Source organism: Lissotriton helveticus, chromosome 3_1 (genome assembly GCF_964261635.1).
Source record: "Lissotriton helveticus chromosome 3_1, aLisHel1.1, whole genome shotgun sequence".
NCBI classification, from domain to species: Eukaryota; Metazoa; Chordata; class Amphibia; order Caudata; family Salamandridae; genus Lissotriton; species Lissotriton helveticus.
In genome coordinates, this window is record NC_136061.1 from 476415807 (window position 1) to 476559985 (window position 144179).

Sequence of the window (144179 nt, forward strand, 5' to 3'; positions counted from 1 at the left end):
CTGTCGATATTATGTCATAGATTCGTTCCTGAGTGATGAGGTTGTGCACTCCTGTTTAGTTGCACGGAGCATGTCTGTTCTTGTGGTTCTGTGTGTGTTTCTTTTGGGTTATGTGTTTGTCTGTTGTTTTTGTGCAGACATGTGTTCTGGCGTCCCTGTGTGTGTGTGTGCTGTTTGTGGCTACCCCCAGGGTGTGTGATCGTTTGTGTGTGCGTAGACTGGCAAGTACTGCCAGCCTTCAGTGTGTTTGACACTGGTGTGTGCTGCTGGTGTGAGGGGTCTCTGTGTGTACATTCCTACTGGTGTTTGGCAGTCATGGAGTGTGTCAATGGGCCCTGTGTGTTGGGCTGCTGGTGTACTCCTGTGAAGTAGTTGTATACATGTGTGGCTGTTCACAGTTTGACTTCAAGGCCTTATGCCTGTACATGGGTTGCCTTGCTGTCTCCCTGTGTTGTTGCACTGTGATGTCTGTGGTATGACTTCGCTGACTGTACCAGCCATGTGTGCTTTGATGGTCTGAGGGTGTTGGTCTGTGCTCCTTTTCTTGCATGTGTTGTACACATGATTGTTGTGTGTCTCCATGGCCATCCATTTGTGTGCAGCCCACTTTGTCTTTCCTATTTGTTGTGCTCCATTGCTGTTGGCATGTGGGGTGTGTATGTGTCTGTGTGTCAGTCTGTGGTATGTATGCGTGACTATGCAGGCTGACAGTCCATTTGGATGTTTGTTCCATGTATGTGTTCATTTGGTGTTTCTACTCATTTTTGTTTTCCTGAGTGTGGTGTTGTGGTGTGTGTATTTTCCTGGCCCTGTGCTACTGTGCTGTGCGTTGTGTGTTCTTCTCTCCCTGGTTGTTTGTTGTGTGGTGCAGGGCGTGGATTGACCTGGCTTGTTGGTGTGCATGGGGCTGCACAGGAGGGGTGTGCTAATGTGTGGTGGGAGGAGGTGTGGCCCTGTGGTCTTTCTGCACTGCCCATGACTGGCTCTGGCCCTGCCTTCTGCGTTGTGCGCATGTATTCCCTTGTGTTCAACGCTGTGGTGAAGTGACTGGGACATTGCTGCATGATTGCGGACATGTGTGTCCAGGATGTAGAGGGGTGACTTGGTGGCAGGTGGGTCAGGTATGAGTGCCCTTGTGGATGTGTGTCTGTCCCCAATAAGGGTTTGATGTGGATTTGGACCCTGTGTCAGCCCATGTGTTGTGTGTTGTGTTTGTGTTAATGTGTACCTACGGCGGCGTCCGCTGTTGTCCACAAGTTGCTGGTGATGTGTCAGGTACAGCACCGGAAAAATGTGTAGAGCTGGATCCATGGCGGTCGTGACCGGGTGATGTGGACCGGGACACTGGTTTCACGCTCCGCTGTCGAGCTTCCGCCGTCTCTTGTTGGGCGGTTTCTCTGCTGCGGTGCGACTGGTTGTTTGGAGCATCCTACTTTGTGGAGCGGGGCGGATGTCATTCCGCACGGGGGTGAGTGTCCATTGGCTCCCACTGCTGCGGTGGTGGGCGCACTTTGATGGCGGTGCGCGTCGCACTGCGGTGGATGGGAAATGGTGTATGTTTGGCCATACTAATATGGCGGACATAAGTACCGCTGCTCTCAGGTGTAAAAATGCATTTTTCCGCACTGCCAGCACCACCCGACATCCTAATGGACCCCTAGGTGCGGAGCTAGCCTCAGAAGTATGGGCCTTGGAGACAAAAGCTTTCCCTTTTTCAGGTCTCTCCTTATATTAAACTATGAAATTAGCAGTTCTTGCCTCTGTCCTTTTGAAGTCAATGAAGTTCCTGAGTTCACCCAAACTGCCCTTCCAGGGCTGATAGTGATAAAATGACAAAGTGTGAGAAATGGTATGGTTGGTTGACTGGGGTGAGAGCCCTGCTCAAGCAACAGCCAAAATCCCTGGCAGGGTGAACCACAAAAAGTAACTAAATTTACCTGTGCTTAACCCTGGGTAGCTGGGCACAAAAAGCTTGCAGGCTTAACTAGAGGCAATGTGTAATGTATTTATGAAAGCACACAAATATTAATAAAGTGAAAACACAACATAACACAAGACAAGAGAAGTCCCACACCAATTTAGAACAATAGATTACATTTTAATAAATTATTTACACGAAAATGACCAAAATCCAATCAGTAGAACTGGTGGAATGACAAGTTAACATTTTTTGTAAAAAAATAGCACCTAAAAGATCAAAATGCCAACCTCAGGTATTTGGTCGTCCGAGACCAGGTTAAAGTTGAAAAATATGGCCAACCCCGATAGAGCGCGTGTCAGATATAAGAAGTGAATTGGCCCGGTGAATGCTTGCCTTTGAAGAATTTTCTAGAGAGAGTAAGATAATAGAAACTAGTGACTACTGCATGTCAATGGGACCGAAAGCATAAATTATTTCATAAAGTGTAGGCCAGAGGAGTTATATATTGGAGAAAAGAGAAAGTAAGAAATGGTTGTAAATACCCCAGAGGAACTGACAACAGGTAAAAGTGGGAGGTAAAAATGCCAACCAATCATTATGGTATTGGTTTCTCAGAACTCAATTGATAGGTATGAAGGCCAACATCGGGGTAAAGACCTGAAAAGGTTAGATCACTTTTGGTTTTCATGCCTTTGTATTAGGTGTGGTGAACATTGCGAGTGAAATATAGAAAAGTACCTGGATTAGGAGTGAATCCATACTGTGAAGTCCCATGTAATGCAGCCACTTATAGTCACTTAGAGAATGTCTCTGGATGCAGGTACTCTCTCAAGCTGCCGGTAGAATTAAATCGTGCAAATAAAGTTCTCGGGAAGCGCATGGTTCGAAGAAATTTCATAGGGTCATGGTCAGCAGGAATGAATTTTGCGTAGAGCCATGCAAGAGTGCCGCCGAACACAGTTGTGTGCCTAGTCTGTAAACTCTACATGGAAAGCAGGAGGACGGTTCTCTATGGATGCTGGTAATCTAGAATGGCCCACAGAGTGGCCATTCAACATCAAAATTGTCCACTTTGATGTTTTATGCTTTAAGACTGGAACTACAATTTATAGAATGGAATTTATTAGCTAAAGCATGCTGTCAATTGTTTTTATCTGCTCAAATAACCAAACTAGTTAGGATAATTGTCTTGTATTTGTTGTCAGGCATTAAATATAGGTTCTTATCTTCTAGCTATAAAATGTAGGGTCCAAATAAAGAAGTTGTTTACATTAGAGTAGTTTGTGAAAACAGGGCAACAATCACCAGAATAAAGCAAAAAGAGATGATAAGGATTATAGTTAAGACAAAAACTACACAAGAAGATGTGTGCTAGGTAGAAGAGAAAGGTTCCATCACCCCATTTTTATCTATGTTGGGGAGCAAGGAACTATATATGAGCTTGGTCCCTGATCGTATGCAAAGAGAAATGTTACGACTAATAATTGGAGGGAATCCTGCATTGCAATTCAAGGGTCTTGTCAAACTGATTTAATTGTTCAATAAGTTATGTTTTTGTGGACTAAAATATCATTAATCTTTTTATGAGAATTATTTTTTGAATTGGTTGTTTGACTCCATTTAATGCAATGATTTTAGGTAATCAAATGGCATATAGATTTGGGACTGCAGCCGTTGTTTTACTTGTTATTTTATTTATGTTTTATTTGTCAGATTTAACAAAAACATTACAGCAGTATTGGGTAAAACCAAGATGAACAGGACAGCGTCAATGAGGCAGAAAAACAAGAATACAATAGCCAATATGGCCCTATGTATTCAATGTGGCCCCAAACCCGCAATCTACTAGAGTTGCACCTAAACTCATCAAATTCTTGAATTGCCCTCAATGGGCTCACTGAATGCAATCGCTCCTTTCCCATCACTCTCTTCAGTTTAAAAATGTTCACTGGCAGAGGAAGTCCCTGTAGCCTCTGGATCTAGAAAGGCATCACATAGATCACTCCAAATAGCAAGGTCTTCTACTACGTATGTCATATTGTCTACTCAGCCTCATATGAGACTCTTCAGCTACGGCACATTCCAATTCATCTTTTTGGCAACAATTAAAATCATGCACTCTCTGTCCCATCCAGGTAATTAAAATTTAGCACCTAGCCAGTACTAATGCCATATGCAAAAATCAATATGACATTTTCTTGCCCTTAGGTAGTCTAATATTGCCTAATAGACAGCACTAAAGTGTGTGGCTAAATGGTATTTGTGTGTTTCTTTCCTATCAACTGGGTCCATAATCCCTGCACCTCCCAACACTGCCAGGCAAAGTGCATGAAATAACCCCTTCTAACACCACAGCTGGGGCAAGTGTCTGCACGGGAGTGGGTATGCGGTATAAACCCTTGGGGTGAGGCAGGTCCTGTTCAGAAAATTAAAATGCACTAGCTTAAATCTGGCAGTACAGGAGACCGTCCAAGTGAAGCTGTTAACTCTAACCCAGTCTGCCTCAGCAAGTGTAGTGTCCAAGTAAATGTCCCAGGCAAGCCGCAAGCATGAGGGAGGGCTTACCAAATCAGAGCGCATGGCCTTATATAACATTGTGATCAGGTAGCGGCCTGCGCCATACGTCAGTAGGCCCCCAGAGTCTGTGAGGGTGGTAGAGCAGCCAGAAAGGACTGCCAGGCTTCCCTGGCTACATTCGCCAATCCAACATGTTGTAAGAATTGGCCTGGCCTAAGGGAGAAGGCAAGGCATGCCTTCACGAATGGGAGGAAATTCTCAGTTAAGTACAAGTCCCCAAGGAGTTCACATCCACTATCCCACCACATTTGAAAGGACATATTGTCCATCACTTGGTGTGCAGGTTTCAGGATCCAAAGTGAGAGTTCTCATTGGAAGGGGGTACATTTTAGTACAGCCATGACAAATTTATGCCAGAGTGTTGCTGTATGTCTGACTATTTCAGGGACGTCCTTTGCGAGTCCTGCAACCACCATTATGAGTTCAGGCAAGTGGTCTGTCTCTAATCTACCAGCCAGTAATCAATTTTTCCAATTGTCTGCGGGGTCTAGCCAATGAGCCACATGCGGCAGTTGGGTGGCAAAATAATATAAATCAAGTTGTGGGTTCTCCAGACCTCCCACTTCGTAATGTCTGGTCAGTGTCACCAGGGCCACCCTACTATGCCCTCCCACCCAAAGAAGAGATCTACATGGCCCGCTTGCATCCATGATCAGAAACCACAGTCTCACCATCGTCTCCTACAATAACGACACCCAGCTGATTCTCTTCCTCACCAACGAACCCACAGCCATCAAGAACAACTTTCACATCGGTCCCTGTTACCTTACCCCGTAGCCTGGTACCTTCAGTCTCCTGCCCAAGCATGGCACAACTCCAGGCCCGCTTCTTCACCCAGAACCAGAGGTATGCGATAGATGATGTTCCCTTTTCCATCCCGGCAGTCTCAGACATCATTGATCTCAGCAACGTCATCAACAAACTCCTGGAAGCACAAAATGCGGACCACAAGCATGTCGAATTCGACTTCCTCATCAATGGCCAGTTCCTGCGGATGTCGCTGGCCAAGCATATGGATAGTGAGGGCATTTCAACGGAAAATGTGGTGGAAATAGAGTATGTGGAGAAATGCAACGCACCACAGCCAGAGGAATGCATGTTTCATGATGATTGGATCAGCTCGGTGGAAGCCACAGAAGAATGGATCCTGACTGGCTCCTACGACAAAACTGCTCGCATATGGTCCCTCGAGGGGAAGCCCATCATGACCCTCGCTGGACATACAGAAGTTGTAAAAGACGTAGCTTGGGTGAAAAAAGACAGCCTCTCGTGCCTGTTGCTCACAGCCTCCATGGACCAAACTATTCTGCTCTGGGAGTGGAACGCGGAGAGAAACAAGGTAAAAGCACTCCACTGTTGCCGTGGCCACGGCGGGAGCATAGATGCCATTGCAGTGGACGGCTCAAGAACCAAATTTTGCAGTGGGTCTTGGGACAAAATGTTAAAGATCTGGTCCTCAGTTCCGACAGACGAAGAAGATCTTGTGGAAGAAAGCACAGACAGCCCTAGGAAGAAACAGAAGACAGAGCAATTGGGCTTAACAAGGACACCAGTTGTCACCCTGTCTGGTCACAGTGAGGCAGTTTCCTCTGTACTCTGGTCTGAAATCTGCAGTGCATCCTGGGATCATACAATCAAAGTGTGGGATGTCGAGACAGGGGGATCAAAATCCACATTGACAGGTAGCAAAGTTTTCAACTGTGTATCCTATTCACCCATATGTCAACGCCTAGCATCAGGAAGCACCGACAGGCATATCCGGCTCTGGGACCCACGCACCAAAGATGGTTCATTGGTGCTCCTCTCGCTGACCTCTCACACTGGCTGGGTGACCGTTGTGAAATGGTCTCCAGTGCATGAACATCAGCTTATATCGGGCTCTCTGGACAACATTGTCAAACTTTGGGACACAAGAAGTTGCAAGGCTCCTCTCTATGACTTGGCAGCCCATGAGTATAAGGTTTTGTGTGTGGACTGGACAGAGGCAGGGTTGCTGCTGAGTGGTGGGGCCGACAACAAGTTGTACTCCTACAGATATGCATCAACATCCTCTGATAGGAGAACATGAAGTGCTTTTCAGCACAAAGTCTCAAAATGGTTCCCTGAAAAAATGTAGCTCTTTGGACGACCCAGAGGACTGCCAACTCCCTTCAGCAGTGCTTTTCATAGGTCGACAGAGGAAGACTTTATACAACAAATCTGGCCCTTTCTCAAATGTAATACTTGTTACTAGTGAAATATATGATTTGAAACGCAAAATGTTCTTTATGTATGGAGAGGATGGGTTAATTTATTTTTTAAATAAAAAAACATCAGATAGAAGGCAATTGCCACCTAAATGAAGGACGTTTGCCTCAAGCTCAATGCAGACAGACCAAAGTCTTCATCCTGGGCCCCACCTATACCACATGGAATGACTCCGGGTGGACAGCAGCACTCTGAGCCCCCCACACCCATGGGCCATGTACAAATCCTCGCCATGGTCCTGGACTTCTCGCTCTCAGTTAACTGCCAGATCAAAGCTATCTCATCCTCCTGCTTCCAAACGCTCCACTTGCTCTGGAAAATCTTAAAATCGATCCCTGCTGAGTCCAGAAAAACGGTCACACACGCACTCCTCAGCAGCAGACTTAAGTACTTGACTACCGCAATGCACGCCACGCCGGCACCACGCACAAACTCCAAAGGAAGCTGCAATACATCCAAAATGCCTCTGCCAGACTCATTCTGTACATCACCGGCCACATGAGAGATCTTCACTGGCATCCGGTCAACAAAAGGATCACCTACAAACTCCTCAAAAACTCCTACAAAGACCTCCATAATGCCAGACCAGCATACCCCAACCACTGCCTCTTCTTCCACACTGCCACCAGACATCTCCGCTCCACCAGCAGGCCCTGGCCACCATCCCACAGGACCACTGCTGGAGCAACATCCTTCTCCTACCTTGCTGCAATCTCCATCTCTGCCTCAATTCAGGGTGGACCTCAAGACTTTTCTCTATGACTCAGCAGCAGATCTACCCTCCCTCAGTGCCTTTAGACCCTGATTGGTAAGTAGTCAAGCTTTACAAGAACACTGATTGATTGAGATATAATGATTGAGTCTAATTGCCGGAAAACCCTAGATGGTATAGGTGACAAGAAATTCTGCAGTACGTACAGACATCTGGGGAGCAGAACCATCTTGGCTATAGCCAAATGGCCTATGAATGAGATAGGTATTGTGTTCCAAAAGAGGACAGATGACTTAAGACCCTCAATTACATGGTTAACATTAAAGGGAAGCTGATTTTTCCGGATCAAGGACAAGATTTTTGACTTTCTCTGATTTCTCCTCAGTCTATGATCAAGGAGTAGGAACATATTTCCAACCCTATCAACCTTTTTACCAATATCCCAATGCTCCACTAACTTTTTTAGACAGAGGGGGGCGCAGGGGCAGAGAATTCAGAAGAGGATGGATGCCTCCAATGTTCCAAGCACCACAAGATCAGAACCTGTTCCGAACCAGACAGGCGGTAGGCATCATTAGGCCGGATGTTGTTGGAATATTACCACATGCTGCTACAACAGGTATGGGTGATCATATTGAACCATTGCCTAAATACAACCTGTCTAAACATGTATTGACACCATGGGAAATGACGGTTTTACAAAAGGGTCTTTCATTTTGTTCCTTTAGTGACACAAGATCCAGTCGATACTAAGACCGAGGTCTTACAATTTGTAAAAAAAGTCCAATTGGAAACCTTTTTCTTAGATCAAGATGAAACCTCTGAGCTGAATGTTAGTGGGCTAAAGAAGAAATCATATTTCTGTCCGGATAGTGCTAGCATGCCTGATGAGATTATATTCTTCGAAAATTAAATTCTGAAGGAAATTGATTCACTGAATAGGAAAAACATCTCTTATAAATCAAATTTTACGAATCAGGAACATATAGCCTTAAAAAATCTGGCAAATAATCCCTTGACGGTGATAAAACCGGCGGACAAGAGCGGTGGAATTGTCCTATGGGACAGCAATGAGTATGAGAACGAAGTGCTGAGACAATTGGGTAACCTTACGTATTACCGTAAAATTGCAGATAGCCCCGCGGCTATCCTTAAAGCTAAAATCCTGTACTTAACTACACAGGCCCTTGATTGTGGATAGTTAAGCAAAAACGAGTATGATTATCTTAATTTTACGATGCAAAGGGTACCTAGCCTGTATGTACTGCCAAAAGTACACAAGGACTCCGAGAAACCACCAGGGCGCCCTATTATCGCTGCATGTGGTTCTTTACTTGCACCTTTGGCCAAATATATTTACACCTTCTTAAAGCCTTTTGTGAGTGCCACACAAGCGTAAGTGAGAGACAGTGTGGATTTTATCCATAAGATTGAACACTCGATGTTCAAAGGAGACCACCAGCTGTTGGTCTCCTTCGACATCGAGAGTCTGTACACGAACATTTCTCAAGATGAGGCTTTGCTTCTGATGGATGTGGTCCTTGAACAAAGGGCAAGACCACATCAGGTTCCTACTGGGTTCCTTTTGGATCTAGCTAGAATTTGTTTAAAGAACAGTTTTTTTACGTTCAAAGGCGAGCTATTCCTGCAAATAAAAGGGGTGGCGATGGGGTGTTGTTTTGCCCCAGAGATTGCCAACCTTGTTATGGATCAATTTGAGAAGAGATATGTGTTCGATGAGGCGACCCCATTCCGGCACCAGGTGTCGAGGTGGGTGCACTTCATCGATGACATATTTCTTATATGGAATGGTAATGAAGTTGAACTTGAGCAGTTCCATCTATGGCTGAATGCTTGCACCCCGATTTGAGGTTTACCAAGACCTTTAGTAATACTAGGATTCCTTTTTTTGGATCTGGATCTGTGGATCTTTAACAATAATGGGAAGCTGGAGGTGAGCCTCTACACTAAGCCTACAGACAGGAATACGCTCCTGGAGTTCTCAAGTGGACATCCTAGGGGCCTCAAAGAAAATCTGCACTACGGGCAATTTTTACGGATTCGCCGTAATTGCTCGAATAAGAGCGATTACTTTGACAATGCTGAAACCCTGCTTAATAAACTGTGCATGAGAGGTTACCTGAGAAAATTGGTTAGGGCCGCACTGAAAAGGGCATGGTACACTCTGCGTGAAACCTTGTTGACACCCAAGGCTAAAAAGGATGTAGCGCAAATGACATGTGTCCAGACTTTTAATCCCAAATCTAATAAAGTCAGACAGATTATTACAAAAAACTGGAGATTGATTGAACATCTAAAAATTCCCAAGCCTTTGTTTGCCTTTAGAAAAGGGAGGAATCTCAGACAACATCTTGTTCGAGCTAGTAGGGATCCTACTGTAGCGAAAAAGGACACTAGGAGTTTGTTGGGTCTGCCGGCAGTGGTGGGACACTTTAGATGAACCAACTGCATTGCGTGTAATAGCATGACAGACACAAAACCCATCTTGATCAATAATAAGACACATATGATGCAATCCTTTTCGAATTGTAACACCAAGAATGTGGTGTACGTGGTGATGTGCTCTTGTGGGCTCGCCTACATTGGTCAAACTACGCAAGCTGTCAAAATGCGTATTGGCCAACATAAGTCACGCATTAGTTGTAGGACGTCAGGTGCACCGTTAGTTCTACATTATAGGGAATGTGGACACAGTGAAGATGAGTTAGTTTGGTCAGTGTTAGCTGTGATTAAAGCCAATAACAAGAAAGAATTAGAAACCAAATTGAACCGTATAGAAGCGCATCTAATAGAAAAATATCATACCACGACGAAAGGCTTGAATGACAGAGACGAGATATGGGCATTGATTTAAATGACCATGATGTTTCAGGTTCGAGTATTAGAGGGGGATTATTGTATGAACTGTTCGTTTTCTTAGAGACATCCCTATGCTGTCTATGCCTTTCGTGTGTACTACATATGCAGAGTGGTATTTCTTTCAATTGGCTTTTTCAATTGTTTTCAATTCTTGCTGTGATGTTTTATACTATGTTGCTGATATTGCTGTTATAAAGATTGCTTAAGGTTGAGTGGGGTTCTCTTGTTGTCCCCTCCATCCTTTGGTAGTGTGGTTCCATTTCAACATAAGCTTCTATTTCTATTTCTTTAGGTACACTCCTTTCAATTTTGTAGTGTGTAAGCTCGTAGGTGACCGTGCAGTGTTTGATAGGTTTACATTGCCTATAGTATGGATGTGTCCACTGAATATATGATCCGAGTATCTTTACATTCGCTATGCGCCGTTAGGCTGTGTTAATATGACCCCAGTGCTGTTTTAGATATGTGCATTCTGTGATAGGGTTACCACTTGATGGGGTAGCGCGTGAGAGCGCCTGTACTCCTGCTGGAACATAGCAGTGGGACACGTGTTTCCATATTTTGTGCAGTAGTATTTCTTTAGTATTTATTTATTTTTGGCTACCCCCGCTTCTATTGTGCAGAGGCCCCGCTCCGTTTTTTTCGAGCGTGGCAGGCTGGGATGGGTATTACTAGACGAGGCCTCTTTTGGTGGTCCCTTCTCTATGTTAGTGGCCGGCAGAACATGACGTAAGCGCGTGTACGCCATGTAAGCAGCGGTTGACGAGGCACGTGCACTCGCTGTTTGGAAACTTCTTGTTCCGAGTGGACTGTAACTTTGTGTTCGTGACGGGACCTCGTGGCTGCAGGTAATTCACCCGGGAGGTGCTTAACATCTGGTATTTGTTGCGAGCCCATGAGATTCAATGTGGTTCGTTGGAGAATGAGAAGAGAATCTCCTTATTCGCCCGCTTTCTCTTTTCATTTGGTCCATTAGGTATTGAGTACCTGTGTATCCTCGCAACTTTAAACTTGGTGGATCTTTGACGTTACCTTACATTTAAGAGTGGAATACAGCATTGCAAGGTAGGAGGTTGTTTTTTTCACCTGTAGCTGGTACTTTGAAATACTGATAGTATCCCAGCGTAGCCTTTGCATAGTACTGAATAGTGTATGCTGTTGTTTTTTTCATGTATTAGGGCTCATTGGCCATTGTCGGCAAGGCGGCAGTGGGATAGGTCCCTGCCAGCCGTGTGTTTTTCCAAGAGAGCTAACACTCCATTCAGGTAGTAGAAGTTTTAGTCTTCTACTTGTGTGTTATTGCCTTGCTGCCTTGGGGTTGGTTTTTCCGTGTGTGGCGATGACTTTTTCTTTCACTTACATCCGGAGAGCATGCCTGACTTGGTGAGATGTTTTTGTTGTTCTTCTTTGGTTTCTTTTAGTTGAGAGTTTGGGGCACTTTCGTGTTGTTTTTTCTAGTGCATCACAGAGCACAGCGTGTAACCCTTTCTGGCACTGCACAGTCACTGAAGGGTGAGTTGAGTTTGGATAATTGGTCAAATTTGATGAGATGGAGAATATATTATTTATTATTGTTATTGTAGAAATATTAAATCCCCTGTCCTGATGAAGCCAAAAGGAATCTCTGGCTGAAACGTGACTGCGCCAGCGTCGACATTTACACAGGAGTCCCACCACTTAGAGTTGTGTGAATGAAGTAAAGCGCCACTTTAATAGTTTTTGAGGTGTTATTCCTCAGGCGCAATAGGGACTACCTTATTGTGTATTACTCTGAATTAAGAGTGTACACTCTGTTTGTTTTGTTCTCAGTAGGGGAACTAATTATTGATCTACTGGTTTTTGATATCTGTATATGTTTGATATATGTTGTATATGTTGTATATATTGTATATATGTAGTGTATCATATATATGAGTGTGATTTAAATGTTTGTGTAATGAAGTGTATATTTTGTATATTTGAACATTTTATATGTATTAGTTTGTTGTGACTATACTGTGTTTTTTCAAATGGTCGCAGGACTATTGCCTCATAGCCCTCTCACCCTGGGCACCAGAAAATTGCTGGATCTCCAGCTGTTGCAATTCAAACGTAACTTCGTTGTGTGTTCATACATTTAAATACATTTTTCATCATGTTCAAGTATTTTCATGTTGAGTTCACATGTTAACTATCTCCTTCTACATCGTTTGTTTGTTGTTCCCAAATAAATCACATCCAATGCATTTCGGTGCTTATAGCACCTTCATCAGGGAAACCTGTTAATTAATAAAACAAAACTTGCTTTAGCCTGCCCTATTTTATATCATTCATGTTATACACGTACATAACAATTTAATATGGTGACAGTGTTATTAGCGCGAATGCAATGGCTTAGCGTGGTACCTGCTCACGTGGTGAAACAGAAGCTATACATAGTGTTCACCTCTCAAACGTTGTAAGCTGCTAGGTTATTCCGCCTACGCGAACTCCGCGTTGCTTCTCCTAGTGACGCCGGGGTCAAATGTGTGCATTTTACTACCGGCGGATTAACGCATGCGCACTTCTGCTCGAGCTGCTTTTTTTCAACTAACTTTGTTGACACAATCAGTGCGCGGCTCTGACAATCTAGAAAATTCTATCTAATGCTGGCTGCCTGCCCTTACCATGTCATGCACCTATTCCTAATCGGTTATGAATTACATAAAGCGCTGTATCTAACATAATTACAACATAGAGCGTTTAACAATAACGGATACCAGTTCATAAATAGCACAAAAATTCTGTCCGATCATTTAGCCCTTTGGGCTTCAGACTGTTCAAATGGTAAATCCAATGATTCTCTCTTTTGAGTAAGTTTTTCTTGTTTACTGAACCCTCAGTTTTGGGCACTATTTCCAAAATGCAAGCCCGCAGTTGGCTGATATGGTGGTGTTTCTCTTTGAAATGGACGGCCACCGTTGATTTCGCAGATTCTGTTCTGATATTGCTTTTATGTTCTGTAAGGCGTGTTTTAGTTTTTGTTCAGTGTGGCCTACATACACTGAACCACAGGGGCATTTTAGCATGTATATTATGTTCATAATATCGCATGTCCCACTGACTCTTAACAGTATTTTAAACCCTTTCATGGGATGGGTTATATCATTCCCCTTCATAATGTTGTGGCAGCTGCTACAATTCATACATGGGATGGTTCCACGGTAGGTGCTCTGTGGGGGTCGCTCAATGGGGTATTTCAACATTTCCCCTAGATTCTTTCCTCTAGTGAACGCGAACAGTGGTTCTTCTGAAAAAATGCCTTTGAAATCAACTTCCAATTTCAGTATTTGCCAATGTCTTTTAACGATATTCTTAAATTGGGTACTCACATTAGAATATTTACTCACACATGTTATTCTTTTGGTAGACGGTTTCATTTTGTTCCTTAGTAATTCATCTCTGGTAGGTTTTTGCGCTCTTATCAATGCTGGTTGAATTGTTTGTTCAGGATATCCTCTATCCTGAAACCTCTTAGCCATAATTGTTAGTTGCGCTTGACATTCTTGTCTTCAACAATTATGGCTAAGAGGTTTCAGGATAGAATGATAAGAGCACAAAAACCTACCAGAGATGACATGTGTGAGTAAATATTCTAATGTGAGTACCCAATTTAAGAATATCGTTAAAAGACATTGGCAAATACTGAAATTGGAAGTTGATTTCAAAGGCATTTTTTCAGAAGAACCACTGTTCGCGTTCACTAGAGGAAAGAATCTAGGGGAAATGTTGAAATACCCCATTGAGCGACCCCCACAGAGCACCTACCGTGGAACCATCCCATGTATGAATTGTAGCAGCTGCCACAACATTATGAAGGGGAATGAGATAACCCATCCCATGAAAGGGTTTAAAATACCGTTAAGAGTCAGTGGGACATGCGATACTATGAACATAATATACATGCTAAAATGCCCCTGTGGTTCAGTGTATGTAGGCCACACTGAACGAAAACTAAAAACACGCCTTACAGAACATAAAAGCAATATCAGAACAGAATCTGCGAAATCAACGGTGGCCGTCCATTTCAAAGAGAAACACCACCATATCAGACAACTGCGGGCTTGCATTTTGGAAATAGTGCCCAAAACTGAGGGTTCAGTAAACAAGAAAAACTTACTCAAAAGAGAGAATCATTGGATTTACCATTTGAACAGTCTGAAGCCCAAAGGGCTAAATGATCGGACAGAATGTTTGTGCTATTTATGAACTGGTATCCGTTATTGTTAAACGCTCTATGTTGTAATTATGTTAGATACAGCGCTTTATGTAATTCATAACCGATTAGGAATAGGTGCATAACATGGTAAGGGCAGGCAGCCAGCATTACATTGAATTTTCTAGATTGTCTGAGCCGCGCACTGATTGTGTCAACAAAGTTAGTTGAAAAAAAGCGGCTCGAGCAGGAGTGCGCATGCGTTAACCCGCCGGTAGTAAAATGCACACATTTGACCCCGGCGTCACTAGGAGAAGCAACGCGGAGTTCGCGTAGGCGGAATAACCTAGCAGCTTACAACGTTTGAGAGGTGAGCGCCCAGAGTGTGTATGAGCGGTAAATGCAAGACGCATTCCACAAGCCTAGCGTAGCTGGATGACAACGAAGTATATGCAAGCGATTGAGCGGCCCCATAACCACGCTGTAACATTCAGGATAGCCACCAGTAAGCGCGCTTCATAGCCATAGTGAACCACTAATAATTATACAGATGTCCACTAGACAATTTGAACTTCGCTAAACACTATGTATAGCTTCTGTTTCACCACGTGAGCAGGTACCATGCTAAGCCATTGCATTCGCGCTATAACACTGTCACCATATTAAATTGTTATGTACGTGTATAACATGAATGATATAAAATAGGGCAGGCTAAAGCAAGTTTTGTTTCATTAATTAACAGGTTTCCCTGATGAAGGTGCTATAAGCACCGAAATGCATTGGATGTGATTTATTTGGGAACAACAAACAAATGATGTAGAAGGAGATAATTAACATGTGAACTCAACATGAAAATACTTGAACATGATGAAAAATAAATTTAAATGTATGAACACACAACGAAGTTATGTTTGAATTGCAACAGCTGGAGATCCAGCAATTTTCTGGTGCCCAGGGTGAGAGGGCTATGAGGCAATAGTCCTGCGACCATTTGATTATTCGATTACACTCTGGGAGGAGAGTGATACCCTAGGAGGCACGGATAACGGTGTTAAACCTCAGGCTGTGCACATCCTAAAACTTTGATATACTGTGTTTTTTCCCATCACTTGAAACGTAGACAAGCTGTAATAGTAGAAATTAATTTGCCATAAATAAGAATTGGGACTAGCAGGGCAACTAATTGTACTATGGCTGAAAATAAATGTTTTGATTGATCCCTTTATACCGTTTATTTTTGATTCTACATTGTTACTGTTTATTGCTCAGGTAGATGAGGGTAATCTGGGCATGACCCCTATTATATGTATACCTGATTATTCTGGGTGTGCATGACTTTTATTCCCAAGTAGCAAAACTGTTCCATCTCTCATATCAGGTCCACGGCTGGTAACTGCTCAATTGGTGTCCCTGCCAGAGAAGCGTGGGGGAACACCAATGATTTGGCCATGTTAAGTCCTATATGTTCCTGAATACCTCTAGCATGTAAAGCAGCTTAGAGACTGCTTCACGCGGAGAGGTCAAATAAAACAAGGCATTGTATGCATATAGGGATATTACGCGGCATATGTTGCCCGATCAGATCCCCCTCTCCCATAATTCCCTATGCACCCAAAATGCCAGTGGCTAAATCTTCAATGAGAACTAGAGCAGGGAAAGTGGGCAACCTTGACGCGTTCCCTGACCTAATAACCATGAGTCTGAGCAAAAACGTCCCACCCGCACTCTGGCTCGGGGCTCAGTGTAGAGTAAGAGCACTCACCCACAGAACTGAGAGCTAAAAACCATAACAGGCAAGACTTCGAGTAACTATCCCCAGTCCATAGGGTCAAACCCCTTCTCCATGTCGATGGAGACCTGCGCCATTTCCTCTTCCTTCTGTTGGCCCTCGAGTAGTAAATAGGACAGTAGCCTCAAATTCTCACCCTGGTCTTATAACCAAGAATGAAGCCACATTGATCCTAATGCACAAGATGGGGCATATATGCAGTTAAACAAAACAAATACTTTTACACTTATCGATGATGAATATGTAAGATGACTCTCCAAAGAAAGGTGAACAAAAGAGTTTCTATCCCTTTTCTTGGTGAACAGTGTTGGAGTCACATTTTTACTGTGATCTACATTTTCACACCTAAAAACGAATGATGTTGTCATGAAAAGTAGATGTGAACCTGCCCTGTTCGTGTACTGCATTGAATTTATTCATGCATTCTTCTAGTTTAATTTTTCCAACCAACAGAATGATTTTATACTTGATGTACCTGATATGCAATGACCTTCTTCTCGGCTATTCTTCTTTTGAAAGAATAAATGTATGTTCAAAGCAATACATGTATCATTTTGCATAAAATATGATTGCATTATATCCATATGCTATTGAAGTGCCATTTTGATGTAAGAAAGGTTTCTTCCATCTAAAGTGATTGTTCTTTTGTGTCAGCTGCATCAATCGTAATTTGAAAGTCTGATTTGCCTCTTCAACTGTTTTCCGGATCACAATCCATTTACAGGCTTTAATGCCTTCCCCTTGACAGATGTCATTTAAAGAACACATTAGTCTTCCTTCTGTATCCAGTATAAGTGTTTCTAATCTCAAAAGGAAATGTCTAGCATTCTTATATATGGTTACATACTTCTTACTATTAATTGTAGAAATACGTCAGAGATTTGCAATATGGCCTCCACTGAAGATTCTGTTGGTGTAAACTGTGGATAATCCATAGATTAATTTAAGTGGCACTTGTGGTTGCCACTTAGAATGAAAATCTAAAATGCATCCTTTACTCAATGCACTTTACAATACACATTTCAGACCTACTTTAAAACTCACCATTCGGTCATACTCTTGTATGTACTTGATCATTTAGGTGTTCTTCACCTTACACTTATCTACTTTCATTTGGTCAGCATCCCTCATCTGTTCCTTTCAAAATTATACTTCTATATTTTCACAAACTATTTAGTATGTTTCTCTTTTTAGCTGTGATGATTGTCTGTTTTTTGGGACTTCAAAGGATAATTTAATCATTTCTAGGACAAGAAAGGATAAGATAGGTGCAGAAAACCACCGCAGCTTCATTATTTGTTGGTGGTCCGATAATTTTATCTTGCCTAACTTGTGTTTGGGAACAGGTGAACATGTTGTGTCTGAGAAATTGTAATTTAAACACCTCTTTAATGGTAAAGTCACATTTTAAGTTACAATATTGAAAATGCTGCTTTTAAGAAAGTTGGGAAAGCAGGAAAGGCTAGGGTCCTATCACTATCTGGCCTGGACCACACCAATATTGTGCAACTAAATAATGACGGGACAGGTTATTCCAAATTACACATAAATGCACCTAGAAGACCATTCTAAGTTCATGTGATTTATTTCACATCATTTGCGACTTATTTTTACACATACTTCATGAGTTGGAGACGCAGAGGAAGAAGCTGGCACTCAAAAACCTTTGAGTTTGGAATACCCTTGAAAAACTGCAGAAACCTTGAATACCGTTGATACAAATTACCACGCACACACAGGCATGATGACACGGACATGGGATACTATCCGGGAAATGAGTAGAAGCCTCTGTCCTAAAAACGATCAGACGCACAACTGACGCCCCAGCACACAAGTGTAAGGGCATTTTTAACAACAGTCATTAACCCACAGTCCAAGTCCTGAGGAAAACCCTAGAATGACTTGGGTTTGAAACGTGTCGCCAACTGGGCAAAGTTGAATCAACTCCTTTGGGGGTACTGTATGGGAATCTGTTTAAAGAAATGTTGTTCCTAGTCGATGTACTAACCGCTTAAAAAACTGTATAGTCCTTCGCCCATAACACAGGCAGGATTTTTGGAATAGTTAAGGATCCACCTGTGATATTTATACATCACATAGTGACTGGTTATTTGCTGGACATATATAGGACATTAATAATTGTATTGGGGCTCATGTTTTTTCTTATACGTCACATTTATGTGTATTGGTTTTAATGTTGAATGTGTTATGTCAATAAGTATGGTATACTGAATAAGGTGCTGTCTATTTCATGACATTAATGAGTGTTTTTAATCTATATGTGTACAAATAAGTCACAAATGATGTGAAATAAATCACATGAACTTACAATAGTTTTCTAAGCGCATTTATGAGTAATTTGGAATAATCTGTTCGGTCATTATTTTGTTGTACAAGCTTTTAGAAAGTTGCCATTTTCCTGCCCTGGCTTTTGGCTCCTGCACCATGTTCCTGGGTCACATGACTAGGTGTAGTGGGCAGTCGGATTTGTTTATTTCTCCCAGACAGCCACATAATAGAGGGATTAGGTGTGCCTAGATGGGCCATCACTGGCAGGATGGGAGGGCAGAGCTGGGCATAGCCCCACTTGCAAATCAATAGGCTGTTCCATGCCTTCACTGCCTGTCACCACTGCATTGTTCATGCAGTCATCTTGGAGCTAGGGCAGAGGAGGGGAAAACTTCAAGAACTTCAAAGGGAATTCTCTAAAAACGTCGCCTACTTCAAAGAAAACATCAGGTATAAAAATAGGACCCTCAGACGCACTCTTCAGTTCACTTTCTGGATCTGTAAAAAGGCTCTCAGAGTATTGCCTGTTGCTGTGTACCTCAGAAGACTCCTTTGCCACCTGGTGCCTGTTGTGTACCCCTTGAGGCCTGCCCAGTTGCATAAGCCCTATTCCACTGCTTGAACACAGGTCTAGCAGAGTGATTTCAAGGACTAGTTGTCTGGTCTCCTGTTTAGAGCCTCAGGAACAGAAAAGGCTTCAACCATGTAAAACACACACATGAACCCCGCATGAGTGAGTCCCAACCCCCCAAATAGTGATCCCTTAGGCCTGGAACCATGGTGATGGTGTTAAAGGTGCCCAAATAGCCAAATTACAAAACTTGGGACTTATAAAGTTTTTGGCTTCAGAGGTCCTTTGCCAAAGGGGTATCCAGCCTCATGGAACTCTCGTTGGCTATAGATTTCAGCCTTGTCACGCTGGAGAAGGTCAAACATGGAAAACATCACTGCAACCTTTTCCAGTAGCTCCCTAACAATGAGGCCTCTTTCTCAGGCACCATCTCCAGCCTTGTACCAGTGAACTTCTATCTTCTCAGAGACTTTTTCCTAAAATTTCTTCAGTCTGAAGGAAAGCGCCCAATGAAGTACAACCCATTTTTTTATTTTATCGGACTCGTGCTCCACTGCAGTTGGCCATATCTTTTGACTGTGACCCAGTCTTGAGCGACTAGATGTCCGTATGTTGAACCTGGCCCTTTTTGTATGGGCATCCCTAAATGTTTTGCCTTCAGTCCTCTTACATTTACTGAATAGGTTTTTGTTGACCTTGGCACCCTGTGCACTTTACCCCTGCTGACCAGTGCTAAAGTGCTTGTGCTTCACTACTCTAAACATGGTCAAACTGGCTTACACGCAATTGGCATATTTCATTTAGTTAAAAGTCCCTAGTAAAGTGTTACTACATGTATCCACTGCCTGTAACTTAAAAGCTACTAGTGGGCCTGATTATGAAGGAACAGTGGTCCTTCATCAAAACATACAGCAATAATAATATAATAGGGATACAATGATGCTTATATATGTTGTCCAATAGACTGTATTACATAATTTATTTGCATAAATATCACACATATAGATGTGAGAAATGACACAAATGACAAAAACTGTTACGTATGACTTAAAAGGCTCAGGCATATGCCTTCACAATCCAAGATGGTAACATTCATAACAAACACAAATGAAAAAACAGTCAATATGACTTAAAATGCTCTGGCATATACCTTCACAAACCAAGATGGCAAGACTCGGACTCTCAGTGCATTCATCCAACACTACAGGACTGATAAAAGAGTGCACATTGCAACAGAGTGTTCAAAAGTATACTTAACTCTTGATTTCCTGGGTTTACTATATGCAACACATGTTATTGCCATTAGTAATTAATTAGTCTACACCGTAGGTTTAGAGATATGTGTAAAAATACACATATAGACCACTTCACGCCTAATAAATCGCCAGGGCTTATAAATAGCGGTTTACTGTGAATTGTTTAAAAGATTTAAAATAATCTTGTTTCATAGTTGTTTTGCAGGGGGAGACAACGTGGTGGCTGATTGGGGATGTGCAATAAACACAATGATGACTGAACCAAAATTAGATCCTTAATAGAAGCAAAAGCTGAATGCATCTTGAAGTGTAAATTGTATCAAAATAGTAAGTACTGGTAAAGCTCATTGATATATATTTTTGGTCCCTTTAATAGTTGGTGAAATTATTCATCAGAATATAATCAAATTCTCAGCAACTTCACCATTTAAGGTTGGCATAAACAGAAGCCTGGAAATGACATCTTCCTGAAGTATGGGCACCCACAGAATTCTCCTTATCCACAACAGGCAACTTAGTTCGGCTACGCCACGGAGAAATTTCAGGCTATCCATGTTAAGGTAAGGGTGCAGGGCATGGCTTCGGCCACTGATAATCAAAGTATGGCCCAGGGGCCTCATGCGGCCCTCCTGACCTTTACATGCGGCCACTGCTCAACAGCAGCACTGGGCTGATGTTTACTCGACTCAGCACTAACTTTAAAAAGAAGCAGGCACACAGGTATTTAAAGGTTATTTAAAGTTAAAGTAAGGAAGTAACTAGGGTGTCCTACACCGCTTAACATTAGAAACACCTTAATTTTTATAGACACGTTGCAGAAACGTATAATAATGTCTCTTAAAAATACAAAAAGCGTATTTCATTAACATGAGAAGTGTTTTCCATTAGTGCATCAGAATTTATCAGTGCATTGAGAAGTCATTTTTTTTACAGTCATAGGTTTAAAAACATTCCTCCCTCCCACACTCCCCACCCTGACAACAATGCCAATAGTGAAATATGAGGCTAGTCAGTTCCATGTGCACTCTTTGAGTAGCCTGGGTTGATATTATACATGAACAACATTATAGTTTATACAATTAAACACAGGAGAAGGTTATGAACAGTGCTCATCTCAAAGTCATGAATTTTACAGTCCTCTTATATGTGGTAGTGAAGAGAAAGGAGGGAAAGCTAAATAAACCAATTGCCTAGGATCACACAATTTGGTTAAGTGGAGAAACTGTGAATAATTCCAGGTTTTCTGGTTTCTCATGTTCAATTCGGCCACTAGATAAATAAATTCTTCTCTTCCCCTACATCACCTTAACATCAACACCCCTACCTTCCATCCAATCCCTGACTGCCACCCTGCTGGCATTAACACAGTTCTATGGCAAAACAAGGATAAAGTTAGGGTGGGTACTTCACAGTGGGTGAGTTTAGGCAGTGCTTGGGATTCTGCTGATTTATTTATAGACAGTACCGTTTTAGGAGGCAGCTCAGAGGCCACAGAACTCAAAATCTTGGAATAGAAGTTTAATACCGCTGCTGGCATGTGAAGATGAGTTAGGGCTATCTATCTCAGGTTGAGCCTCAATAATCAAGCACAGGCACACTGCAGGTCCATTGGATGAGTTACTTTTTTCGCACCCATACAGCACACAGCCAGGCACAGGAGGAATATGTACTCTCAGCTTTAAAGAGTGTCCACTGCCGTCTTGTTCACTTGTATTATTCTGCACAGACATTGAAAGTTGCCCAATTCAACTGGCTTTGAGGAGACATCTATCAGACATATTAGTTACAGCCACCTACAATTAAAAGCTCATCCTGGTGTACATAACCTTAGCTCTGACCTGTGAGGCCTCACTCCTTTTACCACTATGGCTATTAGTTGAGATGTGTTCTTTTTTACAGAAGCACTGTGATTTAAGGAGGTATCTATACATATCTTAGCTGTCAGAAGAGACCAAAACCAAGGCACAGGTAATGTAAATTATAGAAGGGTTTACACAAGGACAGATTCCTAGACTACTTTTAAATTTGGCAGCTTTCGCTGTGCAGCAAGACCACTTATCACCACTGTACAAAATATGACACACCCCAAAACACATAAAACACATATACAAACACTTCTCCTATCCCCACAGCCACAAAGTGCCATCACCACATGCTGCATCCCAGGGCCATTAAAGTAGATGCATATACGATGAATTAGCACCCTTCCAGGCCTGAACACACATGTCAATGAGAGTCTGAGATCCCCACCTATTGGAAGACGAGATTCATTACTAGGTGTGCAGCTCCCTGTCTTCGAACAGGAGACTTTCTCAAATTGGCATTGAAATGTATGCTCAGGCAAGGTAATTTGCCATATTCTACAGTGGGACTGAACATGATGGTGTTGAGGAGCTCATGGAGATTGTGGTGGCGTTATTTACACCAAGGGAGGAAGAATGTAGATGGGTGGGCCATTCAGTTATTCTGTTGCGGGGGTTATTTATGCCTCATTGTATTCTAAGGACGAGCTGTTGTAAACGTATCTAGGACCCTATTTAAATAATCCTGATTCATGCCCTTATGTGGTTATAACAAATAATATCCTTATATAGGCATAAGAATCATATCCATATTTAGTCATAGCCAATGCAGTCCAAATACGGCAAGGCTACTCCCATAGACTCCTAGAAAGTACAACGCGTTCTTTAAACAAACCAAGCCTCCAGCAGCCCGGGAATTCCCCCTGCTTTTGTTTTGATTTGTACAAGAACTCCTGGAGTCCAGAAAGAACTGTAAGTTCTTAGTGACGTCTTATGTCCAACCTTACGTCAAACTCTGCACCTTCCAGGTATAAATATACCAACATTTGCCTTAAGCAAACACACGGTGGTTTGGAGCAGAGCAGCTATCTACTTGCCCGACGCCCAGCTGATGCGAGTGCTGAAGGAAGCCGACCCTCCCATTTGACGCACTGAGAGAGACGCTGTCTTTTCTCCTGCCGAGAAATCCAGCTCCAGTGTTTCTAGTCACCCTTGCGGGTTGCTGGGAGATCGAGTCCTGAGAGAGAGATACAAGACCTCCTTCATTCTATAAACAAGGTACGGAGCTGATTAGATCCTTAGGAATTCTTGATGCATATTCTTGGCAAAACTATCTTAACTTACTTACTCCTTCCCACGTATTAGGCTTAGGTCAGGTACACCGGGGTAGGCGTATTTTAGAAACACCAGTTGAGCATGTTTAGTCAATGATTTTATGTATGTATATATTTTATCCATTTTAAGTATCATATGGCTCAGAAACCATATCAATGCTTTTACAGTATTATTTCATAATACTCCTTTTACTGTACGCACTTTACTTTATGTCAAGTATTGCAATTGTGGCAATTCACTTCTCTTGCACGAAAAAGAGGACTGCTCAATAAATAACACCTTTTATTGAAAACGCCCGTCTCTCTATTTCTCTGCACTCCTGGTGAAACTAAGCATGCACGATTGACTGAGTGAAATAGCTGTCTATTGTTTTCACACGACTCTGGAGATGTACTCCTTATTCTGGGGGGGAGCAAAGTTGTCATGTTTATGCGGTTGTCAGAAACTAATCCCTTCTTGTCTAATCAGGAAAGTTAACCCCTTCCTGTTAATTCGAGAATGTTTCTAGTGACCTTTGAGCTAGCTGGCATTCATAATTAAGTCTAACATATTCAATAGAGACCTAGTAGACCTCAGTCCTACGTCTAAACTATCGTTTATGTTATTCCAATGCGCAGAGCCTATTGGGAATATAGGAACTACACTACATGGCGCCCAACGTTTGGTATGGCGATAATCTAACGCAAGATACTAGAGTAACTCAGTCGTGCTTTTCACACAGACCCCTTTTCCCGTAAAAACTCCAATAGACGTCTGGAGTGGGTAAAGGGTTAATATCCGCCGGAACTTAGTAGGAAGAGATTCCTATGTATTAGTTTTTGGTTTAGTCAACATTGAAGGATACAGTGTTCCAAAATATTGTGCACCTAATCTTTGTTTCCTTGAAACTTGCTCTGCAACAAAAAACTTTCTGTCAGTAAAATGGGGGAAAGTGACGACGAAAGGGAGAGAGCTAGAATAGTAGCCCAACTTCTAGCGGATGACACAAGTCTCCAAAATGAAGACCCGAATGCTATAATCATTCCGGTAAATGTAAGAAAAACTATAACTATTACACTTATAGAAAATGGACTATCATCAAGAGGTGGTACAGTCATATTTGTGGTAGAGGCCCATGAATATCGGCAGACAGAGGTATTCTATTCATGGATACATTTTCCAGCAGCACATGCTGTGACACATGATTTTCACTATTACAAAATAGAGGAATCACCAGAGGAATACACCCCTTTCGAGGACGTTGAAATTCCACTAACATACCAAGAGCACCTGCTCTGGTTTAATGGCACCCTAAAACATCAAAATCACATCACCAGGCTCGGTCCACTAGGTAGACCAGGAGCCACATGGCCGGTTCTAGCAAGCTACACACCACATCCCGACATTGAAAAAATGTCAGACCGAGAACTTTTACCTCAGCTAAAACAACTAATTAAAATACATAGACAATTGGTCCAATATGTCATGCGGACTTCAACAGTCCAACCAGCAATAAAAATTCCACAGCTGTCAGGAATCTAGGATCACAAGTGGCTGTAATCTCACACCAGGATGATAATAGGCCAAGACTGATTTCAAAAGGAAGAACGTGGTCACAAAGAGTACGAACATGGAGCTCCAAAAAGGCCGTTAGGCTGGAGCGGAGGTTCGCAGTCTAGTGTTTCAGGCTGACATCATCAGCCGAGTTCCGGTGGAGCGCGCGCTGATAGAATCCTGCGCACTTCACCTGAGAACGCACAGAGCTAAGAACGATATTTTAAGTCCCCTGAGAGAAACGTTTGAGGAAACCCGTAGTTCAGTAAATCCCGTTCACATTATAGTCTAGAGAGAGTGAACTAGTTAGATTCATGTCCGGAGTGTATTAAAGGAACGAGTTTGAGTGTTTATACTTGCTCGTTATTTCTGTCAGTCAGTTTTCAGGCGGCCACGAATAAAGAAACGCGGTTGCCTTTACAGTTCATAATTAAGGGCTAACGCCTTAGAGAGAACGAACAATACCTAGTTACGTCCTGGGCCTTTTCCTAGAAAATCAATCCTTCCCTGTAGCACTTGTACAGAGCCAACGACGTCAAGGTTGAAGGAGTCGACGTGCAGTTGGAAGTCGTCGAGTTTGAAGCCCTAGAAAAGAAGAATACGATAAGTGAAAAAGAAAACATATGTTTATCAATAGAGATTGAGCTTTTACACTGTACATCGTTACTTACTTTGAAAGGTTGGCAAACAAACTTGAAATTGTATAATTGGAACAGGAGAGAAGTTGAAATATGTGCACTTAAAAGAAAGAAAGACAAGAAAACAGTTAAGGATTAAAAGAAAGACAATTCACAAAAGCAAAGAGAAAGCAAACTCAGTATGCAGTAAGTCAGGATAACTAAGACATTAAATAGGAGGCCCCTGCCAAGAGAGTCAGAATATTAATACCCGTATTGTTACATTTTTCAGATAAAAAACTAGACGGTTATTAAGACAAAGAGAATCTGGGATAAGGAGGAGGAGAGCAGAGCTTAAGTGAGTAAAGAGAATAGAGAAATTAGGAGTCATAAGTCATGAGTCTAGAATAGGTACATATTAATAAGGAAAACACACATTTCTATATTACAGGAGGAAAAGATAGAAGTTCTGCCAATTCCCGCCTAGTTAAGAAGCTAAGAAAAGAAGGCAAGGTTCTTGGTAATAAATGGTAGGTGAGAGTTAAAGAGGGAGTTTAGATAGGGAAGAGTAGAAATTAGAGTAAGACATAATTGTGCTTCTCATTTCCAGGGTCCTGGTGAAAGACGGTCTGCGGGTCGGACTGACGAGAGGAACCTACCAAGAAAGTCTCTTCTCTTGTTGTTTATTATTTTATCCAATTTCCCCTTCCCTTTCGAGTAATGACTTTGGAGACTGGTGAATACTAGCTCTGGGTAGTTACTCTAGGGGGATTCGGAAACCAGCATCTCTGTTCCTGTGCAGCTACAAGAAGTATCCTTTTGTGTTAACAAATCTGACAACAGCACACCCCTCACCAGGGGAACACAAATAAAATCACACCACAGAATATACAATCAGCCATTGGCAAAATACCCGCAAAACGGGAACAAATTCCATTCTGGTTAGCTCAAAAAATCACTCAAATAGAGGCAGTATTTCCTGATACTACACCTCATGAGAAACACAGAATTCTGACTATCTGTCTTCCAATGGGGATAGCACCACATGTGGAGGACTGTGACACTTGGGGCACAGTCTTTGGTTCGATATACACAAAAAACACATGGTGTTCCGTCTATGGCGGTTATACCAGACGTACTAAGACAGATTCAAAATGAATACGGTCCAGAACCTGCTTTAACTCTAGGTATGAAATTACTGAAAGACTTCAAGCAGGTCTCGGCTGTACTATTAGCCAACATAAAAGGAGAAGCAGCATCTGTGGCGATCCGCCAGAAATTGAAAGAAACAGATATAGCAGAACAACCTTTTGAACTTGCCAGAATCATGGAAAAATCCTATGAAGAACTGGGTAAAGATAGTTTGGGTGGGAAACCACTAAAACCCCAACTAACTGAAAATCCTGAAAAAACGTTTATTAAAAATAATCTCAATACTCCAAAAAAGAGGTGGGAGCGTAATAAACAAACCACTCCCAGAGAAAAACAGTTTCAGTCCAGAGGAAGAAATAGGTCTCCAGAACGAGGAAGCAAGTCTCCCCACAGGGAGCCCTCTGAAAAAAGATACAACCTTAGAAATAGGGATAAATTGAGAAAACCTGACAGATATCAAGATATTGATACATGCCCCTCTCGATCTTTTCAGACTTTCTCACAGAAATCGGAAAGAAGAGGACGGTCAAAACACAAAGAAGAGCACGTCAAGTCCAAAAACAAGGAACCTGCTCATCAAAGTAAAACATTACAATATCCAAAGAAGAAGGTAGCTAGTATTAAAATAAAACATGCCGAGGATTCTGAGAAAATTACAATATCCAAAGAAGAAGGTAGCTAGTATTAAAATAAAACATGCCGAGGATTCTGAGGACACAACTGAAAAACGGAGAATGGGCCCAGACAATGCTAGACAGCGCAGCAGAAGTAACCATAGCTCGCAAGATCCTGATGAATCTTCTGGAGACAGTGGACACGAATGAATACATTCAAGTGGAAACTGCAGACACCAGAGTTAGCGTGCCCCATAAACAATATGAAATAACATTGCGTATAGAAGGGGACAAAACTAGGAAAATAAGGGGTCTCTTTTGGGATAACCTTTCGAAAGGCTATGATATCCTTCTAGCAGAAAAAGAATGGCCACCAGAGTTTGTCAGGGAGTGCCCACATGGCGAAGAAATGATTATGCCTGCCTTCTCAAATCACATTCCAATTCATAAAAAATACACATTTGCTAGAAAATGGGCAGTAGCCCAAGCTCCTGCATTATATAAAAGTCATGTAGGATGGGATGAGGATTCTCCTCACCATAAAATTAATTTAAAAAAATCAACCTACTGCACAGAGGCAGTATCCTGTTAAGCAAGAAGCTAAAAAACAAGTCAGGGAGATCTTAGATCAACTTGAATATCAGGGGGTGATTGAAACATGCACCCCACAAATGAACAATCCTTTGTTTCCTGTCTCCAAGCCATAAAAATTCATATCGTCTAGTTTTGGACTACAGACACCTAAACTCTTGTTGCAAAACATTTGCAGTACAAAACTCACACAGTGCAGCACTAATGATTAATATCGTGCGCAAAAAATATAAAACGACATTAGACATTTCAAATGGTTTCTTTTGTCAAAACATTGCACCTGAAAGCAGGTATTTGACCGCTTTCTAAACAATGGGGGCGCAAAAACAATGTTGCCGTCTCCCACAGGGATTCAAGAATAGCCCAGGATTATTCTCAGCAAGGGAAACGGAGTTTTTACAAATATATGATGATGAGGCATTATCTTATGTCGACGACATCTATCTCACAGACGATGACCTGGAGACTCACTTAAAAAGAGTGAACACCATAATACTTGGGTTCGCAGCTGAAGGGTACAAATTCAACTTTAAAAAGTCACGAATTGCCCATCTAACTGTCATATTTTTAGAATATGAATTATCAAGTGAAGGCAAAAGCCTAGCAGACAACTTCTTAGAGATGTGTGCAGTACTCCAAGCTCCAAAAACGCTGAAGAACTTACAATCAATACTAGGTTTCCTGAATTTCGGAAGAACATACATTCTAAATTATGCAGAGAGGGTTAAACCTCTATACGAATTAATAAATCCTGATTTCAAACCAATCAATTGGACTCAGAAACACACAGAAACTTTAAGATCATTACAAACAAAACTGCAAACACCCGTAAACGTACGCAACCTTGTAATCCGAGTCATCCCAGGAAGATGCGGATTCACATACCTGACCTCTAATGAGGGAGAAACTGTACCAATAGCGTACAAATCACACTTGTACACACAAGCTAAACTAAAATTCAGTTCAACTGAAAATATTCTGACTGCGGTTCAAACTGCTGTAGCAAAAGAAAGAGACCTAGCCCAAGGCAAGAGCATATCTGTTTTAACAGCAGTATCAGCCCTTGAGGCAGTAACAAGACCACGCATTCCAAATGCTGTGGCATTAGATCCAAAATGGATACAATGGGAAAATTCTCTTGCTGCAGAAGACGTGAAACACGCTTTTGATACGAAAATGAAAAAACTAGAAGATCTAGAATACGAACATGAATATCCTCTGCCGATCGAAATTCTGCCTCTCGGATAATACACCTGTGTAATCTACACAGACAGATTTGCACAACACTACGTTGTGGATAAAGAATCTTACAATGCTGCGTGCGCAATTGTTAAAGGTCGCTGGCGCTTAGGTAAATTCAGACCGATAATCACTAAAACTGAATCACTCAGAAACTGTACAGCTCAGCGAGCTGAAATAAGATCTTTAAAGATGGCGCTTGAAAATGCCGATCGCGAATTCCCGACACTTATAGTGTACGATTCGCATTACTGCGTCCAGTCTTACAATAAAAACATGCAGACCTGGATTCAAAACGGTTACAAAAATGAGACAGGTGCCACAATAAAGCATAAAAAACTTTGGGAACAGGTAGTTCTTTTGCAGAAAGAACTACGAAAAACTCACGTGATACATACACTGAGTCATCAACGTGATGGCGTTCACGTTGAAGGGAATTCATTGGCTAAACGTGCCACAGCGGCAGCAGTCAAACCGGCTTCCGTAGCTACAAAAGAGCGTACTAAAAAACAAATAGACGGTGAGACGTTACTAGCAGTAAAAGCCTCAATGAAAGGCAACTATGTGGCGTTACCTCTAAATTATCCACTCAGAAATAAATACATAATTGATGCAAAATCCGTTCCTTTTGCTCAAATCCCTGGAGTGGGGGACAGAGTAATTCCAAACACGAACCGGAGAGCTTACTTGATTCAAGAAGCACACATGGGAATGGGTCTGAGGCACCAAGAGATTTTGAAATCTCTAATAGAAATACAATCACAGTACTGGTGGCCGGGGATGAGTGTGCAAATTTACAATTTTGCAATAAATTGTCAAAACTGCAATCGAGATCGCAGTTGAGTTGTGAACCGGACCAGACAATTGCCAGGACACCTTTATTAGAAAGCATTAGGCTATCTATACGCAGAAATCCAGACAGAGAAATGCGATACCATAATTATTAAGACGTGATTCAATTAGATGTGGCCCCAGCGCTCGGCTGTTATAAAAGATTTGCGAGTCTTTATTGGCACATACGCAATTGGCATGCTACATTCTGACCAGGGTCCTGCGTTCAGCTCTCGGGCTTCCAAAGAGGCCATGGCCAGCATGGGCATTGCATTGCGGTATTCTAGTCTATTCCATCCCGAGGGAAATGCGGTAGTGGAGAGAAAAAACCGTGACATAAAGCAATCTATAACGGCGAGGGTATTAGGTTCGGGTGACGGGCGGGTCAAACATCTAACAAGTGTCCAACGTAGTCTTAATAATTTGCCAAGAAATTCTCTAGGAGGTATCACTCCATACAAACTTTTGTTCGGTACTAGAATGATCATCCAGGATCTAGATTGTCACACTTCAGTGGTGAAACAAAAACCTTTGATATCAAAGATCGTTTGGCTGTTTTACAGGACTTAAATGAAACAAGAAGGAGTCTAAGTAACACAAAGCTAAAGCCAACGGCCACTGAAGAAAAACCACCTGTCCCAGCAAGACCTGTCTGGATTCCAAAGATTGGGGATCTAGTCAGAGAAAAGATCGCGGTGAAGAAGGAATTTGGGCCTTCTTATAGAAAAGCAGTACCTGTCTTAGCTGACAGCGGAACAAGATCAGTAGTACTCCCGCCCTTTGCTGGTAAAAAGGAGAACAGAGTTGTATCAATCGACCTGGTAAAACCACAATCATGTGGCCAATAATAAGTAGTAGGCCCAGTGGACTCCCAAGAAATACCAGAAGACCAAATCTTGCTACAATACAAGAGGTTCAAACTGAGAGACTAATCACATTTGACAAACCTGCAGTGAATAAAAAAGGACTATGCAACAAAGCCATGGAACTTGTGCCTCTTGAAACCCAAATTGCAACAGTTCGTCAAGAAACACCTGTCTACAACAATGTAGCCTCATACTATAACAATGTAACAAAGAAAGATCCAAAGACAACTGAAAATACGGAAGTAATTCCAACAATTGACAGAACTGCATCTGGCTACTTCATCAATTTCGATGACTTTTCCTTTGATCCAAACGAACATGTAGGAAAGTCAGCAACAAAAACTTTCAAAGAAAAAATGACTGAACTCTTTCATCAACTCAAAGAAACATATCTGATTTCACCATGGATTGAATTATGTATTGTGTTAGGTGTACTTTTCCTCCTTCTGTGGCTCATCTTGATTTTAAGTTTGGGTAGATTTATTGATGGAAAATATAGTACAATGGACACAGCAAGTCAGAACATCAAATTGGTCCTAAATCCTCCCAGATCTTCACACATCGAAAAAAGAGAGCTGTCATCAGTAAACATCACAGCCAATCCTATACCCGGGGGTGTAGCATGGGACAAAACTGATTACGAAATCTATGGCCCGATTGAGCTCTTGAAATATCCACACCAGTTCAAGGTTTCATTAAGTTCTTTCTCTGATGATTGGGACTTTGAAAATATTAATAATATGATGTCAGATTTACAAATGTCAGCTAAATTCATAGAACATGATTATTTGCAGGGTTCATCGAACTATGAAGAAATGTACTGTTTTAATCATTATGGTCATCACTATTTGCATAAATCTGCTCAACCTAGAAATGTTTTTATTTATAACCAATGGGAACATTGTCCAACTCCGCCAAAAGGAAGTTCGAAAACATTTTATGAGAAATTCCCCTACTTCTCAGGGTTTAACAACAGTGATCCAGAAACGTTTTATTTTAAAATGTTAAATAAGACAGGAATGAAAACAATGTTGACAAATACTAAATTGACTTATTCTGAAATATATTTTGAAAAAATGTCTACATTTGGTTTTGAATTTTGGAAAAACAACATTGAGACAAAAACCATCTGGGGTACAAAAGAATGACAGGTACAAGGTCTAGAATCCTTATTTAGAGCCTGCATGATCCCAGAACAGATAATATTTCTGAATGACACAATTCAACAAACAAGCTGTCTTGGCTTAGCCAAAATAAAAGACTTAAACAAACCGTCTATTCCAAAGCCCATACCTGATAGTAATAGCACTACAGATGTGGAGATAGACGTATCGCATATTTTACACCAAAACAGAACAAATCCTGATTGGAAAAAATGGTTGATCTGGCCCACAGACACTAATAACTGTCAAGATAGATTCCTGAACAAAACACAGGGGTTCAAACAGAACAGGCCAGACCCAAGATATTCCCAGAGACAACATCCAGGGATAGTTACAACATACAGTGTAGGAAAACTATGCCTTGAATGGTTACAAAAATCCACACTGCCTGAAATTAAGCAACACTGACTGGTGCTGACTTGCGAGATTTCATATTGGGCCCTCGCAAACAGCGTCAAAAACGTTTCATATATATGCCGGTATATACGCTGCTTACAACGAAGCTTGGAAAGTGACGCAATTGAAACTGCAGAAAAAATACGAGAAATTGATCGTATTCATTTGGAAAAATCACTTTCTGTAGTGGACAATGGGTTAACGACTCTGTCCTCCAGAATTTATTCACTGGACAGCATTGTATAATCTGCTATTGATATAATAGAGCAAGACTTGCTAATGGTACAACATGGCCAGTCCCAATTGCGTTCTATTGTACAACTAGGCTGGACGTTGCAAAACCTGTGTTCAGGCTACGTGCCATGGCGTCTAATAAACATAACGTCATTATTTTCTATCTTTAACCTTACTGATAAACAAATCAGTTTGGCACAAAAAGGAGCAGACTATACGATTCTGACCATTGGAAAACTTGAGAGATTACCATTGACAATGTCAGAGAGACCTGTCATTGAATGGATAATACATGTTACAGTTACAATTCCGATAACAACTTTTCAGTTTCAATATTGCCAAAAGTATATACCAGCAGGCCGGTATGAAAGGTTGGGTAAAGGGTACATCAAGTCTACCTGGAATTTACCTTATACACATAAATGTTATAGTGAAGGGAAAAAAGAAGTATTTCTTAGTGGTAATAACTGTAAAAATTCACTAAGCGGTACACTTCTGTGTCAAGGTGTTAACTTGCATGGAGCCTGCGAGGGTTCATCAAATAACCTTTCATGTCACCTGCATGGCAGCCCTGCAAAACAGATAGAGCCTTTTTTCAGACAGCTTTCCAACGGCAGCTATGTTATAATAAGTGACCACAGCTGTTGTGGCATGGTGCCAGGAATAGCCTATCTCGTGAGCGTTACTTCCAGGGTCATTTGCTGTATGCAAGTATTGTATCCAAACAGCAAACGAGACAAGGAGGCAGCAATATGGCCTTCTCTGAATATCTCTTCTATTCGAATTGATACTTTAAGCAGAATGTAGTCTATTCTTTTACAGACAACTGTGCCTTTAACCTCGTCTAGAGAAATGTATGATCTGTAAGTTGCAAGGACAGTGGCAGAGATACATATCATATTATCGACAAATTGCCCAGTGCATTTCGTAGAAATGTTAAGCCAAATCTTAAACATGTCTGATACCAGTGGTATCGCACATGTATTGTATTGTAATTGCATTTATATAGCGCTTACTACCCCTGACGAGGCGTCAAAGCGCTTTTTCGGCGGGTAGCACGCTACTCCGGGACCCACAGAGGATTAATGTTTAATTAGTATAGTGAAACATGCAAGTACATTTTAAGTGGTGGATAGGTTAGTCAGTTATTTGGATTTGGAATGATAGCAGAAGGATAGAGTAGGACAAAGGTTTGTATTTATTTATCGCTCGCTTGTTGACGCATGCTATTCAGGGAGCCTATAAAGGATTAGTGGTGAATTAATATGGTGAAATATGAGATAATTTCAGTGGTGGATATTAGTCTGTTACTTGGAGTGAGAAGGATATAAGATGGATAAAAGGGGAAGAAAGATTTGCATTCATATAGCACTTGTTACCCCTGATGGGTGTTGAAGCGCTTTTCTGGCGAGTAGCAACCCATAAAGGATTAGTGTTGAAAATTAGTATAGTATAAATATGAAGTAATTTGAGTAGTAGATATGTTATTCAGTTATTTGGGCAGTATATTAGTCTAGTTGAATATGGAATATGGAATTTGAGAAGTGAACATGTTAGTCTGTTAATTTTGATAGGAAAAGGATAGTGGAGGGATAAAAGAGTGAAGGACAATTTTTTTTTTTTTAGGTAAACTGATGAAAGGATCATTAAATATTTGTTAGTGATAAAAGGTGAACTGTTAGGTGTAATTACAGCAGGGAGAGTGTGTCTGAGTGGGATGTAGTTATTTGTGGTGTTGATTGGCGTTGTGTTAGTAATGAGTGTATTGGTTAGTGGTATAGGATAGAGTTGTGTACTGTTTGTGGGTGATGGTGGATATGTGTGGTAGTTGGGATAGTAGGGTGTGTAAATGTGGTTTGGTTGGGTTGGTGGTGCATGCTGGTACATTAATCTGTGCATAGTGTTGTGCGTGGTGAATATTTGGTGTGAGTGTGTTGCTCTGTTTGTGGTTGTGGATGGTGTGGGCTGGGTATTGTTAAATGAGAAAAAGGGCAGCATTTCCGGCCCTAGTCCCGACCAGTCTCGAACAGGCCCAAACAGGCAATAACCCTTGTCCTCTCCACCCTTAACAGGCCCACACAGGCAACTACCCTTGTCCTCTCCACCCTTAAAAGGCCCAAACAGGCAATAACCCTTGTCATCTCCACCCTTAGCCTCGACGCCCGGGCAGAGACGCCCTAAGCCTGGCCTTTTTTTGTAGCCCTAGTAATCAGGTGAACCCTTCAGCCAATGGGAACCCTAGCCCTAACACTATCCAATCACAACACTAGCCCTAATATCTAGAACCAATAGGAGACCAGGACCTTGGAGCCAATCTTAGCCCTAGTCCAAGCACCCAATCAGTTCAAAAACCCTGATCTCTACGTCCAATGAAGGCCTTAGCCCTACCACTAGTCCCAACCCAAGTCCAAGCTGCCAATGGTACAGGTAGCCCTAGTCCCTACTTCCAATAGAAAGCCTAACCCTACTCTTAGTCCCAAAACTAGTCGAGCAACCAATCACACCAGAAGCCCTAGTCTCTACTCCCAATTAAAGGTCTAACCCTAGCCCTAGTCCCACCCTACTGCCAACATCTAATAACATAGGAAGCCCTAGTCCCTACTTCCAATAGTAATCCTAAGCCTAGCCCTAGTCCCAACACTGCAATGATCGAATCACAGACCGAGAAACCAATCAGAACCCTCAAATACCCAACCAATGAGGACATTAACCCTAACCCAATAGAAACACCAGATACAACCACCAATCAGTGTACACATGTGCCAACCACTAGCACACCATATAAGGTCCCAGCAACCTCAGGCAAGGTTTGCTGGCCAGGGAGTTGGTAGCTGCTTGCTCCTGTTCAGAATCTCCTAGGAGACAGACAGGCTCAATCCACAACTTTGGACTTCAGCAGGTAAAGGCTTCACTTTCTCGAAATCTAACAAGACTGTTTGAATAAAGCTTTACTCCCCCTGCTGGCCAAAAAATGAAGTACACAGGCCCCAGTAAATACAGTTTAAACAGCTCACAGAAGCACCCTCTGATGTAGAAAATACCTGTTGCTGGGGAGGCAGGGGGGCTGGCCTCACTGGCTTGTGAACACAAAATGGTGGCTGGGGGCGCACTGTTTGAGCACACAGGCCTAAGCACAGAGCAAAGGAGAAATTTGGAGGGAAAACAGATTTGTCACCAAGGAATGAGAGGGACAAGCTACAGAGGTTGGACTGCAAATCCCACAATTCAATACACTAAATGAAGGCAATCATGGGCAGGGAAAACCACACATTTAAAACACAACACAGGTGATAAAATATGCAATTACAGGCAGGCTAAAACTACAATTTTTAACTGTAACAACCACAGGCATAGACAGTAAACACAGAAAGTGAAAATCGTTTTTTAAACAACATTTTGTCTCGGGAAGAGACAGCACTAGTCTGTCTCCTTACCACTTCCTGGACTCTGCTCACTGCAATCTGGGGCACATGTGGGCTGCAACTCAAAAGATGGAGGAGAATGATTTGGGGTGCACCCAACAAGGCCTTCAGGGGCCTGGGCAAGTGTGAGAGGAGGGCTCAGACTTGCCTGGTAGCTGAATAGCCAATGGTCTGCTGGCCTGGGGGTGGGGTCTGGGCAGCTGCTTGCTCCTGTTCAGAATCTCCTAGGACAGTGTTTCCCAAACTGTGGTCCGTGGACCCCCAGGGGTCCGTGACACATTCCCAGGGGGTCCGCAGGCAGCAGTTTTAAAAGCACAGAACCGTTTCTTGTATAATTAGCAGCTTTCCAGCAACAATAAAAGTGTCAAGAGAATGCCAGTGATTTATGTACCTGCTGGAGAGCAGGAGAGTTTTGTTCAGTGGCAGCCTTGATTTAACTAATGTAGCGCAGAGGGTTAATGTGCCTACTGCAAAGAACGTGTAACATGCATCTTAAAAAGCAGTATTTTATGTGCCTAGGTTCGTGGTTACTGCTTTTGTCACAGAGATTCTTTTGTTGCTGTGCACTTCATAAGTGACAATTGTAATCTAGCAGAGGGACCCATAAACTGTCATCAAAGAGCTGCTTGCAAACTGCATGGTACCAGTTAGTAACTTATATTTTGTCCCAGTTATTCATTATCCTGATGCTGCTAAAAAGATATATTTGGGTGGAAATACATTTTTAATGTTAAAGTCAATGCTAACCACTGTGTTATTTTCTGAATCCTGAGTTTGTGCTTTTCCAGACCAAGCACTCTTTAAACATTTTATATACCCACTGATTTACATGTATGATTCAAAGTCTCTATATGTGTGTGATGTACAGTGCTCTGACATTCTACAATGGTATGAGAGATGCTATAAAACAAATGAAATACATGTGACAGAGGGGCTATTACTTCAATATAAAATACTAAGGGCCAGATGTATGATCTGTTTTTACATGCACGAACGGGTTCGTTAACCTATTTGCGCATGCAAAAACCTATTGGGCCATGTACATAGCCTATTTCGCGAGTCGCAATTTGTTTGCGACTCTCTAAATAGGTTTTGCAACTTGCTATTTGGAAGGGGCATTCCCTTCCAAATAGCGAGTCTCAAAACCATCTTCAAATGTTTTGCGGTCACAATTACCACCTACTTCAAGAAGATGGTAATGCATTCGCAAATGGGAAGGGGTCCCCAGGGGACCCCTTCCCCTTTGCAAATGCATGCAAAATTATTTTTTAAGGGCAGGCAGTGGTCCCAGGAACCTCTGCCTGCCCTTAGAAAATGAAACGAAAACGTTTCATTTTCCTTTTTTTTTTTTAAATGCATGGTAAACAGGCTGCATTTTTTTTAAAAACTGCTTTATTTAAAAGCAGTCCGAGACATGGTGGCCTGCAGAGCCCAGCAGGCCACCATCGCTGGGAGGGCTGGCATTCCCAATGGGCTCGCAAATTGCGAGAGGCTCATTAATATTAATGAACCTCGCAATTTGCGACCCCATTGGGAATCCCAAACAGTGTTAAACACACTGTTGTACATTTCATTTAGCAACTCGCAATTTGCCACTCGCAATGTGTCACCAATTGCGAGGCGCTAAAAGAAATGGTCGTACATCTGGCCCCAAAATCCTTACATCCTTATTCATCAACGGGCCGTTTTGCGAGCAACTAATAGCGAATCATAGCGAATCGCTATTAAGGACTCGCAAAACGGTATTCATGTAGGAGTTGCTAAATAAATAGCGATTCCTACACATTCCTTATTTGCGAGTAGCAAATTGCTAATCGCAATCGCAAATAAGGAATAACTCCCCATTCATTCCTATGGGCCAAAAGGCCCACAGGGATGAATGGGGAGTATTCCTTATTTGCGAGTAGCAATTTGCTACTCGCAAATAAGATAGCGATTGAAAGGGTGCCAGGGGTATCCAAAGGACACCCTGTAGCACCCCTGAAATGCAAATTGAAACAGGTGTTGCGCACACACATGTCCAAGGGACATGTGTGTGTGCAACATGCAACTTAGAAAAATGCTTTTAAAAGCATTTTTCTAAGATTTTGCTATTTAGCGAGAGGTCTGACCTCTCGGTAAATAGCGGCCCAAAATTGCATTTTCGCAATTTTAAAATGCTTCATGAATTGCATTTAAGGAATCTCAAATAGAGATTCCTTAAATGTAATTCCTCGCAATTTAGCGAATTAGCAATTACCGATTTTTGCATTTAGGATGATGAATCCCAAATGCAAAAATCGCACTCGCAAAGGGCCAGAATCTCAGAATCTGGCCCTTTGCGAGCGCAATTGCGCTTCATGAATCAGGCTGTTAGTACTTTGAGTATTTGTTTTGTGTGCACACGTGTGTATTTTTTCGAATTACTGTTTTAATGTTTGAAATTTAACTCATACAAATTGCTTGGGGGTCCCTGGCTTCCAGTGGTGACTCAATGGGGGTCCTCGGGAGTCAAAAGTTTGGGAACCACTGTCCTAGGAGACAGACAGGCTCAATCCACAACTTTGGACTTCAGCAGGTAAAGGCTTCACTAACTCGAAATCTAACAATACTGTTTGAATAAAGCTTTACTCCCCCTGCTGGCCAAAAAACGAAGTGCACAGGCCCCAGTAAATACAGTTTAAACAGCTCACAGAAGCACCCTCTGATGCAGAAAATCCCTGTTGCTGGGGGGGGGGGCAGGGGGGCTGTCCTCACTGGCTTATGAACACAAAATGGTGGCTGGGGGTGCACTGTTTGAGCACACAGGCCTAAGCACAGAGCAAAGGAGAAATTTGGAGGGAAAACAGATTTGTCACTAAGGAATGAGAGGGACAAACTACAGAGGTTGGACTGCAAATCCCACAATTCACCACACTAAATGAAGGCAATCATGGGCAGGGAAAACCACACATTTAAAACACAACACAAGTGATAAAATATGCAATTACAGGCAGGCTAAAACTACAATTTGTAACTGTAACAACCACAGGCACATACAGTAAACACAGAAAGTGAAAATCGTTTTTTAAACAACTTTTTGTCTTGGGAAGAGACAGCACTAGTCTGTTTCCTTACCCCTTCCTGGACTCTGCTCACTGCAATCTGGGGCACATGTGGGCTGCAACTCACAAGATGGAGGAGAATGATTTGGGGTGCACCCAGCAAGGCCTTCAGGGGCCTGGGCAGGTGTGAGAGGAGGGCTCAGACTTGCCTGGTAGCTTAATAGCCAATGGTCTGCTGGCCTGGGGGTGGGGTCTGGGCAGCTGCTTGCTCCTGTTCAGAATCTCCTAGGAGACAGACAGGCTCAATCCACAACTTTGGACTTCAGCAGTTAAAGGCTTCACTAACTCGAAATCTAACAATACTGTTTGAATAAAGCTTTACTCCCCCTGCTGGCCAAAAAATGAAGTGCACAGGCCCCAGTAAATACAGTTTAAACAGCTCACAGAAGCACCCTCTGATGTAGAGAATCTCTGTTGCTGGGGGCGGGGGCAGGGGGGCTGGCCTCACTGGCTTGTGAACACAAAATGGTGGCTGGGGGTGCACTGTTTGAGCACACAGGCCTAAGCACATAGCAAAGGAGGAATTTGGAGGGAAACAGATGTATTTAAGACAATTTGTTCGGGACTGCTAGCACCGTTTGAAACAGTTCTTGGCATCTTCCCGAATTTTGTACATTCTGTATTCATCGGCCTGCCGCTTCTTTTGGGACTCGTAGCAGGAATTGTATTTTTGTTCCTTCTGCTCCGATATGGCAAGCCAGGCCACAGACAAAACTCAGGCTACAATGGAAGAAACGATCTTGGCTATACGTTACAGAGAACAGATCACTAAAGTCCTCGGCTTTGCTCGGCTAAGAGATCTGAGTACTACCTGGTTTCTTTCATTCAGACCAATCTGGCAAAATTGCATCTTACCTGTGCTTCGATGTCTGCTATGCGGAGAAGAATGCGTGTTGGACGTCTGTCTTACACTACCATCAGCAGTAACTAAGGATATCGATACTTTGCTTGGTTCGGTAACGGCTCATGCACCGTGTTGTCCCCAGCGGCTACCTATTCTGATGACGGCATTCGTTGAGACTTCACCAATACGATTAGGTGGCGGTGAAGTACGAGATGAAAGCAGCACCACACAGGTAAAACCTTCTGTGAACATTGCTGATCCAGACATCGATGATGGCAATGATTCTCACATTTGCACTATTTCAGCTTTTTCGAACTTGGTCGAACTTTCACCTACTGTTGTAGATGAATTCTTTGCCACCCTATCTGATTTGATGTTCTCTCCTAACGACGAGAATAACTTTTAAAACAACGAGCACACAGCGTTCCCTGAACTCTGAATTCGGCCTTCAGTTTTTGATAAACAACACTACTGAAAATAATTGGAACTACTTTTTCCCCTGAAAGCGAAAACAAATGTTTCCATTTCCAAAATATTTACCTTTTTTTGGCACATGGTACTCTGCTTAAAGTAGAACTATTCTTAGAGAACAGAAATTCTATCATTAGAAACTGTAGAGACAATATTTCGACTTAGTCTATAGCAAAAGTACAGTCTTGTATAAATATGTGATGAAATGGTCTCGACCTTCTTTTCTGTATTAAGAGCCATTTCATAAATGTAATTTTCGCAATTCATTCAGCCAATATTTATGTATGCATTATCTGAATGACACGACTGCTTGATAAACGTACAGTATAAATACTCATTTTCGTGTATATAGCATATACCATTTCAAATGCAATTTATGTATTTTGGGGTGGGTTGGAAAACACATGCATTGTTATATGTTTAGTATTGCTTAGTATTTAGTAATGATGGACATTATACGTGGAGTGGGTGTTGTAAACGTATCTAGGACCCTATTTAAATATTCCCGATTCATGCCCTTATGTGGTTATAACAAATAATATCCTTATAAAGGCATAAGAATCATATCCATGCTCCTGCAAACATACTCGAATATTTCGTGGGAGTGCACAGATTCCTAGACTACTTTTAAATTTGGCAGCTTTCGCTGTCCAGCAAGACCACTTATCACCACTGTACAAAATATGACACACCCCAAAACACATAAAACACATATACAAACACTTCTCCTATCCCCACAGCCACAAAGTGCCATCACCACATGCTGCATCCCAGGGCCATTAAAGTAGATGCATATACGATGAATTAGCACCCTTCCAGGCCTGAACACACATGTCAATGAGAGTCTGAGATCCCCACCTATTGGAAGACGAGATTCATTACTAGGTGTGCAGCTCCCTGTCTTCGAACATGTGACTTTCTCAAATTGGCATTGAAATGTATGCTCAGGCCAGGTAATTTGCCATATTCTACAGTGGGACTGAACATGATGGTGTTGAGGAGCTCATGGAGATTGTGGTGGCGTTGTTTACACCAAGGGAGGAAGAATGTTGATGGGTGGGCCGTTCAGTTATTCTGTTGCGGGGGTTATTTATGCCTCATTGTATTCTAAGGACGAGCTGTTGTAAACGTATCTAGGACCCTATTTAAATAATCCTGATTCATGCCCTTATGTAGTTATAACAAATAATATCCTTATATAGGCATAAGAATCATATCCATATTTAGTCATAGCCAATGCAGTCCAAATACGGCAAGGCTACTCCCATGGACTCCTAGAAAGTACAACGCGTTCTTTAAACAAACCAAGCCTCCAGCAGCCCGGGAATTCCTCCTGCTTTTGTTTTGATTTGTACAAGAACTCCTGGAGTCCAGAAAGAACTGTAAGTTCTTAGTGACGTCTTATGTCCAACCTTACGTCAAACTCGGCACCTTCCAGGTATAAATATACAAACATTTGCCTTAAACAAACACACAGTGGTTTGGAGCAGAGCGGCTATCTACTTGCCCGACTCCCAGCTGATGCGAGTGCTGAAGGAAGCCGACCCTCCCATTTGACGCACTAAGAAAGACGCTGTCTTTTCTCCTGCCGAGAAATCCAGCTCCAGTGTTTCCAGTCACCCTTGCGGGTTGCTGGGTGATCGAGTCCTAAGAGAGAGATACAAGACGTCCTTCATTCTATAAACAAGGTACGGAGCTGATTAGATCCTTAGGAATTCTTGATGCAGATTCTTGGCAAAACTCTCTTAACTTACTTACTCCTTCCCACGTATTAGGCTTAGATCAGGTACACCAGGGTAGGCGTATTTTAGAAACACCAGTTGAGCACGTTTAGTCAATGATTTTATGTATGTATATATTTTATCCTTTTTAAGTATCATATGGCTCAGAAACCATATCAATGCTTTTACAGTATTACTTCATAATACTCCTTTTACTGTACGCAATTTACTTTATGACAAGTATTGTAATTGTGGCAATTCACTTCTCTTGCACGAGAACGAGAACTACTCAATAAATAACACCTTTTATTGAAAACGCCCGTCTCTCTATTTCTCTGCACTCCTGGTGAAACTAAGCATGCACGATTGACTGAGTGAAATAGCTGTCTATTGTTTTCCCACGACTCTGGAGATATACTCCTTATTCTGGGGGCAGCAAAGTGGTCATGTTTATGCGGTTGTCAGAAACTAATCCCTTCTTGTCTAATCAGGACAGTTAACCCCTTCCTGTTCATTCGAGAACGTTTCTAGTGACCTCTGAGCTAGCTGGCATTCATAATTAAGTCTAACATATTCAATAGAGACCTAGTAGACCTCAGTCCTACGTCTAAACTATTGTTTATGTTATTCCAATGCGCTGAGCCTATTGGAAATATAGGAACTACACTACAGACCGAACATTACTTCGGTTATCGCCAATTCTAACTTTGACAGTGGGTTATATATGCCATTTTGAATAATAAGAATGACGGGTCTACTATGATCTTAATATTGGAATTATCTGAGGTTTAACTCGAAACATATAGCTTTTCCAAGTGTTTTCCTGAATATAGAGGTACATGTGCCAAGACTATGGGCCACTAGAACCTCCTCTGATCCTGGAGGAATAGGGTTGCCATTTTTGTCCTCATAAAGACTGTACACAAGGTACGTGACCAAGCACTTTGGATCATTAGAACTTGATTTGAACTCTAAGAGCCGTTCCTTTCGCCTATTTTGAAAAAAAGGACATTGATGAGAACGTGAACTGAAAACACTTGGAATACTCTATCCTTGACCTCTGTTCTAGAACACAAGAGATTGTCGAGCCCTGACAAAGTTTCAGTGGAATGAAATGCGTTGGCTGAGGCTTTTTAAAGATTGAAAAAGAATAAAGGACTTAATTTTGGCAAAATTGAAAGCTCTCTTAACTTTGTTCCTTGGTGCACCATCCTTGTTTTCAATAAGTTTGTATCTGTCTCTACAGTGGGGCATAAGTGTGGCAAGCTCTGGATGTGCTGTGCACAAACCAAGTACTCATAAGTTTACTTTGAAACAGAGGTGCCTAACCAAGGTCAGCAACACTGTTTGTTTTTAAGAAATGATGGTGTTGAGGAAATCTTCCTGTTTAAGCCTCATCCACTCTAGAGTGTATTGTGACTACTGATAAGGGACCTCAGCACATGCAAACTGTGAAAGGGAAAGACCAGTCTGTACTGAAAGTATGTTCAAACAGCCATAAGTTGCAATGTGCCTTAGAACCAACATATAAATGTGAGATATAGAGATATGCCATCGAGGGACATATTAAAAAGAGAGCAAGAGAGGTGGCTCCATCAAATGTAGCAGTTGTATGCAGTTAAAAAAGGTCTAGTTGCTAGGTAACCAGGACAACAGCAGATGATCACTCTAGATATAGAACGAAAAATTGTATATTGAGATGGAGTGCCCTCAACAGCAGGGGCAGCTGCATGGAGGTCAGGGGCACACCTCTGCTGCCCCAAACACACGGATAGAACTGAGGCACACTAAATCTCCTAAAAGGGAGAGCATTAGTGCCCAGAAATGCTATGGTTCCTAAAAAAAACAATGCCTTGGGCCAGGTGGGAGGATGATAAGCAATCCCATGGCACAATAGCAGTACAAGAGCTCACTGGGGATGAACATCAAATTCCAGCCGTCAACTGAAGAAACTTGTGACTACAGAAAGAATCAGCACATTGCAGCAGATTGCAATAACGGATTAAACTACAGGTCAAAGTTTAACTATGTAACAGAATGTCAATGTGCTTGTCCTATTCAGACACAATGTGTCCTGATTTAGAGTTCGGAGTACGGGCCGCCATTCATCCATCATGTGGTACCTTATCTGTCCACAGGCTGACAGTATTCTCTCTGCTGGATTTATAGCTTATGCTTAATGTAAGGCGACCATCATAACGGAGTTGCACCAGGGACATTTTAAGGATTTTGGGGGCCCTGGGCCGAATATATTTTTGGGGCCCCTGTTCGGAACAGCTTTGGATTATTATCCAATTTCAGATCTTTCAAGCCCTCAGTGGCCAGGTCACTGAAAGTGCACAGGCACCCTCGTCCAAATTGTAAATGTCCTTACATCTAATATTAGGGGATAGTGTGTTTTCAATATTGTAACACAGTAGCAGCTCACTAACGCTCCTTCAAATAATCTCTGTGTCCCCCTCCCATTTCTCATATGTGAGGTCACGTTTTGATCTAAAAGAAACTTTTTTATGGATGTTGCATGAAACATAAACATAACATTTCTCTGCAAAATGTCAGTAATAGACTTTCAGACATTGCCCACATAAAAAATAAATTAGAGAAAACCAGCATTTAAACAGAGCTGGCCCCATTAAGGTGCATCCCTGAAAGTTTAGGGCCCTGAGCCAGAGCCCACTTTGCCCATGCCTTAAAACGTCTCTGAGTTGCACCCGTCAGCCGAACCACTTTACTCCCTCGACAGTCACCAGTCAGCCACACTAGTAAAGTGGAAAGCCATCCAGCATCTTTAGAGTTTTAGGCTCTCATAATGGGGCAGACAGACCAGCATGACAGAGTAGGTTAAATTCATATAAGTACACATTCAGTGTAAACGTCCGACAAAACGATGGACGCATCAGTCAGTGTGAAATACATGTACATCAAAATGGTGTACATATACATTAATTAACGCACACCTGAATATCATCAAGTGAAATAAATCACCTGCTCCTATCAATTTAAAAAGGGGGGCCTTACTCATACTACCCATTACTTTTTATTTATTCACACCAGAATTTTGAGCAATAACAGCAGAAACTAGATTTTCAGAACATTGATCAGCTATTATGGTCGATACAATTGTGAGGGTTCATACAAAGTTATCAGGAGCCTTACTGCAAACAACAAGCATGAGTCAGAGAAGGTGAACATGGGACAGAATAATGGATAATTCTAATGCTATGCCTACTGCTGGCAATCACAGGAGGACTTTTGCAAGTGCTGGAATAATCTGCGAGGGGGGGAATGTGTTCTCTTGCTTCCAGGGCACACAGAGGAGCCCTGGCAACTGGTGGTGCTTCTTCCAGGCCCCTCAATCTCATATCCTGGGAGAAAAAGATGATGTCCATATTTCAGCGCAATTTTCGCGCTAGACGAGCTACCAGACGCCATCCCCGACACTCTCGCGAACTTCCAAACAGAATATCACAAACAGTTGGAATGGTGTACCCGTTGTTTTGTCTGAAGATATACTACACAGACAAACCTAAGCTATATGTCGTTGACGCAACCTGCTTTACATATCCCCAGAAAGTCGAGAGCATATAATTCGCCCTCAAGTTTGTTGCCTCACCACGGAAGCAAACGATAGTCGTGTACCGATAACGCTCTTCGTTTATCGCACTCCTAGATAACTGGGAGTACAAACCTGTTTTTAAATTCAGAGTCACGCCTCAAAGACAAACTTCAGCCACGACGGGACGCTTTTCTTGTCCGTTTCAAATCAGAAAACTTTGATGGAAAGCAAAACGATTTTGAAGGTGTTTCAAGCAGCAATTTCTCTTAATCTAAAAGACGCTCTGAGGAAGAATAACCAGAATTAAGACTACAGTCTATCCTTTGAAAGCCCGTGACGCTGTCGTTTGTCCCTCAGCGTGAGATCAAATTATCGCCTACTACTAAGAAAAATGTTGGTATCGTCCTGATAAAGACACAAAGCACGTGTCAAAACGCGTAGATGAAAACCATCTCCTCCGTTACATCTTTGAGAATAATTGGTGTCCAAATATTCCTTGAATTTTATGCATCAATTAGAATGAAAAAATATTTTTAAACATTTCTTTTAATAATTTTAGAAAATGTGTCAATGAATATGTTCATGTCAATTTTTAAATAATTCAAATTAAATCAATTATGCCATCGTAGTACTTTGTTGTTTCTCGCTTTAATGTATTTTTGCTAGATATTATATTTTGCCTGGGTTTATATTCTTGTTTCAAATTGCTTTACCCTGACCCAGGAATTTTATCCTTCTCAGGGGGTCCTTGTTTATTTTCACGTATTTCAGGGCATTACAGGGATTCTTGGAAGAGTGGAGACTTTGGGATACATTTTCTACAAGATGGGGATATGTTAAGGGTATGTAACCTTATACAAATAACACTAATGTGGATATATATATTTCTTTTGTTTAATGTTTACAATTTACCATATGCTGCTATTAATGTCACATTACATCTTCTCATTAAGTGTATGTGATTTATCCCTCATACTTTGGCTATGTGGTTTCAAACATCATGTCTCATGGTGCTTCCTTAAATGTATATTTTATTTTTTAATCATTTACACTGTGTAATGATTTGGTGCTCAGCAGGTGTACCCCAGCCACTGCCAGGCTAGGATGCTTATAGAACTGGTGGTCACATTACCGCTGCAGACACAGGAGATTTGATACAGAGTAGTCCATACACAGCACAGCACTGTATAGCCTCTACCCCATTGGACACCCCCACGTCCCGGCTTCCCGTCTTCAGGAAGAGCAGAGTGAGGAAGCTGCAATAGCTCATTTGCTGACCACTTCCACATAAGAATTGTGCATCTTTGCCATGTCAGATGTCAAGCGCACAGGTGTGATGCCCTACAACACTTTGCTTTAGCTTTATGTCAAACAGAACTCTTTTTAGGGCATATTTTACATTATTTCAGAACATTTATTACATTCTAAAAACATGCACCCTGACTTTGAAAAACGATTAGGGGTAATTATTTTGTCCAACTGCATTATTTTGATTGATTGAATTGCATACATTTCACTGGCAAACCAAGGCTAAAGTACCTGGTTCATAGAGTAATGTTTTTTAACTTTTAGGCCCTCTACTCTTTGCACCAACGAACTAGGGATTTATTTTGTAGTTAAATATGGCAAGTAGAAGTATGGAAATGTGAAAATTATGATTTAAGGACCACAAGCATGTTAGCCCTGGTTAGCACGTATAAAGTCCACAAACTAATAAACCTACTATTTTTTTGTGCAGTTCTCTGTCCCGACTGCGGAGTCTCCGCACTCGTAAACTTACTATTAAAATGCAGTTTTGTGAATACTGAAAATGTGTAGACTTATTCAAATGGGTAGGTTTACTTTTGCAAATTAGGCACCATATGTCTACATAATCCATTTGTGTTAAAGAATTAGATGTACACACCTATAACTTGCTAGTGCTTCAATGGATTGCCCAATGGCATGCACTAGATAATAAAACTTTATAGCATGTATACTCATTTTCTTCACTTATTGTTTCTAGTAACTTCATGCTAAATAAGTTATAATAACACAATTGGGTGCAAATTAATACTTTGTAAGGTCATCTAGGTCATGTTTCTTTTGGTCCACTCAAATAATTGTATCTTTAATGTAAATAATTTATGACACATTCAAAGGCCGTTACGCACACCAATACTAAAACAAAATTAGTTAGTCTTATGATACATACTTACCATCAGACAAATATTTTCTCAAATACTTCACCCCTGAATTAATTCTCCTCATCGTCTCCGTCATCATGCTGACACATGTCCTCAACATCTCCCTGGCATCACATTGATAATAATTATCAAGCATGAAGGATATTTCTCTCCACTGTGCAATGCTTTGCAGCATACAACACAACAAAACTATTTTGCAGACCTTCTGTGGATAGTCGAGGAGGGTTAGACTTATCCAGGCAATGGAATCATGCCTTCAGAAGTCAAAATGTCTGCTCTTTTGGCCCCCTAGTCCTGACACTTACCTCATTTAAGCAGACTTCACTGACATTGTTGGATTTCAAGGAATCGTTAATACCCATGAATGACTGAGATATGCAGAATCCTCTGGAAAAAAAAGACATTAAGTAATAATATTTGTATTATTTTTTTAAAACATATTTTTCATAAGCAAATATTTATGTTAAACTTACAATAAAACTAACCAACAAGCCAGGTCCTTATTGCTGCCAGGTCTGTCATTTGTTGTTGTACACATATGAAATGTAGAGATCTGGCAAGCAAACAACCTGAACATTTATAGAGCAGAAATGTATTCTATTATAAACACACTTGCACATGGTCATGAGGTAGTACCAATGTTATGTAGGTTCCTTCTATAGCACCAACTACAAAGGCAATGCCTCTTAAACCATAGCAGTCTGCCTTGTTATAATTCAATGTTATATCATCCATTGAAGTCATTTACACGTTGAACCATGACATCAAAAATTAAGCACAAAAAGTAGGTTGTACCATTCCATTTGTGTTGCATACTGTATATAGGAATGAGCCAGTTGCACTAAAATAGAATACAGAAATAATCCTCACAAATTGAATGTAAACTATTGGATTTCTGGTATCAAATCTCCTTCAAATTCGTGGCTTAATACTTTAATAGTTGATCTGTTTGATTAAAATGTCTTCATAATAGGTCTCTCTTGGACGGTATCCATATCATGAAGAGCTTTTCAATTTTGTTAACTTTTAATCACATGCACACAAAATAATAATTAAAGTACACTTTCATGTAAATTTGGGGTCATCATTTTTATAATGTGTGTGTACAAGTCATCATATACAGTAATAGTTGCATATTTTTTGTGCTTTAGAATTAATAAATATACAAATTACAAATTAAGCATAAATTGATATTTGAAATGTAATTTTAATTAATAAAATAGGTTTTTAAAATTCCTTTGTATCCATTTCATTTCTCACTATTTACTACTTTACACATATGTAAACATTTATAACATTACTATAATGAAGAAAAATCAATGTATCCATCAAATGTAGAAATTGTGGGCGCTTACACTACACTTTAACCAGGTGTAGTGTTATAGTGTTTTTATGATTGATTAGTGTTAATGATGATGGATCCTTCTATCTATCTTGAAAGTATTGTCCATCATATTTTGAAGCAGGAAAATAAAGACAATACTATTGTTAATGGATTTGAGTAATGATTGATATGCCAGTCATTGAGGGAATACTACCAACCTCAATATAGCATTTATTTTCTGTCCGTTAATATTTACGTTTTGAAGTTATACTTCTGTGACAGACATTTTACACCATACGTCTTTTACATGTATGTTTACATAGGTATCCACCATGTAGGTGTACATGCATCCTTGCAGCCATTTCATCACTTGCCTACTAGACGCCAACAGAACAACACCTCCTCAAGAGCTTGATATTGTTGCAAATGGGGCACTAACAAACTACAGCCAGTTGTATGGTCCAGCAGAGAGACAGGGACGCTTTTTTAATAAAATTCTATAGTGTGCCTATTTTTTGTAAAAATGCATTTATGGAGCCATTATCATGTAACATTTTTTGAACAATTAATAGGATTACTGGAACATTTATCAGTGCAATGCATGTTTACATTGCTCACAATTATTTTTCGTTCAAATACATTATTGTGGCTTTTAAAGTATTTGTCATTTGGATGTGCATATCCAAGTGGTAACATATTTCACATCTATTTTGACAAACTTTTTTTATGCCTTTTTTGTAACCACAGATCTATTTACAAACACATATTTTGCCAAAGTGACAATTTATCAATATATATATATATCAGTACCATTTTCTTACATGAGAGTTTCAAGAAGTAAAGTAAATGTTTAATATTTGATAGCCTTAGCGATTTACTTGAATTTTAACTTAATAATTAGTTTCACCCTATTGAAATATTATGCTTGTTTTTTTATATAAATTTCAATCAATTAACTTCACTTTGTATAAGTTTCATTTATAATTGCATTAGTAGAACTTCGCCTGTTCTTGTTATTTTTTAAACTATTTTATAAATGATAGTATACATAAATATATATAGTATTTAATTGTAATCAAGACAATTTATACACATAAATAAAATCAATCTCATTCACAATGTTTTTAAATTGATTACATTTACAGTGTTAATAATATTTCAATACAAATATTTAAACTTTGTATGTGCTTGATTTATGTGTAAACATCATATAGCTACAAAGAAGAAATTTAATTTTATTAGCCAAATATGATAAACATTTTTTTGCAATTAAAATTCGACTACCTTAATGTATTTGCAAAATATTAAAAACATTTTACACATTTACTTACTAATAAATAGGAGTTCCATTGTATATTGAACCACTAAGTGACTTGAAATGTATCTTTGATGTATATATATTTTAATTTCAACTTGCAATGCAGTAGGCAGACGATGGCCACCGCGAGTCCGACTGCCAGACTCCTAATTAGGCCCATAGACTTCATCTATGGATCCCAGATGTTTGTGAACAGGTTTCATTATTGTGCAGTATGTAGATTTTATTAGTGGCCTCCTGAGTAAGCGATGTATAAAAACAACTTGGCAATACATCGAGACTGCACTGAAAGAACTCTGTTTTTCTATCTGGCTTGACATCACAGCTGTCTGCAATACCTAATGTTAAAAATACTTTAAAATGTGCATACAATAGATTTTGACTCCACCTGAGGAATGCTACACTCTCACATCACTCGATTGGCTGTTTGATACATTAGTCCTCTAGAAAGTACTTCAATTGGAGAGCATGGTGCACTATTTTACAACTAAAATTACACTCAGTCAAAAGTCAGATCACTGGTTGGCACATTGTGTGATTCATTTCATAGAGGTATAATGTACAGAAAGAAAACCTTTGTTGTGACTTTTTCTCAGTACCGACAAAGCAAATGGTGCTGGTTTGAATGTGATAAACAACCTTTGGTCATGAGGTACATGTAAATAGTATTTGTAAAATACCCAATTTACTTGTCTTGGCATACTAAAGAAATGCCTGATGGTTATACCAAAGCTTGTTTCCTTCAGTTGTCCCATCTACTACTTCTTGGCTCATAGGATAGATGACACCGCCCTTTCCCTCTCTCTAGGTTGGACAGTTCAAGTCAGGAACATTTGATTATTCTGGCTTGTGCATCTAACCTCTAGTAAACATTTATGGTATGGCCACGGTCACGCAAATAACGAAATGCTTAGATACAATGTGGAACAGTGCTAAACCTGACGGCCTTTGGATGGTCTTCTCCATAACTTTTTGCCTTCCTCTTCCACTTTTTCTGACCTTGTTTCTGCTGGTATTAGGACCTTGCACGCTTTACAACTGCTAACCAATGCAAACATGCTATGCTCCCTACTATAAACATGACAATATTTGCTTATCCCTAATTGGCATATTTAATGTACTTATAAGTCCCTAGTAAAATGTAGCCAGGGCCTGTAAATTCAATGTTACTAGTGGATCTGCAGCACCGGTTGTGCCACCCACTTCAGTAGGCCTTTCAACATGTCTCAGCCGGCTATTGTGACCTTGTGCAATGCCCAAACCTTCTTTTTTAACACATATGTCACCTCTTGGCCCCGGGCATCCAGACAGCACGGTGCTATGTATTTAAAAAGCAGGACATGTGCTTTTAAGTTATACATGACCTGGTAGGGAAAACTTCTCACAGTTGTTTTTCACTGCTGCAAGGCATAAATCTCCCGTAGGATTACATTATGATTACCTTATTACATTTTATAAGAGTAATTTCCAAATGGTAAGACATACTCTGATTCAAGTTTGGTATTTCTGGAATTCTAATTTAAATTCCTAATTTATGGGGAAGTTGTATTTTAAATTACCATTCTGAAAATGCCACTTTTAGAAAGTTGTCATTTTATTGCCTTAGCCATTTGCCATTTTGTGCATGCACTCGGTGACTGGTCCCCTGAATGGGTGTAGTTAAAAGTTGGGCTTTGTGTATTCCTCCTGAACAGCTACACGCAGTGGGAGCTTATGTGTGACTCAATGGGCGATCACTGGCAGGATGGGAGGGAGGAGCTGGACCCAGCCTCATTTACACCTGAATAGGCTGTGTCCTGTCCTCACAGAAAGGGATGTACACCCCCCGTAGTAAGTCTGGAGCCAGTGCAGGGAAGACATGATATCTGTGCACTTCAAAGACATGTCATTGAAATCTCCCCCACTTCAAATGCACCACTGGGTATAACTACTGGACCTCAGACAGCAGAAACCCCCACTTCAGTACACTTATGGACTTGTGAATACTCTGCCAGTAAGAAGGACTTCTGTGCAGCTGAAATACTGCCACTGTGCTGTGCTCCTCCTTTGCTGTGCTGATCTGCTGCCCTCTTACCTGGGTGAGAAGGACTGGACCTGCAACTCTTGAACTCAGAACCCAGAGTGACTCCGAAGGGCTAGTTCGCTGGCCTCTTGATCCGAAGCCCAAGGGACATAACAGCCTTCCAACCTAATTACATCAGCACCTGGACTCTGCTATTTGTGAGTCTACTCTGCCAAGGGGTGCCACCCCAGTCATGGACCCTTGGAAGTGGGCCTAAAGTACTTGGCAGCAGAAACAACGCATCTTCTCTGCCAAGTGATGAATTCCCAAGCAGAATGCATGCATCCCCCCAGCTGAGCGGCACATTCTCGGGCATAACCTACACATCACTGCTGCTAAGTGGATTGGACCTGTGGCAAAAGACATGCATTGCTGTCGCAATCCAATTCTTGGACCTGATGCATCGCTTTCAGAACCACCGCTGCACATCACTTTCCCTGGCATAGTTCCTTGCATCTCTCATTACCTGCAGCCTCAACGATGATGCAAAATCTCTGCTTCGCACATTCCCTGCTCATCGATACTAACACATCCAAAGCCCCATTGATGGGATCATCAACGTCGATGCAACAGAACCTTGCACCACAACCTTGCCAAGTCTCAAATTCAACGCATTACCTCGGCTGCGTGGAGCATCTTCAACACAAATCCACACAATGCTCTGCAACCAGGATTTAAGGCACTTTGTTACCAGCCACCAGAGGTTGACCCCAGGTTAATTTGGAGTTTACTGGTGACTTACCATGTTTAGGGTTGGGGTTGATGCTTGGCCGGGGATTATGCCCCAATCAACCAGTAACCCAATTTGTAGCAAACAGTATTCACAAAGAATAAACCATATTTCTGGAAAGTTCTGATTATTTTAAATGTAACAGATCTTGTTTACAGGTAGGTAGACTATGGAATTAACAATAACGATGAACATACACAAACTGATGCTTCTAGTTACTTCTGGGGCTCATATATGACCTTTAACCATTTAGTATAATTGATGGCAAGGTGCTACATCCAGGGGTGTAAAAGACACCCTGGCAGCCTCCGCGGTGCGGGGGGCCTCCAGTTTCCTGTACGTAAAGTGGGGCCTCTTAGCTCATCTGTGTAGAGCTGTGTGTGTCTTGCTCTAAAGCAGCTGCAGTGTGCAGCCTGTTCTGAGCTGCTCGTGCTGACCCACACCAGAACAGAAACAAAGTAACAACTTACATTGTTTCTTTTCAGTTAGGGCCAGGCAAGAGTGGGGGTGGGGGCCCTCAGAGAGAGCATTCGCCATAGGGCACTGTTCATCTGAGAAAGGACTTGGTAGCACAGAGTTAACTGGGGCAGGAGAATGTTTGCAGCTGCAGCAACAGGGCGTATTGGAAGGTACATAATCAAAGGCGGAGCTATCAGTGGTGCAGCCGGTGCAGTGACACTGAGACTTAGGAGCGTGGGGGCTCACCTTGCCTTGTGTAGACTGCATTTATTTTACTCTCTGGCTGCTCAAATCAGTGTTTTTCCTTGTATCTGCCCCTGCACAACCTCTCTGTTCGCACTTGCTGAAGAGAAACTGTACGGGCAGTAGAAAAAATGCAGACCGGCCACAAATATGCACCAGAGATGAGCAGTGCTACATTTGATGATTATTTCTGAGAGACTGGATTCCGATGGTGGTCTGGTTGCTTGTCAGGAGTTGTGCTGCATCAGTCATCCAATGAAGAGCTTGTTCATAATCAAGACACTTTAGGGGAAGTGCTGAGAAAGCAGGGTAAGCACTTTCGGCACATGCAATGCTTTCAGTTCGTCACTCACCCACTCCCAAGCTCAACTGCTATATACACATTTTCCCCTAAAAGCTAGAAGAACATATAAAAATGAACCAGTAGTAGAAAGTTGAAATAAATACATCTAAGGAAGACAAAGTGATTTGCCATGATGAACGAAGGTGAGTGCTTCTGTTGTTGTTCTAGAAACTTAGACACTTACTTCACATTAAACTAAAGTTTGTTAACGGCACATACAGTCCCTCCTGGGTGCCAAGTCTTTTCCATTTTTTTAGGAGATGTCACGACACATTAACACAATGTTATAAATGTGCTTAGATTCACAGCAGTCCATTTGGGTGCAGCACTTGTGCTGGAGAAAGGTGCCTTGACCTGAGGTCCATGGTAGACAATGCAGAGTCTCCAAGCACGCAAAGCAATGGCCGTGCATTTTGAAAGTAGGGTAAAAAATGCTGCAATTTGTATTTTTCAGATGATATTACGTTGTTAAACCTTTATGCAGTGTTATATTAGAATGCTGCCTATCCATGAGGTGATGCAGCCTTGCAGTTATTTAACATATTTCTTAGGTATAGGATTCTAGCCTTATTTTATAGTTTCATTCTCAAGTGCAAAGTGAGACGTCTAAGCATAAAGAAGTCTGAACTCTCAGAGAGAAATATAAGGGACACTGTGGATGATGAAATAAGAGCTGAAAGCGCATCATTCAGAGCAAGAAAAGGACAGGAGGGAAAAATGTGATTGAAAATTCTAACAATGTGAGGGGAAATAAATGTGAGAAGCTAGAGAAAAATTAGGTGACAGAAGAAGCAGAGCATAAGGGGTGAAGAACAAGAGAGAGAGGAAAAACAGAAAGTAAAACAGAAGGTAAGCAAGACAGAGTGAGAGATAAGATACATTGAGACTAAAGAGAAGAAATGTTTTGTGATCTGTTGTTCATGAATTCAAATCTTAACTAGGCCAAGTCATAATCTCATCTTTTTGAGGTTGGTAAATGTGTGAAGTAATACCTTTGATACTGTAGGAATACAAAACAAAGCACTATGTAAAAACACGTTATTATAAGAGATGCGTTGAGGTAAAGAAGATTATCAGAGAGTTCCAAAGACTAAATGAGAGTGAAATAAGTATCCAGTGATCGAGAGTAACAGCGAAAATATATGACCACAAACCTCAGAAAAAAGTAATATTTGAAGAGCACAAATGTGTGCATGTGAGAAAGAGAATGTGGTTAGAGCTATGGAAAATGTATTAATTTGCACGGAGGATAAAACACACTCTGGTGTATGAAAGAATACAAGATCAAATGGTGAAAGAGAGCCCCAAAGAGAAAGTATAAAAAAAGCCTGAAAAGCAAGCCATATAAAGAATGAAAGACAACCACAAGAGCAAATGATGCCCCCTTGAGAAAGAGGGAGAAGGCCAGATAAGCCACGAGAGAGAGCATATACATTTTGAGTCTTGTAAGGATCACTGAAAAACAATACATTTTCTTTCTGTTGAACAACATGAACATATGTTGTGCAGAGAACATTTTAAAAATCCAAAGATGGTAGATTGTGTTGAGTGGATAGGTGTCAGAGGATAGATAAAGAGAAGCGGTGGATGAACAAATAGAGAACGGTAATGTTAGACACCCTAGGAGAGAGTGAAAGAAATCCTTTCAAATAGATCAAGAGGTGGGGCGAAGAAAAGCCTTGGTGGTATGAATGAAGCAGGGCCTCAGAGAGCAATATAACGGGCCCCAGGGAGGCAAAAAGGGTCAAGGAAAGAAAGAAAGAAAGAAAGAAAGAGCTCTATAAATATAGCATAAAAAGATCCCAAATAGGAAAATGGGTGGGATAGACTGGGAACTCACGAAGAGAGCGAAAAGTTAAAAGAGAGAGCCAGTGAAAGACAAAGGGAAAGATGAGAAGGCTTCTGAAAAGTATTAGGACTTTGCAATAGAAAGAGAAATATTACAGAAAGAGAAATCCAGTGAACAATGGGTAAAGGAGACACACAGGAAGAAAATTAGATAAAGCAAACACTGAGGAAGAGGAGATCAATGGTCCCTTTACATGAGTTGGTTGTCAGTGTTAAGTGCATGTGTGGTGTGCTGAGCTGCCTTGTGCGCACAGTTTGAAGTTCTCTAGTTAAGTGTAAATAGCTCACACTGGTCTGATCACCCACTGCCATATTGCCCAACAGTGATACCTTCTCAGACTGGTCAGCGGATCTAGGTTCATTCATTAAGGCTCATGCCCACGTCTGCATATTCCATTATTAAAATCCAACTCTGTGTCAGGGAATAAAATTTCAAAGATCATAACTTTTAGCAGGGTGCATCTCCCCATTCTGAACACACCGCTAAAATACCATTTGTTTAGAACCGATTGATATCTGCTGTTGCAATTTCTATATGAGCAACTGAAACCCTTGCTTCCTACTCAGTAGGTCAAACACAAGGAGATGATGGGCAGAGCGCTAAATCTTTCAGACACTCATCCCCAGTCACAGATCTGGGTTGAATCCATCATTGTTCTTTAGCTCACTTAGTTCCGACCCAGCCATATGCAAATCAGTCTTGACCCTGTTCCTCATGGCAATAGTCCAGCCCGAACTGCCAAGCATCCTGGGACCAGTTTCTGGGTAACACACCTTATCAGCCAGAGTAGATGGGTCACGGTCAAGGTGTCGGTGCCTGTCGATGGGAGCTGGTGTCGGTCGGCCCAGACTGTGGTGTGGGATGGGGTGGTGTGTTATGTGACTTATGAGCGGTGCCACCAAACCATAGTCTAGGCAATGGCGGCAATGTCAGCTTGCAGCGTTGTTGTCCTGAGACCAGGGCGGTGCAGTGAACGGAGGATGTGCAGAGTGCGGTGCCCACAGGTCCCGGTGCAAGCCGTGGCTTGGTGACAGTGGTCATCATTGTTGGTGAGACCGGGCTTGCAGTGCGAAGTGCGGCGATGCCGTCTTCAGATCACGGAGAAAGCAGCAGTGTCGGTGATGGCATTAGACTGCGGTTTCCCTCTGTGGCAACTGGAACGCACTGTCCCAGAGGTGGTACCAAGGGGAAGGTAAAGTCTCTGCTGTTCCTGAGACTTCCTGAACAGGGGGCAAGCTCTACTTCAAGACCTTGGAGACACTCAGCAGAAATAGTTACAGAAAGTTCAGTCCAGTACTCTCTCTGCTAAAGACAGAAGCAGCTACTGTAGGCCAACACAACAAAGCACATCGCAAAGTGGTGGTCTTGCTCACAGCTTCCCCAGCTCTTTTTCTTGGCAGGTTCCTTGATCCAAGCAAGTACTAAAATTCTGGGGTCTGGGCCCCAATATTTATACAATGTTTCCCTTTGTTCTCTTGTGGCAAAGAGTCTCCATGCTTAGTCCAAACCAGTTCTGTCCTCTTTGGCCCAGCTTCCTCCCAGGAGGTGGAGACAGCATTGTGTAAGGCAGACCAGACCTATTCAGGTGCAAGGAAATCTCTTCCCACTACTCTAAATGCAGCCAAGGTCTAATCAGCCCCGTTTTGACTCATCCAGGAAAGGCAGGACACACCTCGACCCCCCAGTGGCTGTCCACGGTGAACGCACATTCCCAGCCCCTGTCATTCCAAAGCAAAACAGTCAATCCACAAATCAGCTGAGGCACACATGATGGCTAAGCAAGAAAATATCCACTTTCTAAAAGTGGTATTTACAAATACACAATATAAAAAAATATTTACTGAAAGATGCATTTTTATAATCCGAGTCCAAGCATACTAAACATCTACCTTGTCCCAATGGGAAGCTATACTCATAAGATGTTATAAATAAACTTCTATTCTATACTATGGGACATTTAGCCTTTCCATAGTGAAAAAAGGAAATACACTGTATTCCAATACCAAGACATGTCTCAGACACCAGTATATGTCTTTACCTTTCACATGCCCTCTCCCTGCCAATGAGAGTACATTGTGCCTACCTGAGGGGTGCCTTACATGTAGGAAAAGGGAAGGTTAGGGCCTGACAAGTGGGTGCACTTGCCAGGTCAACATGGTAGTCACAACTGAGCGCAGACACTGCAGTGGCTGGTCTGAAACCCCTTTGAAGGGTTGCTTGTGTGGGTGGCACAACCAGTGTTGCATGCCCACTAGCATCATTTGATTTACAGGGCCTGGGCACACACAGTACACTATATAGGGACTTAGTAGTAAATCATATTAGCCAAACATGGAAACACTAATCCATACACATAATTCACGAGGAGAGCATGTGCACTTTAGCACTAAATAGCAGTAGCAAAGTGCCCAGAGTACTAAAACCAACAAAAACAGGGTCAAAAATAGGAGATCAACAAGCAAAATGTCTTGGGATAAACCTGCTTAAAATGCCAGGTCAAACGTCCACCCATCTCCGTTGTTGGCCTTCATTATTCATAATTGTCTTACCAGCTTTGTCTTTAACAGGTCTTTCTGGCTTGCCTCGGAAGCCCAACAAGCCATGGAAACTTTAAAGCACTCTACTATATAAGGAAACTCTCCGGCATATACAGAAAGCCATTTGATTATTAAACCTGATTGAGAGAGCGCTAGTCTGTGACTGTTATATGTTGTTGTGAGATATAATCATCTGTGATGTATGCTGGTATTTAATTGTTAAACAAGTGTGAGTAATATGAGGCTGTAATTATTAATCATTCACAGGAGCCCAGTAGTTGACAGAGGTGGCCCCACAGTAGATTTCACTTGCCACATAATTATAATTCAAATAGACAGCATAACACACCAGACAAAACTTTGGGCACCTTTGAGACACAATATCAAAGCTATATAGATAGAAAAGGAATTTGAAGCAACAATGCATTCATACTATTCAGAAGAACCAATTCTGCCCAGCACAACAAAAAATACTAGACAGTACACCGCACTCATGCCCTCACAACACAGCAATAGAGCCACTTATTTGTTAATATCAGGCTACCTAAGATCAAAATTCAGCACACCTGTCAGGTAAAAAGGTCAATATTCACCTTTATAGAATAAGAAAAACACAAATCCATATTATACACTCACTCTGACACAAAACAGACATCACATAAACTCTTTGCCTTCCAGACACAATAGAGGTAAGCTTTGCTCATCCATAAAACTAAAAGAAATCATTTCTAAGCAGTAAACTGAACAAATCTATCTTGACAGAAACTTGATAGTAAGGTAAAAGACTAACATAATGCGTGAGTGGGAAAAATAGGAACAACCCCAACAGTCATCCTTGAATTTCCAAGAGCTTTAAAGGCCTTAAAATTCATAGAAAGTTGCTTAAATGTTGATGACATAACAGGGTACATCTCTGCTGTCTGACGAATAAGCCCGAGAGAGTGGTGTTATCTGAGAGAGATATTAGTTTTTCTACCCGAGACCTTAGCCTATAAGAGTTCTGTTATAGGTTTGAGACTCCACAACGCTGGCAAACTGGGAACTGCTCTTGACTGGCTCCACTCCTTCCTTGCCAGCAGAAACCAAAAGAATCGGACTTCCACCCGTCCTCTCTGAACCCACAGAAATCAACTGCGGAGTACCTCAGGTATCGTCACTCAGCCCCATGCTCTTCAACATCTACATGGCCCCCCTCACTGCCATTGTCAGACAGCACAGACTCAGCATAGTATCCTATGCTAACGACACCCAGCTCATCATCTGCCTCACCAAGGACCCCATCACCACCAGACTAAACTTCCAGGAAGGAAAGAAAGACGTTGCATCCTGGATGAGCAGCTGCTGTCTGAAGCTCAACTCGGAGAAGACAGAGGATTCATACCCTCCCCCTCTGCTTGGGCCAACTCGTAGTGGCCCACCGCCCTCAGCAGCCCTCCCACCCCTAAAGACGATAGCCAAAACCTCGGCATTGTACTCAACTTCTCCCTCTCCATGACTCGACAGGTCAAGGCCGTCGCCTCCACCTTCTTCAACACCCTCTGCATCCTCCAAAAGACCTTCAAATGGATCCCCCCGAATCAAGGAAGACCGTCACCCATGCACTCATAACCAGCAGGCTGGACTATGGAAATACCATCTACACCAGGATCAACAAGTCTTTGCTCTGCAAACTCCAGACCATACAGAACACCGCAGCCAGATTCGTCCTCTGCATTTCTTGACACAAACACATCACCCAGCACCTGCCTAACCTCCACTGGCTCCCCATCGAGAAAAGAGCGACTTTCAAGATACTCACCAACGCCTACAAATGCCTCAACAACAACAGAATCTCCTTCCACGTACCCAAGAGGAATCTCCGATCCGCCAAACTCGCCCACGCTGCACCCCTGCGCTTCCGCAGAGCAAGAACGGGTGGAAGAACCTTCTCCTACATCGCTGCCAAGACCTGGAACAAGCTGCTGAATAACATCATATGAGCCCCAACCCTACAAATCTTCAGGAACACCCTCAAGACCTGGCTCTTCAACTGACCGGAGCTGCCCCCCCCATCCCCCAACACCTTGAGACCCTCTCAGGTAAGCAGCACGCTTAAAATTCCCCTGATTGATTGATTCAAAATGTAGGGAGTTGCAGATTTACATCATTGAGTTTCTGTGAGCTCCGCAATTGAGCGAACTCTTACAAATTCACCTGTCAACTTGCTATAGGAAATAATGCCCAACCTTGGGAGGGAATTCTGACACACCCCTCTCTTCTGGTTGGGCACAGTAAATGCTCAACTGTCCAATATATTATGGGTGAATTCTTCCAGACTAACAAGTATATTCATTTATTTATTTTTCAATCAAAAACACCAGGTTTGAAAATGGCAAATACGGCAAAAGTGTTCTGTTGTAATGTAGTTATAGTTATTATACAGCCCTGAATGTGCTCCTTTGAAGGACTTCGGAATGTCTGAACATTCCTTTGTTGTCATGGGAGCAGTTACATTCCAGTCTTTGACAGCTTTGCGGAGCTGGTAAAGGGGGAAGTCACGCTTGACCCCTGTGCTTTAATAAAGCAGCTCTTGAGGAGAAATAATCTTGCAGTGTGATCCTTCACAACATGCCGTCAGATGCCTGATGGTACCATTGGAATGGGGGCAGGGAGTATTACACTCTTTTTGGCCAAAACAGCTCCCTCAAGGGCATAGGACAAGGGTACTCATAGTACGGCCCGTGGGCCGCCAACGGCCCGGCAAGCCTTCCCTGGCGGCCTGCGGACCGTGCAGACATCTACCTGTGTTTTACTTTTTTTTTTTTAAAAGAGTGTCAGCAAACACCCATGCGGCAGCGCGACTCGGAGACTCTGCTGCTCTGTGGGGGGCAGGCAATTCCCGCCATAGTCAGAGTGGGGCTGCAGGGGCGCTAAGAGGTGAACAAAGCCTCATTAACATGCAAATGGTCTTCTTTTAAAGACCTTTGAGGTGCTCGGGTGCGGCTGTGTGTGTGTGTGTGTGTGCCCCGAAGCTGTCTCAGCCCGGGCACACACAGGCAGGGTGAGATGACAGAGGGTGACAGAGGGAGTTAGAGAAAGGGAGGGAGGGAAAGGGAGGAAGACAGGGGGGAGGGAAAGGGGGAGACAGAGGGAGGGAAAGGGAGGGTGAGGGAAACAGAGGGAGAGGTAGGGAGGGAGACAGAGTGAGGGAGAGGGAGGGAAAGGGAAAGGGAGTGAGACAGAGGGAGGAGAGGGAGACAGAGGGAGAGGAAGGGAGAGGGGGGAGGAAAAGGGGGGTAGACAGAGGAAGAGGGAGGGAGGGAAAGGGAGGGAGACAGAGGAAGAGGGAGGGAGGGAAAGGGAGGGAGACAGAGGGAGAAGAATGGGGGAAAGGGAGTGAGACAGAGGGAGAGGGAGGGAAAGGGAGGGTGAGGGAAACAGAGGGAGAGGGAGGGAGGCAGAGGGAGGGAGGGAAAGGGAGTTAGAGAAATGGAGGGAGGGAAAGGGAGGGAGACAGAGGGAGGGATGGGAGGGAGTGGGAGAGGGAGACAGAGGGAGAGGAAGGACGAGGGAGGGAGGAAGACAGAGGGATAGGGAGAGAGGGAAAGGGAGGAAGACAGAGGGAGGGAAGGGGAGGGAGAGGGCGACCGAGGGAAAGGGAGGGAGGGAGACAGAGGGAGGGAGAGAAGGAGAGAAGGAGGGAGGGAAAGGAAAAGAGAGGGAGACAAAGGGAGAGGGAGGGAGACGGAGGGAGGGAAAGGGAGGGAGACAGAGGGAGGGAGAGGGAAGGAGACAGCGAGCAAGAGGGAGGGTGGGAGACAGAGGGAGGGATAGGGAGGGAGAGGGAGGTAGAGGGAGATGGAGGAAGGGGAAGGGAGAGGGAGTAGAGGGAGACAGAGGGAGAGGGAGGGGGAGTGGGAGGGAGGGAAACGGAGGGAGAGGAAGAAAGGGAGAGAGAGAGACAGAGAAAGGGAGAGAGAGAGAGACAGAGTGAGGGAGACAGAGTGAGACCTCAGAGTGAGGGAGACAGAGGGAAGGTGAGAGAGGGAGACAGATGGAAGGAGAGAGAGGGAAGGAGAGGGAAGGAAAGAGAGGGAGACAGAGGGAAGGAGACAGAGTGAGGGAGACAGAGTGGGGGAGACAGAGTGAGGAAGGGAGACCTCAGAGTGAGGAAGGGAGACCTCAGAGTGAGGGAGAGGGAAGGAGGGAGAGGGAAGGAGAGAGAGGGAGACAGAGGGAATGAGGGAGAGTGAAGGAGAGAGAGGGAGACAGAGGGAATGAGGGAGAGGGAAACAGAGTGAGGGAGGGGGAGGGAGGGAGACAGGGGGGATGGAGGGAGGGAAAGGGAGGGAGACAGAGGGAGGGAGAGTGAGACAGAGGGAGTCGGAGGAGGGAGGGAGACAGAGGGAGAGGGAGGGAGGGAAAGGGAAGGAGACAGAGGGAGGGAGAAGGAGACAGAGGGAGAGGGAGGGAAAAGGAAGGAGACAGAGGGAGGGAGAAGGAAACAGAGGGAGAGGGAGGGAATGGGAAGGAGACAGATGGAGGGAGAAGGAGGCAGAGGGAGAGGGATGGAGGGAGAGGGAGATAGAGGGGGGGTGAGTGGGAGACAGAGGGAGAGGTAGGGAGGGAGTGGGAGGGAGGGAAAGGGAGGGAGAGGAAGAAAGGGAGAGGGAGACAGAGACAGAGAAAGGGAGAGGGAGAGAGAGAGTGGGGGAGACAGAGTGAGGGAGACAGAGTGAGGGAGACCTCAGAGTGAGGGAAGGAGAGAGAGGGAGACCTCAGAGTGAGGGAGACAGAGGGAGACCTCAGGGTGAGGGAGACAAAGGTAAGGAGAGAGCGGCAGACAGAGGGGAGGAGAGAGAAGCAAAGAGAGGGAGACAGGGGGAAGGAGACAGAGTGAAGGAGACAGAGTGAGGGAGACAGAGTGAGGGAGACAGAGTGAGGGAGAGAGACCTCAGAGTGAGGGAGAGGGGAGGAGGGAGAGGGAAGGTGGGAGAGGGAGACAGAGGGAAGGAGGGAGATGGAGACAGAGGGAGAGGGAGGAAGAGGGAAACAGAGTGACGGAGAGGGAGACAGAGGGAGAGGGAGAGAGAGAGGGAGGGAGGGAGACAGAGGGAGAGGGAGGGAGAGGGAGACAGAGGGAGGGAGGAGGTAGGGGCGAGGGAGACAGAAGGAGGGAAAGGGGAGAGGGAGACAGAGGGAGAGAGAGGGAGGGGGAGGGAGAGGGAGAGGGAGAAGGAAACAGAGGGAGAGGGAGACAGCGGGAGAGGGAGGGAAATGGAGAGAGGGAGGGAAAGGTAGGGAGAAGGAGACAGAGAGAGAGGGAGGGAGGGAAAGGGAGGGAGAGGAAGAAAGGGACAGGAAGACAGAGGAAGGGAGAGAGACAGATTGAGGGAGACAGAGTGAGGGAGACCTCAGAGTGAGGGAGAGGGAAGGGGAGAGAGGGAGACCTCAGAGTGAGGGAGAGGGAAGGGGAGAGAGGGAGACCTCAGAGTGAGGGAGAGGGAAGGGGAGAGAGGGAGACCTCAGAGTGAGGGAGACAGGGAATGAGGGAGAGGGAAGGAGGGAGAGGGAGACATAGTGAGGGAGAGGGAAACAGAGTGAGGGAGAGGGAAACAGAGTGGGGGAGAGGGAAACAGAGAGAGGGAGAGGGAAACATAGAGAGGGAGAGGGAAACAGAGAGAGGGAGAGGGAAACAGAGAGAGGGAGAGGGAAACAGAGAGAGAGAGGGAGACAGAGAGAGAGTGAGTGAGACAGTTAGAGTGAGTGAGACAGAGGGAGAGAGGGAGTGAGACGGTCAGAGTGAGTGAAACAGGGAGAGAGGTAGTGAGAGGGATTGAGACAGTCAGAGTGAGTGAGACAGAGGGAGGGAGAGAGAGGGAGAGAGAGGGAGGGAGAGGGAGAGAGAGATGGAGGGAGAGAGAGAGAGAGAGAGAGAGAGAGAGAGAGAGAGAGAGAGAGAGAGAGAGAAAGAGAAAGAACGAGAGAGAGAGAGAGCGAGAGATGAGTGTATGCCGGGTCTGGTGGCTCAGTGGATGAAGGGACCTGTGATCAACCTCATGGTCACAGGTTTTTTTTGTTGCTCTAGTCCCACCCCCGCCCCCACTGACCCCGCCCCCACCGGTGCGGCCCTCGGACACAAACCACACTGTAAATTTGGCCCCCGACAGAAAGTTTGTGAGTACCCATGGCAAAGGAGATGCTTTGGGTGGAAATAAAACTGCCAAACTGGTTGAATTCTCTAAATATGCCAAACTGGTTACAGCTGGAGCTGCAAGAGTAGCGACTTTGCTCCACACGTTGGGCTACCAAAATGAGAATGACTCTTTAAATAATTTGGTTTTGTGCAACTGGCTGATATCTGTACTTATGAACCCTGGGGCCTCCGACAACTGTGTTGACCTAAACTTATTCCGACAGCAAGCACTTCCATACAGAAATGGGGGTTAGGGGCTTGTTTTGTGTAGGACAACACCATACCTTCTGCTATTAACAGGGGTGAAGCTATTAGTAGTGCAGCAGGCGCAGTGGCCCTTGGGCCCAGGGCAATGAATGACGCACTTTGCATACAATGTGGCTCGTTTATAATACTTAACTTGAATCGGGGGCATTCTTGTATTTTTCGTTGTAAGGGTGCCCATTTGTGCAGCAATGGTCATGGCACACTAGTTACAAAATGCACTGTTAGGACTATCTAATTCCATGCCTATGTGTCTACTCTAAAATCACTGTGGAAGTTGCAATTCAGAGGTTGTGTAATTTTAGGTTCTCTGGATTTTAGATTAAAAAACTGAAAGCCAAATGAATGCAAACATGCATGATATCAACAAGTCACTTTAACCAAGAGGCATCCGCTGCTATAGTTCCAACTAGCAATTATGTTCACCCTGCACTCTCTACAAAATGTTTTTTAAATGTAGATTCAATGTAACATATTGTCTATATGAATTCCAGTAAACAGAACCCTGAAAGGCATGTCATTCCAAAAAGTATTCTGTTTATTGTGCTCACTCATTACTGTCTATTCATTTAGTATGTGCATTTGATTCAATTTTTAAGCCCATGTTCTGGGTTGTCCCCCAGAAGCGCCCAGGGCCCCAAAATATATAAGACAACTCTTTTTGAATTGTAAGATTGCGTCTGATAACTCCTTTGTTCACAGGCAGAGCGCTAGCGTGTCAGCATATGAATGTGGATTGAAGCCCCTCCACCCTCCAAGTTGGGCAGCAATCCTTATGGGGGGAAAAGGCAATGAAGCACTACCTAGTGAAAATGTTCAGTCTGTAAACCACTTCAGGCAAATATATAAAAGCCAGGTGACAGGAGGTTGACAATTTGCTCACTTGGACCCAAGAATGGATAGGCGCAAATTCATAACATGTCTGCCAAGAACCCAAAGCGCCAAGAATCAAAGAAACTAGTTAATTATGTGTGTTATAAAAGCTGATTAGCGTAACAAAAGGAAAAGCAACAGCTCGCAAAAGTACAAGCCAAAATATAAAAAATTGCTGTAAAATACATCAGGTGAAAGTTATGGAATAATAAAACAAAGTGGAAAAAAAGTGCAGTGAGGTCAAAAGCAAGCACTACATGAAAGACAGCAGAAAAGTTAAGGGGAGCAATACATCGAGAATACCACAACGCAATAAAGTAAGAGATAAAGGCAAATATCAAACGATAAAACAAATAAAGACAATACAAAACAAGACAATCGGTTGTGGAAAAAGTAAAAATTTAAAGGAGGTATCCTTGTACTGAGAATGGAAAACAATTGAAAAAAAAACAGTAAGTAAAAATAACACTCAAGGAGCCCATATATAAACAGAGATATAAAACCAGACAAAGATCGAATGACAGGTAAATGCGAAGCGGATGAGTATTTATCACTAGTATGTTACCTTCTGCCTTTTGTAGCCAAACCCCACCCTTATCTGGGCTGGGTTTGTTTCGGGTTTGTTTTGTCTGGGAACGGGCTGCTTTCTGGCTTCTTGTGACAAACAGTTGTGCTTGTTTTCATCGCCAGACTCGAGAACACTTTTATTCAGATGGAGCTGGGAGCAGAGGAGCTGCAGCCGCTCCTCGGGCTGTAGCGAGGTAAGTCACTCCTCTATTTTTTTAATTACTTTTGGAACAGGGTTGGCAACATCACCCCGTCACCTTGCCTGTCCCAGCTCTCGCCACTGTACTCTGTGTGCGCTGGCTGCCGCCCCTGGGACATGCGTGCGTGTCCTACCTCCGGCTCTTACTGTGTAACGTGCGAGCGGTGTTGACAGCCATACCCACGGGCGCGCACCCTGAGTGCTTGAGGGGGAGTGACGAGCCCTGTTCAACGGGGAGTGTTCACTATGTTTCGTTTTGCAGAGGAGCAGGTCCGGACCCCTAAGGGAGCCACTGAGCTAGACAGTCTCGTAAGTGAGTGGCCTCCGTAGGCTGATAACATGTCCCACGGAAAGAATATCTGAGCAATAACCCCGATAGGAGGCAACACTTATTCTGCACGTAAGAGGTGCGGTTATTTGTGTCAATAAAATAAAGAATATATATCGCGTTCCGACTTGGGTGGTGCTGACAGAATTGCCACTAAGGGAGGAAAGCAGTATCCCTCTAATGATAGAATAGGAACAAGCTCCTTATTTGGTATGTGTAGTTTGCACAGTCCCATCTTGACGCATGCCGGAAAGTGCCAGAAAGTAAAACCAATAAAAAAAACGGAGTTTTGCTACGGTCTCTTTGAACCATTTAAGACCCCTGCCTCGGGACAGGTTAGTTGATGGATGACTTATATGTGTGTAGGCGATGACCTGGTACTCATTCCTGTGCCTTCTCTCAATAGGTACACAAAAATACTTTAGCGGGCCTGTCCCTGGGAGTGTTGGGTGGCCACTGGCGAGTGAAAAAACTGTCCCACGGACAAGCGCATCTGCACCGCGGCTGCCAACCAAGCGAGGAACTTGTAAATAATTGTCTCGTGAGATGTGATGTGAAAGTGGGTCGTAGTCGTAGATGGGGTGGGCGCTCTTCATAGGGGGATCTGCGCAGACCTCCGCTGGCACAGGGTCAGCTCAGGAGGAGTTGTGAAAGTTTCTGGCATTGCCCCTAGCACTGAGCAGTTGTGGTTTTGTAGCTGGCGAGCTAAGGCATTCACACTGAGTGCTTTGTGTATTGAGTTCCATACACCCTGTGCGCGCCTTATAAGTCGGACTGAGAGTGGCCTTTCGCCCCCTGCTGCGATTGAAGAGCTGTGCTTCCTCCTGGTGGTGGGCAGGAGACGAGTCCACGGAGACGAGTTTGATATGTGTGCATTGACGGAATAATGGCGAATGCTGTGATCTCTCCGCCCGAGCCTTCAATTTCCAATGCAGATAATAAAATGGAACAAGTGTCAGACTGACTCTGATACTGTAAGTTCCACTGTGCGATACAAATGGAGTTTGGCTAACGGGATGTTATCCATTCCTTCCCCGCCCCTCCCCCTCTGTGTTGTCCTGGTGAGTGCTGTCCGCGCACATAGCATGCCGCTGTGAGGCACAGCTCCCACCAGGTGGATGGGATATCGCAGACTCCGTTAGCCTCTGCTTTCACATATCGGGAACTGTGGAGGTCTAAATGTGCCTCATGTTTGTCTGTTATAACATTTGTGCAAAGTGCATAGTTGTACTCGTAGAGAAAGTGTATGAAAATCTTCCTTATCGGGTGTGAAGGTAGTGTCCAGTGAGTTCCGTTTTTCACTGCGTCCATTTGTTGTGCTGAATTAAAAACAGGCTAAGTAAAAGTCCCCGTTTGCGAAGAAAAACAGTGTGAGAGAACCCAGACACCTCGTGCTCCATGTTTGTAATCAGTAAGTATGCCAGCCCATCCCCTGCCCCCAACAGATATGGTGTCGGCAGCTCTTTCGCAGCATTAATGGTTATGGTCCGGTGTCTGTGGTGGCTTTTGGCAAGGAGAGGCCAGCAGCTCCTGCCGTGACTCTGGCTGCCCGCGCGGGGTAATGGAGTGAGACCGAACTAATTGCGTGCGATTCCTGGGCTGCTGGTATTTGGTGTGCCTGCACTTTCCCCACGTGTGTGGTGTGTGTTAGTGAGTGAATGAGTGGAGAGATGGCTCCAGGCTAGACGCATGAAGTGCTCTTACTCGCGCGTGTTGCATGCAGCATGCAGGTTAGGACCAGATGAGTGCGCGCTCTTTGACAGGAGCTTGCTGCAGTCGTGACAGGGGCCAGGCCAGTGCTCACACCCTCTGCGCAGGGCTTGGAGCAGATGGGGGCGGGACCAGATGCCCCTGCACTACCCTGTTGTGGTTTGGGCTCCTCCTCCAGACAGGTAGCTCAGTGGGTGTACGAGGGTGACTGCATCCTGCTATGTAGGTGACATCAGAGGTGCCCAGAGTCAGATCTCCAATTGCCTCCTGTCTGGCGTGAGTAGTTCATCCCATTTATGCAATGTACATTAAGGATGCTCTTATCAGAATGCAAGGGAAATCGAACACTGAAAGCAGACCCCGTTACACATAAGGGAATACATGGAGAGGAGCCATGACTGTGCCTAACGCTAGACACTCGAGATCTCTAGATGTTTACAACAGGACGGGGGCCACATTGTAGCGCACGTGTATAAATACGGCGCAAGTGGGCGAGTCACCTGTTAACACAGCCCGAGGCTCTTGAGGCAAACGGCTGAAACAAAGTACCCGCTGGTCAATATTACAAGACTTTATAAACAGCGACAGTCTGCCGAAATATCTCCTCTTCTTAAAAGACAATACCTAATGTTATGAGAATCCCTCGGTATTACCATCGCGTTCTTGATTATTTCTAGTAATGTACACTTTTTTGCAGTGGAAAATTATATTTTAACTTAATTATTCGGCAATTACCACTTGGAGTACTTTGCCAGGAAATTGTAAATAATTCCCTTTGGCGGTGAAATCGCCTCTCCGATGTCTGCGGAAAGCTCCATTGGGGAAGTAGAACAACAAGTCCGCTGCACATGATGGTGAGCTGCGCACACCCGTGTCCAGTCGCGTGCCATGTTACTTGAAAGAGTTATGCAGCAGGTAGCAGAAATCCACTTACCGAGCCCTCCTATTCTATAGTGCAATATGGAAGTGCTATCACCCCCACACAGGGCGGGTTAACCCCCGAAGCTGTTGCTCTTACGGGAATTGCAGAGCATCCTAGGCCCGTCCTGCTCTGAGCCGTGAGCATGAGGGCAGGGACTGCTGCGTGTTTCCTCTCGCGTCTCTCCAGCCCGCGCGCTGTTAGTGTAGGCCCCGCGCCAGACCCACAGCCAGGCCGAGGCGCTGGCAGCAGCCGAGGGATCCTGATAGGAATCAGAAGTGCGGGTTCAAAGTACCCTCTCGCTGAGGCCCGGGGCACCGACATTGGCTGCTGGCAGGACTCGCAGCAGATCGAGACGGACACGCTGTGCAGTCCCCGCGGGTAACTCCTGGAAGCCAGTTACTGTATGTGGCAGGACAGCAGTGCTGCCGCACTCGCAGCTGCAGGCCTGAACTGGATGAAATACCATTCATTCTCTGAAGATAAAGCAAAGCAGCGGTGCAGACTCTAGTGTCTGCTCCACTGGCACACACCGTATTGCGCTTCTGTTTTTCTCTGATCTTGAAACTGTAAGGGTCTCTCAGTAGTTGTGGGAAGTGCAAGTGACTGTGCCCTCTGACTAGCTTTTTGGAGGTGTATCCTGCCTGCCAGCCTCTCAACAGCCGACATCCTTGCCCTTCACTTCCCTGCAGACTGGACAACCGAGGGAGACTGACAACTGTAGGGCACACATGCACCTCCCCATGTGTCCCTCACAGTAAGTGCATTCCCAGAGGCAGACAGTCCTTACGTTGCTATACTATAGCTACAGTTCCATGTAACTACCCTATGGAAATTCATTACTTGAAATAAACTATCCCCCAGAGTTGTCTTTTGTGGGAAGTAAGGATTTTGTTGCATGTTTATTAAAAACAGGTTTGGGTTTCCTTGCATGCGATCCAGGGCTGTCAGTACGAGGTCACCATCACCGACTACCCACCCTAGTCGATACTTTTAATCCGATTTTTTCCCTCTGGTGTCTTTTTGTGCTTCACCTGTTACTGGACCCCACCTTACAGGACGATATTACTTCAAATAGAGAAGGAGCAATACAATGCCAGGCTTGAGTTTCCTAGCATTTGAGTTCTCCAGCCAGGAATTGGACACACTATTTCTTTTATCCCAAGGTCGCGTTTATAGCCTTTCAGAGAGGCTACTGGATGATCTTAACCAGTTTTTTTAGACTCACCCTATAACAATGCCCACAGCTAATGCAAAGATATTGAAAAAAACAACAACTAGATGCAATCATAGTACTCAACAAGTCAAAAGAACTGTAAATAAAGAGTAAGAGAAATTCTCAAAGAGAAATTCATCTATGCACGCAGAGCCTTTGGCATGCCCAGCATACCCTCCAGATGATGACTCTGGAAGGGATTTTTCACTGTGGGCAGGACTAGTGGGATTGCCATAGCCTCCCCTGAACTCTACCTGGTGTCTCCTCAAGTAAGCGGTAAAATGTGAGGAGGGGAGAGTTGTCCACCCCGTATGACATTAGAAGCAGCATTTTGTTGCTATGTCCTTAAATGCTGCCCTGATGTATGACCTACCCTGCTTCACTTCAAAAAGAGGATACTCTGTCCTGTGTTCTTTGCTCCTGCCATTGGTGTAACGCAAAATTATGGCCCCCCCCTGCAGAATGTGATGGGGACCCCATCATCTCTTAGATCGCTAAGACATTAATTGGTCTTGGGCTCAATGGGGGCCACCTGAATGGTTGACCTCCCCCCTCACTGCAGGGGACTGCTTGGGAAAGCAGAGTGGCTTTCCAGAGTATTTAACTACTTATTCCATGCCATTGCGCTCGTTCTGCAAGACAAGCAATGGCATGGCTTAGTGGGTGACAGAACCCCTTCCAAAAAAGAAATCCTGGTGACACCTGCACTGCGAGGGCTGCAGATGCCTCCACTAAGCCCCTGCCTCTGTGTTAGCAGGTGAAAAGAGGCACTTGCTACTCCACTCCTTATTAATCAGTAGAAGGGGAGTGCTGACTCACTGTTCCAGTGAGTGCCTCCTCATTACTGCTCATTGTGAATTCATTAAGGGCCACTGGTAAGCCCAATACATATGCCTTTTCTATACCCTCATTTGTAGTACATAGGGCTACAGGCAACTTTTTTTTTCAACCAGGCAACACCTCCATGGCGCCCTAGCCTACAGTAAATTACAGGAGTTTAGGGATGAGCCACACAACTTCCACAGCCCTCCCACTCAATGTGGAGCGCATGAGTGATCTACTGGGTGCACCTTCCTGTACAACTCATTCTGTTTTTCTTCTGAGAGCCCAACAAGGCACCCAATCCATTCATTATTCTTTGTAGGCCTGCCAGTCACTGTTTTGCCCTAAAAAGAATATCCCAGCCACTATTCCCACCTCTGATTTGCATGAAGTGCATTCATAGCCCTTCCCCAGATTTAGTTCCTTTTATCCCTCTTTGAAGATGTCGTGCATGTGAAGCACTGAGAGTCCTGTCTAAGGGATACATCTCTCCCACTTGTTAATGCATGGTGGGTCCTTCCATCTTTACCCACTGGGCACCACACCCTATCCTGATAGTGCAATGCTTGAGGTTAGGTGGTTGGCTGCCTTTTCCAGGAGTGTTTCTCTCATACTCCTGACTCTGCAGTGCATACTGTGTGCTGGCATCTCCCATCCAGCAGGGGCACTTCCTATCTACCGCTTGCATTGCAGTGGACAGATGTGCAAATAGTCACCCCCTTGTCCTGCACCTCACTCTACAGAGTATAGTGGTGGCTGCTTTTCAGTGTGTCCATTAAGTCCTTCCCTTCATACTCTGATATATAGTCTTTATGAAATCAAATTTCTGAGCTTTTGTTTTTTCTGACCTGATACTGCAATGCATTCCGGGTGCTGAGATTTCTTTTGGGTACATCTGTGTGTCATTCGTATTCCAAGGGTGGACTCTCTCCCCCGCACCTGCCTATGCACTCCGTGACCAGAAGAGCCAGCCCCTGTGGATGGTTCTGGTAAAGTAGAGGTGGGAGAGATGGCAGGTGCCTGACCTTCACTAGGGAATACATCTAAATATAAGCAACAGGTTCGGACCAAGGGCTCCTAGAAGGGCCACTTCATCGCTCTTTGGTAGGATGGGCTCAATTCAAGGCATCGTTCCAACAGGTTGAATGAACTAAGACGGAATGAAATACATTTGAGCAACAACAAATGTAATGTACAGATAGACGAAGGAATAACACAGTAAAATGGTATTACATGAATACCACCCAAAAGGTCAAAAGGTGAACCTTAAGAAAACATATTTATTAGTTACATGTAAAATGGGAGGAATATATTATAAATCATTAAGTACATTCAATTGAGATCGAAAAAATAGCTCTACTACTAAACACATTGAGAAGATTAAAGTAGGAAAATGACTCTCCAGGATTGTCTGCAAATGTCTAAAAGCCCAGTTCACAAAACCTTTCTTTGAACGTGCATTAGCATAAAGTGGGAATAACAAAATGTGCATGTTTGGAATTTTTTTGAAAGGAACTTGTGCATGCGCAATTTAAGATGCATCAATGCCAGATGAACTGTATGTGCATCTGCTCCTACTGGAAATGTGTGCTTGGATCGTGGCCAGAGCCATCACAGACATAAATCTACTCACATGCTTCATACATGCAGGGATTAACACCGATGTGTGGTGAATACGTATCCTCTCTCCCTGTACAAGTCCCGTTCAAGTGCAGGAATCATTCATGGGGAAGAGCGGTTTAGACAGGAAAAGTACAACTACTCCGTTCACACAGCAGGCCAACATTCTTCAACAGTCGTGTGGCTTAAGCCTAGACCTGTAGGTTTTCGTTCCTACCCCTATTATTCCTGTAAACACAAACACTTTATATTTTTTCGAGGATTTGCAGGGTAAGTGTGCTCCAGACACACTGGACGGAGGGGAAAGAGCTTCATAACAAATTGTGCTCCTGCCTCACCACCCACATGGGAACCAGTGAGTTAAAAAAGCTGCAAGGCTGAACCCGTTGGTTTAGTACTGTTGGTGGGATGTCACTGGAAAGGCATGTAGAGGAAACAATAGTGACCAAATACGCTCAAATGAACCTTGGTAATGCACCCAATAGTAAAGAAACAGTGGTTGCCTGGGGCTCATTTACGGCCTAATGACTAATAATGTCCTAATGCAGCCTGCAGTTCTCACGCAGATTTGGCGGTGCGGCGGTCCTATCACCATACTGCCAAACTCCTAAACAGCCCCTACCTGTACTCCAGGTGCAAGTACTCAAATAATACATTTGTTTAGAACAAATACAACCTATGGACATAATAGTTCTAGAAATGATGTGAATGTTAGACTCTGAAGTCACACGCTTAGGTTTAATATTTTATACTAGATTAGTGAAAGACAATCTCATAAACGACGCAGTCCTCAGTGCTCTCATTAAAAAAAATGTATAGACAAAACCAAACGGCTAACAAACGTAAAAATAAAGAAGAGATATGAATTGTCTTCACTGTAAATACAGAGCCTTTAGTAATTTTCAACAGTACAAAAGTCCAGTTGAGGTGCAGTCGATGGCATTTCGACTTTTAGTGAGGTCAACATCAGGATACGTTTAAATGTTTGGACTGTGTAAAAAATGAGGAATCATTTAAATATCAGTAGTTGGTAATAATAAGATAGAGTTAATCAATGAGTGTGGCTTTCTATTCGTTGTAAGGTAGTGGAGTCAGTCAATGATGTATCAAGAATGTGCTTCAGCGATATTTCCAAAATAGCCAGGTAGCTGTAACTTCGGGTAGCCACAAAGGGAGTACCAGGGCGGGAAATGTGTTCAGAATATCGTGGTGTATATGTAGAGGGGATGTACCCTTGCTCCTGGAAGACAACCCTAATTTAGACTGACTTTCTTGTGTGGGCTGATATGAGAGACTGACTTTCTACGTATTCTGTGCCTTCAATGAAATGCATTTATATAAAGGTGCCAAACCATAAGGATGGACCTGGGAATATACCTCTTTAATGTGCAAGCACTTGAGTGTATTTTTCTGTTTCTGTTTGATGTACATTATTCAATAGGAACTGTTTTTGTAATACTACTTATGGAGATTTTTGAGATAGTTCTCTTTGCCTGTCCGTAAAAGATATTGTGGGAAATGCACATGTACTCACAATAAGTGCAAATATTTAATCAAATAACTAGCGTCCAAATGGTTTCATATTCAGGATTCAGTGTATCTGAAGATAAATTGTATAAACCCTATGCAGAGGCTGCTTTGCTTTTTAGGTCTTGCCTGCGCAGGGCTTGCACTGTCAGTCATGCTTTATTCAGGATATGGGCTTTAAAAGCTCCGCCCATTTTCAAGGACTGCTGCGTTACATGTGTTATTACTTAGAGCTTGTGAGCACTATTTCTTTCTTTATGAAGGAGCACTGTAGACCAGTGCTTGTAGTTTACTGAGCTCTGTTGTAAACATGGCTGTAAATCATGCTCTTACCTCGCCACATTTGTTGTGCATTCAAAGATCGAGGTCTGTTTTGGCTACAGCTGCCTCCTCCTCCCTCCTACTTTTGAAACGCACTGTCTGGCGGCATGGTCCCTGCCTTCCTATGACTGCTGTCACCCCAGTCTCAGACCTCAACAAGCATTTGCAATGCAATTGGTCTCACATTTGCAAGAGTTTGAGTTATTGGCATTGTAATTGACAATACCTTTTATTTATTTGTTTAGAAAACCTGCAAGCGGTGAGTAAACACACACTTTATACTTATAGTCGTTGCTTATGAGAAGTAAGGCTGACAGTAACTGTTCCCTTTTTTACTGCAAGCCTTGCTTCTCGCAAGAAAGAACTATAAGTACAAAGTGCATGTTTACTCACCGCTTGCAGGTTTTCAAAACAAGTAAATAAAACCTATTGTCATTTACAATGCCAATAACTCAAACTCTTGCAAATGCGAGACCTATTGCATTGCAAATGCTTGTTTGAACTTGGTTATAACTGTATGGTAGTTTTCACCCTGACCACATACAACTGTCTTTTCCTACTAGAACAACAGTTTTTGTGCTAATAGGTGCATGGGTGGCGCTGCTGAGAGACAAAGACATTGTTGGTGCTTTTCAGGACAAGCCACAGAAACTGTGAACCACCTTCTCTTTTTCTAAAAACATTTTATTGCATTGAGCTATACATTCATGCCACGCTAGTGAAAAAAAATGGCAAAATGAAACATTGTTCAGAAGAAGTGAATTAATGATCACATATTTATTACTATAACACAAAAGTCAATTTCAACGTAACTGACTTGATAAAATACTGCTGTATACAGTTGTGAATCCTCTCTGAAATCAATGTAAAATAAGTGGGGCATAGTCACAAGGTCAAATTATTCTGAATGCATTCACTAATCTTCTATGTTCCGATTATGGTTAAACACTTTTGTAAGAAAGACTGCAAATGAAAAAAACAGCACATCATAAACCGTACATATAGATGCTTTAAGTGTACTACTCAATTTATTACCATTGTTGAGGGTAGGGTAGGGGAATTCTGACCCATTTGAGGCTACACCTCTCTAGAGTTATAGGCCTTCCCCGCACTTGGTAATTAGTAGTGTGGAAAGATACAAAATAGTTACACTTTAATATTATCCAGTATTGTAAAATCGTGAACCACGGGTACACACATTAAGTAGTAAATCTCACTAGAACACCAAGATAAGAATGTAGAACCACATTACACAATTTTTACACTACATATCTATTGTGTTTGTTTGAAAATGTTTTTTTTAAACTGAGAAATGTTTGTTGAAAGTAACGAGTGAAATATACAGATTAAACCGCTAGGTTGTATTTAGTAAAAAGAAGAGAATAGAAAGTATTTACGGTTGTAGAATTTTAGAAAGCAACACAATTTGTTTGAATAAAAACACATTTTACCTGTAGAATGAAGAGACTTACGAAGCTTTTCTTTTCAAGGTGCAGCTAAAAATAGGCACTAGTTTGAATTACAATGTTTAGGTTTCTTGTTATAGATTGTTGATTTAAAAAGAAAATGCACAATGGTTAGGGCCACTATAACTATGTGACTGTGGACTGTGATATTTAATGCATAAATGTGTATTTACCACTTTTGCCATATAATTAGCAACATAATTTTGCAGACTTAATCTAAAATAGTGTATTAGCTCAGATGTATCAAAACAATACTGCCAGACAATAAGCTGCAACATGCCACAAAGTTTGACTTTTACTATGGCATCATTTAGATAACGTTTCGTCATTATTTGGTCCTCCATTTCTGGTCGTCCTTGTGGCACTGACAGTAGCAAAACGCTGACAAGTGTTTAAAGGCTCTCAATATGATGATACATCTCATTTTACAGGAACCTGTGAAATATTTTGCATAATTCACTGGTCCCTGGGAATTATAGGCTTTTTATCTCTGCTGTTAGGGCAGTGAACACACTTAAACGTAATACATACAATATCCGATACAATATTCTTCACAGGTCAATTTTTTGTGCTGTGTATTGAACATGACTCGTAAAAATATATTACAAGTTTCTGAAAAATGTGAAACTCTTTGAAGTATATAGATTTCTTTATGAATTGTTGTTCTCCTTGTTATTAATTTAAATGGTTTGTTTCAAATCAAACTAAACCTAATTTGAAAACTATTACTTAAAACAAAAACACTTAAATGTCAGAAGTCCAGAGACAGTGCAAATGAATTTCTAAAACCACCCTGCACATAGGGACACAGTAATGACTTTGCTACACCCCTGGAATGCTATTAGCCATGATTGACGAAGAGAAGTGCCTGAAGTGTATTGACAAATGTTCGCGGTACACATCTTAATAACTTGAATTGAAATGCATGAGAAAGATAGCTCGAGGGGTCCCGCAAAGATGAGGGCTTTTCCGGCATGGTTGCTTGTAGATCATGAGCATTCTTAAAGAGTTGGAAACGAGAGAGAGAGAGAGAGAGAGAGAGAGTGAGTGTGTGAGAGAGAGAGAGAGAGAGAGAGAGAGAGAGAGGAAAAAAAGAAAAAAAAACACTGCTGGGAGAGCTTGTGAAGGGCACAACAGTCTAAAATGGTAGATAACACCTCAGGCAGTTCAGTTCTTTCCAGGAACGCCACATTGAAGTGACAGTATTTTGAGTTGCACTTCGGCAGTTTTCCGAAGGAAAGCACCAGGTTCTACAAGGTCTCAGACCTGTGAAGCATGTATGAGGTGCGGGAATCGTTGTTTTGCTTTCAGACTTCTACCCCAGGCAACCACGGACATCCAGGCATATAATGTCTACAAGTGTATAATATTCAGACATTCATCACTTTATTAATGACATTCAAAGATGACACTTATTACAGTAGCATTTCTAGTTTGATTTCTCCCTAGGATGAGGTCTAGAGTTAAACTTGGCTCCTGTTTCTGCTGAAAACATTGTTCTGGAGAGGTCCATTCTCGTGGCTGTTGGACTCATGTTTCTCTTCCATCTCAAACCATGAAGCCCCTGCCTCAATACCGATGCATATAATGTTCTATTTCTTCCCGTTCTCAAACTCCTCTCACCGTGGAAGCATATTCATCATATCCTCTCCCAGGCACATCCCATAGCGCCACCACTAGTCCTTCAATCCTCTGGCTCATGGTCGTGCATCACAGGTAGAGAGTTGCTGTTTATTTCAATGAGTGTAGTGTATTTCCTGAGCAATATCTTGACAACACTTTTAATTTCCCTATTCATCTGTGGTATCTGCAAAGCATTTGTTAGTTAACAATTTGAGAGTTATAAAGCTGTTTGTGTCATGTGCTCAGTGCACTGATTTCGTTCACAAACCGCACGTTTATACTTCCGGGTGTTTGTTTGATTCGTGCATGCGCACCTAGTGATCTTGTTGATGCCACCAGTCTGACTCTGCACAGATCTAGTCTTTATAGGGCAGTTAACAATATTACCAGTTGAGATCGATTCATGAAGAAGAAATATAGTTTCCCTACTTTACTCTGTATCTAAGACACAGACTGGGGGAGAGGGCAAAAATAAACATTACAACATTTTGTAAATGTGATGTACTTTACATCAGGGGTTTATCTGCAGATTAACGTGTTCTGTCCTGTTTCTGCAGTTGAAATGTAACTTCCTGGAATGTTGAGGTATAGAATTGTATGCACCCTCAGTCTAACAGCCAATCTTAAAAATTAAGGTAGCTTCTTGGTCTTCCAAACAGAACCTCTTCATGCTTCATAAGAATGTAAAGAGCTATAAAAGTGGTTCAATACAATACACTAGGAACAGCCCTCTGCCTTGCAGGGCTTAGAACCAATACCGTCAGATGGTGAGGCACAGATGATCGCAAGCAAGCCTAATGCCAATTTTCAGCATTCTGTACTAGCTTCTGGCTAGACACAGGATATATTTATAGATTCTGTTAAAGAGACTGAACCTACATCAGTCTGGGTACCATTGGAGCACTGATTTCTGTAGTACAACTATTCATTTAAAGGGTTGCAATACACCAGATACTGATTGAATTTGGTGCCCAAGAAAAATAGAAGTCCAGCCTAAGCTCTAGATTTGTAACATATTTAACAAATGTAGAATTAACACCCATCACTTGAGTTATTTTAGAATTGAGTTTCAACGGATTGTTTCATATTTATGTACTGATCCTAATGTACTACTGAATATTGGCCTGGGGTTAGCATCCTCCAGTGCGTTTGATGGAGAGCCTGACCACTGGCCATATGTGGCAGGGGGTTGGCTGCTCGTGGGGTTTGGACAAAATTAAGCGGAGGAGGGCATGTGGCCTTCTCTAAGCCTCTGACAGCTCCGGGGCCACTTGTTTTTGAGGGCAGGGTTTTGTACATCCCCTCTCTCCTAGTCATAGAGCAGCTCCAGGGAGCCCAAGCTTAGGAGCCTGGTCAAACAGCGCCTTGACGCCCTAGGGCTAACTCCGCGCTCTACAAATCATTATTCATTCACTCTTGGGGACCCCATCCTCAGGGACACTACTGTTTTCTGCTCAGGACAGTATGTGCATAGCCTGCCCGCACTTTCTCAGGCAGAAAATACAACTTTACTCTAGACCGGACGGTAGTAGAGGAAAAAAGCTGCTCCCACCTGTGCAGGAGCAAGTATCCAGTATGGACTGGACTGGGAGCCGGGTGGTGTGTAATTTAGGTGGGCGTTTCCTGCCAGGGGAGTCAGTATGAGCTGTGGGGAACCGGAGGTTCTCCACACCCTCCCCAACAGATACCATATTGTGTGTACCTCAGGTAACCACTTCTTAAAAACCTATGATGGCTGCTGGCTAGGCAGCCAGTAGGCGCCACAACTAAAAAAAAAGTGTAAATGCCCCGGGTGGGCACCAGTGCACCCAAAAATATTTTTAAAGTTTATTTGTATAATAATAGAGCTGCAGGAGCTGCTCATGTAATACTCACTGCTTCAGAGAAGGCGCACCCCATAATGCTCTGTGACAGCTTAAAAAAAATATTTTTGGAGCTGATCGTGCCCCTAGAAGTGTTAGGAGAACTATCAACCATTTTTTTAATGTTGTGGGAGGCTGCAGATAGTGCTGCAGCCCCCAAGCAACATAAAACAAACAGTAAGTCCCCAGGGTGAATGAATACATCACCATATTTTTAAAGCATTCCAAGCTCATGCTCTATGCCCTCAGCTGGAGCAAAAGGATCCCTTGTGGTGGGTTCTACGCCTGCACTAGGGGCCTGAAAAATGTTAAAAGTTACACTCTATGAAATGTTTTTTTAATAAAGGTTCATAAAAAAGTGGTTTTTATAATTTTGTAACAGTCCAATATGTAAATTAAAAAAATATACATTTGATTACAATTATAGGTCTGCTTTATATATGTTGATGTACTGACCCCATAATAAAGCCAATAAGCCCACTTTTTATATTTTGGTATTCTAGCCCCCTGACAAAGTCAGTAGGCCTGCCTTACTTAAAATGACAGCCTTTATATTATTACATCACATAGTCAGTCATGCATGTCTGTGGAGGTTGGGCGCATAGCCTATCTGCATGCCAAGACCTGCGCTTAACCCCAGGCCTCACACAGCTGAAGGCTGTGTGCAGCGGTGGGTTGGGCACCAGCGGGGACGGGTGACAGGGTCTGGCTGCAGCCCCTGCCCTTTGCCCAACCCAAACCATGCACTGCGATGGACATCTTTAAGATAAAAAAAACCATAGAACTTTACTAAAAAAAAAACAAAGGGTAAAGTGACATTATATTTAGCAATTTTTATAAAAAGTTACTTCATATTAAAACAAAAAAAAACGTAGAAATTAGCAAAGAGAAACATAGCTAGGGAAAAACCTCAGCTAGAACATACGTTAAAAAAAACACTGAAATTAACCAGTTATAGTTACCCCAAGTAACTATAACTGATGCTCTAAAGTAATTATAACTTGCACACCTGAGTGAATACATTAGTTCACTAAGTTGGGTTGGTATCTAAGCGGACTAATGCATCCACTCAAAGAATCTGTGATTGACCTCGTGGTCACAGGTCTGTACCACAGTGGGTCCACTCAACCTTTCATCCTGCCGAGGTTGAGAAAATGAGTAACATTGAGTTGAGTACAAATAATCATCTACCATTTCAGCGTCTAGAGACCCAAATCATGGGTGACTGTGCACTTCCCAAAAACACATCATTATATTATTAGTTGTTGCTGAGCTAATACAAGCATTCCACCCATCAATGCTTTGCTTTTCTAAGTGAGATGAAATGTGTGACAGCTATGTCCAGACATGGACTGTACCACATTGTCCAACTCCATCTCACTGACGAGACCCAGAGAGGCCAGAGCCTGTGTGGGGTTGCTGGTGTTCCGATGCCTAGGAGATGGGGCAAGACAGCTTGAGATAGATGGTTCCTACTGGGACAAGGCTACTTTACATACTAGTGGTTCTTTTCCTCAGTGGCACAGTGGACTGGAGAGCACATCTAGTAATTACTAGTGGCTGGGATGTATTTAAGCATTACACCCTTTTGGCTCTTCCCAAAAGTTTAGTTCAGATCAGGCGTCATCCTTAGTAATTGATAAACCTCACAGTAACATATGTGAACAGTAGGGCTATTGTAATTCAGCGCCAGGATACCCGTGGGGTGATAGTGCGCTTTATAAGTCTGAATAACATAACATAACTGTTTTGTTTTTCATAATCCTACTTCCTGAGCACATAGCCGGCGTGCACTTTGGCAGTTCACACTAAACAGTTTACTAAAGGTGATTAAAAGGTGTATCGCAAAATTTCAGTTGTTATCTCCTTAAAAAAACATCTCAAATGGATGTATCTGCACATGCGTATTTCTAGCTGAACTGGTATACTGGCAGTCCTTCAGGGAATCTTTCCATGAAATGTTTGTGCTTCTTTCAATAAAAGAGAAATATTCTGTAATGCAGACATTTATCCTTTTCAGTTGGCAAGCAGGAGTGGAAGCTTTTTAGTTTATGGTCGGGTTAAGGTGTACAACTACTGATATATGAGACCGAAAAAAATTTCGTTGTAGAAAAAAAAAAAGGTCAAAAATTAACATGGGTATACCTATTGCCTCTAATTATCATTAAGGGCGAGAACTCCTTACTTGCAGCCGTCTGCCTGCACTGGAAGTCTGGCCTAAACAAAGCTACCTGCTACAACCCCCATCTGAACTTTGTCATGTTGTAGATTTCAAGAGCCAGCCGCATTCTCTCTTCCGCGCGCCTTTTTCTGCTCCCCAGGAGCACGAGAAAGCTTCCTGAGACTGAAAGGCACCGTGATATGCGGTTCGCTGACAGAACACACACCCGAGCCAGCCAGACATTGTTAGAATCCCAGCGGAAATACAGTGACGCCAAAGTTACTGCTTGTGTCTGTGAACATAAACAGCCCGGTGTTTCTATTCGCATCCATTTACTCAACGAAAAGAAATGAAGGCGCCGCAAATATCCTCTGCTCTACCAGTAGAGGCTGGTACTGTTAAGCGCCTGAAAACCTTTCGAGGGGCTATCAGAACCTGGCTTTCTTATTGTACTTAACTATTATATAGCGCTTAATACACCTCTCCGAAGAGCTTGCCCACAGCTGCCAAGGTTTCAGCTTGCTTATGAGTGACATTTTCATTTTTTCAGTGTACTTATGAGTGACATTCAACAACTACGAGTGACACTTTCTCGCGAGAAAAATAAACCAATGAAGACCAGGGAAACATATAAAGATCAGAATTTACACCCATTTCTGCAACCAAAAACTCACACTTTACTGTACCAGTCGGTAGAAAATTAGAAAAAGAAAATCACAAAATGCTTGTATTTTCTCCATCATTAGTTCATACTACAAGCAGCAGGTATAATATAGAAATCACTCTAAACGTGCTTTAGAGATGCACGTAATGATCCCTGACTGATACGTAAAATAAACAAAAACATAAAAGTAATGTTAAATGTGAATACAAATGGCTTAATGTGTACATGAACACATGTTAATATCCGGTATATTTTTCCAATGCTCGCAATCCTAACTACCTTGAAAAGTGAGGACCCGACCGACCTGAGAGGCACCAGCGGCTGCATTCTGGCTTTGGGCGCCGTAGATAGAAAAGCACTGTGTGAGCTAGACAACGGCGGATGAAGGGCTTTTCTAAAGACTTTCTTTTCTGCCTAGGCTAGGAGTCCTGCCCACACCGAACTGGATGGGCACTGGGCACTGTGGCTGGGCCTAATCAGTGCATCCATTACTACAAAGAAAGGCAAACAGTGAACACAGCTGAACAGGTTCAGCTCAGTGATGATGACGCTTTAAAATAAGCTTTAAAATAATTGTAAGCACACACATTGACCTTTTAATATTAGAATGATTTTGGGCTAGATGTAGGTAAAAGGTATTTACCGATTCGTAAATACCGAATTTTACCGATTCGGTATTTACAAATCGGTAAATGCTATGTAGGTAAATATTCGGTAAAAATTACCGAATCGGTATTCACCGATTCGGTAATTGCCATTTAATCCTATGGAGTGCTACAAAAGGGGGCGGGGTGGTGATGGCTGGAGCTTCTGAATCAATCAAACACTCACACCCAGTCAACAGATGTGGGTTTAATCCATCACCGTTCTTTAGCCCACTCTGCCACCCCAGTTCAGACATGGCCATATGCAAATCAGTCTGACCCGGTGACTCATGGGAACAGTCCAGCCCGAACTGCCAAGCCATGCCTTCCCTGGACCGGAAACAAGCTTCTGAGGACCGGTTTCTGGCATTTCAGCCGTCTTCAGCCCGGCTTGCTTGAATCCAGTGGCAAAGTGAGCAAGGGGCTCACGTCTGAGCATACCTTGCCAACTTATGGCGAACAAAGTGGTACAAAAGGGGGTGGTGATGGCTGGAGCATCTGAACCAATCAAACACTCACACCCAGTCAACAGATCTGAGTTTAATCCATCACCGTTCTTTAGCCCACTCTGCCACCACAGTTCAGACATGGCCATATGCAAATCAGTCTGACCCTGTTCCTCATGGGAACAGTCCAGCCCGAACTGCCAAGCCATGCCTTCCCTGGACCGGAAACAAGCTTCTGAGGACTGGTTTCTGGCATTTCAGCCATCTTCAGCCCGGCTTGCTTGAATCCAGTGGTAAAGTGAGCAAGTGACTCTCGTCTGAGCATACCCTGCCAACGTATGGCGAACAAAGTGGTACATAACGCCCAAAAAACCACAGCCAGACTGGTCCTCGACATTACCTGCCACAGCCACATGACACAACACCGCAGACAACTCCATTGGCTCCCTATCAACCAGAGAATCTCCTTCAAGCTCCTCATACATGCCTACAAGGCCCTCCATGACGCAGAACCAGAATATCTGAACCACTGCCTTGCTTTCCTCACACCCCCTAGACAAGTCTGTCCCGCCCACATTGACCTGGCCTCTGTCACATGTATCCACAAGTCCAGAACTGAGGGAAGATCCTTCTCCTACCCCACCGCCAAGACCTGGAACACCCTGCCCCTCTACCTCAGGCAATCAGTGCAGTTGACCCAGTTCAAGAAAGACCTCTTTGACTGAACCTCCTCACCAAGACAGATCAGCAGCCCCCCCCCCCCCCCCCTCCCCAGTGCCTTGAAACCCTCACAGGTGAGTAGCGGTCTTTACAAACCCCTGATTGATTAATAGATGATCTACTAGTGTAGACGACAAATGAGTTCTACACTTTGTAACCCTCATTTTCTCTTATAACATTTCCTATAGACGGATTTACACATATGAATCTTTGTCTCTGTATAATGTGTGTCTGCCACTTTACACTAGTGTGTGTAGTGCTATAAGCAAACTAAATGCATGTGAGATAGGGTCTATGGAGCAATGAGAGCAATGTTGGTTGACGGTGGTGAAAGAAACCATGGAGAAGAAGGGCAGTGGGGAGGCAGCAAAAAAACCCTGTTATTCTGGGTGCCACCAGAGCTAAAACCAGCCCTGCACAGATGCCAACCCTTGGAGTGACCTGAGGTTCTTTTAAGGCATAGACACTTAAAGCAAGAGCTCGTTTTGGTTTGTTAGTCACACTAAGGTGACTTGATGGATATAATCCTGAAAAGTCCAAGCCAACCTTTTTTTCAGTGAATATCAGGAAAAGGCACTAGATGAAGAGGTGTTTCCAAATGCCTCTAGTGTTTGTCTGAAAGGAGACATTCAGTACAACCATTAATAATGAATTTTACTTGTGCATCTATGGAAATCCACCAGTAAAATTGCTTTACACTTGTACAGTTTTTAGTAATGCCCAGATGACCCGTTGAGCTATGTGAATTATGTTGTTCCTTAATCCTTCAGGAGGAACAAACAGATCATGGCACACGATTATATCATTGACGATTGATTCCTCAGTGGCTACTTGTGCAAAATGTTTGAGTTTACCTGAAACATTTCGACAGTCTGGCCAACCATTGATTATAAAATATTTGACGAGCGAGTTTCTGATCATTAGAGTAAGCACTTCGCCACATCTGTTCTTTCTCAAGTATAATCGTCAATGACATCCACCACAGCATTCGCACAATCTGTATCATCCACCTCATTAGCCACAGTTTCATCTGCCTTTGCCATTTGTGACAGATAATCAGCCCTAAAGTTTTTGCCATCACATAAACGTTTAACCGCAAAGTGAACCACTTGCATTTTGGAAAGCAAGAGTGCACATTTTTACTGATGTTTGTGAGAACCACCACCATTGAGAGTATGCACTAGAGGGTTGTAGTCTGTCTACATGTTAGATTCATGTCCCCAAATTAGTTTTTGAATTTTTGTACAGCCCATACACATTCAAGCAACTCCGCTCTATTGTGCTGCAATGTGTCTCTGCGTATCTGAATGTCCTGGAGGCAAAAGCTATGGTACACTCCCTTCTGGACATACACTGTCCAAGAATAGCCCCCAGACCTGATAGACTGGTATTACAGTAATCACACATTTACAATTATCCTGAAATGGACTTAACACAGGAGCTTCTTTAAATCAATTATTTACATTTTCAAAGATATTATTTAGGTCCTCTGTCCACATGTATTTTACACCTTTCCGCAACTGGGCTCCTAAAAGTTCTACTATCTATGCATATCCAGAGACAAAGCGAGTATAGTACTCAGCCAACCCTAAAAAGGAGTGGAGAGCATCTGTATCGTTTAGTGGAGTAGTTTCATGAACAGCTTTAACAAGAGAACATTTTGGCATGAACCCTGTGAGGAAATCATGTGCTCTAAGTGTTCAAATTCCTGCATGTAAATTTGCACTTGTACGTCTTACCATCAACCCAGCATAGAAGAGTGTGGGTAACGCATCACTCAAGATCTTGTTGTGTATTTTCCAATTTACATCAAAGATCAATATATTGTCCTGATACGTTTGAACTCCTTGCAAACCCCCCAGACAAATTTATCTATGAGCTTCTAACAGACATTGCCCACTGAAGCGAGACCAATTGGCATTTTCATTTATTTGAAAGCTCCAAAAGGAGTCATAAATGCTGTACGTTCATGCGACTCAACTTCAAGCAGTATGTGGTGGTAGACAGAGCATAAGTCTATGACAGAAAAAATATTTGCCCCTCCCAAATTAGCTAGCAGTGCCTGATTTTTTGGGAGGGGATGGCAATCCACTAGTATATTTTTATTTAAAGAGTGCAAATCAGTACAGAGCCTGACCTCAACTGATTTTTTTTCTGGCTACCACCAGGACTGATGCCCACTAGGACGAATCAGAGGGTGTGTGTATGTATTCAGAATAGTTCGTCAACTGTCCCTACGTGAGCACACATTTTTTTTTGTGTAAAGCCAAGATGCTCTCAATGTCTGCTAAGTGTTGGTCTTCTTCTACAAATGCTATCAGTATTCCCCCAGGACTACTGGATTCTCTGCTCAAAGTATAAAGTACAGACCCATTCTAGCCAGGTCTTGCCATCTAATTATGTTTCTTCCCTTGATGGCTACATATACCTTGTCAAAATGTTTCTACCTAGGCATGCTACTTTGGATGTGAAGAACCCAGCCATATCTATAGCCTTTTCCCCAAATGTCTTGGTTTTGATATCAGCTTGGATTAGTGAAACTTTTATCCGCCCATTTCTTGTAAAATGCCCCATCTGATATAATCGCTTTTGGCAAACCAAAATCAGCCATTACTTTCAAATCAACCTCTCCAATTTTAGCATCACCTAATAGACCCTTCAGCCTATTTGAGTTGATTATGCTATTGCACTCAACTGTAACAACAACATTACTCAATCTCTCAGCACACGTATCAACATTTCCTTCTGAGATTTCTATGCTATTGATTTTTACAGGTTTCCTGTTACTACTTGTGCAACCTGCTTGAACGTGTCTCACTTTTTTGCATAATGTGCATAACATTCCTCTTGCTGGGCAATTGGTATTGTTCCCAATGCGAGTTTTAGACATACACCTGAAACAATACCACTCAGTTTTTTTTCTGGGTTGTTTCCATGTTTTAACCCCAGTATTGTATTCACAACCTTCACAGTAGTTTCAATGTCATTAGTGTTTGTGGACAAAGTGTTACCAGAGTGCTCATCAGGTATTGCTTTTGATAATATCATGGAACGTTCATTCCCTTTGGATAAGTAAATAGTTTCAATTAACATGGTATTCCTGCAGCTTGTATTTTCTGTGAGTGACGACTAAATACAATGTAGTCTCTTATATACGTGTCATTATTCGCTCCAAACTCACAATTTGCGCTAAGACTCTCATTGATACGTATTCATCTACACGTCATACATGTTTTGTTTTCTTTGGAAAAAATTATGTCTCTAGAGTATTATGCTTGGGTGGTCTGAGTACTGCTTTCCATGACTTGCTACCGCCACCTTGTATTGATCCCATTCACCATCCTTGTTTGAGTCTCCATAAGATGAGCCAATGACAGGCAGATCTTCAAACACCTGTTGCGCAGCAAAATCAATGTGGCTAAACAAAATTGCCAGTTTGAGTTCAGGTCTAAATGTCACTGCATCTATGGCAACCAAATAGTTTTCAAAAATCCACAATCAATGTTGCCACTTTATAGTTGGTTTGCCAGGTTGTTGCAAGAATGGGGATAGTTGTGCTATGTGTTGAAATGGTACCATAACAAGTAAACAGAATGAAATTGTTACAACATGTAAAAAAAAGCTTTCAAAATAAATGCTGCGCTTACTTGGTAGTAAATATGAGGAATAAACGTTGGTCATGCGCCTGGTGTACATATTCGCTTTTATATTTTTTAAAATATGCCATGCCACAGAAGTTAACAAGCTCGTTCTTTGTTTTACTTTTTAAAGAATAAAACCTAGCTTGCAGAATAATATCTGCGGCTATGCGCTCAAGTGCCTACAAGAATAAACAAGTGTCACTGCAGTTTCAGAACTTTTTAGCCTAGGAAACAACACTGTTGAATTACAGCGTTGCTAGGCTGCCTAAAGCGAGAAGGGTGCTTGAACTCTGCATTTGTTGCGTAACTTACAAGCGTAGTAAGGTCAGCGCACGTCCTGATGTGCAGAACATTCCACGAGATGTTCTAGCGTGAGCCTTCAGCTACCACGGCTCATGCGCCAGCACACAAGCAGCCCACATGCTTTAAGGATCTTAACGCCTGCAAAAACAATCCACGTGTCTCTCCATGTGCTCTTTACAGCTGAATACAAGACCCGCTTGCCTCTCCACATGCGCTTTACAGTACCTGCGGGGTCCCGGTTTGGGTCTAGCAGTGTCCCTATTCTTCCGCTTCTCAACTGGAGTAGCATGTGCTCTTGATGCAGAGCGAATATCGCTGCCTGAAATTCTTAGGATGAGAGCGGTATTCAGAATGAGGATCAATAAGCAGCCACTTTACAGCAGTAGTCAATCAATAAATCAATTTGAGGTTTATAAAGCACGCTACTCACCCGTGAGGGTCTCAAGGCGCTGGGCTGCGGGGGGTGCAGCTCCAGTTCAGTCGAAGAGTCAGGTCTTGAGGTTTTTTCTGAAGTTGTGCAGGGTAGGGGAGCGTCTAATGTTGACTGGGAGCTTGTTCCAGGCCTTGACTGCGAAGTAGGAGAAGGCTCTACCGCCTGCTCTGTTTCTGCAGATGCAAGGCATTTCTGTGAGGGTGAGGTCGGAGGAGCGGAGGTTCCTTTTGGGTATGTGGAAGGAGACTCTCTCTTTGAGGTATTTGGGTCCGATGTTGTGGAGGGATTTGTAGGCATGGGTGAGTAGTTTGAAGGTTACTCTCTTCTCAACTGGGAGCCAATGGAGGTTTTGCAGGTGTTGGGTCATGTGTTTGTGCTGAGGTGTTCCGAAGATGAGCCTGGCTGCGGTGTTCTGGATGGTTTGGAGCTTGTGTAGGGAGAGTTTTGTTGATTTCGGCGTAGAGGGCGTTGCCATACCCTAGTCTGCTGGTTATGAGAGCGTGGGTGATGGTCTTTCTACATCGGGGGGGGTCCATTTGAAGGTCTTGCAAAGGATGCAGAGGCAGTTGAAGCTGGTTGAGGCGACAGAGTTGATCTGGCGGGTCATGGTGAGGGAGGAGTCAACAATTTATGTTGAATATCAAGAAGGAGCCGATAAGATGGTTAAAACGCTTTATTCTTCATAAGTAATACGACTGGAGCAGGTCTGGCAGCACTCGTAAGCCAACAGTAACTGAATGAAGGCTGCTGGAAGACATCAATGCCCCCATTCCATTGCAGAATGTGGAATGAATAACAAGAGTAAAAACATAACATGAGAACATAAACTTGTATACCTATTCACACTGCAGGTATACCCAAGCTTCTGCCTTCTTCACCCCTGCTCTCTTTGCTACTCAACTTCTATAATATTGTGACTATAGCAACTCGATAACACAAAACATTAACTGTCCTCAATTAGAAGATAGTATTCCTCCTCAGCTGAGCCAGTAGACTGTGACTTCAAGTTGAGAGAGTGGATCACCCAACTTCTATGCCTTATAGTAGCTAATTCCAACATAAGCGAAGCCAATAGGGCCGGCAAATTTCACAACTCACTCCAGTCTAATAAATCTACAAAGACAATTTGTGACGTATACTCTCAATCTTCAGTCCAAACATTATGCACAACCCCCCACTTACATCATGTAATCTTCTGATGGGTAAGCTAGCACATTCCATGCAGGGTCATGTGTCCCAGCCTTCTATCCATACCTCATTTGCTAGTGATAGCTTTGTCCACTGTTTGATATTGCTCCCACTTGTGCACAGTGGTTCGTTACTGACATTCATCCCATGGTCTAATCCTGATCACATTACCCAACGTACAACCCGCTAGCACCACCACACTGTTATGTATTATTTTATGACCCTACTGTAAGTTTCCCGATTCATGCCTTTAAATAGGTATAAATCACCATATCCTTATATAGGCATAGAAATCATAACCATATTAGGCATAGCTCATGCAGTCCAAATACGGCAGGGCTACTTCCACTAGTTCTGAAAATCTACAACGATTTCTTGGAAAACTCGGCTTCAGCAGCTAGGGACTTTCCTTTGCTCGAGAACTGACTTGTCCAAGAACTCATGGAGTTTTCAAAGACCTGAGACTCTTTGATGCGGTTATTATGGGTTCTGTGGAGGGTTTTGACGTGTACAGGAAGTGTGGCGCCTTAACTTGTAGCGGTGTGTGTTAGGTAAAAAGCAACAATAATGAAGACGGTGCAGCAAGGTCAGAGGAGACCCCTAAACCTCTGCAGAGAGTGGCCAGGGCCCACTCGGTAATTATGACAAGAATCCTTTGCACACGTTAAGCAAGGTGTAGACATGTATCATGCTTAATCAAAAGAACACAATAGGTAGTAAATGAAACAAAGTGGACACGATAGAACGTCTTTTTGTTCTTCAAAGGATTGTATTTGACCTTCCTTTGTTGAAAGGTAACTTCAAAAGCAAATGACCAGCCAACACGTGTTTCGTCAAGCGGGCAAGGAGCCTGTGACTCTTCAGGGCTGTAAGCACAAATGGGGTAACGGTCCGTATAGCCGGTGATATTTCCGACCCGGCGTCTGGGGTCTGGGTTGAAAGAATCAGCGATAGTGAGTCACTGTGGACTTAGAGACGGGCGGGTACATCCGTCTCAAACCAGCTAATGCCTGGGATATGGCAGCAGAGAGACGGGTCCTTTCTTGCTAAGGGGCTGGCAAGTCAGATGTTATTATGTCCACCTTTACGTCAAACTCGGCAACTTTAAGGTATAAATATGCCCACACTTCCCTTAGCAAACACACAGTGGTTTGGAGCAGTTCGACTATCTACTTGCCTGACGCGCCCTGCTACAGCAAGTGCCGAAGGAAGCCGACCATCCAGCAGACGCACTGAGAGAGACGCTGTCTTTTCTCCTTCCGAGAAATCCAGCTCCAGTGTTTCCAAGCTACGCTTGCGGGTTGTTGGGAAATCGAGTCCTGAGCCTGACTTTCTTTATTCTAAACTAAGGTACGGAGCTGATTAGACCCTTAGAGAAATCTTGGGCAGATTCTTGGCAAAAGAATACTACTTTTATGCTACACCTCACTTACTTCTTCCCTCGTACTCAGCTTAGGTTAGGTACATCGGGGTAGGCGTATTTTAGAAGCACCAGTTGAGTACTTTTAGCCTTTGTTATTTATGTATGTATTTATCTATGGTTTAGGAACCATACAATGCTCTTACAGTATTATTTTATTCTACTATTTATACTGCATGCATTATATTTTACAACCAGTTTTACGATTGTAGCAGTTAATTTCTTATGCTTGAGAAAGAAGACTGTCCAATAAACCCTTTTATTGAAAACGCCCGTCTTTCTACTTTCTCTGCACCTCTAGTGAAACGAAGCATGCACGATTGACTTTGTGAAATATCTATCTATTGTTTCCACGACCTTGAAGATACATTTTATCTAGGGGAAACAAAGTTGTCATGTTTATGCGGTTGTCAGGGACTAATCCCTTCTTGTGAATTCGAGAAAGTTTCTAGTGACCTCTGAGCTAGCTGGCACACACAATTAAGTCTAGTATATTCGATAGAGACCTAGTCGTCCTCAGTCCTACGTCTAATCTATAGGATATATTATTCCAACGCGCAGAGCCTATTGGGAATATAGGAACTACACTACAACACTGTCGATCTTTAAGAGTTCTCATGTTTGTTCTCAGCCTATCCACTTGTGCATCATTGTCTTTAGTCCAGTGTTCTAGGTTTGTGTAGGATATCACCCTTCTGCTCCTTCGTTGCAACTTCTACCAGCATTCCATGCCAGTCCCAGGTGTTTAGCAATCCTAGCAACCATCAACTTTACTGGAAGTATCAGTGTTGACACTCCAACCCAATTAACATTATGGTGGGTCAGTTTGCAGGATAGGGAGAATACAGTGCTCACTTCCTTAGCTAAGACAATTAAAGCAAAATGTGCACCACGAGGTTTCTCCAGTCCTCGATTTTTGCCGATTATTTAAAATATCAAAATTATCATTATAGAAAGCAAACATTAATCATAATCAGTGAATAGCTATGAGTCAATTTTACTGTTAAACCCTAACGACAAAAGACTGCATCTATTGCAGTTCTCTGTTCTGAACAGAGCTAGCAGAATAGAATAATAACGTGAGCAATTCCTCTCTAAAATAAAAGCAGAACTTCTAAAATGTGCAATGCAAAATGTAAAAATATCAAAAGTTTTCAATGTGTGAATGTTCTAAGGCAAAATGTCTAAAGGAAAAACCATAATGACATAACGTTAGCAGATCTTTCATAATGTTTTAAATATAGGCAAATACAGATTCATAAAATGACATTACGTTACGAATAGAGGTGGTACTATAATGTTAGTTGCACAGGAAAACCAATTCATCATTCAATTTCTAAACCACCTGATTGCAAATAATTTTCTCTGCACATAAACATGAGAAATAAAACTTAATTTAACTCAATGGACTGTTCTGCACATTCACAACAACAAACGTTGTTTAGCACATTAACCATCCCTATATATCAAATACCTCTCCCCAGCTAAGAAAGGTAAAAATTATATTTTTGCACATACTGACACAGGCACCACGGCTGCAGCTGAATTTTGATGATTTTCTTAAAAGCAAATGAAAAGCTGTGCTTGTGCACAATATTTAAACAAGCGCTCTCATTAATGCAGTGTAGTGAATCCAGGTTATGCTAACTCAATCCAACCAGTAGTGAGCATTATTTTTGTGATGGAGACATCATGTTCCACATCCGCTTACATTTGAAGCTCTGTGACTTCTTTTTAGCTCCCACTCGTGGGGAATCTTTACTGCTAAGAGAATAGCTTTGAAAGATCAGGAGTTTACAGTTTTCAAATAGTGTCATATTCATCATCTCAATGGTGGGTATGGCATGACTACTGCAGAAAATGAGCAAACCAATAATAACAGCTTCAGGTAGATATGCACCATTTCTATCAGGAAGAATAGTGACAATAATTTAGTTTTCAGGGTCATTTGAATCCATCTTTCCAGAAAGAGTTCTGCTGACCACAACTGTGCCTCTTCCTGGAATCCAAGAACATCGAGGTTGTTTCTTTGTGAAAGTCCCTCAGCATCTACAAGCCTCATCACTAGTCTCTACATGAGAACCATTAAAAAAATTGTGGTGGCTCCGAGTCTGAGATGTTGTAATCCGCTCTCTACCACATCAAGTAACTACAGTATAATGGGCTCATTTAATGGATTTTGTGGGCTTACTTGCTCTATCCTTCCACACGGTGTCTTCCACTTTGTGAACACATAGTGGTGAAGAGCTTAGAAGCCTGGCAATTAGGGTCTCATTCGGGTGCCCTTAGTGGCATCTTTAGGAGTGGTTTTGAGATGATGGCATGGAAGGGGAGGGGAGAGAATTAGGCACACAACAGGCCCCAAATAAAAAAAAAACAGAAGCCTGCATGCATATTTTTTTATATATGTATATTTCCATAGTGGAAGGCACAGTGTGGAAGGATAGAGCAAGACAGCCCACAAAATCCATTAAAAAGCCCATTCTGGATGAAACAACACACAGCTTGCAGTTCGTTTAACCCTTGAACCACGGCGGAAATTCCGCCGCGGTGCGGGTGATTTATAGCGTGGGCGTGGTTCGGACGGCCCCCGGCCGTCCTCCGCACACGCCCACTGTGACGGGGTTAAAAAAGAAGTCATTGGTCAGTTCTCACTCGTGATTGAAAATACAAGGTCTGCGACCTTTTCTCTGGAATATTATATCATCATGGCTGCTATATTGGGGTTGTAGTCACACTGGTTACTACTCATAATGCAATATTTTGATAGGCTTCAATGCCCAATTCACCGAATATTTTGGGGAGAGGAGTTGGCCTAGAGCTAGGGCGGCCGACCTTGAACCCGGGGAACTGGGTGGTGGTTTCGAGTCTTGGCAATGACGAGTCTCGGCAATGACGCTGAACATCATGTGATTCTGGGCAAATCACGTAATCTCCATGTGCCTTAAAAAACAAAAAAAAACAATGAATGTGTCCTCATGTAATACAACTGGTGCTATGTAAAGCTCTCTCATACCCGATTCGGGTAAAGTTTGTGTTATATAAAACTCTGTAAAATAAAATATAGATAGTCCGGGTCCCAAACATGTACTCCTCAACGATGCAACAACGAAATGCATTTACAGTCCTCACTTATTTTCTCTATATTGTTAAACCAGCTGTTTCCATAATCTCTCGCCTACTGCTAGATATTGAAATAAATGAGATGTACCGACTTGACATCCATAATTTTGAATAATAATTGATCCATGATCGAGTGGAAGATTCGACAGTGGTGGTTCAGGCAATCTTGCAATTTAAACAACAAACACCAGTCCTCTCAGCGCCTGCTGAACTCACATTAAGGCGGCAAAGATACGGGGTACTCACGACATATCAAATATACATACAGGCATAGAAATACATATTTTAAGGAAATCTAGGCTTCAGTACTGTCTCAAGCAATCTTTAGTTTGCAGTGCAATGTATGTGTTTTTGTCTGTCTTGCCACCTGTCTTGGGGCTGCATTCAACAGATGTGTTGGCAGGTCAGGCTAAATTAGGCTTGGTCACAAATCCAGTCAGGAACCCCCTCCAGATGCCAACAGGCCCCTGTCCATGACCTTGGTTACTGAGTTCATCCTCCAATACTGCAGTGTTTGTCCCACACCTCAAAGCATCCTTCTAATTATCCACTGCTTGTACACCTGCTTAAGTTAACTCAGCACATTCATGACCAAGTGATTATCATCTGGCCAGACATGCTTCTGTACCTACAGCAGAGAACACTGTAGCATCTTTATTTAGCATCCTGAGGCCCAGGGCTGCTAGGTGTAGTATTCCCCCAATATCTAATTTCGGGTATCATATGTGTGTGTTTATAGAGGCACTGAAAGCACATCGCACTGGGACATTCCTTATATTTGTCACATGCAGGAGGCCAGTTCTTCGGATTCTTTATGTATTTTACAAATTAAGTTTTCCCTATTTGCTGACATGTAGTACTCCCTCCCCCGGTACCACCCTGCCCCATATCCCCTTCCCTGATGGGGGCCTTCAAAAGTAGTGGTGATAGGGCAGGGGCGTAACACAGGCCCCCGCAGCCCACGCGGAGCGGGGGGGGGGGGCCCTAGCTCCAAGGGCACCCTCGGCACTGAACTCTGGACGGAAGAGCTCCTGATTGAGCGCGGAGGGGGCCCCCCTAAGTACCGTGCTGGGAGGCCTCCTCACTTTTCGTTACACCAGTGTGATAGGGCCACCCTCATGACCGTCCTGGTCACCTATAAGATTCAGCTCCGAGGCATTGATTATGCTTTTTCACTGGCTCTCCCCAGGACCCACCCCCAGCCAACATTGATAATTAATTAATTTTATAACCTCCGCTAATGTTCTTCAAAATCATGCAATGCATGTTCTCAGGTTTTTACATATCACTAGTACATCTCTGAAAATGTATATGTATAAATAAGTAAATGAATTGTGAGTTCCTCAATGCATTTCATTGTCTGGATCGGTTTTCTATGCTTGCACTCATCCTCTGCCCGTTTGTAAGCCCAGTCTCTCTAGAGCACAGAAATTACCCTTAGAATATCTAGTAATGCTAACCACTTTGTGTCATTTCCAAGTTTATGATAACCACGATACAGAAATGGGTTATGTAGGATTGGTAATCTGCATCAGGCCTGATTGTCATTTTCTTCAGCAGTAGATCTGTCCCATTTGACTAGGCCTGTGCGAGATGCATTGCTATGTTGAAGGGAGGTAGTAACTCTCTAGAGATGCACAAGGCAATGGTTGATGCTTCAGCGTTATCTCAGCATACGCTGGTTCAGGGCAGTAAGAATATCTGTCAGGGCTGTTACTTCAAGTGGCTTGTCCGTGAAGTAGACATTCGAGGCAATAGGACTAAAGGGTATGAAACCTAGTGCAGACAAAGGACAACAAAAAATTGCGACTAGGTAGACAGTATACACCGACATCTAACTCAAGCACTGGGACCATATCAGCATACTCCTTTGACAAGACTCACAAATCACACACACATGGAAGATGGCAAGACTGGTCCCACTAATTACGCCATTCCCTAGGGTTATCATACTTTGCAGATATTAGCCTAAACGAGCACACAATGAATAAGACAAGTCTGACTCAAAATGGAAGACTGCATTTAGTTAGCAAAGTCGGATATACAGAGACCAGACGAACACTGGCAAAGTAGGCAAGGACAAAGCAACATGCATTGATGAAAAGTCGCCGCAAGAACAGACACCTTCTGTCCTTTTACATGCCCTCTACTTCATTATAAGCTGCAGACTAGGATAACCTGCTGGCAACAGCACGGGTCCCAGATGCCAACATCTGAGGTACACTTTCCAAAATCATTCAAGTAAGTAATTCTGTTCTCCAGTTTATTCAGTTGCAGAGGCTACATGGTTATTCCTGTTTGATTGAAGAAGGGTTCTAGATGTGATATTATGAAGGCAGGGCTCACCACTGTCCAGAAGACACAATGCCACATCCAACAGCAACAAGAGAGTGTCTTATCCCCATACTCCTTTTTGATCTAATCCACAAACTGATAAAAATGTTTTGTAGGTTTTCTTACACTGGGGTTCGTATGGCCGGAACATCCTGGTCTTGGGTATGTCCCTGGCCATGTTGCTATGATTAGATCAATATAGGATGATAGCCTGCTTGATAAAGGTACGGGTTTACGTTAGAGATGAAAGATACATTTCTTGAAAGAGGGTTAATGTGTGATTGGCCCCAGGAGAAATATGAGACTGTGGGTAAAAATTCATATCTTGAAGACCAAGGTGAACTAATTACCTAGATAGCAAAAAGCTTCAGCAACGTGTTAATGCCCAGAAAGCAAGGGGTGGGTTTCCTACTGCCAATAGTTATCCGAGTTAATGTGCATACTTTTGCTTTTGATTTTTTACATTCTAATTAGGTGCACTTTTATGTGTCATTGTTTTTCCACCATCCATCCCTACCTATGTATACTCCACGTCAGGGTATACACTGAGCAGGGTAACCAACTGGCACAGGTAAGAATCTGCAGCTGCAGCCTTCCTATGTTTTTTTTTATTGCAAAGCAAAACAACATTTTACAAAGCAAAACAAAATGTTGCCTCCAGCGAGATCACTTACAAATGACCAAGTAAGAGCCAAATAAGAGTGCAGGAAAACGAGACATGTAATGTGTTCATCCAGATTATCTTTCATTTCACACAGTGTATGCTCGCCAAATATTTACCTTGAGTCACTACTAGAATAATTAGTTTCCATTTAAAAGTGAAAAATGACATTCAGATATCTAGTCCTAAATCCACATTTGGTTTAGAAAAACGTAACAGTGGTTAAGACATTTCCCTGCAAAGCACAATCAGCACACAAAACATGGTCCCCTCTAATACTTATCCAGGGACCTATGGGGAGCTCCAAGGTTTCTATTTCACCCATCATCCTCAAAACCTACATGACTCACGCAGTAACCATTTTCAACAGCCACAATGCTGTTAAAGAGATGTACACTGGCAATCCCCAGGCCAACATCATGAACCCAAATGATCTAGGAAACAATAGATAAGTACATTATTGCCTTTGGTAGGTATAATAATGTCTGATCAGTAACTGGCCCGACTGGGTTCCTGCTACTTGGTCACATATAATCCCAGGTCATGTGTTTTGATTTGTTTCACTTCATGTGTGGTTCTTTAACACCTTCATGTTTGGTAAAAAATCTCAGAAGTGAAGTTTCCAATGACCCAACATACAACACACAAGTCAACATTGTGCACGAGGAGGTCTTTGCTTCCCGCCTCACCAGTTCCTTTCTTGTAGAATGAGGAGCGGTCAGTCGCCCTCAAGTCTTCTGATAGGGCATCTGTTACTCAAAATCTGCCTAAAACTGAAACTAACTGTAAATGTGTTTGTTCCTTTAGGGTTGGCAGTGCAGAGAGGAAATCAAGTGAGCGGACTTAGATGGATTAATGTGGAACAGTTGTTTCACAATAATTTCTCACATATTGTTAAAGCACTTCACTGCGAAGATAACGCCATTTTAGAATCATTATTAAACTTTCCAGACCCCATCTGTCCATGGAGAGGAATTCTGTTCTCAGTAGTTTTGAGGTTTGTTCCCTTGCTTCATAATAGTGTTTCCAAAATAACTAGCTATATTAAAATTCAACCACAGAATCAGTTTTCAGAGATTGTTTAGACTTGATTGATGACCAACGTGCAAATGTGACCGGTTTGCAGCACACATACACTTGGTTTCAATCCACAACATATCCAACGCTCATGTTTCATCAAAGAAAAGTGTTTTAGAATTGTTGCTGATTTTAACAAGCATTTTCAATGCAATAGGTCTTGCAATGACAGTGTTTTGAGCTATTGCCATTGAATTTTTTTCCCCCTTCGTAAAGCATTAATCAAGTAATGGCGTTGTAAATGACAATGTCTTTTACTCCCTTTGACAATGTGTAATTATACATCCACTTTATACACTGGCACACGGTGTAGTGCTTTAACTCTTGGTTTTGGAGATGGGGTCTATACCTTAATAGGAGTTTTGCCAAAACGTAGAGCGTGTTATAATTGGAAATACTACTTTGTTTGGTTACAGCCCTGAAGAAGTCGATGTGTTGTTTGTTGAAACCCGACCAAACACGTGTTGGCTGATGTGGTATTACCAGTATGATATGAAACTAAGAAGAAAAGAATATTGAGAAATAAACAGAACAATGTCAATATATATGGATTGAAGAGACTTTATTTGGCTTTGGATAATATATGGACTGGTATTTGTGTTATTTACCTTTGATTGGAACGTGGAGTGCTCAGAGGAATTTTTGGTAATTATACATCCAAACAGACTACCAATCACTGACGTCAGTCTGGAGAACACTACATTTTACTAGCTAGCAACAGCCACACAAGTTGCAAAAATCGTTCCCACTGGGAGCAAGCGCATCACGAAATAGGGTTCAGTGTACGGTGTCCGTGAGAAAAATTTGACACTGCCTGCAATAAAGGTGAGGTGTAAAAATGCGCCACTGTGCGCTTAAGTATCAATCACGGGCGAAGCAGTACAAAGATGAACCCGCATTACCACATCACATCGGATGACACTCGCATAAAGAATGTGCGTCCAGCCATGTGTTTGCTTGGCTTTTCATATACAATGTTCACAGATGAACACTACCCACTAATCTGCCGTAGGGTAGCTGAATGCCACGCTCCACATACAGCAGACACAAGAGTGCACACACTGCGTCGATTGATATAAACAAATTATGCTTTCATTCATCTCTTTCGCGGGGTGCCCGAAAATGTGGTCTGTTGGGTTTTCTGCATTCCTCTATCTACCAAACATTGTTGGCAGCTCGCGCCTGTGCAATGAAAGTGTTTTTAATGTTGTCCCTGACAGGTTATATGCTAAATGCTGTGGGTCCAAATGTTTTGTGACACTGTGCTGTTTTCTGCCACTAATACAATGCAATATCAGGGCACATTATACTTGAAAACAAGCAAAAACACTCATCGTTTTCGAAGTGTGAATATGGGGACCCCTGGTGGTCAGGTTGGGGTCACGCATTGCTCTTACCTGAAGGGGCTTCATAGGCTGCTTGCTCTCAGAGGCTTTCCTGTTGCTGGGGGGGTCCCTGCCGCAGCAGTGACGGACATCACTCAGGTGTCTGCGGTGAGGGGCTGCTGCGGGTGCCCTGTCCCGGCTCGAACTCCTCTCTGTTGGTACAGGCCCCAGCCTCGCCTCAGTCACTATCCCATGCTCCGTGCAAGGGGGGCTGTGCGTTCCCCCCCACCCACCTGCACTTTAACGTCTTGTGCTCCGCTGAGCCGTCACCAGCGTCCTCTCTACCTACACTCAGGTCACCTCACTAACCACGTAGTAAACACAGGCACCCTTTTTTAAAGTGGAGGAGGTGACGAGGAGGAGGAGCAGGAGGAGGAAGGCCGACACAGCCTCCAGACAACCCCATCCGAGGTGTTACATCAAGAGAAGAGAGTGAGTGAAGAGATTGGTTTATCTCTCACACATAAAAGGGTCCCGTGGAGCATTTACTTTTAAGCTGTCAGAGTTTAAGAGTCGATATACGTCTTGCCTGGTGTGTGTAGGCTGGAGCAATGAAATCTCAATAGTCCAATAACAAGAGAAGGAAGTCAGACGAGCCCGTCCAAGTGGGATGTCTGTGAAAGAGAAAAGTCTACGTCACACTAACCTCTTTTCCAATGGCTACCCACCATTTAGCATAAACGGTGACGTTGGCCAATGGGAAAGAGGGGCAGGGCTTAAAGCCCGATACTTAAAGCCCCTCTAAATCATAAAATCTCACCAGCAACACTGCGCATGCGCAGCCTACGCAGGCGAGACCTAAAAAACAGGAATGATAGCTTAAACTTCTTGAAAATTGCAAATTCCAGTACTAAATTGCCGATACTCCAGACCGATCTGGTGAGATCTTCAAAGGGATTGAACAGTGAATGCATTTCAGAAAGATGAATTACGATCCCAAACCATCCATGTCCCCTTGCCTGTAATACATAACCTTCACAAGACAAACATAAGCCCTACTAAACCCCCATTCTGGCCTGTTTTGTTCAGAATAAGTAGTGTCTTGAAGAAACATTATCACAATCCATAGATCACTTTGTCCACCCAATAGTGTAAGAAATGCCTTCACGTTTTGAGGATGCGAAATCGGTGCTCTTAAGCACGTGCCATTTGCTAAATCTACAGAGTGGCTGGTGACAGTGGACACACAATCAAGGGTGATTTTAAAAGAATCAAAGACTCTTGTCTTTCATTCATTCTTATGTTCATGGAGTTGTCGCTTGGGAAAACCTACTAGATATTTATTATTAATACAACAGGTAACCAGAAGCAGGCGAAATATGTGGAAAATGTGTGAAAACTGTTTGTAAGAAGAGGAGGAAGCATCTGCAGAAATAAAAGTGAATAATTATATTTCTGATACCATTGCCAAAGGAATGTGAAATGTACATCAAACAACACTTGCCATATTTAGGTACAAACTTCCTGAATGTTTAGAACACATGCTAGTTTAAACAGGACGAGTCGTGCTCTTCTTCAGCCACTCTTTTTAGTTACAATTTGAGATTCCTGATGTCAAGGTGTCTTTTTTCCACCACTTGCTCACATCTACAGCAGCATCTTACTGATTAATATGCATATAGACCATTACAAACGTTTCCTGTTTCAAAGTTTTGACATATAACCACGCCATGCTGTATTCTACATTCCGTTATAGGCCATAGGAGTTAATAGGAGGAAGAGCGATTCGAACTGAGTGGGTTTCCTGCATATACTCAGTGCCTGTATTGTTTCTAGTATATGTTAGTCCCTGTCAATGTGGCTGTGCATTCTTGGCTCCAGACAATACCTCTTCCTTTCTGATGTTTCTGCACACTGTCTGCAAGAGAATTCACGCAAAGGCAGAAAACCTGTGGGTAATCTGACAAAATTTACAGAACACTTTACAAAATATCTGGGTTTACGCAAATGTAACTACCCATGGTTAGATTTGTAGAAATAACTAGAGTTGTTGCCTCGCGTTGTCATAACCAATTATGTATGAAATCTGTGATGAAAACAATACCTGAGATAGGTGACGACACCTTTCAACAACACCCCTGTGAATTATCGAGGATGCCACATGCATGTTTGGATAAAAAAAACAATTAGGTACCAGCTTTTCCTACCATTTTCTCTGAAATCAACTTGTCGCTGGGCTGTTCGCCAGCATGTGTTTCTTTGGCACTGCCCTGTTTTTGTTCATCTGCTCATGATGACGCCACGGCTGCACCTCTCATTGTGAGGAGAGCGGTCCTGATTGATAGTAGATGCAGGCGCGAGATGATCCCGCAGCAGATAATGATTGATGGCGACCTTGACACTTGAAATTGTTCTCAGCGGGAGTGTTTTAGCTTCCACTGTTTGTGGATACTGTGTGAAGCTGGCAACCTCCCGCCTCCTCACATTGGCTTAGATTATATTGCATGTAGGGCATTGCTTTGGCACACCACTGCCGAACTGGTAAACCCCGCCTCATCATCCATCTAATCTTTGTGAAATTACAATTTGTCCCTGTAAATAGTGTCGTGTCACATTGTCAATAATTCAGTGTTTAATTTTTGCCGTGGTTGGCATCGTATGTTTTCTTGTTGTTGTAGGGAGTGAGAGAAAGGTAGAAAAAGAGGGAATAGATGCCTCGGAAAGTCGGGTTGAAAAGAAGAACCTGTAAAACTGAAATAAATGCACCTAAAGTGTAGAATGATGGAAGAAAGAGGCATGAGGTGAAATTAAGATTAGGCATATTATGTATTCTGTGGCCCAACAGCATTCGCCTAAGAAAAACGGTGGGACCTGCTCTTATGGTTTTATGATTTTTCGAATTGAACAATGTTTATGATATCTCAGAGAAGCAGGTTTGCTTGTATAAATGTAAATGCTGCACCAACCTGACTGACCTCCACGTTCAACAGAGGAATGCAGACACGGGCCTTTATGGCTGCCGGCTGCACTTCTTATGTCCCACACCTACTGTCACTGTGCTGTTTCCGGAATCTGAAACATGAAATGTATTTGTATTGGTTTATTTGTTTCTTTGCATTGAAATGTTTTTTATACCAACTGTATGCAAGAGTTACCTACATATTGAGTAATGGCACTTAAATACCCTGTAGTTACAATTTGAACCTGTTTTCATATTACAAGCACATAGTTATTAACTTAATTCGAATCTCTTCTGAGGTGGAGAAGTTTTTATCTTGAACTGGCAAAGAAGGATGGAACTGTTTAATAAATTAGTGGGCCGTGTGTGATTTAAAGGTTTAATCGTCCATACAAATGTTTTTATCGCTTTGTAATTACTGTACCTTCTGAAGGCAGCCTTCCATTTACTAATTTTATCCAGTGAATAGTCTGTCTCATGACTCACTGGGGCATATATTGATGTTGCTACGGGCTAATTAGAATATTGGCGTAAAAATATGCGCGTTTAGACCCTCCATAAGTTGTGATTTTCATTTTAAAGCATATTTGATTAACTGCCTTTGCTTCTCAATTTCAGGGTCATATAGAGCCTCTGTGGAACTGAATTACTTGAATGCCAAAATCACGTTGACATTTATTTTGTGAATTTTCGATCTTGCTCTACTTTTTTATAAAACGAATAATTTTTTTATGCTGGGCTCTGGGAGGTGTTTAGAATGGATGGGCTCCTCCGCTCTATCTCTGAACGAGAAAAGAGGTCTGTATATTCCTATATTAACTCTCAAGGATATTTCAAATGTCGTAAACCAGGGCTAATTGTCGTGACTGGAGAACTTTAAACAAATGGGGCTTAACCACTGCCCCAACAAGCGAAGAGCAAGCTGTATATCCCAAGCACACACCCTTAGAGGTCATTCTAGGAAGCAAGATATTACTCCACCGCCTCCCCTCAAGACATTGTGGGAAAAACAGCAGGGACAAACAGTGCTTTATACAGCCCAATTTGACAAGAACATTGCTAAAAAAGCTCTGTTTTACAGACCGTTCACAAGGCACTCTTCTGAAGCATTCCTATACTTCATGGTTTGCAGAGAGAGCACCTTGACAGGCGCTGCCACCAGTTTCAAACTGTAAAAAGCCCATGCGTTCACTTCTTCTTAACACTTCCTTCCATTTCCCCACGCTTTCGCCTTCTACTAGATTACTGTTATTCAATATGACTGAGAATCTACTTTCAGGAAAATGATGGGCAAATAAAAACTTCATTACAGAGATTTTACAGGCTCGTGTCTTGGAGCGCAACTGTACATTTTAACATTGCACTCCGCACTTCTTGCTTGCAAAGTGGACTTTGGCTGAGTTTTTATGTTTCTTACCTGCTGCAACCCCTCATCCTAGTTGCTGCTTTGGAGCCCGACGTCTCAGGCTCTGAAACATAAAAGATGACAAGAGCAGCATTTGGAAGTGGAACCAGATTTAGAGAAGCCACTCTTATTAGGCCTAGAACATTTCAGAGGCAGCTCAGGGGCCATGTCGTTGCGATATCCAGTAATTGCTGTTTACCTAGTGCACTTTGACTCAACTTCTATCTCTTCTTACCTGCTCTGACTTTCCATCATAGCTGATGCTATCAAGTCTGACCCTGAGTCTCTGGAACATAAGAGCTGTGAAGCGCAGCATTGGGAGACAAAGGAAGGTTTAAAGAACATGCTCTAAGTGGGCACAAAATATTTAAAGTCAGAACAGGGGCTGGAGTTGTGCAAGTGTTGCTGCAAAATGCAACCTGGCCGGAAGGACAGAGGGCCCGAGGAAGGCATAGCTGCAGGATTCAATCCAAGTAAAATGATCCTGAACCATTATTCAGTGATTGTATACAGCAGCCTTTAGGTTAGTACTTAATTTGTGAAAAAATAAGTGCCAGGGGCCATTGTCAGGAAGCCACTGCAGCTCGCACCATCCATTGCCCCCGCCAGCGCTGCCAATGATGGTACCAACACAACTATTAACCATCACCCTTTTGCAAGAGTGACAATTCATACTATTCTAAACCCCCCAAGCTATATGTAGGGGTGGCGTGGGTGTCCGGTATTAGTCAATCTTAATGTATAATGAATGAATAAACAGCTGATGTTATGCTCATACCAAAAATAGGCAAACAGCGCCACCATGTAGCAGACTCATACGCCAGTGCTGACAATTAAGTGCCAGTGTTGAGTCCCAGAAACCACAGGCTCAAATTAAGCACTGCTTTAGGTCAACCCCAAGCTCTTGATTGGATGGCAATCTTGTTCATCGCAGTTCTTTTCTCTTTATTTAATGGCTTTACTCTTTAATCTGTGTTTATCTCTCTACTGAATTAAGCATAGCTTGTTTAGCCTTGCTTTTCTCTCGATAAAGTGTATCATTCCATCTTTGATGTCACAGAGCTACTTTTCTCTTTTCTCCATTTAAATTGTTATTTAGCAAGCCTTGGGAGTGCATGTTCTGGTCTTTCCTTTACTTTAATGCTGGCGATCCTGCTTGTGCTCTTTCCCTGCTCCCTGAACCTCCCCAACGTAGTCTCTTCCCTCCTGCCTTCCTTCCAGCAATCCGCTAAAGCCTGCCAGGTGCCAGATATATGGACGTCAATTCACCAAAATGCCTGGGGTAGTGTACGTGATGTCATACACACTTTGAGCTTAATAAAATCACAGGAAGTGATATCCTATGACCAATTACATCAAATCACTTGTATTAGGGTGCTAACATTTTGTTTGAGAGTGGTGGCGGGTATAATGTTTGCCCTGGAATATCGCAAGCGAGTGAGCCATAACTTTTCCAGAAAGCCTCGGAGTGGGAGTCAGAGGCGTTTAGTGTGTTCTACCCCAAGCATTGTTTTAAAAATGAGATAAAATAGCTAATTTTAAAGCATAATTTTCATATAAATTTGTTAAATAGTTCTAGGCACTGATAGAGCCCTCATTAATTATTCAAGTCCTTTCATGGTGTGCCAAGACAATAAAGCCTGACCTGCCGCAGGAGTTCATCCCATTTAAAAATTAAAACGTGCCATGGGTACCCCGTATGTCAAAAACGATCTCCATTGTGCCAGGTCCAGCATTTTGTTATGTGTAACCCCCATTGGTCATTGGTTCCTCCTATATGCATGGGTCTCCACGTAGGCCAGAAATTTGCACGCAATATGCCAGTTCTAGAATTTTGCTATTAAAGTCATCCATATACCAAGAGTGACCCTTATGAGAAAAACATTGCCACTAATAAATAAGGCCAGCATTTTGTCATGGTTTCCTACCTAGAATATACCATGGTTCTCCTGTTTTATGATAAGAATTACCTCTAATATGCTACAAACATTTAGCCACATGGGCACTATAAGCCAACAATTTCCTCAAGTGTGCGTGCACTTGCCTTTCTCCACAGGTGCCCCATATGCCAAGAATTACCTCTAGTTTGCCAGTGCCGGCATTTTTGTCACAGGTGCCATGCCTGTCATGCTAAGTATTGCGTTCACTATGCCAGCATCAGTATTCTTGCCATGGGGGCTACTATAAGTCAAGAATCCCCTTCAGTATGCAAGGACCAATGGCAGACACACAAGCACAATACCCCATTCCCTCACTCTCCATCATACTCTTCCTCATTCATTTTCACTCATCGGCTACCACTCACTTGCAGTCACTCCTTTTCTGATTTACTCATTCTCACTGAACATGACTCATTCATGCTCACTTACTGACACCCAATCTCACCCACTCTCACTCACTGACGATCAGAACTTGTCTCTGACTCCCTTTCACTGGCACACACAAGCTCAAACATATGCATGCAGTCTCTCAAATAAACACACTTCCCAGTAAGCAAGCCCACAACGCAGATTTTAAACGCATTTTTACTTAACTCAGTTGCCAGTGAAGGCCTCCATTTTTGATACATTAATAATGAATAATCGATTTTTATTCTCTATTGTTATAGTAAAAACGGGCAAATGGAGCCCCAAAGTCCATAAAGGCCAATTACCACTGTGTTCCTGGCACTGATATGAAATGGCAGTTCCAGAACTCAGAAGGAGCAAACCAGGCAGTTTTGCCAATGACAGATGTTTTGAAAATGTGCCGGCATCAATAGAACCAATAGTGACAATCAGGCATGGTAAAACTATGGAATACATTGTTTTCTATACTTAAAAGTATAGACAATGTTGTTTCATGTACTTTAAAGATGGATGCATCATTGCAAGACATCAGACATTGTGAAAGTATGGAATACACGTTCATGTTTTCAAGATGACCACTGTTGGGTTGTGTTGTGTCCATCACGTTGCGTCATGCAATATTTTGGCCACCTTGAAACAATAGAAGACAAGGTTTTGCTATACTTTCAAGTATAAAATACAATTAATTGCAAGTTTCGAAAAATGTTTTCTGTATTTCGACTTTGCCAGTGCTGTTGTATTTTAAAAGCATTAATCATTGGCAAAGCCAGTAGCAGCTGATATGTATGCAGCACCATGAATCTCCTCCCATATCTCCTCTATCTCTGGCCTCATCTCTTTACTTTATAAAGCCACACCTAGCTTATTTAGTGATGATAGAAGTTCTTTAGCTAGCAGATATCAGTAAGGACAAGGGTTGGTGCCATTATAGAGTGGAAGGATATCTAACTGCATACCTTTAATTTAGATGGCTACTTACACTTAAACAATAGGCCAGTAAAAGCAATGGGGGAATGATAGATACATCTCTGAGGATTTGGCACATATCACACACTAAAAGTGATAATAAAGGCATTCAATTATCAATTGGACAAGTTTGATGTTTAGGTGGAGCTGCAGAAAATTGTAGCCTCCTACTTCTCCTCAGCTGAGAACAGACTGAAATTCTTGCATACCCCTATTCAATCAGTTAAGGAGGAGAGTGTTGCTACCAGTATGTCACTGACATTTGACAGTCTTCGTCATTATTGCAGGGTAACTTTAAGAATAAAGAATGATAGACTTCCCTATGGCAATGTAAAAACAGCTCTTTACTGTTGTGGCAGGGAAATTCCAAGTCCACATCAGTAAACAGCCGGTCTCAATCTGCAACTTCACAGGCAGATTCTTTTATACAGAGTTAAACAAGAGGGGTTACAAAAATTCTGAAAAAAGACTACTGGTCAGTTAAATATTGGTATATATTAATTATAACAAACATGAGGTCACATGTGACCCTAAACTTTAATCTAATTCTCTAGACTTTCTTTATCGCAGTTTCTAATGATACTTAACAAAGTATTCATCTACTTTTGAATGCATGTGTATTTTGGGTTGAATGCATGCTTGTTGGTTAGTGTGATTTACCATTGTGCCCTTAAGACTTCTTATCAGATTCAGTGTGTTCTTAGCTTATTTGATCTCCTACTCATGTTGTCTAATCAGGTTCAAATCTATTTAAAACACAGACTAGAATTGGGCTTGCTTGTGTGCCAAGGCCTTAAATTCCTTCAATCTTGCTAAACACAAGTGTTGCTTTAACTATGAACGTACAGGTCATGCACTCTGTTCTAAAGTAAACTCTTCACCTCCCTCTCATCAGCATGAGCTTTTGGCCTGCACTTTTCTTTCACCACATATAGCTGTGTGACACTCTGATGTTTGCTGTTGCACCATGTTTTCACAATTCACATTTCTCATAACATTCCCCCTCCATGAACATGTGATCGTGTAATGGTAGAGTTTATTATTTCAACGTAGGACTTGGAGAAAATTGTTGGCAGACAATACAAATATGTAGGTACATTGTAAGCATTTAATGCAGATTGGGAACACACCCAATCTTGTTGTATTTGCATAGACAAGGGATCTCTTGAAATATGAGCTAGTAAATGCAACTGATCAAGAGTTATCATCAGCAACGCCTGTGGCATCACAGGTTACCTATAGATAATTGCATATATATTGGGTCATCTCCTGACTGAGAGCACCCTCTATCCTCCCATAACTGTTTCTCATGTGAGGGGGCAACATCCTGCAAGTCTCGCAGATGTAAATGTGCTGTCTCAGAATAATAAAGAGTGGCACTATCTATTTTAGGGTTAGATTCAGATTCTGGCAGCCAGGCAGTCTGAGCCAGCAGAACATTGACCTGTAGCGAACCTGATGGCACAGGCGGGGGAGTGCGCCTAGCTACATCTTAGCTGCCCAATCTGCTAGTTCATAACCCATACACAAATGGTATGTGCAGCACATTTCACTACTGCCACTGCCTGTAGTAACGCAAGTGCCTCTATTAAAGACTCTAGGAGGTTCCTTTGCATAACAGGACTTACACCTGACTTGAGGAAACCTATCCTACCCCATCTCATAATTCTGGAATAAACAGTGGTAGTCACATAAGCTTAATCTATATAAATTGTGATAACCTTCCCTGCTCCTTTCTTAAGAGCCACTATCAGTGCTAACAATTCAGTTGCTTGTGCAGAATAATGTGCTGGTAATGTTGACTGCTCTACTATCTGGAGTGTATCAGAAGAATCATGCTGTTATGCTCTGACTACTGCTACACCTGTGTGTCTTAAGCCTGTATCCTGGTCAATAGTAGAGGAACCATCAACAAAATATATAAGGCTACCTGATATATGATCCTCTGTTTCTTGACTAGGTTCATTAGGAAGGCACGTTGGTTGCATAGTCATGCACATTGTACTCCGAGTCTAATATAGGATGGGCAAAGAAAGTTGCAGGATTCACTATCTGACACTTCACAAACTTCAAGATGGTAGTGACAGTATCACCCCATATCCTGACACTCTCTATGTAGTTAAGGTAGCCTTAGCCTTCTGAATGATAGCAAACACTGCATGCTCTGCAAAGAGCGTCCATGGTGCCCTCATAACAATGCAGATGCTCTTCTTCATTGCAAAGGCTGCAGTGGCAAGAGCTTGCTCGGAAGGTTAATGTCCTCTCATTACTGAATCCAACAGTCTACTAAAATATGCAATGAATTTGTGCCCCAAAGGATATTTCTGCACAAGGACAGCTGTTATCACTTGACCATTGCAATGACAAAAGTGATGAAACTCATTGGTATAATCTCTGAAAAGTCTCCCTCATCTCTGATGTCCATATTATCTTGTCATTTGCTTGTTTGATAGAAGCCATCAAATGCACTATTAGAGTCCTGTAATCAAACACCCATTGTCTCACATAATTACAGAGACCAAGAATCATCTGCATTCCTTTAACCTTTTCTGGCTCAGTCGTTTGCTGTATGGATGCTGCTCATTCAGTGTTTACTTGTCCACCAGAAGCTGAAAAGTAATTGCCCTAAATAATGGACTTCCTCCTGACAGTACTGGACTTTGTCTCTCTATACTTTGTATCCTTTCTGTGCAAGAGTGACTAGAAGAGAATTGGTATCTTTCCTACACTGCTGCTCTGTAGGGCTGCAAATTAGTATCTCAACGACATACTGCAACAATGTACTGTCACACAAGGAATTTGGAGAAATCATTTTCACTACTGTGAACATTGATGGTGGCACATCAGACAGACCTTACAGTCATGTCCTGGTTGCAGGCATTGATCGTTACCCACTTAAAGTAACAGCCATGATGGACAAAAAGAAGATTGCTAAGCAATCTAAAATTAAGGCCTTCATAAAGGTTTGCAACTACAACCACTTGCCAACCAGATACTCTGTTGATATTCCCCTTGATAAAACCATTGTCTATAAGGATGTATTCAGAGACCCTGCTCTAAAACGAAAAGCCGGACGTGAAGCCAAAGTGAAATGTGAAGAACGATACAAGACTGGCAAGAATAAATGGTTCTTCTAGAAGCTCAGGTTCTAAATTACAGTAGAACATTGGGACATTATTAAACATGTCTGTAAAATCCCCACAAAAAAACGAAATGCTAGGCAACTCACAATACCCTTGAGACAAACAAGAATACAAATTCTGACACCCGAACTAAAAGAACGCTGTCAAATAATGGCTGTCTGGATGAAGAGGGATGCTAAAAAAGGCATTCGGCAGATCCATACCAGAGAAATATTTAGCATCCTGAGGAATATTTGTCAAAAGGATGGAAGGGTCAGGAACAATTGGAAATTCTGGTACCCCTACATCATTCAGGTCTTGATTCTTGAACATGGTAAATCGGAGTGTTATAAGGAGACACTCCAAGGTAAATTACTCCTTGCTCCAACAATGCCTGTGTAGTAGGAGCAATACCCTCATCTGCTTTTTTAGAAAGAGGATACTGCCTCACCCTGCTAAGATAGCACCTTTCTTTAATGTAATTCGGAATGGTGTAGCAGTACAAATAAGGCCTACATCATCAGGACCCTTCGTCGACACAGTGTCTGGCACTTGGGACAGATCTGCTTCCTTAACAGAATTGAATCCTCTACCTGATGTAGGTGTCCTTATTTCCATCACCATCCTCAATGGTATGTCATTCTGAAAGTCTATAACTGTTTTTTTAGAATCATCATCTTCAAACAGTTGGTCATCCTATATCTTTCTACCAATTTTTCCTGGCTCAATGAATATAAAACATGTCCATAACACATGATTATGGCCACTGGCTATTAGAACCCCATAAGTTGGTGTTACCCCTGAAGTGTTAATTTGCAATATTAATGTGGTATCAGACATCTAAGACTCTTGCCCTTGACGCCAAGAAAGGAATTATTTTGGCAACTGAACCTCCCTTCCTGGTAACTCTGGTGTATCTGATATTATTGTATACACTGCTGTGGCAAATGCCTCCATATCAGCAGGTCGTGCTCTTGATGCAGCGGGGTTAACATAAACCCTTTCTCTATATCATTAATCCAGGATGAAGACTCCTATTATTTACTCATCGATGGGGCTCATAACACCGAGAGTCACACTCACATTCACACAGTTTCCTGAATCAGTGATAAGTTAGACGAGCTGCAAGACATGCAGCGTATCTTATTAATCTATACAATAACCATATACATTTCATACATTAAGCTTCATTAGCTGTCAGTTCCAAAAACATCAAGGTACTTCACAATTTGGTCGATGTACCAACTAGTAGGAATCAGTTGATGGCGATTAAGTCCAGCTCAATCACAGTTTAAAAACTTCAACATTTAATTGTCATGACTTTTATTCTAATAACCACAGACTCAAATTTATATTTCATTAGATTTTATCTAGATTCATTTAAAGAGAATTTTAAATTGCGAACATTTTATTAAACGAGTATAGTCTAAGCATTATTTCAACATGGAAAATACTCATTACCCCTTGGCCATAAGGCGATGATGAACAATGGTTCACTAGAACACGAACCGCAGGACACAGGATAGGTTCCCAAGCTGTCTGTCTGTCCCTCTAACCTACTCGGACATCCCTCACGAGATAGAATTTCAGCAACAGTTTTGTTTGTTCCCCCATCAAAGTTTAAAGTCCAAAAATGTCAAAGTCTCTTACACCATAAAGAAGAAAATTCGTCTCATTTCACAGCATGTCGTGTTGTGCAAAGGTGCGGAAAAGAAGCGTGCGATTAGAAATTATAAGCACCAGCACTCTTTATACACTTTCACTAACTTTCTATACCCAAAATTGAAACATTTAGGGGCTACATCCAATCCTGATTGGTCTAAAGGAGGGGTGGTGATGATCACCTCATGTCCTCCTTGCTCAAACCAGTTCACAAAAGTCCTTACTCATTCCAGGGGTTCACATGACTTCATCGAATGTTCACATTAATACTTTATAACACTATTTGTATCTTTCTCTTGCAGTCAAGTAATTTTCATCCTCTGAAATTCAGTTCCTTCATCCGTTCTTATGCTTTTAAAATAGTTTCTTTGGCACATCTCCCGTTGCAAGCCATTCTGGCCTTGACATCTCTCACTCCGGGCATAGGTCATACACTCGTGACTGCCATTTCTATTCATGCTCGGGGGCCATCTTTAATTTCTGTGCACCATCGCGTTCAACATCAGCCACTTTCAGACATGCCCGATCAGGCCCAATGGGTAACTAATGCGAAAGTAAACATAACAGAAATTAGATATAGAATATAAGCCCTTCTGTTTCCAGCCCACCATTCTAATTACCCGTGTTAGCAATTACCTAGCAGAAGCGACATTTAAAGCAATTTTACTTACCATCTGCATTCTATGCCACAATACAATTCTACCACATACACAAATACGTGCAATTTACTCTTTATTTTTACGTAATCACAAACCTATGTTAGTTCGACTCTTATTTCATTAATAAATTTAATTTTGGAAAATAGCAGTTAATTTCCCACGTGTAGTGTCTAAATATAAAGGTGCATTTGTTAAGTAGTTTACATGCTTCACACAATTAGTATTATTAAAGTTATGAGGTAATTAATTTCGAAGAGGTACCAAAATATTTTTGTATTTCCCCTGCTCCATCACTCTGCTTAGAACAAATCATAGTGCCATCAGACTCGAAATGAATGGCCATATTAAACTTTGCCATAGGATCTCTTCCTAATAAATTAGCTGGGGCAGCTAGAAAAAACAGTAAACAGACATCAAGGTGCCTCCCTCCTATTTCAATCTCCACTGGAACCCTCATTACTTCCCCTGAGGATCCTTGTGTGTCCACTGATGTGTTAGAAATTGGAAGGTCTCCCTCTCTAATACAGGATCGAGTTGTTCCTGTATGTATGAGGAATGCATACCTCTTGTTATTGATAGCTACCATCACAGTGGATTCCTCACCTGGCCTATGCACCACTGACAATACTGGACACATATAAATACTTTGTGGCACCCTCATTGTTTATATTCTCCCACGCAATTTATCTGGGAAGGATTTCCTCCTCTCACAATTACACCTCCCTGTCCACTTTGAGGTGGAGTCGCCATTGGGTGTGTTTGGTTATTCTGCTGTGTTGACACTTATTGTGCTTGAGGCACAATAAGTGCCGTATAAACTTTTGCGGAGTCCTTTCACTTCTCCCAAAAGACTCGCCATAAGGCTAAGTTGACTTCTCACTTCTGCAATTTGGCTCCTGTATATTTACTTTTCAGATGTGTAACAATATGTTCTAATATTTTACCATCAAATGTCCTTTCCTTTGGCCAGAGATACATGTGTATTTGAGTGGCTCTAAACCATTCTAAATAATATATTTGCAATTTTCTCTGATCTCCTCGAAAGACTTTTTGCATGTGCTCTACGGGAGTCTACATGATGATTCGTATTTCTAATACTTCTACAATTTTAACTTGTATCCCTCTGGTCAAATATTACTTTCTACTAGTCCTCATAAACAAGATAATTCCACAATGCAATCTTGTCAATCATATATTAAACATTTTGGAGAGGTGTCTGATGCACATATATGATTTGCAGGGTTGACTGTGTCTGTACTGCTGTATTTCCTGGCTGAATGTAAACTCCTATCCTTCCACTTTGCTCATCTTATCTCTTAGTTCTGCAGTCTCTAATAAAATGTCCATATCTCTGACAATAAGGACATATTGTATCCATCCTCTGGGGACCTATCCTACTACTTCCTCCTCCTCCTCTACTACTTCCCTGTGCCCTTACAGTATTCTGTTGCTGTGGGTACAGCTGTTTGGTGGTCCCTGGGACCAGTCCCACAGGCATTGCAGTCATCTTTTGTTATACCAATGTTGCTGCTGCTCTCTCTGTTACCTCCTGTTTGTTTGTTTCTTTCTCCAGTTTTTTCTTACATAAATGCATTATATGTGACTGTATCTCTCTGTCCAGGGCTTGGCTTCCAATACCACTATGTTATCAAGATTATCTTGCACATTAGAGGGTACTCCTTTCTTTAGTACATTGTGAAATGACACAGCATTTCCTCCTTTTACTTTCTAACTAATACCTGCTTCTTGGGTCCATTTTTCCTTCATTCTACTAAGAAACTGAGCGGGGTCCGAATTTGGCTACATTGACTGGGAGATGAGGGATCCATTGTCTGGCCTGTCAGGGACACATTTTTCTACGCTGATCCCAAACTACTGACCTAACTAAGTTAAAGGGGGATCCATAATGTCTAGTCTGAGTGAGGGTAACATTTCTCACTCTAGCTTTCTGAAAGACAGGATCTGTTTTATCTCCTATGAGAGGGCTAAGCGGACTGTTTACATCTTATACTGCCAAGGTGATGCCTGCAGTTTGCTTTTCAAAAGCTCTAATCCATTTCCTTTCTCCTTCTGTAAGTGGTGGTAACAATGCCTTGAGATTCTCCTTGTCCATTTGTGGCCAAGGAACATAATGAGCCCCAGGACGTTTGCATATTAGTGGGATCTGATATATGGGAATGGCAGAATGTTAGGGATTGTAATGCTGGCAAATTTCTGTCACAGGCACAAACATTTCTGCAAGTAGGAATAATCCCAGTCCAGATCTCCCTCTCCATAAAGATTGCAATCCTTCACATTCGCCATATCGCGTGGATCAAAGGACACTTCTTGTGGCCATGGTCTTAACTGTTGAGCTAACCTTTCAGTCTATTCTGTGAAAGTAACTACATATGGCACAACATTGTACCAACTATTTTCTCATTCAGCAACTATCTTGCTAGGGGTGAGATCTGCGCTGAACAAAACTGATTGGGCTTTCATCTGCTGCACTGATCTACCAAGTAGTGTCAGTCTGCCCATAGCCTCACCAGATCCCATCTTGGGGTCTGGCTGGTCATGTGATACCTGAAACTGCAACTAATTGGCTCTGTCGCTCGATGTTTCTTAATGCTAGAAAACATATCCTGCTCTCCTTCTCTAGTATAAATGCACTAATCTATCTCCTTGCACTCTTTGTGTGATCCAAATTGAAACCGTTTTTTCTTGAGTAGTAACATAATAATTAGAATACCTAGCCTTTGAGGATTGAAGTAGTTCTCCCATACTATCTACACACCTATGCATAGACTATTTCTATTTGTCATACTACCAAAATGTCCCTGAATCTGTCACACTACACTTCTTTCCTTACTTCTCTTGCGTCTGTCCTACACTCACTTCGTGATTTCGGGTGAAGCTATTACGTTCCCCTTCTTCTGGCAGGGTGGTAAACTACCTTCAGTCCTATCACTTCCTTGGGATACTGGCCATTGCACCATACTAGCAGCTCTATCCACTTTGTCACTCCACCTAGCATCATCTGCATTTCTTCACTGTGGGGTAGACATTCATTCCCTTACCACCCTTCCTGTTGTGTCTCTTCTCTGCAACAAATACGATGTTGAATATGAAACATGTGACTAGTCACTACTGTCTCCTGGCCCTTGCTCTTCATCTTTATCCTCCTGGGGAGAAACCGAATGGAAATATAGTGGAAACTGCACTTCTAGTTGCCCCGAAAAGTGTGTGTCGCCCACCCTTACTTGCTGTCCAGGAGTACTCTTTTGCTTAGGTTCAGACTGTGGAGCAACATAAGGAATAACTATTGGAGATTGTGAAGTGGTCTCAACTTCAGGGTTTTCAAATCCCACTACAGCTTCCTGTAGCTGTATGCGTGGATAAATACCAGGTACCTTGGGGGAATTGCTCATAGGAACATATGGTGGCGAGGGAGCAGGCTGGATACTAGCCGTATAAACTTTTGCGGAGTCCTTTCACTTCTCTCAAAAGACTCGCCATGAGGCTAAGTTGACTTCTCACTTCTGCAATTTGGCTCCTGTATATTTACTTTTCAGATGTGTAACAATATGTTCTAATATTTTACCATCAAATGTCATTTCCTTTGGCCGCCAGAGATACATGTGTATCTGAGGGGCTTTAAACCATTCTAAACAATATATTTGCAATTTTCTCTGATCTCCTAGAAAGACCTTTTGCATGTGCTCTACGGGAGTCTACATGATGATTCGTATTTCTAATACTTCTACAATTTTAACTTGTATCCCTCTGGTCAAATATTACTTTCTACTAGTCCTTATAAACAAGAACATTTCACAATTCAATCTTGTAATTCATATATTAAACATTTAAAATAACATTATTCAACAACATACAAAAACATTACACATCAACATCACTCTTGGCCACATTTCTATTTAAGCACACACACATAGACACACACTCCCCATCAGCATAAAAAATATTAACACTTCAACAACTTCTAAATATTAATCACCATTCCTCTCTTATAAATTGCAAGTGTAGCAGGCAACCCTTGGTCACTTCCCTCCGTGCTTAGAGAGGATAACCTTTTTAAACCATGTGCTCTCAGACCATGGAATGACTTCTGGACATTAGATCCAGGACAGTATTTTGAGGAACAATTCAGCGATTTCAGCTTTTCAGCTGTTCCTCTGTCAGACACTGGAACACATATTGCCCCCCCCCCTATTTTGATTAACCCACATTGACCACTTCCAACCTTATATTGGGAGTTACAAGTTAACCGATTATATAGCACCTTTCCTGATATTGTGCAATACATACACACAATTGTGCGTGCAATACCCTTGTGTCTCTTATAACCTTACATCTGCATCCTTGTTTACCATTGCCAAAGGAAACAAGTAACACAATATATACAAAAACATGGAACGTAGTCCGCATTGTCATCACCTTTAAAAAGACGTCAATCCCTGGATCGTACCCATCCCCATGAATAGGCAGCACTTCAGTGAATACAGTGACTGCTTACCTCATCAAAAAGTGGCAATAATCTATGCAGCGGGGCAGGCGGTATTCGGATTTTCAGCAGTCTGGTGGGGGCAAGAGGACTCCAAGGCTGTCTCGCCAACTGTAGCAGGGTAACTTTAAGAACAAAGAAGACAGTCTACTCTTTGGCAATGTAAAAACTGCTTTTTACTGTCGCGACAGGAAGAATGGTAAGTCCACATCAGTAAACAGCTGTTCTTCATGTGCTGCTTCACAGGCAGCTTCTTTTATACAGAGTAAACAGTGGGGATTACAAACATTCTGAAAATAGATGACTAGAGGGTTACACATTGGTACACATTAATTATAACAAACATGAGGTCGCCTGTGACCCTAGACTTTAATCTAATTCTCTGCAAATTCTTTATTTCAGTTTCTAACAATGCTTAACAAACTGAATGTTTATTTTTGAATACGTGTGTATTTTGTGTTGAATGTATGATTGTTGGTTAGTGTGCTTTACCATTGTGCTCTTAAGACCTCTTTTCAGATTCCGTGTGCTCTTGGCTAATGCGATCTCCTGCTTCTCTTGTCTAATTAGTTTCCAATCTATTTGCAATCACAGAATAGAAAAGGTGTGCTTGTGTACTAAGGTTATATATCCCTATTAGCTTGCTAAACACACATTTTTCTTTAATTATGTCCTACCAGGTCATGCACTCTGTTTTAAACTACACTCCTTATCTCTCTCTCATCAGCACAGGCTATAGGCCGGCACTGTTCTTAAACCACATATAGCGGTCTCAGCATTCTCTACTGATGTATGCTATTGCACAGTGCTTTCATAATTCACATAAAATCATCTACATGTGCATCTTCAAACAATGGTGGGTGACTTAATTGAGCTCAAAACTAAGAGCCAGTTTTCTACTCTTCAGAGGTCAGGGACATTGAAGATAGTATTGATACAGTTAATAGTAAAAACAAAACTAGCCAGAAATGGGTGAGGCAAACGTTCAATGGTGATGCCAACAGATTCTTCAAGGCATCAAGTCATAGCTGTAATAAACAAAACACTGGCTTCAGCCTTTCTCCTTGACACGAAAAAAAAGAATAGCCTCAGGAAATTATTCAAAACCAACCATGATCTTCATTGTACCTTAAGTCTTTAGTACAAATGTGCCAAGGTTTAACACCTTACACTGTTTTTTTTATAGTGCCCTGTTTTCAGAACAGCCAAACCAGCCTACTCAGTCTACGCTCACCTTAGTTTCCCTAAGGAGGGGTGGGAGTATGGGTGGGAATGTGTAATCCTCTGATCAAAGGAGTAGACTTTTCTTCCGCGTGAGGATTTGGCTCTTTCATCATACTTGTCCCATTGCAAGTGATGTGCGAAGCACGGCAAGGCATCATCAAATGCACTTTGGAAGATACACCTCAAGTAAGTGACTTGTGGAACCTGAAATTACTTTTTACATTTGGTAAGGAGTTTCCACCCATTAATCCATGGGGTTGCCTTTGAAGACCCCGTCAGTATGAAGCATGGTGATAGGCTCTCTGTTCCATTAGGGGCTTTTGGTTCGGTCACATCAGTCTTATAATGACAAATTAGAGCACAAACCATAATTGCTGCTTTTTAGCCCACTGTACTTCTCAATAAGTCAGCAGCACATCTTGTCCAGAGGGGAAATAATTACACTTCTGGAACCCATTTGCTTTTTTCACCTAATTTTGGAGGACATTGATTAAATTAAACGGACAGGTCTGTGTTAGGGTCATCCAGAGCTTTCCATGTAGATCATAAAATTCATAAGCACGAATTAGGAACTTACTACCACAGCAGCAAGAAAGGTGTCTCTTTGAATCAGGAGGTGATGCTATAACAACCACAATACGTTCCCCCATATCATAGTCAATTTCTCAGTCAACAGTCACCTGGAAATAACTTTTAAACGTTTATATTTTTCTTCCAAAATATCAGCTGCTCACTTTGTGAAAATGTGCTCATCGTCATCAAATGTCAGCTTTCCTTTGAAGTAGGTAAACTATTTTTTACTCAAAACACCCCTGTGCACTTTTGCCCACATAACTACTTAATGTGCATAATAGATATCGTAGACGCATTTAATTAGGGTTTCTTTTATATGTTTACTAGACAGAAGAAATAATGTCAACTAGGTGTAGCACTGCACAATTTACATTAACTCATGGGAATTACTGGATAACCCTTGCATTCATATGGCCATGCAATGTGATGCATAACATGTGCTGGACTTCTGGGATATTGATTTTACTGGCTATTTTATTGCCACCCAAACTAAATTGGGAGCTGTTATTTATCCTGTCTATCCTTCTGAAACTCTGCATTGAATAACATAGAGTCTGCCAATAAGGTTCACGTTATTTCTGATGCTGATAAAATACTCCTCTCAAATTGTTGCAGTATCGAATAATTCTTTTATCTCATGGCTTCTATTTTATCTGCATATCTACATGAATATTTAGTTACACCTATGTGTTCTTAAATGCACCACATAGGCCTGTTGTTTAATATATAAGACAACCTATAGTGTTTTAATGAATGATGGTACTGAAGCTGTCACCTACTGTCTCCAAAGCCCATCAAAGATGGCACAATTACTTACCAAAGATCAAAGGAAATCTCTATCTGCCAGCCTCCACCTGTGCTAACTCCATTTTGGGTTTGGGTCTAAATGCTTTATGAAGGACCCTGCCACCCCCCCCCCCCCCGGCCCCCTTCTAGGTAATGTCTCGCAGCAGCTATTCCTAAGAAGATGTGCACTGGAGAAATTGGAGCACGTTTTCTTTCCATTCTTGATCTTTTGTGTAAGCTACGCTGGCTTATTCAGTCATAGCTGTAAAAAGCTGAGATTAGATGTGAACAATAGAAGCCAGGAATATTAATGATGTCTGTCCAAAGGCTGCAGTTAAGCTACTGGAAGGCTTTCATCAGTTCATAATTTAAGACCTAAGTAAGAAACAGAAGTCTTCAAAATCCAATATTTCTATTACCTGTATACTACCAATTTGATGTTTGACTATTTTCCTAACTGATATCCATTCGTTTTGTCCATATTGCAAATTGTATAAAGCAGTCTGGGCCACTCTTAGACCTGTCATCCTTGGGGTGATCTTGCCCCAAACATTTAGCCTGCCTACCCCCTTTTTATGTTGGCCGTAGGACTATGAGCACTTTAACACTACTGACCAGTGCTAGAGTACATGTGCTTCCCTCCTAACATGGTAACATTGGTGTATACACAATTGGCATATTTAGCTTACTTGTAATTCCCTTGTAAATAGGTATACAAGCAGCCTTTCAAACCTGTGTCAGGTCTGCCATTGCACTTTGTCTTGGCATTTAAAAGTACTTGCAAACCTTAAACTCCCCTTTAATTGCACATGTCACCCCTAAAGGTATGCCCTAGGAAGTCCATAGGGCAGGGTTCTGTGTAACTGAAAGGCAGGGCATGTACTGTGAGGCCTTTTACTCTCATAGGTTAGCATTGGATTTCCTTAACACACTTTTAAGCTGAAATTCCTGACCGGAAAAGAGTGGCTGTATCATGTTTTATATCTTTGGAACGGCAATGATAAATCCTCTTTAATGGTAACGTTGTATATAGCATTACCAATTTAGAAATGCGACTTTTAGGAAAAGTAACACACAAAAAAGACCTAGCTACTATTTGATTATGCTGCTATCCACTATAGACAGACACAAAGAACCAATGTGTAAATTTCATTGGATCTGGTTATTTATTTAACCTTTTCTTTATACATATACTAGCAGCCCGTCCCGACCTTGTCCGGGAGCAATCAGGCTCTCAAACTTCCCCGCGCTCCTGTCCACTCCACGCTGCAACCGCACACTCACCTACGTCAGCCCACCGCGGGCGCCACCGCTCCTCAGCCTCAAACTTCATCTTCCTCAGCCCGCTCTAGTCCGCCAAAGTTAACCGCGTCCTTCAGGGCCCCTAATCAGCCGCACACGGGCCGCTACAGTCCGCCTAAGTTTACCGCTCCTCCCCACGCTTCACCTTCCTCAGCCCGCCCCAGACCGCCACCTTCAGGGCCCCCAATCAGCCGCACATGGGCCGCTGCAGTCTGCCAAAGTTTACCGCTCCTCCCCGCGCTTCACGTACCTCCGCCCGCTCCAGTCCGCCAAAGTTCACCGCTCCTGTCCGCCGCTCCTGATGATGTCAGCACGAACGTCATTAGCGCCCACGGCCGGCGCTACTTCCAAGGGACTACTTTTTTTTAACGTATATTTTTTAAAGAACGTATATTTTTTTGTGGTATATAGCCTATGTCACTCTGCAGACCCTCACAATTCCAATGATGTATTGGGTGTGTGGATTTGCGCTGCGGTTCCTGAGTTTACCCGCCTCAAAGGTTCAAAGTTCTTATAATAGTAGTATATATATATATATATATGTATATATATATATATATAAACACCTTATTTTCATTAGAGCATGTAAGGGGTGTAAGCAAGCTACAGATTCCCCCTATAAAAAATGCACGAAGGTTGGGCACCAGGTTTTATCTCTTACCCTAGCCCATGGGGTGTGTGCCTGTAATGGGCGGACAACCTCAGACGAGGAAGCCAATTTTACGTTTAAGAGGGGATTACAAAAAGCAGGATCGATTATATCATGGTGGACCTTGACTTGTGGCCGTATGTCAAGGATATGACCTTTCAAAACCTTGAGGATAGCGATCACAATACCCTTGATTTGGAGTTAATTGGTCTCCCTATTCTCCATAATCAGACACATCAAACAACAGTGCCAACTGCAACCACAAATAATAATAGGAGAATTAAATGGCCAAAGATCATGGCAGACAGTAAATTACTCCCTAACATTTATAAAGAAGTGGCTGAAACCCTCATGGTATTCGGTGATCTACACCAAAAAGATGTAGACCTCATTATGTCCAGCTTTCAAAAATTAACCAAAAGTATTAAACCATATTTTAGTAAAGCATTTAATTTTAATGCAGTCTAGCTAAGGCCAACTTAACGGCAGCAGTGAAGCAGGGGACACGAGATGATATTAAAAATAGAAGGGTGATGTACAAAAGGGCCCAGGGTAAGGCAAAGAGATGTTGGGAGGCTGATTAGCTGAGGCTTATAAACAAAAGGATAGCCAGCTTTTCTGGCATCTTTTCTCTAAGGGCTCAGCCAAGAAAGCCAGCGAAGATGATTATCACATTCAACCGTATGTCTGTGAAGAATACTTTAAAAATCTTTATAGTGGTGGGGCCCCTGACCCATAAAAGGGAACTGTGTTAGTAGTAGGGGAATGTTCCACAACGTCAACACAGGAACATGTTGAAGGGTTTACCATAAAGGAAACAGTAACTGCAATTAACCTCCTCCAGACAGGGAAAGCTCCTGGCCTGGATAGGCTCCCAGGAGATCTGTATAAAACAGAGCCAAATATCTGGGGCATTTTTCTCCAAAAGATCTTTAATGCCATCCAGTATGGCGGGGATATCCCCCAACCTGGAAAGGAGCTGAAGTAGTCCCCATTTTTTAAAAAGGTGATAAAGGGGACCCTTCAAATTATCAACCAAAAAGTCTAATAGATGTTTCCCGCAAAAGTGTTTTGTAAAGTAATTCTGCTACGTTTCCAAAACTGGATAGAGGAGAATAACACTATCTCACACCTACAGGCGGGCTTTAGGTCTTTAACGAGCACTCTAGATCAAGTGTTTAGATGTTTGTTGCTCATCTGGAAAGAAGTGAAGATCCAGAAGGGTCACTTATACATTTTATTTGTTGACCTCAAAATGTTTTTTGATTCCATTGACCGTAATAAGCTCTGGGCCACACTTAGAGAAATAGGACTCCCAGGTGATGTACTCCACCTACTGGTTTGCCTACATTAGGATAATTACGCCAAAGTTAGGTGGAAATCTGAGGCCAGCCTTTCAAACAACATAAGAAATCTCCAATTGGGTTCATCAGGGGTGTGCGCTCGCCCCAACCCGTTTTATTCTGTACATAAATGGTTTAATAAAAGACCTAGATGATTGTGGAGGCGACCCACCAAGATTAGCAGGTAGCCTTATACCCTCCCTGCTATTTGCAGATGGCTCATTGCTCATCTCCAAGACTTCGATGGGCATTCAGATCGTCCTTAATAAATTTGCAGAAGCATGCTGAGTTTGGGGCCTTGCGATTAATTGCTCTAAAACAAAATGTTTGGTATTCAACCCTTATAAGTCCACCAAGGGAAAAGTGATGCTGGGTACCCAACTCCTAGAACAGGTCAGGGTCTTTGACTATCTGGGAGTAAGAATCAGTGATACATTAGCATGGTCACCTCAAATTCAGAAGAGTGTGCTGGCACTTCAACATGTGGACTGTGCAATAGCTAAGAGGGCAAACTTTGTACTTTCCGCCCAATCTCTATCATACTTGAAATACATAGGGCCAAAAGCTTAGGTGCGACCCTCTATGGGGCCGAACTTTGGGGGCTGGAGAAAGTGAAACAGCTAGAGGTAGCGGAAAATAAATTCTTAAGAGTAATCCTCAGTCTCCCAATCAACATACCCATACTGCCACTATACCTTGACCTAGGGCTTAAGTCAATTACACATGTTGCTGTCCTTAAAGCCCTAATGTTTTGGATCAGAATATGGAGTAATAATACCCAGATCCCGGTGAAGGATGCAGTGGTGGAATAGTTAACCTTTCAAAGACAGACAGGCCACTTAGCCTAGTTTAATGCAGTCAGGAAGTGGATTTTTAGGTTAGGCCTGGAAGAGATGTGGAAAGCTCCACAGTCCATTACAAAAAAATGACCCCCCCTGCTAAAAAGGAGATATTGGGAATTTGTAAACTCCTCCTGTATTGAAACTGCAGCACGAGGCACTTTAGCTCTACAATGTTTAAATGTTAAAAGTTGTTTTAAGTTTGACATGTATATGGATGATATTGAACCCCCTTAGGCACGAGCACTCTACATACAGTTCAGGACAGGGACTCTGCCACTAAATGCGTGGAAAAATGGTTGGGCAAATGTTACTTTATCACCTCTGTGCCCTTCATGTCATTCTACTGCTGTGACCAGGGAACATTTCTTTTTTTTTCTGTCCTGTGTATGTAACTCTAAGGAAATCGTGGATTATTCCAGCATGCAAACTGCTCTCTTTTACCCGCCCCTCTGAAGCTTTACACGTATTCAGTTCTGATACTACAAAGTGGCTTGCTTTTGCAATATCCAGATACCTGTTATATGCTTTGTGGCACAGATTCGAAAGCTGTATTCTGATCAGCTCAGGGGGTTAGATGGTTGTAATATACGTGTCTTTTAACTTATATCTGTCTCTCAAAGTCTGTGAACTAATTGTAAATTGTCTTAAGTGTAGCCGGCAGTTGTTTTTAACTATGTTTTTAATCACTGTTTTAATTATGTTTTAGGAACCTGTTTCAATGTATTTCGTGCAAAATTGTATATGAAATAGTTTTTATGCTGCATATGATCATGTTATTGGTCGATTAAATAAATAAATAAAACTCTACTTAATGCACCCAGGGCCAGCACCCCTATCTTCGGGTATTCATAATCCTCCTGCTGATAGATACCTCTTTGTCCAGTTTAAGGAAACTCTTTAAGACTTAGCTCACTGGGCTCCCAGGGGCGTACCTCTCCATGGGGCAGCAGTTGAAGTGCCACCGTAAGCCGAAACCGTGAGGGGGCTTCTGCACTCCAAATATGGATGTTTTTACTACCGGAATGGGGACTCTGGATGCCATTTTCAGTCTTGGCATCTGTTCTGTCCCCACTGTGGGCCCCCAGCAGCTTTGAGTTCAAGCCCATAAAAATACCTATAACCAGCAGCAGATCCCTCCCATCATGGCTGAGGAGCTTCATCCCCATAATGCCAGTGTGGCAAAAGTGAAGAAAAAAACAGTAATAAAGTGAATTACCGTTTTATTTTTCACTGCTCCGGGCCAGAGTAGTTTTTGAGGACAGGGCTTTGCTGCGGGCCAGCAGCAGGGTAGTGGTGCTAACTCCACCACTTTACACTGTGCAAGTCACTTTGGCTGGCTGTCTTTGGATGGCCAGCCTAACATGCACAGTGTAAACCTCTCTGCCTAGATGTCTCAGACAGCTGGGTGGAGAGCAGGCACAGGCCTCTTGTGCCTGCTGGAGCGCCAAGGCACCCTGATCCTGCCAATTTTGGCGCTGCTGCCATGCTGCTTATCTGCAGCATGAGAGCAGAGTCTGGATTTGCAGAGGGGCTTGCCTGAGGCTCCAGGAGGTGCCATCGCGCTGACGGCATCCAGGAAGAAAGAAGAAAAATACGTAGGAGAGTGAAAGATGGGTATGTAAATGGAAAAAAAAATCTTCTTGGCCCCCAGTGGGTTTGACTCTCGGTCCCCTAATGCCCCTCCAGTGTTGAGGGTAATCGCCCACCACTGCCTACAGTCAGTCCCGGAGTGATGCTAATTTCACTACCATCACCATTATCAAGCATTTACTTCTTAGCTCAGAAAATAACTCCCTGCTATGACAAGAAGCTCCATAAAGGCTCCAGTTATGTGTCATGATATCAGTTTTTCTTTCTTTTTTAACACCCAAAGGCACAGATCTGGAGCTTTACCCCTAACTATATAGTTTTTTTCATCACCAAAAAGGCAACACTATCCACACACTTCCATGCCACACAATTCAACTCCACGTATTTGCAATCCATACTACTTAATTTAACAGCAAACCCCACAATTCAACTCAACACAATTACACTCCACACCACATACATCCAATTTAAACCACAGAATTCCACATCATGCTACAAAATTCAACAGCACACCACCTAATTAAATTGCACTACATAGCACTCCACAGCACAAAATACCATTTCCCATAACTATACTCCATAACACACAATCCCCCTCCACATAATTCCAGTACACTCAATAGCACATAATTACTATCCACATTAATCCACTTGACCATGCCACATAATTCTACTACAGAAATCCACTCCAACCCACATAATTCCACTACACACCACATACATGCTCTCCATAACACATGGGTAAAATACATTGTCATTTGCAATGCCAATAGCTCTAATTCAAGCAAATGTGCTTGTTGGTGCATGCAAGTCACCTCTAAGGTATGCCCAAGGCAGCCCCGTGGGCAGGGTGCAGTGTACTGTAAAGGTAGGACATGTACTGGTGTGTTTTACATGCCCTAATATTGAATCACTGCTAATTTTGTTTCTGACTATTGCAAGGACTATATCTCCCATAGAGTAACATGGAGATTGCCTTGAAATATATTTTAAGTGTCCTTTTTTATTGGGAGCAGATAAAGATTTGGAGTTTGGGCTCACAATCTAAAAATACATAATTTGGTGGAGTTCGTTTTTAAATTTTGTGTTTGAAAATGCCACTTTTAGAAAGTGATCCATTATAGAAAATAGGATAACCCAGTTTAGTGTCAAAGGACCTAGGTATCGATCAGTAAGGAAAAAAATGGTCCCTATTTCATGTGTCATGTATGATATCCAGATATAAAGAATAAATAGATGTTTGCTATCAAAAATGATTTTCGGTGACCATTTAAGTATCTGTTGAATGTGCAATTTAAGTTGCTTTCTGAATGCTAGGTGGTTCGCCTCACTCACAACCACCTAGCATTCAGAAAGCAACTTAAAACCTGGATATTCGAGAAGTAATTCCTCACCCCTCTTCAAGCGCCTTGAGACCCTCTGGGTATGTAGCGCGCTATATAAATTTATTGACTTATTGACATATACTTTTGAAATCTTGTGCTAGATGGATTAACTCCATAATATACTCAAATCAAATCAAATCAAATCTAACTTTATTCGATTGCTTTATAATACAATCATAAAAGTACATGTTCACAATAAAAACATTATAAATGTTGTAAAAACTTTAGAAATATATACACAATTAAAAATAATCATTTAAAAGAATGTATTATAGTCCGTGATTATAGTACAATTGATTTCCTGTGGCTAAGTACTTGCTTTAAAAACATACATATCCTCCAGGTCCTGTGAGTATCGTCCACGATCTGCAAGGCGAGAAAAGCGGGACGACATTGTCTCAGACCCATCTCCCTCATGATATGGACAAGCCAAACTTTCCTCAAATTGATATAAAATCTGCAGAATAAGAAAACATGCATGGTCGATTGCTCTGAACAATTATTGCATGAACATGGGCCTACAGTTCGTGCCCAATCGTTCATACATGGATAACTCACGAGCCTGTGATAAATGTTACATCTAAAACGAGTTAGTACTAATCTGTCGTAGCCACCCGGTACAAACAACAAATATGGCTGCATATTAAAAGAAGCTAAAATCAATTGATTGTGCTGAACGGAAGATTTTGTACTCTCAATAACCAATCTTACGCTATCCAAAAGAATCAGACCCTGTTTTTTAAAATCTTTTCTTGAAATCGACTGCATTGTACACGGAGACTTAGAACACTCTGGGTGACCGAGGTCAGACATAACATTTTTGATATACCTCAGCCACGGGATCAACTGTGCACCTTCAAGATTCATGCTGTCAGTTAAAATATCCTGATTAAGCTTAGTCTTTGGTTTTGACCAGATTCTGCGCCATAAAAGGATTGGCTCCATTTTTATCAGATCTGAAATAAATGGGAGGCCCAACTCAGCGTGGCAAACATATGCCGATGTGCTCTTAGGGACAGCTAAAACATATCTCAGAAAAATATTTTCCACTGTCTGGAGTGGCTGCGTGTCCACAAAGCCCCAAACCGCTGTTCCGTACATGGCAGCCGAAACACACTTCGCTTTGTAAATCTGCAGCAACTCCTGTGGTTGTCTCCTCCCCAATTTCTTTGCGAAGTTTGCAAGTGCCATTGTTGATCTTGCCAATATGAGTTTTTTTGCCATAATTGCACCAGACCAACCATTATGGTGATCGAACAATCACACAGGTAAGTGAACCTGGAGGTATGCTCTATTTTCTGACCCTCCAGGAACATATCCCTGCATTTTTGGCTCCCAGGCCCACATCTCATAATATTAGCAGTATTAACCTTGAGATTCAATTGGCCCATAAACTTAGTAAAACTATTTAAAACCTGTTGTAGACCTATCGGAGTGCGTGACATTAAAACTGCATCATCTGCATAGAGAAGTGCAGGTTGTTCTTAATTAGGGCTTCACAGAGGCCATTTGTTTAGAGATTAAAAAGAAAAGGTGCCTGACCCCCTTTCTAATGGGAAATGAATCAGTTCGTTCCCCTCCTATACCATAACGTACTTTCGCCTTAGCACCTTTATATAGGCACCTGAGGAAGAGAACAATTTCTACATCTACCCCCAGTTGCTCTAGTATCGCCCACAGATCCTCATGCCTAACAGAATAAAAGGACTGTACAGAGGCAATCATGTGACAACCCAGTGGCACTTGATATGTGGTGATATGTACAATAGATAACTGTGGAAGTGCAAGTGCTTAAAGTGAGCAGCGTGATCGGCGCATAGTGACAATAAATAAAACAACGGGGTTGTCGGTTGTGGGCAGTGAGCGTCAGCCCGGCGGGGAACTCGTGGGCTTGGCGGCTGAATGGTGTAGGCTCCGAGATGGATATCTCGTTGTCCAGAAGCACGAACGAATCAGGGCAGCGTGGATGGAGTGGGGCGCCTGTATTAATCAGGGCAGTATCCAGCGACGAGGGCTCAGTTGTATAAATTCAGAAAAGGCAATGAATGCCGGAGCTGTCAGGGGCCCGCTCTCCTGGGTCGGCAGATATGTGAGCCGAGTACACTGCCCACAACCGACAACCCCGTCCTGATGATGATCCCAACTCAGAGGGATCGAAACGCCGTCGACCTTACAGCATAATCTTAAGACGCATATTAAGCTTGGTGCTCCTGCTAAACTGTCACAAATCATGTTTTGAGTGATTACAACTTGATTCTCCATAGGAGTCACCATTGTTTTGTTTTATTTATTGTCACTATGCGCCGATCACGCTGCTCACTTTAAGCACTTGCACTTCCACAGTTATCTATTGTATATATCACCACATATCAAGTGCCACTGGGTTGTCACATGATTGCCTCTGTACAGTGCTGTTAAACTGTATGATCCTAAATATTTTTCCTCTTACTTGTTTATCTTTGGTGAATAATACCGTTTTTCAAAAGAACGCAAGTGACTCCTTGTTTCTTATTACCAGTAATGCATATTGCATACACTCCGAGAACTGTCTCTTAAATAATACCTGTTGGGAATTGTTTCTTTGTACATTATATACCCATCCCAACCTGGTCTATGGGTCCCCTCCTGTTACTCCTACACGTAACAGAATAAAAAGCAGCGGTTAGGTCAACAAAGGCTAGAAAAAGTCTGCCTTTTTTGACTTCCGTAATATACTCACTAATCGAAGTGTATTCAGCTGTGTTAGGGACCAATTGTTTTCCTTACTTTTAGAAAGTGGGCATTTTCTTGCTTAACCGTTCTGTGCCACTGCCTGTCTGTGGAGTCCACATCTGGGTTGGCTGACAATTGGGATCTTGTGCATTCACTCTTAACAGTCACATAAAGGGAGCTGAGGTGTGCCGTGCATATCCTGAGAGCCATCAGAAGGCTGATGGGCCTTCCTCAGTGGTTGGAGGAGGAGGGAAAGATAGGGTCTTGTGCACTACATAACTTTCCTTTGAAGTTTGCCTACTTCTAAGCAGGCAAAAAGGCGTATAAGTATGACACACCAAAATCAGAACACTTCTGGACTAAGGACATTCTGACAGGAAAAAGAGCAGGATGCTTTAGGAGGAACTGCCACTCTGCCTGTTTCTTGGCTGTGCTGGTCTGTTGCCTTCTGCTTCTGTACCTGGGAGTAAAAGGACTGGGTTTTACATTCTGTACCCTGCTTCCCAGGTTCTCCAAGGGTTTGTGGGTGCTTGCCGGCCCATAAAACACTTCACCTAGAAATGCCTGGGCTCTTCTGCTGAGAGTCCTGACTTGCCAAGGGGTGCCAGATCCAGTTCCAGTATGTGATCTGATGGAGAAAAATCCACACATCGATTCCCAGCGCCTGTTTTATTCGCTGCAAACTTCAATGCATCACTGCTGCCAGTACCGGAGCGTGGTCCCCACTTGATGCAACGATTGTTGCAATGTAGGCCCCGGTTTTCCATCACAGTGCATCAGAAGAAACAATGCAAGGTGAGTTTCACGCCCCGCATCACCGAAGTCCATGACACACTGCTCCAACTCTGATGCACGGGTTGCTTCTTTGCTGTGGAATCGATGCAGCTCCGGCTTCACTGCTGTAAAACTGATGCAGCGCACCTAGATTTTCGATGCATCATCGCTGGGTGCAGATTTTGTCATCAACACCGCACCAGAGTAAGAAATCGAGGGTGCATTTCCAGATACGGAAGCATCACCTCCCCTGACAGTATGGAACCGATGCATCGCTTCCCCTGGGTAGCAGTAAGGAACCCACGCTTCACCTCCCCTGCATAGCAGTAAGGAACCAACACATCACGTCCACTGGGAGTAAGGAACCGACTCATCGCTTTGCTGTTCTGATGCCTCACCTCCCCTGCGCCTGGATTGTCTTTGAACTTTGATGCATCCAAGGTACTTCGTGCTTAAAGAAACACATCCATAGATTTCTATGGACTGAATTTATTTAACCTTCAAAAAGTGATATCTTTACCTGTGTTTTGACACCTTTTCTCTAGATAAATATTGGCTATTTTTCTAAACTGGTGTGGACTCATTTTGTAATGTTCTCACTGTGTTACTGTGTGAATGTACAGATGTTTTACACATTGCCACAGGGATAAGCCTGACTACGTGTGTCACGCTACCAAGGGTGTGATCAGTTCAGTTCAAACATAAAGTTTATTTAGACCATTTAGTCTTTAAACAACAGCTCATACAATAACTTTTAAAAGAGTTTACACATTGAAAGGTCTTATTGACAGCCAAATAAACATCACAGGGTTTATCTTTTCTCTGTGACTCCCCTACCTTGACTAGAGTGAGGGTCCCTACTGGGACAGGGTACAAACCACTGCCAACTAGAGACTCCATTTCTAACACTGACAATCCCGTTCAGACTATGATACCACAAGATATGCAACCTGTCTTCAAATATTACAGTCCTTAGTAAACCTGAGCATTTTGGTACATGCATGTATTAATTCATATTGGGAAATCAATTAGATCTTTCAGTTTAGAGTTGTCTCCTTCTTTTCATGGGTTTAGTAAACAATGAATATCCATATATTGTTTCGCATTTGAGTCTTTCGTACAAGTCAGATAACCCAAACTTTTCTAAAAATGCTACATCGATCCATAATATTTTAGAAAATACTAGAGTTGCATGTCCATTTTTACCGTTTAACAACTAGAGGTCAATAACTCGTCAACAAAGATAACACTAGATACGCCTGACCAAAACACTCCACTATACAACTTAGTCAGGGAAGATGCCAGCCATGTTTCAGGGTTTAGCTCATGACCCTTGTTTGTTAGATGTGATCTGCATATTTTACAAACTCATTCTCATAAACAACATAAGATAGTGTACTTTAGTGATTCAAAATGGTTTTTTTAGAGAACGGACATCGTGTTTTTGGGAGAGCCATTGTGTATGTTGAAAAGAAAATTCGCAGCGAAGTAGAATGATTGCTGTTTTCGTTTTGAGTTAAAACTTTTTTACATTCCTGACTAAATAATCGTTTGCTGGAATGCGGCATTGCTTAACATTTCTGTATTGGAAATTCTGCCCATCGCTTTTTTTGTTGTTCTGCTTTATACACAGGTTGTGAACTCCATACAGTATTTTGAGATGTCCTTATCTGCCTTTAAATTGGGATTTACTGAGGGGCCAAAGATATTTCTCGCCGATTATGGTGATCCACCGGAAAGTGCAGAAAGTGTGAAAATGCCAACTTATTGTGCTTTATTTCACGCTTTTGAAAGCACAGCCTCCATTTCACTGGTTTCTTTACTGCCACAATGTCTGAATGTCAAAATGAAAGCGCTAAGCCAACATTGTTTTTAAAACAAAACAAAATGCTTTTGCCAGTCAGGGAGCTGTCTTGCATTTGAGTGGTTATTCAGTCAAACATATTTTAACTTTATCTAAGCAAGCTAACTAGGTATATTTAGCAAACACATAAAAATATATATTTTTTTAAATCAAACCTTCAGATGTTGAACTTTTTTCTATTTTTTCATAAACTTTTATTGATTTTAAATCAGAGGCCGAACAAGCGCGACCAGCTAGATCCTCACAGCGTAAGGTAAAACAGAAGAGGGACTTCGTATGATAAAGTACTTTGAATCTTCTCCACTATATCGGACACACAATGTGATTATTTGCAAATTATGCTACAATGGGCCCCAAATATTTTAGTGCTTGCAAGGGCAACCTCACACCTTGTATATAGGATTGTCTATGCATGACCATCTGCCAATACCTCTCAGCCATTCTTCTTTTGGAGTCTGTGTCAGACCTCCATTTTTTGTAATTTTTTTTTTTTAGCACATAGGCACCCCCAGCTTGCCCCATTACTCTTCTTCTAGACCGACCCAGAACCTCTACTGTTCTCAGAAGCATCAGCTTTGGTGATGGTCTGTGAGTAGCTTTATGAACTGTATTACTTTGTGAGATGTTGTACCGGTATTCTTGAATCATAGGGTATTTCCATATTGTTAGACCTGACAGCCATAGGTTGGTCGCTGCCCAACTTTTTGCCTACCTCATTCACCTTTCTGAATTTGTTTTTACTGGCTTTAGGACTCTGTGCACTTTACCTCTGCTAACCAGTGCCAATGTGCCAATGTGCTTGCACTCACTCCTCTAAACATTAGCTCATCCCCAATTGGCATATTTAATTTATGTGTAAGTCCCAAGTAAGTTCACTACATGTGCTCAGGGCTTGTAAACTTAATGCTACTAGAGGGCCACCCACTTAAGTAGCCCTTTTTGTGCCACCCACTTATGTAGCCCTCTAACCATGTCTCTGGCCTGCCATTGCAAAGTATGTGTCGGCAGTTTACCCTTCCATTTCCTGGCAAGATAAACCTCTTGCGAGGCCCAAACCTTCTCGTTTAATAGACAAGAGGCACCACTAAGGCAGGCCCAAGATAATCCAGAGAACAGGGTGCAATGTATTTAAAAGGCTACGCATGCACTTCTAGGTTTTACATGTCCTCGTAGTGAAAAACTCGCAAAATAATTATTCACTACTGCAAGGCCTATCTCTCCCATAGGATAACATTAGGATTGCCTTAGTACAATTTTTATAGTTCTCTATTACACCAATATGAAATATTATTATACAGTTTGCATGTACAATTAAATCGTAATAATAGCACAATAGATTATTCCAAAGGTCTTTAATATGTGATATCTTCATATGGTTCACGCCAACACGTGTTAACACGTGTTTCGTCGTACTGGGAATACCCACGACTTCTTCAGTGCTGGGAACAAAAGGGGGTACAAAGAACACATCATATAGTCTCCCCTCTATTCAATATTCCCATCAAAATAAAACAGAGACAAGCATGTTCACCAATAACATGGGCAACAAGCCCCAAAAGGATCAATTCAGACACTAAAATATAGGTGAGGTATGGACGTGCCAAGAGTGAGGGATAGAAAAGAACTACATCGTCCATTCAAAGCCGTTGTAGTGGAATTCAAAGGCCATATAGTTGGATCAAGAGGGGACATAGGAACCCGGTGAGTAAGTGGGTGGTGTAGGGAGGTGATATCTTTTTGTTTTATTTTTAATTTCTTAACGATCCTGTTTGTTACAAGTGAGTAGTGACATTGACAAACACCTCTATATGTGCTCCCTATTTATAGATGGCTACTGGGAAAATCCCAGGCCTACCTTATGAGTATCGATGATTGACAATATGCCTGTAATAATCATATTAGAAGTTACAGACTATTAAAGCAATTCTCTTACAATTCTTTCAAGCAGCTTATAAATATCATGTGGTGCAAGACATACCTTCGGACTGGTTCTAATTCTGTCCCAGCCTTACCGTGGCTGGGTATAAAATGGAGTATGTCCAAGCATCAGTAATAAGTATCAAATTGAAGCTAAGGGTAAAATATAAAAGGATGGTCAACAAAAACGACCACTCACCTAGCGAGTCATATTATTTCCATCTACCATACATTCAATATACGGTCTTTGCGATACATTAGGAGGATTATCGAACTCCGTGTAATTTAAGGACGCAACCCCACCACCGTGAATGGGTCATGATATCTAATTAGCTTACCCTCCTTATCTGGGTCTGTCGCTATTTATTGATAATGTATTAAGGGCTGGAAGCGTCAGTAAATTCCAATCCCAGATGGATCAATGTGTCCGAACGAACGATGCTATAAACGAGGAAAAGCAGAGACCGAAGTTACGGTCTATATATGCGCCTACTATCACGCAATACGGAAAAGCAGAGAACAAGTGGTTAGGTTAGTCCTACCTTATGATAAGGTAGGACTAACGTGTTGGCGTGAACCATATGAAGATATCACATATTAAAGACCTTTGGAATAATCTATTGTGCTATTATTACGATATAATTGTACATGCAAACTGTATATTAACATTTCATATTGGTGTGATAGAGATCTATAGAAATTGTTATTGATCTATGATCATATTTGGGGTAATTTGGATGATTAACCCTACTCTAGGCACCCAATACTAATATACGACGGCAGAACTACCACCTGAATAACGTGAAGCGCCATAGCTATCCAGGATATAATCATCCCACTCTGTACAGTACCTTAGTACATTCTTTAAGTGTAATTCTTAATTGTGAAGAGATCCACTTTTCAAGGTTGGTGTCTCTGGAATCACAATTTAAAATCCCAACTTATGGTGTAGTTGGATTTTAAATTGCAATTCTAAAAATGCCACTTTTAGAAAGGTATATGGAAGAAGGGGGGTAGGCCTGTACCTCATGTTTTTTTGAAAAAGCATTCACAGTTTCGCTTTATGTCCAAACACTTTATTTTTTGTTTGTACTGGTATTTTATTTATACCTTTTACTTTTCTATTTTTGTTTTTTATTAGTTTGTTTCAACATGAAAAAGACAATTGTCCGGTCCGGCGAACACCGCGAACGTTGCCAAAAGAGGTATGCTGGTGATTAATTGTAACCACTAACAGAAATACATTGTTGCAAGGGAACATATAGTAAACAGAGCTTATTCCCCCGCAGACAACAAACGCTGGCTCAAAACAATCCAGCCGCACGAGCGGTCCAAGAAAAGATCTCCCCACAAGCAGGTACTTATAAATGCTAAAATCCTGAAGCAGGCAGACACGTGAAATATAAACCCCATTATAAAAGACCACAACATGTGTATATGTTTTTTAGGACGGTACACACGTAACTGGCTGCTTGATCCAGCAAAGAAAAAGAAGGAAGAATAAAAGGTAGGAAACAGCAAATGAAAGTCCATAGTTAATATGAGACATCCTAAATGAATATTACTGATAGGTCTCTCTGTCTTTCAACAGAAAGTCCCCTAAATAGGAGACAGCCCGTGGCGCAGCGGCTCAAAGATTGATGGGAAGATAAACAATACCTCTCAGGTACAATTGCCAACAAAATGAGAAAAAAATTAAATGAGAAAAGGAAGGAGCCCCAAAATTAAAAATAAAATGTTCTTTTATGTCACACATCTTTTACAGAAAAATAAAAAGTCCTGATGAGAATCCTGGTACTCAACGCCTAGGATTCGAAACGCATCGCCACATGAACAAAGCACAGAGGAATGACAAATTAAATTCCAACCTGTGAATTAAGGATTCATTTTCAGAAAAAATAAATCCTAAGCGTTTTTCCCTGTGCAAGTAAGGATATCTGATATGGACATTATAAGGAAGTCTAGGATCAATAACTCGTCCACCATAATTGGTGGAAAAAGATACATGTGTTGGTTGTCTTTTTGTTCCATCTTTTTTTCATTCTTTGTTTATAAAGGTGTAATGTGATGTATTATGAATAGTGTGTTTTTCCATTTAGGTGGATTCAGAATGTTTTCTAAAATGTCTATGTATAGAATATAGATATGATCAGACAATTCTCTTTTTCATGTTGAAACAAACTAATGAAAAACAAAAATAGAAAATTAAAAGGTATAAATAAAATACTGGTACAAATAAAAAGTAAAGTGTTTGGCCATAAAATGAAATTGCGAATGCTTTTTCAAAAACATTGTGAGGTACAGGCCTACCCCCCTTCTTCCATATAGTTATACAGCCCTGCCTAGTCCTAGTCCCTTGGGCCTAACTCCCCTTTTTTTCTAGAAAGTTGGCATTTTCTTACTTTAGCCATTTGGTGCCTGCTGCCTACCTCTGATACACTTCTGAGGCAGGTTGACACCAGGACCTTGTGTATTTCCCCCAGACAATCACACACAATGAGAGTTTAGGTGTGACTTGATTGGTCATGCTGGCAGGATGGGAAAGAGGAGCTGGACCCAGCCTCAATTGCACCTGCATAGGCTGTGTCCTGCACCCCACACAAAGGGCTGCATTGCCCCCTGTAGTGAGTCTGGAGACAGGGCAGGAAGGGAGGCCTCTGTGCACTTCATATATGTGTCTTTGAAGTCTCCTACATTTCAAAGGCATAACTGGGTACTGGATCCCTGACACCCCAATTTAAGTACACTTCTAGAGCTGTGAATACACTGCCAGGAAGAAGGACTGCTGTGCTGCTGGACTGCTGCTTTGCTGGACTTCCACCTTACTATGTTGCCCTGCTTCCTGCCTTCCCCTGCCAGGGTGAGAAGTACTGGGCCTGCATCACTTTCAAGCAGAATGATTCCAAGGGCCAGCTGGCTGGCCTCCTGATCCAAAGGCTCAGGGACATAAAAGACTTCTAACTTACCTGCTTCTGCATCTGGCCATCTATGAATCTGTGCTTCCACGTTGTGCCACCCCAACCCTGCACCCATAAAAGTGAGGCGTAAGGTACTTGCTTCAGCAAAACCCATGCATCTTCTGTCGAACCAGCACGCCGGTGCCGTTGCATGGATAAGAACCGGTGCACTGCCCCTGTTGCATGGATCGAAACTGACGCATCGCCACCCGAACCACTACTGCACAAGGTCTCCGCATCTCCTTTTTATAGCATCCTTGGTGTCGCCGCCGAAAACCCGCATCACATCTCTTCACTCGAGGTAGCCAACGCATCATCGCTGGCACGTGGATCAGGACCAGTGCATCGCTCCCACTGCGTGGATCAAATGACACATCGCTTGGCTGTGGCCCACATCTTCAACTTTGAGGCAGCCTGGATGAAGGTACTTTTGGACAGTGAGCCTCACTGGGCCCTGTAAACAGCCCCTGCTCCACCGCAGTCTGCAGGAATCTTTGACTTTGTTCCGGTCCGGCACGACCAGATATCCCAAGTAAGTACTTATTATTCTCAGCACTTTTTTGTACAGTTTATTAAGTAAAAATCTGTACCTTAAGCTCTACTTTTTGAATTTTTGTATTGTTTTGTTAATTTATTAAATTCTATTTTTCTAACCTGGTGTGGAATCTTTTTGTGTGGTGTTTTCAATGTTTTACTATTTGAAGTGTTGAACAAATGCTTTACACATTGCCTCTAAGTTAAGCCTAACTGTGCTGTGCCAAGCTACAAGGGGGTAAGCACAGGTTAATTTAATATTTGCCTTCTTACCCTCACTGGGACTGTGGTTGCTGCCTGATTTGGGCTCATACCCTAGTCAACCAACAACCCAATTTGTAACATAAATCACAAGGAATATTCTTCTCACTTCTCTGTGATATGTGGGGCACTCAGGCAATGGTATCAGACACATTTTTCAGAACCAATCAGGAGTATGGCAAATTATGTGAAGACAGTGAGGTTGAATTATTCTCAGTCTGATGGAGAGGGCCAGCTCCATCATCCCCGATCTCCAGCATGCTACTCTTGGGCAGGACTGCTGCATCATTACTACCTATCTTTAAGGCATTCATCGCTCGGATCACCCTTGTTGGTTTGACCCAGCAGAGTGTTCTCTGTCCATCCCCTTCTGAAAAAAGTCCTGAAGCAGCAGGACCTATTAGGGGGCTCTGAAAGTACGGAGGCACCTGCTTCAAAAACAGGCATTGGCTGATTTTATTAAAGCTAGCGAAATGAGGGATACTTCACTTTTCTGGCAGATTATTAATAGTCTATGTTTTTACGATCCGTCGCGGCTTGTCTTGTGTCACCACATCACCCCTGAAGAATGTGTCTCCCACTTTGACAGTGTATATAAATTCGGCCATATCGTAGGGTCTCCAAATGATATTGCTCCCAGTTTAATTGACATCTCAGTCCCCTTCTCGTTGGAGGAAATCCACAGGGGCATTGAGGCTCTGTCCCTGAACAAAGGGCCAGGCCCTAATGGCATGCCCCCAGATCTTTTCAAGGACAACATCGAAGTTTGGGCCCCAGTTTTGATACCAGTATTAAATACTGCAGGGAAGAAAGGGATATTGCCCTCCTGGTCAACGGCCACCATCATACCAATCTATAAAAAGGGGGACAAGGATAACTCAAACTGCTGCTGCCCTATCTCCTTTATTGATGCAGTAGTCAAGGTTTTGGGCTGGGTCCTAATAACTAGACTTTGTTCATGGGTGGCCACCAATCAAATGATATCTGAGGTCCAGTTTAGCTTTCGCCCGGGTAAGTCAACCGCCGAGCAATGACTCAATCTTTATTTATTAACAAATAAATATACAGTTGGTCATCTGGGAGCCCTGTTTTTAGCTTTTGAGAACCTTGCGTCGTCCTATGACCGGGTTAACAGGAAGAAACTGTGGAACTTATTGAGCTCTATGGGTGTCAAACCCACCACTGCTTCTCAGGGGGTGAGTTGGCTTACTGAACATTTCGACTGCTCTAGGGAGTTCACCAGCTGCATTTTAGCCCCTTTTGTATTCACTATTTATATTAATGATCTAAAAGCTGCCCTTGTGCCATTACATTCCGATTGCTCCTGAGTCAGCAGGACATATTTGCCAGAGTAATTATATCCAATGACGCAGTACTTATAGCTTGCATAGCTCTGGGCCTGCAGGTTTTAATTGATGGGTTTGTTGACCTTATGGACCGACTGCACCTGCAAAGTTGTACGTTTTGGAAGTTGGCCCTCAGACTCTTTGGTCTAATACCTTTAAAGAGTGATCCCACACTCCTGCGAAGGTCCAGGCCTACGCCTATCAGGGAATTCTATTTGAAAAAACCCAAAATTGGAATACTTTGATTAAGGTTAAGTTGAGTGACCTGAATAAATCTTAGGGGCTATTGCCAGCTACGCTCATAAACTGGGAACATAAGCTCCAGATGTGATTTTAAAATCAGTCTAGATGCACCTCAAAGGTTTTATAGATAGTGAAGTTTGGGGGTATACTTCAGTACATAAACTACAGGTGGCCCAAAATACATTGTTGTGATGAATCCTTAAGGTGCCTCGGAGCACTCCCGCCTTTGCGTACATGAGGAGCTTGGGATCAACAACTTAGCTGACCAGGTGGCAGTTAAGCATGGGCTGTATTGGGTAATTATATGGTCTAGAGAGGATAAGGATCTAAATTGCTTCGTCATATCATACTGCTTGTCTCTTGAGCATGCTTTTAAAATCCCATGGTTACGGTATGTCAAGGAGTCTGTTTCTGCTCTAAGTAGGGCAGATATTTTTCCATCACGTGATTCAGTAAAGCCTCAGGCCATTAACACTGTAAAAGGATTGTTTTTTAAACATGCCACTTCCCACCGTGAAAATACAGAGCTCTTGAAACCAACTGTGAGAGCGCATGCCTTGTTGAAGTCAGTGCAGGGTAGGGAAAATTATCTATCCACCCTCAGAACTGCAACCAACAGGTTTTTAGTTACCTGTTTAAACTTAAATCTGCTCCACTATCTCTTGGCATCTCAGTCAGGTTCTGCTCATCCAAATGTGAGAGGACCCTGTGGCTGCGACTCTAGGTCTCCAAAGGAAACATTACATGTCCTTTTATGTAAATATTTTCGCTTCCCAAGAAGGCAGTTTCTTTGTTCCCTTTTAAAGTCCATGATGTTTAGGCAAGCCAGAGTAGCGCTTCTGTATTTACAGATGTTGCCTAATGAACTCACACTTTGTGCAATAGCAAATTTCTTGTGGGCCGCCTATAGATCAAGAGTTTGTAGACCCACTTGACTGTTTAACGGCTTTTGTGTCTTTGCTTTGTACTTTGTCACATTCTTTTAATATTTATGACCATGAGTTGTGTTTTTATCTTAAAAATTAACTGGATTTGTAATGATGATTTTTTAATGCATGATTGTATCTGTTAAGGTTGCAATTGCTCCCGAATATAGATTTATTTATTATTATTATTACGAGTTGCAGGTATTTATAAAAATGTGTTGTGATGTGCAAAATCCTCTTGCAGAATAGTAAATGACTTCACTTATTCCTCTTCCCAGACACTCCATACAGACACCTACAAGTCATACTGGCTTTAGTCATGACAAGAATTGAGTATGCCAACTCCCTTTATCTGAGCCTCCCTAATTACCGTATGGGCAGTCGCAAATCGATTCACAACCAAGAGACTCCGATGATTCACCAACTTTCCAAACATTGTTGCATGTCTTAAGTGACAAAAGAGCTAAATTGGCTCCCAGTGGTACAGAGATCTGCATTCAAAGTGTGTTGCACCATGTTTAAGGTGCTACATATGGACATTCCAGCCTTCATCAAATTTCGGATCATCAAATAGTCCCCTACTGGAGACCTAAGATCCTCTCATCTGTTCTACTTAACCATCCCCCAATTTAAGAATAACAGGACTGGTGGTATCAGTTTCTCAGTCACTGCTCCCCAAGCTTGGAATCTGCTGCCTCATGAACTTCGGACCACTTCCAACTATGCAAAATTCAGACAAATATTGAAGACCTGGCTCTTTAAGCAAGCCTACAAATAAATATCTTAGCTGTGCTGACTCAGTTAATTAGCAGCAAGAGACCATTTGATGATAGTGCGCTGTACAAGCTGCTTTAGCATAACCTAACATAACAGGCTCTGAGGAGTGGGGCTGTTTCCAGCATCGGTCGCTGTGCTGAGAGGAAACCTCGAGGTGATGGAGGCATGCTGCAAAGTTTGTTACAGTGTTATTATTAATAGAGTTTTGTTAATAATAGAGTTTTGTTAAGCGCATTCTACCCGGAGGCCTCGTAGCGCTATATTGTTTGAGTCATGAGAAGTCACAGAGCCAGATTAGGTGAAGAGAAGCGTTTTCAGTTCCTTACGGAACTTCAATAGATTAGGCTCGCCACGGAGGGTGTCAGGCAGGGAGTTCCAGGCTTTCGCGGCATTCCAAGAGAAGGAGCGTCCACCCCATCTTGCCCGTCTAGTTCTGTTAACGGTGGCCAGGAAAGCTGAACTGGATCTCAGGCTTCGTGTAGGGAGATAAGGGTTTGCAAGGGAGCAAACCATGGCTGGGCCGGTCTTCCACATGGCTTTGTGCATAATGCACATGGATTTAAACACAACTCTGGCCTTGATGGGCAGCCAGTGCAGTTTCTTTAATGCAGCTGTGCCTGACTCTCGTCGGCCCAGGTTTAGGAGAAGGCGAGCTGCTGCATTCTGTGTAGTCTGCAGTTTTCTGGTGGTGGAGATAGGGGCTCCTAAATATAATGAGTTTCCATAGTCCAAACGGGACAGGATAATGGCTTGCACCATAATTCTTCGTTCCTGGAAGGGAAGAAGAGGCAGCACCTTCCTGAGCATCCGCATCAGGCCAAAGCAGGTGGCGGATAGGGTAGTAGCTTGTTGCTTAAAATCCAACTTTGAATCCAACCACATGCCCAAACTCTTTATTTGGGTCTTGGGTTGGGGTGGGGTCCCCATACTGGGGGGCCAATCGAGCGTAAGGCTCGGAGTTGGTGAGTTACCCAGAATCATAAGCTCAGTTTTCTCACCATTGAGCTTTAGGTGTGAGAGGGTCATCCAGTGATTTATTGCTGCCAGGCAGTTCATAAGATTGGGGGGGGAGGTATTAGGCTGGTTCAGAGATACCACTAATTGTGTGTCGTCGGCATAGGTCACTATATCTAGGCCGAACGAACGCACAATATCTGCCAGAGGTTGTAGGTATACATTGAATAAGGTAGGGCTCAAAGACGAGCCCTGTGGTACACCTTGCTCAAGGGGCCAGATTTGTGAGTGGGCATCGTTCTCGACTACCTCGAAGGAACGGTCCTCCAGAAAAGATTGGAGCCATGTTATGGCCTTCCCTGTGATTCCTATGTGACGTAGGCGGTCAAGGAGGATGCTGGTATTGACGGTATCGAAGGCGGCACTGAGATCAAGCAACATGATTGCTACAGTGCCGCCTTGATCCATCTGTTTCCTCGCCATCTCCGTCACAGTCAGAAGGGCCGTTTCTGTGCCTAATTTTGGACGGAAACCTGCTTGAGAATCGTGGAGCAGGAGGTTATGTTCCAGGTATTGAGTGACAGAGGCATTAATATGTTTTTCCAGCAATTTGCTGATCCAGGGGAGGAGTGAGATTGGACGATAGTTGGCCATGTTATCGGGGTCCAAGGTAGTTTTTTTTAGCATGCTCTAACTTGGGCACGTTTCCATACTGTTGGGACTGTGCCTGTGGTAATAGAGGAGTTTAAGATTTTAAGGATTGTAGGCCTAATGGTGTCCTTGATTTTAAGTAAATGGAAAGGGGGAGCCGGATCGATGGGTGAGCCAGATTTAACCTTTTGCATCAGAGTATCTAGTGACTCCTCGTTAAGTAGAGGAAACTCATCCAGCGTGCAAGGCGCCAACTGTGGTAAAGGGGAGCTTTTGGATGGTTTAAATGTGGCGATGATATTCTGGATCTTTTTATAAAAATATTCTGCCTGATTATCACAGCGTAGTTGGATTTTGCTGGGATCAAGGGGAGTAGAG

The 144179-nt window shown here is 42.5% G+C and overlaps 1 long non-coding RNA gene and 2 pseudogenes across 1 annotated transcript; all 3 read left to right on the plus strand.

Annotated features, from left to right (window-relative positions):
• The first annotated feature begins 5303 nt into the window (after positions 1-5303).
• LOC144824636 (ribosome biogenesis protein WDR12 pseudogene) lies at positions 5304-6768 on the plus strand (annotated as a pseudogene).
• Positions 6769-57481: 50713 nt separating this feature from the next.
• On the plus strand, positions 57482-111384 carry LOC144823198 (large ribosomal subunit protein eL27 pseudogene; annotated as a pseudogene).
• Positions 111385-136292: 24908 nt separating this feature from the next.
• LOC144824637 (uncharacterized) lies at positions 136293-137370 on the plus strand. Its single transcript, XR_013609027.1, has 5 exons — positions 136293-136357; positions 136442-136509; positions 136601-136659; positions 136744-136818; positions 136918-137370. It is a non-coding gene; the product is annotated as an uncharacterized LOC144824637 (long non-coding RNA).
• Positions 137371-144179: the final 6809 nt, after the last annotated feature.